Source organism: Silurus aristotelis (assembly GCF_946808225.1).
Source record: "Silurus aristotelis genome assembly, chromosome: 13".
In the NCBI taxonomy this organism is placed as follows: Eukaryota; Metazoa; Chordata; class Actinopteri; order Siluriformes; family Siluridae; genus Silurus; species Silurus aristotelis.
In genome coordinates this window covers 10157183-10301361 of record NC_139586.1, presented here as the reverse complement: position 1 = coordinate 10301361, position 144179 = coordinate 10157183, and the positions used below count along the sequence as shown (strand labels likewise).

Sequence of the window (144179 nt, the reverse complement as noted above, 5' to 3'; positions counted from 1 at the left end):
ACTTTCTATGAAATATATAATCACATAACATATGTAACATCTTAATACATACACTCTATGGATAAAAGTTTGTGGACCTCTGACCATAAGATTCGTATGAGGTTTTTTAACATCTTATTCCACATTTAGTCCCCATTTGATATTATAATAAATTCCACTCTTCTGGAAAGATGTTCGACTAGATGTTGGAGTGTGCTTGGGGAGATTTGTGCTCTAAAACAATCAAACGTTTGGAATAGGGAATTTAATCTGCTGTATTTATCAAGAATTAAGGAGGAACATTTTTTTTTTTTTAAACCTGCGAAAACGAAACGACTTTAAATGGCCATAATTCCTGAATGGTTAATAGTCTTGATTGCTTTAATTCAACCCCAACATAAAAGTCTACAGAGGCAATAATGTGCAGCGTACAATATTACAGTATTGTATAAATACACAGTACAGACCAAAAGTTTGGACACACCTTCTCATTCAAAGAGTTCTCTTTATTTTCATGACTATGAAAATTGTAGAGTCACACTGAAGGCATCAAGGGCTATTTGACCAAGAAGGAGAGTGATGGGGTGCTGCACCAGATGACCTGGCCTCCACAGTCACCGGACCTGAACCCAATCGAGATGGTTTAGGGGTGAGCTGGACTGCAGAGTGAAGGCAAAAGGGCCACAAGTGGCAAGCATCTCTCGGGGAACTCCTTCAAGACTGTTGGAAGACCATTTCAGGTGACTACCTCTTGAAGCTCATCAAGAGAATGCCAAGAGTGTGCAAAGCAGTAATCAAAGCAAAAGGTGGCTACTTTGAAGAACCTAGAATATGACATTTTTCAGTTGTTTCACACTTTTTTGTTATGTATATAATTCCATATATAATTCCACATGTTAATTCATAGTTTTGATGCCTTCAGTGTGAATCTACAATTTTCATAGTCATGAAAATAAAGAAAACTCTTTGAATGAGAAGGTGTGTCCAAACTTTTGGTCTGTACTGTATATGTACACTATATGGAAAACATTTTGTGACCATAAAATTGATATGTGCTTTTGAACATCTAATTCCACATTTAGTCCCCATTTCCACTCTTCTGGAAAGATGTTCTACTAGATGTTAGAGTGTGCTTGTAAAGATTTGTGCTCATTCAGCCACATAGGTGTTGAAGTCAGGTACTGAAGTATGGTGAGGAGGCCTTGGGTGAAGTCAGAGTTCCAATTCATCCTAAAGTTATTCTCTAGTGTTGAGGTCAGAGCTCTAAAAAAGTCCACTCAAGATCTTCCACTCCAAATCCATGTAAACCATATGTTTTGCCATACTGGAACAGGTTTGGGTCTCCTAGTTTCAAGTGAATCTAAAAAGTCAGATGTCCCAATACTATTGTCTATATAGTGTAAGCTGATAAAGAAAGAGATGGTGATTGCTACAGACATGTACTCACCAACCAGCTAAAGAGAATATTCAGTGTACCTCTGTTCACTCAATTATTTGATAGTCAAGTCACGTCAAATGGCAGCAGTGCAGTGCATAAACTCGTGCACATACAGGTCAAGAACTTCAATAAGAATCTTTGCAGTCAGAGTAACCAGGAAAAGCATCTCAGAAAACTCCACAAACCTCAAGGTGGACGTGCTATAACAGTAGAAGACCACAGCAGTTTCTGCTACTTTGAGTAAAGAACAGGTTTCTGAGTATGGAAACGTTTTTTAATACAAACAAGAGTGTTCTTAGTGTATGTTCACAGTATTATAGTTTTTAAATGAAATTGTATTGGTGTTTGGTGATATTTCATGTACACTATTTAAACAAAAGGTTGTGGAACCCTGACTATAAGATTTGTATCCACATTTAGTCCCTATTTGCTTTTATAATAACCTTCACTCTTCTGGGAGGATTTTCTACTGGATTTTGGAGTGTGCAGGTGCAGATTTGTGCTCATTCAGCCACAAGGGTGTTAGTAAAGTCAGGTATTGATGTACTGTAGGTGAGGAGGATTTGGCTGCAGTCAGAGTTCCACATATGGTTGAAAAAGTCAGTTGCCCCAATGGTTTTCTCCATAAACTGTATCTGTACTTTATCAGAGAATTTTCATTCCGGAAAACTTTCACTCTACTAAAAAACATAAAATAAAAAAACTTTTCTCACTACTTTAAAGTATATTCTTGAATTATATAAATGTCAACCTGTCATGAGAGCGCAACCGTAACACCACATTTCTTGCTAGAGATTGTGGGTATTCTCCAAAGGAACAATAAGTGTATTCTCGGTTTACAAGTACAGGAGATACTTTTACATAAGTTCATCGGTGGTGCACTTTCTCTAACATTGACGTTTACCATCACACTGCTCATATCCTAAATACAGGTGGCAAAACAGCATCAAACCTCATCATTCATTTAGTCAGATCTTTTGTAGTCATGAACTGGCAATGGATATAAATTGCAGCCAGTGGCAATACTTATAAAAACTAAACCTGTCCAAGATTCATTCATTATAAAGATGTATTTTTACTCCTGGAAAAGGGAGATGCGTTTACGTGCCACAGAATTGATTCGATGATTAGAAGCAGGATGTGTCACTGGAGCCACTGGCATCTCAGAACTTGAATAGCCTTTAACACAGATAGCTGGTTCTAACTAGCCAAATCACACTGAGGCTAAAAAACATATCAGAAGTGAAGATCATGATCAGCTCAGTGCAACTGAAATCTTATGTGTAATTCCGTAAATACAATACATGTATGTTTATGCCCCAGGCAGAGGCTTGCACTACGAACATTGATCTTCTGCTGAGTGTTTAGAGGAGATAGCAGGGCTCCAAACAAAAGTGAGATGCCTCTGGCACAACAGCTTTTTGAGAACTCTGTTGCTTTATACCTGAGAATGAAGACAACTGTAATATGTATAGACATGTGAAGCTTGAAATATTAATAACCAGTGTAAAATAGTTAGCATTTTAATTACATGTGCAAAAAACACTCCAGGCCACATGCATGTCAGTGACATTTTTAGGCAAATAGGTTTTTGACTTGCAATCATTGCTATTATAAGATAGAGGTGTATAAATACATTATATAGACAAGTATTGGGACACCTGACTGTTCCAGCCATGTGATTTTTCCCCAAGCTGTTGGAAGCACACAATTCTATAGGATGTATTTTGAAGCACTAGCATTAAATTTTTCTTTACTTAAATTAGGAGACCCAAATTCCAACATGATAATGCCCCTGTATACAAAAGCAGCTCCATGAACATAAAGTGTACATGGGTTTGGATTTTTAGTGGCCTGCTATAGAGCTCACAAATTAACCATACTGAACACTGTTGGGATGAATTTGAATGCTGACTGCACTCCAGCCCTCCTCACCCAACATCAGTACCAACTTTACTACCACCCTTGAAGCTGAATGAACACAAATTAGAGTGGAGATTATTATAATAGCAAATGCGGGATTAAAATGTGCAATGAGATGTTCAGAAAGCACACACCAAATTTTTTTTTGTAGCAGTATGAAAAATCCTTGAAGAACTTACCAGGTGAAAGATAATGAGGAAAAATCATAGAAAACAGTACAACATTGTGTTACTGAATTGTTTTTGACAAAATAAGACTCTTTTTGACAAATCAGTGAGGAAAAAGTTTACTTTAGAGCAAGTCTGAGCAATGGAAATGTTCTTTTGAATAATGACGAACAATTCATATGGAAAAAAAAGAGCTATACATGTCTACACAGTGAATACTGGATATAGTATTTAATATAGTGGTTCTATATATTTTTCCCATTTAATTGTATAGTGTTTTGCTTCCAACTTAAAGTGCTTTATGATTTTGACCAAAAAAAAAAAAAAAAAGACCAGCTAAATGTTCAGAGGTTGTTTTTAACAGTGTTCAACAGAGAATAGCGGTTCAAAGAGATTATGGAATGGAGCTTCAAAGTCTGAGGCTTTAAGTACAGAGCCCAGTCTGGTTGTAGTAATCTCCAGCAGAATGGTACAGCAGGGTATAAGACAGCTGGGCTTAAAAGTACTTGGTGTGACGTCAGGAATTTGGGAATTGTATTTTGAATTAAATGTTTACAGTACATATAATGTACAATAATATAAAAAACATAGGGAATGTAGAATTTAAACAGACATCTGGTGCCTCGCAAAAAGTTCCCTTTATATTCAATGTTTTCCATCTCAGTTTTTCCTTGCCACAGTCCCACAGTCATCACTGGCTCGCTCATTAGTGATAAACGTAAAACGTACACAATTTTTTATACAACTTTATATTTCATCCCAGTAAAGCTGCATTGAGACAATGTCCATTGTTAAAAGCGCAATACAAAGAAAAATGTATTGAATTGAATAACCTTGACTTAATTCCTCAGCATTGTTGAATATACAAATCTGAGAAAGTTTTGATTCAATTTTCTTTAACAGTAGGCTTGACAGCTGTATTTTTAAGAGAAATAACCAATTTACAGGGACTTGTGCATGGCAAATCATCGCCACATCATTAATATTAAATGTATTTAAAACGTCTTGACCTTTAACAAAGAAAAAGGGGGCAGGTAGTAGCTCAGTGGTTAATGCATTGGACTCTGGATCCCAGCACAACCAAGCTGCCACTGCTAAGGCCCTTGAGCAAGGCTTAACCCTTAACCTTCTCCTGCTCAGTTATAAGTCTCTCTGGATAAGGGGGTCTGCCAAATTCCATTAATGTTAATGTAAAAGCATAATCAATGACAGTGAAACTGTCTATAAGAAGTAGATGTTTGTTTAACATGCCTATGGAAGGAGTCTTCAGTGTCAGTGATCGGCAAGCGAGGAAGTAATTTCACAGTGAGAATTTGAATGTGCTTTTGCTTTCATACATAACTTTATAAAGAAGAATTAATATCAATTAATATTAATATCAAGTAACCAATCTTTTATACAACACTTCTACAAAGAAGAAATTAATATTGAGTAAATGCTCTTTTAGAACCAACATTGGATTTTTCCCAAAGTAGATTCAGCTGAAAAGGAAACATTGAAGTTTACATTGAAAAGCACTATTTGATTCAAAGCCTATAGTAACTGTTGTAGCGGTTTGAGTGTAACAAGCAGATGAGTACAGTGACGCAAAAAAAGAAATTTCCCAGCGCTGTTATATTAATGATCAGCAATCCTGGAGCACTGCTTAGTGGACTGGAACTAACTAATTGACATTATGTGTAAGTAAAAATGTATACAAAATACAATATGTACTTTCAAATTCATTATACTTTGCAATCATTGACAAATTGCTGTGGTGTACGAGGAATACGAACACAAATAATTTCCTATAATGTCATGCGCCATTGTGTTTTATTGCATAATCTATTGCACGACAGTTTTTTTCCCCCACTATCAATATTATTTATATTAATTGCTTAAAAGTAGAGAAATTTCATTACAGTATGAAAAGCAATGGCAGGGGATTTAGCTTCCAGTGTGATTGTTGCTAAATCATTTTAATCCAGGTCCAACATCTGAAATATCTCTCTCTTGCCAGGACAAATTGTATTTATTTTTCAATAAAACAGTGACACTACAAATAGACACTGTTCAACAATCCCAAAGGTGACTCTAATATTAACGGAGGACATAAGAACACAATAATTGAAGCCTTTCTCGGGTTCTGCCCACTGGAACTAAAATGTATGTTAATGTATGTTAATCTGTGATAATGACATGCAAATGAATACACGGATCTACAATATGATGGCAATTGCTATGCTGGAATTCCTGTATGTATAATACACAGCCGACTTTAATCATTATTGTGTGCTTTCTGATTCATTGTTTTGAAGCTTGAAGCGATTTCTTTAACACATTCACAATATACATTTTGACAAGAGGACACTTTTTAACACTGTTCATGGACAAGAAAAAGCTTTTTTAGGAGTAACAACTGACTGTTTTTTGTTTTAGTTTTTTTTTCTTAATGATCTCTCTTGTTATTTTTTTTGTCTTGTAAACACAGTTACAACTGCTCATTGTTTTCCAAAGAATAAAATCAACACATACAGTATATAGATAAAAGTATTAGGACACCGGATTTTTCAGCACTTTGTGGTTTTTCCCCAAATTTACCACAAAGTTAGAGGTACACATTTGTATCGGATGTCTTTGAATATGGTAGCATAAAAATTTGCATTCATTTGAACTAGGTGACCCAAACCTGTTCCAGCATAATAATACCCCTGTGCACAAAGCCAGCACTGTGAAGATTTTATGACTTACATGTTCTGGGGTGGCCTGCTATAAAGTTTTGACCTCAACCCTATTGAATTGGAACGCTGACTTCACCCCAGGCCTCCTCACCCTACATCGGTGCCTGTTTTTACTAACACTACAGTGGCTGAATGAGCACAAATCTCTACAAGCACACACCAAAATCTAGTGGAACATCTTCCCAGAAGAGTAAAAGGTTATTTAAATAGTAAATGGGGAGTAAATTTTGAATGTTCAAAAAGCACATATCAGTCTTAAGATTCGGTGTCCACAAACTTTTGAATGTATAGTATATAAATATTGTATATAAATATAGTATATAAATATATCTGACTGGCCATAACTGTTAAGAAAATGTAATATATAGTATTATGTAAACATCTTAGGCACTTGTGAAAAAATGATTGAAAAAGTTGAAAGGTTAATAGTTCATTTTTATCAATTAACAAAATGGAAAGTAAATGGACAGAAGAAAAATCTAACATATGAAATCAACACTTGGTGTGACCAGGTCTGCAAATCAGTATAAATTCTTCCAGGTCCACATGCACAATGTTTTTGAAAAAACCCGACATGTACATTGTGTCAACATTTTGGAGAACATAATATAGGCCACCTTGAATCCCTATGTCTAGCATGTGACCCCAGACAGACCCGATGATTTTAAGGTCAGAGATCCCTGGGGGCCAAACCATCACTTCCAGGACATGTTCTTCTACATGCTGAAGATACGGTAGTTCTTAATGACACTTGCTGGATGTATGGGGTTGTTGTCCTTCTGCAGGACATTCACATTTACATTGCATAAATGACTAATTATTCTTAGGAGTAAATAGCAGTGAACATCATGAATATGGAATCTCCATATACACACACACACACACACACACACACACACACACACACATATATATATATATATATATATATATATATATATATATATATATATATATATATATATATATATATATATATATATATATATATATATATATATATGTGTGTGTATATGGAGTGTCCATATCATGATGTTCACTGCTATTAATAGGTCACCATTAAAACCAGAATCAATATTTTATTCTTGATATTCACCATAATTTTTCTTTGTCCAAACAGTCAGATTTTGATTGAGATGTACCGATCTGATCGAAGCACGTGCTCAGGTAGCAATCTGATGGATTTGATATCGTTAGAATTCACACACAGCTGCATGGAGGAATCCATGCAGCTCAATGCACAAACCTTGAAGGGAATGCAATAAATACTTACATTTCTTTTAAACATCTTTTCTATTTTATTTTCCTTTCAAGCCTTTATTGATAACAGCAACTGAAATAAAATATTCTCTATTAAACTGGGGAAAAAAGTATTTTTAATAGTGTCAGATTTTGGATTCCACTGACTAAAGCGATTTCAGTTCATTTGTTAAAATTTAAACATTAAAGGCTTAAATTCTTAACTTCTTATCCTTTGACTCAGTATAAATCATTGATTCTGAAAATAGTATAAAGGATTTATAAAAGCATGAACCTCATAGGAAATGAGTGAAGCTGTGAGTGATTCAATATCCAGAGGTGTTAAATGTTGAATGTTGTCTTATCAAAAAAACATAATCTATTAAATTTCATTTGATTTGTATAGCGCTTTTAACAATTCACACTGTCACAAAGCAAGTGTTACATAAATAATTTGATTAACAGTATAAATTATAAATTCATTAATTAGTCTCTGTAAGTTTAATGAGCAAGCCAATGCAAGGAAAAACTTCCTGAGATATGAGAAAGAAACATTCAGAGGAACCACATTCAAAAGGGAACCTCATCCTTTATCAAATCTATTCATTTAAGACCTTGTTTTGTCCAAAGTAGAACCTATTCCAAACTTCTCTCTGTCTCTCTCTGGTAGAATTGAGATTTGAACTCAGAACCTTCTGGTAATACTAATGAGATTGTTTTAATGCATTATATCCAGTATGTAACCAATTTTAGTGTGTAAATTTCTAAAAGCATATGTCACACCCCAACGTTGCAAAGTAATCAACCGCAAAATAGTGAAATCACACGCATTTCCAATATCCGAACGACATGAAAGTACATTTTAATGCAAATTATTGTGTGACATTGTGTGAAAAATTAAAGCCCATGTGCAATCAAGTAAATAAATAATTCACGCGCCAAAATCAGACGTGAAAACAAAAGGACGGCGAGCCGTAAAAGTCAAGTGTCTAAAACCACGTCAAATGGCCACTTCAAGTTTGTCTTTGAATGAATTCACTTGAAGACACCCGAATGTCAGAATACTTATCCTCCTTTTAGACAAAGACATGAACAAGTGATGGACGAAATTCCCAAAGAGCTCAGCCATGTGTGAATATGGACTGAACTAGTTTATGGATGTTAATGTGCTGTAACCTGTCGAATAATAATAAGAAGGAGAGTAAGAATGTCTTCTCTGTCTAGCACTCAAGGTCACTAAACTCATACACACACACACACACACACACACACACACACACACACACACACACACACACACACACACACACACACACACACACAAAAGTGAATGCAAAGAGAAGTAGACTAAGTGACTCTGCCCAAAGCTTAGTGTAAGGCCACAGTAATTATAAGTGTTGTGTGATTTCAACTACACCGGGATCTAATTATGTTAAATGTCTCTCATATTCAGCAAGTGCATCTGCATGATCATGTGAATATTAACAGTAGATGGCACTAGACCATCAGAGACCGGCGTTTTGTTCTGTTTTGTTTTATTTTATAAGTTTTATTAGTCTTGCTGAGAGAAGTGGGTTACTTCCCTCAGTGTTCATTGCCCTACAGAGATAAAACACTCCTGGGAAATACCTGTGTGTTAACTACTAAATGGCATTACGGAGAAACTGAATAGGCCACTCATGCTCCTGCTTGTGAATTGATGGCAGGGCCGTAGTTGAAATAACGTTATGTGGCATGCATATTATTTGAAAGCTCCCTAAAAGCAAGTGAATGTCATTAAACACTGAGGTCATGATAACCCTTCCCTGGATCCCTGGCTGTGTGCAAAGGGGAGCGGCAAGGACATGTTTTGCGCACACACCACGTGAACATCACCCCCCCACACACACACACACACACACAAAAAATAAAAAATAATAATCAATACCCCATTTAGATTGCACAAATAAAGTCGCAACTTTTTCAGCCATCATTGAAGAAATAATGAGATGGAGAAAATAGATGAGCTCCCCACATCACTATGCTTAATCTGCCATTAAACACAATTTTTCAAAACATTAATCATATATGCAGGTTTTTTTTCTTTTTTTTTTTGGGTGGGGTGTATTTTTTCTTCTTCTCTAATAATAAAAAAAAAAGGCAAAATCAAAACACTTAGAGTCTGTGTAAGTGAATATTTGAATATGTCATAATAGTTATAATGAGATATTGTTTAGTTAAGAAAAAAATAATAAACAACAATACAAGGAAGAATTTGGTATCAATTATTTATGGGATTTAATGTTTGTGAACTGCACAGGGACCAAAGGCCTTTTTTCCCTAATGTTGTTGTTGTTGTTGTTGTTGTTGTTGTTGTTGTTGTTGTTGTTGTTCATGAAAGATGCAATGAAGGACAGTCAACACTGGTGACAAAAAAATAAAATAAAAAGGAAAAAAATAATAATAAAATAAATAAATAAATAAATAAATAAATTAATTAATAAATTAATAAATAAATAACAGCATCATCAACAGTAATTATACTACTACTACTAATACTACCAATAATAATAATAATAATAATAATAATAATAATAATAATAATAATAATAATAATAATATTAACTTCATTGTGTAAGGTTATATGATATTACATTTACTGTTATGATATTTCTTTGATGAAATGGAAATAAACATGAACAAATTTTTTTCAACCTAAAACACGTGACCAGAAAAGTTAACAATTTGTACATTTAGATGTCATTTACTCGAATCTGTAAACTCCCACGCTTTTCAAGCCGTATCCATTATCTTCGGTAAATAAAAATACGTTCTATTTTTTTATTTTGTGAAGTCTTTCCAATTCCCTGACAACTGCCAGTCATTATTGTTTAAAATTACTTCCAGGTTTTTTCCAATTACATTTTGACCTACATGCTCTACTTATAGAAACTCCTGCCTCTCTGGATCTGTAAAAAATCATTTTACTTCACTTCATCACACTTAGTCACCCTACAAGTCTTTCCCATAATCTTGAGAGCTCTTGCTTTAATTCCAGCTCCTGTAGTGCCCTGACTCTGCCCGTGTCAGCTAGTTTCGCTCTGCGTCTCTGAAAACTCACACTCCGGGGCTCTGTCTCCTTGTAATGAAGAGCAAGTGGTGATTTGTAGGGGGCTAATGTTGCTGATCAAACTACAGATGTTAACAATGCCAAGTCAAGTCGAAAGGAGCTTCCGTCCAATTACATAAGCGAGGCTCCCGAACAGCAAGATGCCCGGCGTAACTCGTTCCGAAGGCCCAAGGATCGCAAGCGAAGCAAATGCTCGACTGTCTTTTGCGCTACTCAGCAAGTTCTCTAAGAGAATATTACTAATGAGTCCTTAAATCTGTCAAAAGTTTGCATCTGACCATCTGCTACTCTGCCCCTCAAACGTACAAAAGGTTCAGGTGAAAATGTGCCAGAAGGGACTATGAGTGAGCAGATCCTATCCTTCAAGCAGTCACACACTGAGTCACAATGAGCTACAGTGACTTGTTTATTGCACTGAAAAACTTTTTTACAGTATCACATTTTTGTATGACTCTAATGCTCCAGGCATCAATGAGAATCGAAGCAGATTTACTGTTCAAATTGTATTATACTGTGCAATCTATTATTAATAAAATCTCTTATTCAGGTCAGGAATGATTTTAATCCAGAAACATTATTGGGATTCTGAATAATTGAGGAAACCATTAAAAATAACACACCTTGAGTAAAGAATCTGATGACTTGGGGGTTTTATTTTTAACGTCCGTCCGTTCAAAAAGTTTCTCAAACCCCTTTTTCACATTTCAGTTTGTTTACCTGCAGGAATAGAAATTCATCATGGCTACAAAAAAAAAAAAAAGCCTCGGAAATCTATATTTATTCTTCAGGAGTACCAATCTTCATTTTTTTTACCCTTTTTTTCCTTTAACACACAGGAGAATGGAATGGCCACAAAAGCATAGACTAACGCTTTGAAACACAAATATCTGTGTTCAAGCTGTAGAGGACAGTGAAAGTGCTCCTTCAGTTAAGAGTGCGTTTTTTATGAGGAAGCCCACAAGTGTGACCACAAAAAAAGAAATATATAAAAAATACAACCCCAACCCCCCCCCATCCCCCCCAGAAGAGGTAACGTTACGGGTTTGATTGACAGAGTCCCCAGACGGCTTGTTGCACCCTTGTCTAAGCGGATTTGGGAGGTGATACGCTCTTAGAGGGAATTTTTCCTGACGGGCTTTCACCACCATCTTTTTCTTCTGTTTCTTTCTTTTCTTTTTCTTTTTTTTTAACTCTTTCTCTCTCTATGCAAACTATTGGATTTCGTTTGAAACCTGTGCATTCTGCATATACAGATGTGGCCCTGCAGGAAGCATGCTATATAGTGTATTCCAAATTCAAAAATCAAGCAGTTCTTTTACACATTGAAAAGGCAATTTGAAATAGAACACACAAGAAAGCACCAGATTTTTTTCAAAACAATGCCAGATTATCTTTTGAAACATGACAATGTGTCTGATCTTCTATTATGTTTCAGCATTTCATCACTTTATTTTTTTTTGTTTCTAAGCTTTGCTTCAAGGTTCGTGGTTTTCAACTCCCCCCAACCCACCCATCCACCCACACACACCCCTGCCGAGCTGTTCGAGGTACGCCACCAAGGCATAGCTACTAATTTTTCCCATCCTCTAGCGACCAAGTAACGCGATTAGACAGATCGTAATGAAAATATTCCTCAAGTAAACATTAAAAGAGAAATCATACAGGGCCGCAGCGCAATAATATTTCGATATGAGGGTAATAAAAGAATAAGTGGCGTGTCTGTCAGCGTGATTGATTTCCAAATGTGCAGGAGGTCATCTCTCATTTCAAGCTCGCCGAGATAAAGTTGTGCAGTCCGACTCGGTGGCATTAAAACTATGAATATTTCCGTAACCTGTCCAGCATCGAAAAGAAGTAGAATGATCCTTAGCAGTAGCAAATTTCTCCCGGATGGAACATAAAAGTCACACTGAGGACATCTTTGCTATCTGGAAAAGAGATAGAAAAAAAGAAAGGGGAAAAAAAATGAAACACTGTTTCATGCTCATATTCACCAGATTTAAATATCGTTGCTGTTTGAAGCTTTTACTTCATATCAGTGGTGAGGAAAGAAAGAAAGCCTGTTTCAAGCTTTCCATTTATTATTTACTCTCTTCAGTTAGATATGAAGTTAATATTTAACCAGTTATCATTCGCAGCTCTAAAAATTAAAGCGTAATCTATACTTAAAAAAAAAAATGATATCCAAGATCAAATCTCACAGAGAAGTCGAAAGCTGACCAAAAACAGGATTTACACATTAATATCATTGTTACTCTCGCCTATATTATTTTCTTTTTATGATTTTTTTAATTTGTTTGCCTTTACAGAATAGTTCATCTATTGCAAATATTGTACTTTTATTTGGTATTTTGTTTTTTTTTTTATATAAAAAAGTTTAAATGTGCTTTCTTTATTTATTGTTCTACTCTACATGCACAATTTCAAGCACAATTTTTCACCCATATTATTATTATTATTATTAATATTATTATTATAAAAAAACTTTTTTATTAGTGTCCATCAGTAAAAAGTTGATAACCTCAACAATGATCTATAGTTTAAACTAAGGAACTTCAATGAATGGACATCCGATGTCCCCTTGATGAGGAAGGGTTTCCTATTGATTCAGGCTTCTCTCAAGTTTCTTCCTCATACCATTTCAGGGAATTTTTCCCCACCAATGTCACTCACTGCCTCGCTCATTAGGGATAGACCTATAGGGACTAATATAGAATGTGAAAATAAATATTTGTAAGCTGTTTATGTCTGTTTTTGGACAATATCCATTTTAAATGTGCTATATAAATAAAATGAAATGAAATTATTATTAATATTATAAGATTATATTTACTTTAAAAGATGTATTTAAGATGTATATAAGTTCACATCAGTCTTTTCACATAATTTCCTGTAGTTGATTTTATTTTTTAAGTTTTAAAATTTTTATATTGCTTTCACAATAGTTCATTTATTTTCACAGGTAAACTTAAAATGTAATTGTGCAATAAAATTTTATTTCCATTGTGCAATGCAATGAAAATGTAATTAGTTTTCACACGTGGAAGATGTAATATTCTTTGAGTCGATTCGATTCAATTCAATTTAATTCAATTTGATTTTTTAATTCTAAAGCAACTTTACAGAATTACATACATTACAAATATAAAATTCAATGACATAAATCAATTTCCCCCCTAAGTTTGTCCCAATTGAGTGAGCCAGAGCCATCATTGGAAAGGAAAAACTTCCTGAGGTGGTTTGAGAAAGAAACCTTGAGGGGAACCAGTCCTGATCTTGTTGAAACAGAATGTCCATTCATTCCAGTGTCCAGTTCCATCATTGGTGAGGTTATCAACTGTTCACTGATGGACGCTTGAATGTAAAACTGTTCAATTTTTTAAGACATTGTTTCTTTTAAATTTTAGTTTTATTTTTCACTAAGGAGGTTTTATTTCCACATTTATTTTTAGACTTATCACTATTTTACATACAATATCCACATAGCACCACCAGTGAATCTTTCAAATGCATTTTTATCATCTGATGTTCTTTCAGAGCTTCACTGGGTTTCCGTGTTTCTCATGCTCGCACGTTCACATGAATTTTTCTCACGCTTAAAGTGCACCCTTTAACAGCTTTACTTGGTAAAACGATGCATCTGTACACATTGCTTACACTTTAGCGCTTATTTGTGTAATCAGAATGGGAAGTTTTTTCTTCTAAGGACATGCTCTAAAAATAACCTGAACTTTTACAGAGGACACCCCCCCACACACACACGCTAACGTTATACACGACTGCAAATATTTAGAGGCAGAAGCCATTTTCGAAGACTGGAGGTAGAATTGAGCCGTTGAGCTCAGCAGCAATCCTGCGCTGCCTGTCACCACGCTCAGCTTCCTCTGGGCATGAAGACATGAGCTAATGGAGGCAGAGGAAGGAAGGAAGGAAGGAAGGAAGGCAAGAGAGAGTGAGAGAGACAGAGAGAGAGAGAGAGAGAGAGAGAGAGAGAGAGAGAGAGAGAGAGAGAGAGAGAGAGAGAGAGAGAGAGAGAGAGAGAGAGAGAGAGAAAGGAGAGCTCAGTCTCTGGAGCAAACTCTACACAGGGAGGGTGAAATAGAGGTTATAGAGGTTCGTAAATATTTAACCAGGCCACCCCTCCAACGCTGTAATTAGACAGATTACCTGTTAGCCATGGTCCTCCTGAGCAGAGATGTTTTAAAACCAATCCAACCTCCAGGCAAATGGAAAAAGAAGTTAAAAAGGATTTCACGCTGCCCGAGCAACAGCAAATCCTCAAATAATAGTAGAAAAGAGCAGAGAAGGACGAGGAAAAAAAAAACAAAAACTTTCTCATCTAAAGCCCTGGTTAATATTTAACTTGTTTGAGTACAAAAGGGTTCAGTTAAAAATTTAGATGCCTTGTGGCTGCCCATGCCATTCAGACCTACAAGAATGATTAATCTTAATAGATGTGGCATGGTAAATGATTGCTGAGGAACTGTTTAGAATTTCCAGAGCGTCTTCAAATATTATTTTAAATTGGAAAAATCAGTGTGTCAGACTCCAGGGCTACAAGGTCACATTCAGTGGAAATGATGAACGTCTCAGATGGGCGCTAAAACATTTAACACAAGTTACACACGAGTGCAAGCTGAACGAGCCTACAACTTCAGACATCTCGCTAAACACTAACTAATGAAGCTCACCGGATAATCACCTAACTTGTATTTGGAGAAGAAAACCCACAAACCTCAGAGGGGCTTCACAATTTAGCACAACATCATCATCCTTTTTTGTTATATTGTTTTTTTTTAAATGGAAAAAAATACTTATGGTGCATTTATGACAGTGATCAGAACACTTGTGGGAATTTTATTAGTTTACACATAAGCAAGAGCATGAAATCTTATGTAATTAGAAGTGGAAGTTGGTAGGTATCATAACAGTCCAAATGTGTCTACATGGCATGGAATCACATATTTAACAGTAAATGATTTGAACAGAAATGATATTGGATGTAGAGGATGGTGGGTTCTTTATATCATCATTTTTTTTTTAAAGCTTATAAAGGTGATATTTTGTCTTGAGTTTTATTATGCAATTGAATGAATGCAAGAATCTGCAATTATACACATTTAAAAAAATGTAGTGTAATCTAGGTTTCATGGATGTGTTAATAGGGGGCTTTTGTGCAAAGATTAGGGTCCTATCATTCATTTGGTTATTGCTCATTTTAGATAAAAAAATTATTATTTTTGGCTGGTGGGTTAAATGCACAGAAATGAGTATCATGCAAAAGAAAAGTATATCGGAAAAAAAAGGGTTTATTTTTCTGGGTTCATTTAAAGTTTTTCTAAGATCTGAATAAAAGTGAGAAAATCATTTTTTTTAGTGCTTATGTTTAAGTAAGTTTGACATTTTATTTCATTTTCTTTTTTTTAATTGGTTTTCTTTAATTCATTAACATAACATAACATCAGTTATAATCTAATTCTAAATGAATTTCTATTACCAGTTTTAACTTTAGGAATTAGAAAGCACTTAGTAATAAACATTGCATCTATATGTCACACTTTACAACACGGTATTAACAACAACAACAAAAAAAATTAATTAACTTAATGAGTTGCATGAGCAGGATGTTAATACCATACTATTAGCATTAATAATGGTTAGTCATTTAATACTCAGGTGGGTGTTCAGTGTACACGCTACATTATTTTTTAATGTGCTTAGTGCATCATCATGGAAGCATTAATTAATATCAAATATATGCTTGTTTGTAAGCCTTATAGATATATTCAAAATGTAATACCTGGACAGTTTTAACATGAATATCTGTAATTGTAATATGAGAAACATGCAGATTGATGATGATGATGATAATGCTGTAGTGACTATTAACTTATGATACTGTTAAATTATAATCACCCTGAAAACTGGGAATGGAATATTTTATGTATTTAAAATAGGAAATATACAGACGGTATATTATTTTTGATATTGATGATTCTGCATTATTTCTAGTTCCCTCTTCAAATGCGATCACGTTAACCGCATCTTATACCGAGGTCTGATTTTGCACATCTGATCTCCTTTACTGAAGCTTGTGATCAGATGACACTCTGATGGATTTGATCTGAAACAGATCATAAGGCTTTGCACAAACCTCTGGACACGGTGCCTGGCTCTGGACAGCTAGTGTGTGGCCCATCGTTAAAGCAAAAAAAAAAAAAAAGAGAAACAAACAAAATGTTAAAAAACTCTGTAATTCATATCAATATTTTAAAGATTGTCATTTTTCATTCAAGTTGCTGTCAATAATATCATTTGCAAAGAAAATTGTTGCACTTAATTAAAACAATATAAAAATGTATTCATAATGCTTTCCGACATCTGAAGTTCACTGTAGTGGATATAATCCTGGATAATTACGGATTTACTAATGCATTTAGCATATGTAGTGTGATTACAAGCTTAATCACATAAGATGCATAAGAATGTCACAGTTTATAGGAATGGCAGCTCATCAGCTCACCTGCTAGGAGATGAAGATTATTGTTCTACACTGTCTATAATTTTGCCTTACAATATCATGCATATTGCAATATCTCCTGTCAGAGGCTCAGCTCACACAGAAAGCATTTTAAAATGATTTCAAGCTGTTCTAGCGGCAGTGTCATTCTTGTTCTATTGACTCTAAAACATAGTAAATCATCGGACATTACGTACATTACTTTATATTTCTATATAATTATTTATGATGTGCTTTTTTCCAGTGTATGCGTCACAGATTAAATAGAGGCGTGCATCTTTATATCGCGCTTCCTCGGCTATAAAGTCTTATTTATTTATTGTTTGCATTTTGATGTTTGCTTGATTTCACTATTAAATTATTACACATTTCACAATTATTCACTAATACTTAAAAAGCTGAAATTGTTCGATTTGTATGCCTCATTTGTTTTACCCCAGATCGTATACACCAAACTTCTTCGAAGCCAAAGTTACCACAGGGTGCAAGCAATTTGCAAAACTAGAGCAATCATTGATCACTTTTGTATTTGCATATCAAATTTGCATGTTTTCTTGTCATCTGCAAGCGGCTTTGCCGGGAAAGTATTATCAAGAGCCTGGCTATATTTGCAAGCGAGGGCTATAGCACCGGGTTTCTGTGCTATTTAAAGTCCGATCTGACAGCGAGTCAGAAAGTTTCACCGTCCTTGATACTTAGATGCCTTCAAGGACTTGCCTTACATTACGCATCAAGGCCTTTGGGACTATGTTTTTGTAGTGTACACTCTATGAACTTGCTCCCCCAGTGTTTTTAATTAACGGTGATCACCATTATGCCTGCATACAAATACGGTTTTCGAATGCTACTAAGAAGCGCAAGTGAGCAGTTGCCATATGGTGCTGTCTGACATGAGGAAAATGGGCCACTAGTCCTGTCTGTTCTCTGTCACTGAGCACGATAAGGTGCTCACACATTTTTCCATATCTAATGGAGATGCTCCTTACTCCATCATTTCTTAATCAGTTGTTTCTTAACATGAAAATTATTAGGTTAGTTAAGACATTTATGCATTTTTATAAACTGTTAATAATATTGTGTGTCTACATTTGTTTCAGGTGAATGTCGAGTGGCAAAATATTGTAGGCTAAAGCAGGGGGTCTCAAACATTTTACAGCACCCTTTTAACTGAAAAATGCTTATTCATGCGATTATCTAATCACAGCATCAGCACGGTGCATAAATCCAGCAGAAACCAAGTCAAGAGCCAGAGTTAATGTTCGTATCAAAGACCAGAATGAACTCTGAAACCATGGTGTGGGTAAAAGTTGTAGTGAAGCTGGTGTGAATATTTTAGAAACGTAGTGGAAATTTTCTGGGGATTCTTTTTCCTTCATAGCATTTTGTGTAAACTTATCCCAAGAGCAAAAAACATTGTATGGCTGTTATGTGGGTTAAAACACCTTGTTAAGGTGAGAGGTCAGAGGAGATAAATTGGTTTGAACTGACAGGAAGGGGACAGTAATTCAAAAAACAACTCTCTAAAACCATGGTGAGCAAAAAAGAATTTCAGGAGACTAAATCTTGAGGTCGATGGGTGACAATATCAAGACGTCCACATCTGTCAAAGAACATAAAGATTTTGAGCAGTTGATGCTGGAACATTATTTATTTATTTATTTATTTATTTATTTATTTATTTATTTATTTATTTATTTATTTGTTTGTTTGTTTGTTTGTTTGTTTGTTTGTTTGTTTGTTTGTTTGTTTATATTTATATATATTTTTTATTTTTTTGAATTTTCATTGTTTTGTATTTGCCGAATTGTAGCATTGTAGTTGTTTAATTGCATCATGAAACAATTCATTTAAGTGTTTACGTGTAATCGAGCATATTCAAATACAGCATTAGGTTCATTAGTGTCAATGTGGATAATAACATTTGGCCAATTTATTGAAGCCATTGAGATCTTTTTCTCTATTCCTAAACCTTCCACTCACTTTTCCTTTTTTTTTTTTCTTCATTTAAATTGCCAAGCTATTGAGGTTTGGGATTAAACCCATTTACTTGAAGGTACCAGTCAAAAGAGATGAATAATTGTAGCAATTCAATAATATAAAAGGTTAGATGATGTTTGAATTTCGTTTCCAGCGCTGTAACAATTTTTATTTAATAGCTGCTACACCGAATGGACTTCTGGCACTCATGGCTCTATAGTGGAAAATCCAAAATACATATAAACTAGACCAAAATTTTATTTTAATCATTTTATTCTATTTTCTGTTACTGATAGTCAAAAAAGCATTTCACTGCATGTTGTGCTGTGTTTGGCTTCATCAGTTGTGATCAATAACATTTTCATTTGAAAAAATGTGGAAACTACATACGTAAAGAATTTTTACTTTTTCTTAAGACAGTTTTTTAAATGTTTACTCTTTTTTTTTTTTTATTTTACTTTTTTTTTTTTTTTTGAGCTTCAGCTGTAGAACAGGTTAAACACCTACAGCTTTATTACACACATAGTGTACATACACCCTACAGTAAAGGCTTCCTGCAAACCGGATTAACTGAATCTGGACTGAACAAGAGAAAGACTGGACAGTATAAATCAGCATCGCACTGATGACCAAGCTTTGGTAGTGCACTAAAATGAGGCTGCCTTGGTCCATGGCTTTGAATTATTAATTTTGCTTCACAGTAGGAATGTTTGTTAAACAGTGGGGTCTTCAGCAGTTCACTTCTTCTGCACCACTGCTGCTGCACCCTAGGGAGGCAAAGAGTGTACCCTTTAGTAAGCCCATAAGATGGGCCTGTCTGGTTCAGAACACACTGGTTACAAATTGAAAAGCTCAACTAGAAAGAGAGAGAGAGAGAGAGAGAGAGAGGGAGAGAGAGAGAGAAATATTGGAGAAGCACCTCTTTTTGAAATATAGTGCGTTTTTTTTTTTTTATATATATTTTAACATACATTGGATATCTGAGCTAAAACAATGAATTCATGAATATATTTAACAAAAAAAGAGAATATATTTTGGGAAAATTTTTCTAATATTTAAAAACTTATGTTTTTTTCTATATATTTCCTTCTTAAAAAATTCCAACCGGTAATTATTACAACTGAAAATTTTTTTGTTTTTTTTAAAGAAATAAGCAAGCAAACAAACATATAAACAAATAAACACATAATTGTAGTATTTGTTTGTTTTCATTTCAGTGGCCCGCGGTTTTGTAACCTCAAATGCTACTTTTATTCATTGAGGCCTTTTACAGCATTGTCCATTTCTCCGATTTTAATATTTGAAATCCAAATTTATTGCCTCATACACTTCGAATCCAAAATTTTACATATGCCAAGAGAAAGAATTTGGAAATAATTTTTTTGTGTCATACTGCTGTCCTGTGGTTGTCTAGCTTTTTTTTTTTTTAAACCTAAATATATATTTTTTGACTGAAACAGGTAAAAAAAAAATTTAAATGAGTCAACATTTCAGTCCTGTTTCTTATTTCTTTGGGTCTTTCTCTACATCTCAGTGTGCCTTCTTTAATCATGCATCGAGGAATAAAAATCTAGCAGGGTAGACACGGCTTGGCGTCTCCCCACTGGAGGCGTGTGACAGTGACTTTGATCTCACGGCGAACGCCGGGCCGAGGCTGCAGGAAAAAAATTATCAACGAGGGCAAGGGGGAAAAGAAAACATTGCCCCAGCCAATTATCAAGAGTTATGTTTTATTCAGGACCCGAGCCGGGGTGCCCATGAATCTCCTGTAGGTTTTGTGGTTGAAGAAAAAGAAAAGAAAAAGAAAGAAGAAATAAAAAAAATGGTCGCTTTTATACCACTGAGCGATTTCATTTGTATTGAGGTTTCATCAATTGGAGGTTTCTCTGTTTTCTGCATAAGGATCGGCTTTTCTTTGATATTATGAGCTTTATATAATGATCGTCATAGTTCAGGAAGAGGGTTAATTTTTTTCAGTGACTAGATTGATGATTTTCTCCTCATAGATTAACTGAATAGTAGAATAACAGCTTATTTTGGTGCACAAATATCCAAAATCAGTCAACGTCAACAGAATACACCAATCCCACTAGTATTTTGCATGGTGAATTGAGTAACAACAGGTTGAACAGACAATCCCAACACATCAGGCAAAGCTGGCTCAGTCACCGGGCCTGAAATAAAAACCCCGGCTTTAAAGAAACGAAAAGAAAAGAAAATAGCTGACTCCGGAAACCTGACTGGATAAACCATTGGAGTGGGTAAATCCAGAATATTTCTGTTTTGTACGTATGTATGTGTGTGTGTGTGTGTGTGTGTGTGTGTGTGTGTGTGTGTGTGTGTGTGTGTGTGTGTGTGTAAAACATCTCAAGCCGAGACGTCCCAAACATATCTTACAACATCTTATGCATGCCACCACCATAACACTGCTCATCAGTTAACACGGACGATTATATTCCTCTGAATAAGCAGCTTTCTTATGTGCTCAGCTAGCTGTGTAACCTGATTGTGATAATGAGAACATATTTCAACGGCAGGGAGTTCACTGCAAACGAACACGTTTGTTTTTTTTTCCTCGTGAGAAAGGCCGGCTGTCAATCGAAAGCAGCTTCATGGCAACATGTCTTCAGGGTGGTGAAGACGGAAGCACGAGTTTAAAGTTTTTCTCTGTGTCTCTTGAGAGGTTTATTATTGCAGTCTAGAGAATCGAACACGCAAGCTGCATTCTTACAGCTGCCACGCCTCTCAGATGCGAGGCAGAGCAGCAGGCGCGTGAATCTTCTGTTGCAGACACATGTACGTATATTCCTATCCGCATAGTAGTTTTATTAGGCGAAGGAATGCGGATGAATTTAACATAGTGTTAGTAGAATACTGCTGGCATTATTATATTATACATTTATGAACCCACCACATTTTTTTTTTTATTAATTGCCTAATAAATATTTATAGATTTATATATATTAGACAGGGCACTGATTTGATACCCAGGATTAGGATCACTTTGACTGATAAATAAATAAATAAATAAATAAATAAATAAATAAATAAATAAATAAATAAATAAATAAAAGTAAAAAACAAAAACCAGTATCCAACACTGGAACTAGATTTCATAAAGAAATATATTTTGGGGTACTTCAAAAAAATTATAATAATAAATAAAATTATATATATATATATATATATATATATATATATATATATATATATATATATATATATATATATATATATATATATATATATATATATATATATATATATAAAAATAAAAATAATAATTATTTTGGTTGTGATTGGTTTTATTAGATTTATATTTAAAATAGGTTAATTGTATTTACAGTAAGTTAGTTTTTTGTAAAGGATTTCATTTTGAAATGTCAAAAAAAAGGTTAAAAAAAAAAAAAGAATAGTATTTAGGGTTTCCATATCTGAGGATTGGAATTGTGGCATCGCTCATTTGTATTACATTATTAAATTATTATTAGTAGTAGTATTAATAATAATAATAATAATAATAATAATAATAATAATAATAATAATAATAATAATAATAATAATAATAATAATTTAACACACATACACATATTTTTTCTTTTATTATTATTTTTTTCTTTCTTTCTTTTTCCCCCAGCCCTCTGCAGTTCAGCTCCTGTGAAAAGCTGACACATCACACCTCTGGCATGAAGGGGGTGCTGCGACTCCTCTGTTCTCCTCTACCGTTTTTTTTGTTCTCCCTCACGTTTACTTTATTCAGTAGTAATAATAAAAAAAAAATGTAACGTAGCTACTACGAAACAAAAATAATAAATGCAAATGACTATCAAGACATCACACATGACTAATTTATCAAAGTAGTGCAGGGGCACTTTTTGGCTGCCCCTCACTACTGTTTTATTTCTGCAGTCAATGTTTTATAAAGTCACATGCTTTTATTACAACCCGCTTTCTGCTCTCTCTCTCTCTCTCTCTCTCTCTCTCTCTCTCTCTCTCTCTCTCTCTCTCGTTTCCATTTTTGGAAAAAAAAAAAAAAAAGATTGGTGTAATGTCATTAATGTTATGAATTAAAAAGAAATTGGATTCATTTGGTTGAAGTGGATCATAAAAAAATGACATTCACTAGAATAGCTTTGTACATCTGAATACATATTTTACATATAATCTTTTGTGCATGTGTGAAGGAATTAATTTCGGGGCTATTTGGAAATTCCTGTGCGATGAAAAGGGGAAAGAATATCCACCCCAAAAAATGATTAATGTGCTGTTGGGGTACACAGAAGATTGAGCGATCCTGTCATCGCACCATATGGTACCAATTTATTCCAGCAAACCAAAAGGCCAGTTCGCTTCACAGACTCCTGTGGCTCTGTTTCGCCTCATTCTCATGCCATGTTCTCACAGTAACTGTGATTATACCATGGTACTGGACACTAATGCAAAACTGAAAAAAGTCACATGTCTGAAAAAACTTTTTTTTTCTTTTCTTGCTTGTGTGTGCACTTGATGTGTGTGTGTATGTGTGTGTGTGTGTGTGTGTGTGTGTGTGTGTGTGTGTGTGTGTGTGTGTGTTTAGCCAACTGATTATCATTTGTCAGAAGGAAGACATTATTCAAGAAGGCAGTGAGGTCTGAGGCGAATATTTCTAAGACCGGGTCATAAATCCAATTAAAAAAGATGTGTGTGTGTGCAAGATCAATAGTTGAAAACAGGTCATAAAACTCACTTTACTCATTAATTTCTTTACTTTGTACAAAATTCATGTACATTACGTTGAAGAGTTTTGTTTCATACAAAAAAATTTAAGTACGTATAAATTTTATATTTTATATAATATGTATATAAATATATATATATATATATATATATATATATATATATATATATATATATATATATATATATATATATATATATATATATATATATATATATATATATATATTATGCATTATAGACATATAAAAATAAATAAAAGAAAAAAATGTAATAAAATTATACACACATGTCATTTTATAAAAAAAATGTATTTAATTTTTTTTATATGTCTATAATGCATACACAGGTGTCAAGACTCAGCATCCCTTTACTTCTTCTCCAAAACATGAAGCATTTGGTTTCCCATTTCCTTACCGTTTAGTCAAAAGAAATTCTCTGGGATCACTTCCTGGATCATGTTGGGACAGGAACACTAAGTAACATTTTCCACACAACGTGTCCTTAGTATCATAAGGTTCTATCTCTCACATTCATCCTTAATGTACTGTTGAAGCTCAAGGCGTCAAGGTCAATCCAATGCTTTGTGAGTGCTCATCATTTTTCAAACTGCATAACAAGGCAGTGTGAGGATACGCTGTGTGTTGAGCTCGGCTAAAGTGCCGTAATGAGGTCCTGGTTGACATGTTTCACTCTTCATGGTAAGTATAAAAAAGATTTTTGATTGTATTTCTTTCTTTCTTTATTTGTTTATTAGTATCCTGAATATGTTGCTGAATGAATGTTGATTAATTTTAAGGACATCTCATTCATTGCTATCTTTTGTACTTTTCTATAGCATGAAGTGGAATAACTAATAACACGTGTTACATGTCTGTAAGTCTTTATAACATTAATTATAGTACTTACTTAGAACAATATTGTACATACATATTTATTTATTTATTTTCTTTCTTTTTTTTTCTAATAGTTAAATAGCTATATATAAATTGCTATAAATGGCTTCATATTTGTACATTATATTTGTACAGTCAAGGATAGAATGCTTAATATTCCTAGATGGTCAAACTAATTTTAGATCTGTACATATAAATTAATAAATTAATAAATTTTTACGTTCTACTTTAAGAGCTAATTTGCTATAGTGATGATGAATGCATAATGAATAGTGTATACTATTGTAGCTAACATTTTAGCTAGTTAGTCTCTGCTAACAATTATTTCCTGAAGACTACGATAGATTAGCCAAATATAACTGTTTCATTACAATACAATAACTTTAGCTTCTATTTTGACTTAACTTTCCTTTTTTCCATTTGTCTTTACTTGACATCATGGATTGGAACATGGTTACATTGACTAAATGATGAAACTGTCCAATCTAAAATCATTTACTTTTCTATGAGAAGCTCAATCAACTCAAACTTTTCAAATCTTCACTTTTGCAGATTTATATTTAGGGTATTGATATATTTAAAAAAGGAAATCTGACTCTTGCAAAAAAAAATGTATATTTATTAAATCAACCACACACAAAAAAAAATGTGACAGTGATGTACAGTAAATAATTCAGTTATGTAAAATTCATATTCAAATACTTTTGCCAGCTTTCAAGCTCCGAAGGAAACTTCATAGTCTTCAAAGAAAGTGTTATTAAAAGTTGCTCTGAGCTTTTCTAGAAATTGGGACGTATAAAAAATCCGTTAGCAATAAATGTGCGTCTAGCATCGAGTTAAACACATCGTTAGAGTTTGTAGCGTAGCTTTAATACTGACATTCATGGAGACGCCCTGGAGAGAAACCGCGGCACTCCGAAAGCAATCTGTTAATGTTGTAATATTGCTGTTTCTGGTTGTTTCACTGCCTAAAGGGGTTTAGAAAAAAAATTAAATGGCAAAAAAAAAAATCCAGAATACGGAAAAGCAGTGCGAGTATGTATCTCTTGGCATGTCGAATTAAGCTGAAAGGTATAATTCACCATGTCTTGAGGTTTTATCATTTAGCCCAGTTTCTAGAGTCTTTTCGGAGAAATATAGATTTAGAAAAAGGGACACTGAGGTTCATCGCTCACCTTTTAGGATGAAACACGCTTGTTGAGCTTCATGGGTGTTTTACAGCAGCCATTTTTTTTTTCCCACGGATTGTCAAAACGTCGTACGTTTTGGCTCATTATACAAATACCACATATTTATTTGGTAACCTCTCTATCTGTATAAATGCCTGATCGGTCTGCCAAAGATGTCGTAAATGCTTTGATACGGTCCAACTAAAAATGAAACATAAATATGTCGGTAGTGCTAATTTAATTCTATATGGTAATCAAATGGATTATTTTAAAAACAGAAAGTTTTCTTCGCTCATTGCCAAAGTTGTATTAGTTGCCTTCAGTCAAGCTTGGCTGCTTTGATTATTTTGTTAAATTTGTGGAAAACTTAAAAAAAAACAAAAAAACTAACCAAACACACAAAACCCCCCCAATCAACCTAATTAGGTTGCTCAAGCGAACAAAGATGGCAGATTGCAGATTCCTTTCTTGCCGTTTTTCCAGTCAGAGGTCTCTTTAAAATTCACTTACGTCCTGTACTCAATGGATATTTGTTAAAAATAAAGATAGGTATTTAAGGAAAAGTACAGATTAATAGATTTCCCAACACCATTTTCCAGATTGTTAATTTTCTTGCCCCTGCAGGCTAGTATGAGTATGGAGGATAAACCTTTTTATGGGCTAGACTCAATTGGTTTTCATTATCGTAGATGTGACTTTGGTTTAAATGTTTTTTTTTTTTCCTTAATCCAAGGCCAATCCTTATTTGCTTACTCCCTCTCTCACTCTCACTCTCTCTCTCTCTCTCTCTCTCTCTCTCTCTCTCTCTCTCTCTCTCTCTCTCTCTCTCTCTCTCTCTCTCTCTCTCTCTCACGTGCTGTCTTGGTTGCTAGGGAGAGAAAAGTAGTCTGCTCATATTGAATAGCTTGAATCTCCTTTCTTAGCTAAGTCATTCTGACACTCATTGTCATCGGATTGCAATATACAGTATCTCGCTTTTCCTGCCATTTAGCACTGGCTTGGTTCCCGCTTCATCCGGGGTTTTTTTTGTTGTTGTGTTTTTTATCTTTTCCTTTTGCAAAGTGAAGAAGTGAAGGACTGCTCTGAAGCACTGAATCACGTGCTCGGGTCCAAACGTCTATGTTTTCTATCGTCGGTGTTTTCTCAGTTCTGTTCTTAAAGGAAAACTTTGCCTGTCGTCTGACCAGTCGGCTGGAATAAACATTTCAATTCCGACGCAATCATCCGCACCCCTAATAATTACAGGCGTGCATCTCGCAGACTCGCCGGCTAATGAGTGTGTTCATTGGTGTCATCATGTGCTCTGCAAACACAAAAACAGGAAATAATATCGGGAGCGGAATGGCGCTTAATGACTCGATAATTCTGCCTTCGCAACGGGGGCGTGTTCTTATCTACTTTGCATAGCAAGAAAAAAAAAATTGACAGACACGTGTGGCGCCTGTCACCCTCAGGGACGCGTTTGTGTCATGCAGGTTCTGCGTAAACCCATTTCGATACATTATTGGACAGCCAATGCCTGGTTAAAGAAATAGCTAGCCATTTACTATAAAATAAACTAGTGTATAGTGAATGGATTTATATAGAGCTGATCCAAAATCTGTATTACTGCAGGGCATTAAAAGCTTGTGAGGCAAAATGAAAAATGCATCAGAGTTCAGATTATCTCTAATTATTGGATTTCACAACTGGAAAAAACAGCACTAGCATTAACAACATGGTCTTAAGAAAATGCTCAGTGACTCATTCAGCCATGCTGTGCACTTCCCTGTTACACTTGCAGATTACATGTTAATCGACTGCGTGAATGCAGTTAAAAAAAAAAAAAACCCATGATACAAACATTATATTGGGTTTTTCTCGCCTCCATTTGTACTGTTATTTGCATCTCGCCGGCTCAAACGGAGCAATTCCAGAAATGTGTGGACATATTATTTCAACACAGCTGCTGATGTATTTCTGTCCAAGCTTCTAGGAGAATTTGTGCTAAGTAACGGATAAATCAGCCATGGAGTTACAACAGCAGAGTTGGTTGAATTCCAATAACAACATGTCCTGAAGTGTTTTATTCCTTTTACACCACAACATTTTCCCGGTAATAGTTATGTATAATGAAGAGACCGTATTTTATATATACAGTATTTCTTTCTCTTAGTTTCTGTTTGAAATATATATACATATATATTTTTTAAATAGATTACAATGGACCAGACTTCTCTAGTTTGTTCAATGTATTACTAATTCATTTATAACATTATTAATCCATCAAACTAACCATTTCCACATGGTCACATCATGTTTCTACGTTCCTTCCCCTTAATCGTTTTGTGAAAAACAAAAGAATGTTGAAATCTTTTTCCCCAGAGCCTGTTTCTTTTTTTTTGACTGCTCAGCTCTTCTGCTTTTGAAAAAATTACCTCAGAAATGTGCAGCAATCTCAAGATATATGAATAAGTGACAGAATACTGACTTGTTTGTATGGTGAACAGAGGCCAAGTGAAGAAAAAATCGCTCCTATTCACATTTAACAAATATTAAACTCACAATTCCTCCATGGTGATGTGAAAGACTTATCACAAGTTGTTATGTGGGAAAACACTGTATATTTAACATATTTCACAAAACTGAATATTAATTACTACTACTACTAATAATAACCTCCTGGTTTTAAAGCAATGTTTTAGTGTAGGAATCCATTCTCTTAATACAAACTAAAGTATTAAATGCATAAGACAAAACAGCTTGTCATTTTACTGGACAACCTTGGAGCCCTTTTTACTGAATTTAAAAGAGTTAGGGATTTATTTGTGACCATTTACGAAGCACTGACACTGGAAACTCCTTACACAAGTGCTTTATAATCATTTGTTCACAGAAAACTTTACCATGCCAAATATTATTTGCATGCTTTGCAACTGGAACTACTAGCCAATCTGTACTTTAATAGATGAACAATTCAACAAATAGCATTTTAGGGAATGACGTATATTGTAAGGGGAATTATATAAAAAATGAAAATTGGTTGGGTGAAAAAACAATGCGCAGCTATAGTGGCTATAACAAATGTTCTGTATTCTATCTGTGTACAGATGAGGGTATGCATTGTTTCCTGTCTTTCATATAATTACGTGCTGTGGAAAGTGGCAGGGTTTGGAATACCTTGCTTGTCAATTGCATCTTGCTGACTCATGCTGCAACAACAACAGCACAGAAAGCATGCTGTGTGTTTGATCGGACATTGTACAGAAAGCAAACATCAAATATTGACATTCATGTCGCCCTTTTCTACACCAAATATCGACAATTACCGCTGTTACGCATCATATCTCTGCAAGAGAAGTGGTCTCATTTATACAGTAGATTAATTGTAATATACTGTATATATTGCTGTATTGTTAGATACGTCAGGTCTCAGGAGACATGGTTTAATTATCGGAGAATTGGACAACTCAATAAACGAGACAAAATTAGCTTACAATCCATTAAAAAATTTTAATACTGAAAAGCAATAAGGTTGTTAAATATGCAGATGACACGTCAAATGAATCCTTTCATGCATACATTACGAAACGTATCCAGATTTTTGCGATGCTTTTATTAGTCATAACATTGCATGTGAATTAAAATTCACAACATAACACTCATGCAAATTCAAATGAAATGACATGTTTTTCTGAACAACAAATGAACAAACCAACAAAAGAAACACTTAAAGGAAAAAAGCCAGCATCAAAGAACTTCACAGTAGTAATCTGGTATTAGCGAAAAAGCACTTGCAATATTACGTCTAAAATATAATTTTTACTCTGAATTTTAATTATGAAATTATTATGAATATATTATATAAACTTTAAAATAATGCATTATATATTATAATTATAATATATGAATATAATATAATACATATTATTAGATATTATTAGATATATTATTATATTATACTATATGTGTTTTTGTTATTATTTGATGTCTAAAATTATGGAAAAAATATTGTTTACGTAAATACACCGACTGCACTGTTTAGGTCTGACGTTATAGGGTGTATTCTTTAAAATAAAATAACAAAAAAAAAAAAATCTAGAAAATAAGAGTATTACTCTTCTTGTTGAAAGTTTACACAGAAATGCTTGCCCCATGCTGCATCTGTCACCAAGTTGGATTGAGAAAAATGGAAGAAGGGTGTTCATCTCTGTAGACTCCATCCATTCATTGTTTTCACTTGTGCTTTCCCAAGATGGTAGCCACTATGCTTCTTTCCCCAACATATTGCTCCATCATGCTCAATGATCGTAGCTATCCGTCTTCAAATTCCGTGTAAGTTTGAAAGGTCAAGGTTCCCCCAAAAGCAAAGTTTCCCAAAAGTACCATAAAGTTTCGATGGTTGTAACTGTAGAGAGAGTTCTCAAAGTGATCCCATTTATTCATCATCTTTGTACTGAGATGCTTTCAGAAAACTTGTTCAGGCTGCAATTATTTATCATCATTTTATTTACTATCATTTAGTCTCAAATATTTTTATAAGAATACCAATAAAAGCATTTAAATTCACATAGTCATTCTTTTTTTATTTTTTTTAAGATGAAATAGACATAAGATCTTTGTAGAGTTTGTAAACTTACCAAAAATTGTAATATATAGAGCTATAATATAGAATCTTCGTTATATGAATTATAGAATGATTATAATTAGACTCTTTTCCATAGAATCAATAATCAAATTAGTTTATTCATATATGTATTGTAGTTAATATTAAGACTCAATGAATGGTATGTGATCATATCTTGACTAAAAAATATATATATATTTGTGGACAATTGACCATAAGATTGGAATGTGCTATTGGTTTGTCACATATGACTGGAAAACTCTTGTGTCCCAGTATTTTGTCCATATAATCAAGATGTGAATTTGTATGACATTCAACTAAACCACTTATGCTTGTTTAAATGTTTTAAATGTATAGATTCTTTAAAGAAATCACAGCTGAGTGTTGCAAAGTTATAAAGATTTAATTGGATACGAGAGTATACAATGTGAGAAATTGTTCATTGCACATTGGATGCTAATTTAATTATAAGTGTTGTGCTGCAATGCTTTTGGGAAACTCAACCCATATAGGTTATAATATAATATAGAACGAGAGCACAAGTTTGACCCAAATGGCATTATAATTATTTACTGTAAATTACAGTACATAGCTATGAATAAAACTGAACCCCCTGGGTCGTTCATTGTATTATTTAACTAATAAACCCATGCTTCTAACTAGTACTATGAATTTCTGATAGATACAATTCTGCTACAGAGAATACATACATTTTACCAACCTAATAAGTGCTCTCTACATTGATCACTGACGCAAAGGTTTAGATAATCCAACCAAAACCAATATATGATGTCAGAATGGCAAAGGCTAAATGTAATCATTATTAAAAAGCACACTGGGAGCTATGATAGATTATATTTTGCTGCCTATAGACAGCAATGAAAAGGTTCTAAAAGATTACAAGCAATAAGATTTAAATAGTGATCCAATTAAGATTTTTTTTTCAAACAGTTTTTGTTTGGTTGGATCAACTTCATTTCATAAGAATTAGATTCAAGTTTGTAAGAATAATGTTGTAGAAAAAGAGATGAGCACATGCAACCCTAATATATAAACAAATATAAATGATTTGGAATGAAATTTATTTGCTTTGACACAATACAAATAGGAGGTACACTCGAAAATCCTAAAACAATTTTCACAGGATATGTTGTTGAGACTCATGTATGCATTAAGAGCGAGATCCGGATGCATCCAAAAAGTCACAACCTTTTTTTTAGGACAAATCTGTTAATGTGATAAATGAATAACTAGAGTGATGGAGCTGAGGTTGAGGAACTATCAGAGACAGACGTCGCATAGCAGTGAAATGAAAGTACTGTTTTTTCAAAAAAATTTACATTTCCAGTTTAGGCCACAGTCATTTTGGGTTTAAATTTAAATATTTATAAAATAAATATATATGGATATTTATATATATATATATGGAAGTTGCAAATACAGACACAGACTGTGTTGCATTGTGTTAAAATGCTGATTCTTACCCAAACCCGACTCAATTGTTATGAATTTAAAAGTTTCAAATCTTGCTCTGTAAAACAGTGGATCCATTTTTCGATCTTACAAACTAAAAAGTAAGAGAGCGAGAGAGAGAGAGAGAGAGAGAGAGAGAGAGAGAGAGAGAGAGAGAGAGAGAGAGAGAGAGAGAGAGAGAGAGAGGGAAATAAAAGAATGAGATAGGCATGCTGTTCATTCATATTCACACTATTAACACACTGGCACCTGAGCATGGTCCCCATTCCCTCAGTGTTGTGGATGCAGCCGGTGACAGCGGGAGCTGAAGGGGGGTCAGTTGACAAGATGTCACAGCAAGCCTCTGATCATTGGGTTGTAATTAGTGCCTTGTTGCTCTCAGATGTGTCTCTAGCCGAGCAGCGGCGGAGAAAGAAAAAAGAAGAGTGGTACGGCTATGACGGCAGACCCTGGCCCCATTCCAGAGCTTCTGAAATCGCTTCCTTTTTCTCATCTCCTTCCCCTCATGTCACATGATTGGTGAAGCAAAAATGGCAGAATTGCTTGTGGATTCACTCCCAGAATAAGACAGGACACTTCTTTAGAGTGTTAGAGTTCAGTCTCTTATCTCTGGGCTGGACTCACTGGGCATTTGGACATGTGAAGTCCTTTTTTTTTCATGACTGTAGCTGGTGCGTCTATGTCACAGTCATTCCTGAAGCCTGGAATTACAGAGATATCTAGCGCTCTCTGATTTACAGAACAGCTGTAAAATTTTTTGGGGGAGGGGCTGGAAAAAAAGGCCTCACTTGTATATGGTGAATTTTGGATAAAATACATACGATTATTTTTCTTACTGTCAAGCTGAAATATAAACAATAAAAAATAACCATAAACCATAGTATGCATTTAATCAATGGATTGTCTTTTTTTATTTTATTTTATAGCATTTTATTCTGAAACAGTCACATTATTAGCAGTAAAAAGAACAATACAGACTCATCTGACTCTTTACCACAGGCATACAATTACTATATGCATTTACCTTCTCATAGATATCTTATAATTCACCAATCACATTTGTTTATCAAATAAACAAGCTTAAAACATAAACTAAATGATTAAATGATATTGAATTGTCCCGAACTCTTTAGCTTACAGCATTACAAGTTATGCATGTTTGTATGTACATGTTAAATAAATGTACGTTCCTGTGCATTTGGTATTTCCTCATGAAATGCAATGCAGTTTATTATCAGGATTACCATCTTATTTTACAAGTCATTTTCCACTAGTGAAGAAGACAAGAAAAAAAACAAAAAACAATTAAGCCTATTTAATAAATTAATAGGGTGGGAATTTTCCGGCAATTTCTCTTTGTCACAAAACACCACCATGCATTGTGTTCTTTATCACATAAGTGCCTGAGACAAATAAACACTAAATACGGCATGGGTCTGCTCCGAAATGAATGTGAAGTCTCTGTAGAGTGTGTTAAATTGCTTTCACCCTCTTAGCTGACCCGCTGAATAGACAGTTAAATTAAGTACACTGACGACTCGTGCCGTCCTTTTTTATTCAAAATAATTGGATATTCTAATAAGCCATAGAGAATTTATTAAATCCACAGTAGACCTTAGCTGTACTTTATAACATATCGTGAGTGTACTTAACCCTACTTTAAAATAGCTCTGTATTTATATACATTTTATTTTAACCTTTCAAAAGGAAAAAAAAAACATCAATACGAATGAAACTAAACAAATAATTAAAAGCTAACGCATAAAATCCCAAGACTGGGTTTCTCCTGTTGTTTTAATGGCTCTGTTGCTCTTTTTTTTTGCCACTCGGTTGACACAGCTTACTTTAGGGACGCTGCTTGCAGGAAGTACTTCGCTGGAGTTTTTTTCAATCAAGTGTTTAGGCCACAGTGCTGGGAACTGGGGAGGCCCCAACCTCGCTCAAGAATATTACCGACTCACCCAACCTGCATCTTCACAGTTATTGCTTCCCAAACTTGCTGCTCTGCAATGGAATGCCTGAAAATAATATTAGAACTGCTGGACGTCTCCCTGTTGTGCGAACTAACTGATTGCTCTGTTGTCCTGTAACAGTATGGTCCTGCTTGCTCTGTAGCACAATGTTGTATTACCGTTCTCTCTGGAATCTCTCTGGAGTGGGTTTATGACATAGATTAAGCATAGGATCGCCATCGATGGTGACGTCGAGTTCACATTCTACACCCACCCTCACAAATATTTCTCTGCTGGCCTTCAGACCTCTAGCCGACAAAATATCCTTAGTGCTGCTATCATAATCACTCATGCATAAAGACTTCCTTGTGAGGTCATTAGACCCGTTTTTCTTCTTTACTTTCTTCACGGTTTGTTTCCGAACTGGTATAATTCCATCCTGTGAGAGCTACCAAGAGGAGACAGCGGGTGCTAACAAATGTAAACTTTGAAATGAACACATGCTGCATCATTTGGTACCGTTAAGATACTCTTTTACATGCGTGAGCTTACCTGACTAGGAAGAAAGGATGCCCACTCCTCCTACCAACTTTGTTCCTTGCAATACATCCCTAATGGATGACTGTGGCTGGAATGGAGATTAAACTTGCAATTTCCAAATGTAAGGATGAATGATTGACTGTTGCACCATTTGGGAGACAGTAGTTCTTCGTGTTTTCTTTTTTTTTTTTACTTTCCAAAGATTTCCTACGCATACCTGAAGAAACTCTGTGTTGAGTTGGTACATGGTCCAGCTTCATCAAATTCCTTAAAAAGCTCAGGATAAGGAACTAATGACAATTTAATTTTTATGTGATTTAGTGATTGGTTCATCTCTATAAATAAGACCAGATTTGAACTCAGAGCAGAGGAGACATCTCTTTTGAACCTGAAGTGGAGAATAAATATGTACTTCTTTATCATTAACCATTTAATAATTTTATCTTTGAATTTATTTTAAAAATCTATGAATAAACAGTCTACAATAATCTGTCAGAAGTCTTGCATTTCTACTAATTGCCTTCAAATACATCATTTACATAAATGCATGTAATTGACTCCTGCCTTTTGGATCAATTCTGCCAAACATATCTTGTTAGTATCAGTATCTGGACCATGAATCAGTCCATGAACCCTTCTCTAGGATCAACTTTAAAAGCCCCAAAATTGTAACCTTTTGTAAAGGGATGCAAGCAGGTTATTGTTGCCGGTATGGTGTGTTCTGGTTTGACTGTCTTTACTGAAACAGTTGTCTCGTTCTGGTTCCACCTACTTATGTTTGAGATGATGTCACATTTCACTCAAGACCACCATTAGTCATTGCTAGTCTGGCCATCATTATACTATGATATAATAGTTGCACAATGAACATGGAGAAACATGTCAATTGAAAAACCCTTTCCCAGCTTGGTGAGCTGATTTATTTGGATCAAAGTAACTTATCATTTGTCATGCGCTGTAGACTATTTCTATCCTAATTTAATTTCGATCCATACGCTACTATCCTGTTATTGCCCACATCTCACCTGCATACACATTTATACACTTTTCCTCCAACTTAGAGATCTACATTATAGGTGGGGAATAATTTTGTCTGGCTACTTTCAAGAGTATTCTATTCTATTCGGATTTTTCTATATAACCAATTTGCTGAGAGATCAGCTTTGGTTTTGATCTCTTATCTCCTCACCATAAAAAAACAGTTTCTACTCATGTTAATATAAAAATACTTTCAATGTTCCGAAATGAGTTGCAAGCTTAATATGCCCTGCTAAATGAGCTCATACCTCGTTTACAGCAGTGGTCGGGTAGTCTAACTCCACACAGCAGATTATGATTAAGAGAAAGACGTAACGTTGTGCGCCCCTAATGACAGGTTAGAGATTGAGGAAAATGACTTGGAAGATCGGGGATCAATTCTGTTAATCGGCCACAACATCAGCCTCATCTCATTAGGCTACATTCGGTTCCTGGCAGTGATGCTCTTACTGTAGTTGGACTCAAAAACACTAGCCGTGTATGTGGTCTGAGCTCTCAGTACCCTCTACCCTCCTGGCAGACCTTTCCACAGACCTTTCGCCATGTATGTGGGTAGCAGTGCCAATCCTTCCTCTTCTGCCAGGTGCAGGCACAGTTTGGTCCCAGTCCAACCTCAGAGAAAACCATATTTCCCACTACAGTACACCCCATCCCTTAGGATAAGAACACATCTGTGTGTGCCCTTCTTTTCCAAATCCCAGTACCCATTTTTTTTTTTGCTGCACAGAAATGTCATTTTCAAACACTAACGCACCCTCGGAGCGTTGGAGACCCACAGATTTTTTTTCTTTTGCCTTGCAGAAATCCAAATTAAGCTGCTGCTGTTTTGTAATATGAACCTAATATATATTTTATTTTCTCGGGAAATTTCTTGCTGCTTCATAGTCAATTAAATTGTAAGAAATCCTCCATTATTTCAACAGTTTCAATACTCATAATGCAAGTCACCGTCGTACATTTATATCAGTTGCCTTTCATTCGTGCAGGCCGTAGTAAAATGAGACTAGTCAGGTCTTAATGTAACCAACAAAAGCCGGATACAAAATCCATACAAACTCAATTAGGAATCAATTTGAGTTTGTGTCAGACAGTCTGGTGCCAACAGAAAGGGTTTTCTATCAGCTTATGCGCTAGGAAGAAAGAAAAAAAAAGAACGCAAACGCTTTTCATTTAAATATTTCACATGCTTTTGCTTTAGAGTATCTTGGGTGATGCTCTTTTGTTGTTTTGCCTGCATGCTGTCTTGTTATTTCGCCTCATGGGTCAATCAACTTTTAGTGTTCGAAACACCATTAAAGTGCAAGGAGAATATATTGTACCTGTATATGAAGTGAGAAATGCTGAAATACTGAGAAGGAAAAAAAAAAAAAAAAAAACTAGAAGTACTGTTTACGAAGGGGCCATGTAAACAGAGCAATGCTGGTAGGAGGTGCTGGATATGTGTACTGGAGAAACAAGTAAGTGTAGGGTTTGCAACACAGCATTGATACATATGTCTTGTATGAGAAAAAAGAGTCCCATGCAAGCTGCCTGATGCCAGAGTGAATAAAAAACAGAAAATATCTCTTTTACTTTAGAAAACATAATTTTTCTGTGACTTCTCATATTTATGCAGAAAATCTTGTCTGTCGCTTTTTTAGCCTCAGATATTATTGGAAGAATGACATTGGGTGTTTTTTTACTTTTTGGTTTGCTTGAAAGCATAGTGCACCACTCTCGGGTGCTTTGATTGCCTGATCTTTCGAAAAAAAAAAAAAAATACAAAAAATACAAAAAAAAAGCAACTCTTCTCATATTTTCCAGCCACAGTGCCCCCACCCACCCAACACACCCCCATTTGCTCTTTTGCAAAATACGCCTGGCTTTTATTGTGCTCTCTCTTCTGCTTTGCTTGTTATAAAAGCAAAGCTAATTGTCTGAGTGTCTACAACAATCATCCGCCGAGAACGAGGTTCCATCGCCAAGCCTGCCTGAGGATGCCTTCGAGAAGAACGACGATGGCTGGGAAAAAGAACACGAGGACTAGAAAGAAAATGGAAGACAAGTTAACAAAAAAGAAATCATATGTGGCCTTAATAATCAGCGCATTCTAGAGGTTTGCGTGTGCTTGAGTGTGAAGGATGTTAGAAAGATTTCACGTATTCTCTTTAGTTAAACATTATTTGTAAAACGTGCCATGCTCTTCTACATTCTGTCGATGCACGCGTGACAGATCGGTTGCAATATCCAAGTCTTGTAATAACAATATTTAATTAATGAACGCCAACAGTCAAGCAATTGTGTATTCGTTCACAGCTAAGCGTTCAGGCGTGCATCCTCTAGAGCTAATTGTGCCCTGAAGAATACCAAGCGAATCCATTTGACACAATCTCAAGTTTTGGCGTCTTGAAAGTTTTTGAAACCAGAAAGTCCATTTCTATAAATTACCTATAAATATATTGTTTTTCTTTTAGCTCTGTACAAAGGGGTTTCATTTATTTATTAAATTCTTAGAGGTGCTTCTTCCAGAAATTTCCACCACAAAATAGGCCACACTGACTTGCTTTTTGAATTATTGGACTTTGAAGGAAACCCATTCAATCCAAGGGTCCAGTCAAACAGATTTACTCAATAATAAATATAACTGGAATTGTGGAGGGCTGTGATTTACACCACTGTAACGAAACACACACAAAAAAAATCCCTGACCCTCCGGCTATGCTTCACAGACTCCGAGAACCATTACGTTAGACGGATGATGACGAGGTAAATGACTGGAGTTTTTCGAATTCCGAATCGTTCGCGCGCCTTCTATTCGGTCTGAGACACAATCAAGAAATCCTACAATATATATGATCATTTTAAAAGACATCGATCGGACCCAAGTCATCATTGTGACATTGCGTGATGTTGCTGATTTGACAAAATGATTTGTCGGGAAAAGAAAATTATAAAATGATAGGAATATGTTCATGTTTAACGTATGACTAAAAAAACTATATGGGAGAGCTTTGGCATTGCTTTTGTGATATTGCCTATATTATCTCTGTGAATTCATTTCAATATTTTATTTTCTTGACGGATAATGGAGCCATTGGTGCCCTCGATCAAATCTATGGGTGAAAGTCGGTGAGTGGTTTCATTTTGAAAGCTGTTTGGTGAAGAGCGGAATAATATACTCCAGGCAAGGCACATTTCAAAAAAGGCTGTCTACACTTCAGATTTGTGTGTGTGTGTGTGTGTGTGTGTGTGTGTGTGTGTGTGTGTGTGTGTGTGTGTGTGTGTGTGTGTGTGTGTGTGTGGGTGAATGAATGGGGGGTGTTTTGGGGTGTTTCAGCACTACGAGCATTAATATTAAGATTCGCTCAGAAATTTCTCAAGGGCTACCGAGTGAGGCAATTGGATCGTTCATCTGCTCTGCTTCTCTATTGGTGCCCTACATATGGACAAATTCCAACCAATGAATGACAAGCGACCAGTGACATCACCGGCTTTATTCCACGCACTACGTGTGCCTCTCGGTTTCTTTTTATTTCGAGCCAAAGCAGTATTGGCATGAGCTACGTGCACACAAAAGAGCTGCATTAGTGTTTGAGGAGAGCTTTTTTATTTCTTGCATCCTAACATTTATAAATGACATCCTCAACCTTTGGAGAGAGGGAAAAAAAAAAGGAAAAAAAATAAAAAACACATGCTAATTGCTCCAAATGCCAGATGCCTAGTTTGTTTATTCAGGTTAACATTTAGTTCCTGCTGGTTGTTCTGTTGCAGGAGTCCCGCTGTTTCACGCATCAGCTCCTAAACAAGCAGGCCCTCTCCAGGGGCTGAACTCAATCAAATAACACACTGTAGCCTTACGGCAGCTTACAAAGGTGCTGCCACTGAACAAGCACGCTATATTGCTTACACACAAGCTGAACGCACGTCTACCATGTTGTAGAACAACGCTGATTTTTAAATACTCAACTTTTGATGCTATGTCCTTCAGTTATCATGACAGTATCCCTAATAGTTTGAAATAGACCTTATGTGAAAAGAGGGTTTGTTTTTGCTTTAAAAAAAGGGGGGAAAAAAAGAAAATCATCTAAGCGTACTCTGTATTCTCACGCGGATTCTACGGGTTAACAAAGTTTGACAGGGAAATGACCACCGATCTAAAATGAGGATTATTTCCATTCGAAAGAGGACTCCGTTACTGCATGTAGCCGTTTGAGATTTTGTTGACAAGGGTATCTCTTGTGCACTGTGTCCATTGTAGTTTCACAAAAGCAGAATTAACATTAAAATCAGAGCGGTTGAAGGAAGGCTCCGCTGCACAGTGAGCCGGTCCTATAATCCTATCTTCCTAATGGAGTCAGTGTGAAGCCTGAGCAGCAGGGATGTCTTTTGTGGCAAAAATGAATTTCGGGCTCCGAACCATACAGAGGTCACTCTCTTTTGCTTGAGTTATATCCTCTGGCTGTGTTTACAACTGCTTGCTGGTAGGTGGTATTTTTCAGGGCAAATCTCGAATTAATCGAATGCCAGTTATCGTTCTTGCTGTGGAAACGTCGTAAACGTTGCTCTCGCTCTTGCCGTTCTTTAGCTTTTTTTTAAACCTAGCTTAGGCTCCCGGAGGACTAAGGTCGAGACATTAACCCGAAAAAAAGATATTTGTGCACATCATGCAGCAGGTATAGTAACTTTTCTTTTCTAGTTTTAGTGAAAACGAAAGCAAGTGCGATAAAATCAATTTAAAACTGATTAATGGTGTTGCATAATTTAAGGCCTTTGAGCCTAAATCAGCACTGAGACTGTATGCTAAATATTGCTGTGGAAATGTACTTCAGAACGAATGAACTTATATACTCATGAACTTATATACTCATGCAGTTTTTGAAATATATAGTTAATATAGTAGTAAATGCAATAACTGCAGAAACTGCTCAGTCAGTATTTAGCAATATATATATATATATATATATATATATATATATATATATATATATATATATATATATATATATATATATATATATATATATATATATATATATATATATATATATATATATATATATTTTGTGGCCCATATAAAATTTATGGGAATGAGTTATGACATCATCAATGCTCATTTTTTTTAATTTTTAATAGTATGTGATAAATGGTATCTCCAACAAAAACAAATTCATTCATACCCCTTATTTCACATCGTGCTCCAGTGTCTATTCACAACATACCCTTTCTTCTTTTCTAGGTCCGTTAAAATACTATAACAATGTAATCACAAGATTCATGTTTTTGCTTCATTTACTCGGATTTCCTAAAAGGCCAAATGATTGTAATTAAGATTAGCGTAATAAACCGAAGCTGTTGTATTCATTTTGGCCATTTTACGCATTGCTGAACACTCGCTGAATCTATTTTTGGACAATAATGTTTTATGGAAATAAGTTATATGTATTTGGAATTCAATCGTTCAATCGCTCTTTAATACGAGTCCGCAAGAAAGTTGCTTTTAAATTAGCGGAATTAATAAGAATTAATAAGAAGGAAGCGCTGGACACACAGTACATTACAATTATGCTTGTGTATGAAAGAGGGTTTTTTTTCCCCTGCTCAATTAAATATTCAAGTAATCATCTATTTCTTAAGATTATTGACCTCTGAGGAGCGGTTCTTTTTTTTCCCCCTTCCTCTTATTATAACATTTGCCTTAATTAATATAAAATTATTGATTAGCTCCTCCATTATGGCAGGAGTAAAGCACTATTTTAGCAGCATTATTTTTTAAAGAAGTCTATTAGTTTTGAATAGAAATCCATTTATGTTACATTCCTAATACATTTTTTTGGGGGAACAATGGGAATGACTGCAAACCCACACAAACACATTTCAGGAACTGGCTAAGTATTAGCAAAGTCTCTTGCTGCATTCTATGACGCAACATAAGGACCGTAGCCCTAATATTCTCCTTGTCAGCTTCCTGAGATTGATCGATCTAATTAACAAGTGTGTGGAGGTGTTGCATAATTACCATAATTAAAAAACTTGAAACCTATAAGCTAATGTGAAGTGCACTTTATAATTAAGGTGCTCTTTATATACGAGACCATAATGATATGGTCGTGTCTAACGTATTTCTGTCTAAAATGGATTTATGATGGAATTACAAAGGAAGTTGTGGTTTTGGTTTGTAAGTGTGTTATATATATAAAAAAAATGCACATGTGGGTGGGGGGTGGGGGGGGGGTGTTTAAGAGTGTTTTCCATGTTTAAACAGATCTAATATGTTGTTTAGATAAAACATTAGGATGCTTAACTGACTTAATGGGTACAATACACATTGTGGTTAGAGAAAGTTTACACGTATAAATTCAATCTGTGCGTGCGGTGCGTTGCGCATTTCACGCATGAACGCGGCTTCATGTTCGAAGCTAATACACGGTGCATAGTATAGTAGTTAAGATTGGATTTCTGGCAGCAAATCAAAACATTGTAGTAGCAAACAGTAATACTTGCCTTGAGCGAACATGCCAGGCCATTGAGACTCTTATTTTGTTTCACCTACACGTTTTAGACCAATTACGATTTCCCAAATCCCTCAGAAATATCATATCCGGTGGGTACATTTGAAAGGGTCCTAAAAACGTAAAATTACTCATAGAGTGAATTGCATTAATTCTCATTGTCACAGAGCGCTACAACGCTCATGTTTCAATTTTAAACGGCTACGTTTACCTCAGCGAGATGTAAAGCAAAGTGGAGTTGCTGGCTGCTGCCTTATATTACGGGTCACCATATATCATTCTTCTTGATTGAATGCAACGAAAGCACATCTGGTTCCACTTGGCTGTCGCCCGTCACCACATCGAGCTTTTTGGGGTTCGGACTTAACATCTAGTTTTAATTACAGTGACTTTAATAACAGTTGCTAAACCATTTACCTTTGCTTGGATTTGTTTCACAGATATTTGCTTTAGCAGATATCGGATTTCAGAAAGAGAACGAGCGAAAAAGAGAGAGAGAATTGACAGGACACACACACACACACACACACACACACACACACACACACACACACACGATATGTTAAAGAAAACAAGGTGCACCAGGAGACATTTTCTGGAACGGCATTTGTTTGCATAGTCTTTTCTATTAACGGTCAAGATTTCTGACATTTGTGTAATCCAGAAACCAACGTGGTCATAAAGGCCGTTAAATTAGAAGTTCCTCCGAGGCCTGCGATTACGATTCTGTTTCAAATAACCCAAACTCTTGTATTTTTATTGTGTGCGAAACATAGACAGTAAAATATTTAGTATTTTAAAAATTCACTTTTTCCTTAGTGTTTTTTTCTAACAGTCAATTATAAAACTATAGGGTTGATTTAAAAAAATCCTCTCGTGATTATTTAAAAAAAATGTAAGATAAAATGCCAAATTTGAATGAAATTGAAAAACACGTAGAAGGTAAATCGGCAGACATTTTGTTTTATTTCCCCTGCTATAACAGAGTCTGACTAACTGCAGTGCTACACTGAATTTCAGCACCAGAGATCCTTTGAGACAGAAAGCACCTAATATTTCATTACTTAGGTCCAGATATTTCAGCCTTATTAGGAGGCTATTTAGGTTTGAGGAATATTTCATCTTTGAAAAGCTCTACAGAACGGAAAATGACCCGTTACGATTTTACTAAAAATATCAGATTGAGTAATGGTCCTATACATTCGAATGTTAATTAAAAGGCGGTCTAATTTTTTTACTTTTAATAAAAAAAATGGTAAAAAAAAAAACATTTATTTGTAGAAACTGATGCAGAAAATGTATAATATATATAATATCTGGTGTATATACTGTATGTACATTCACTACATATATGTGTGTATTATTATTATATTATTTATTATTTTTTAACAAATTAATCGTTTTGTTTTTTTTTTGTTTGTTTTTTCACATTTAGAATATGTTGAACATGAATTAACACTGGATTACGATGTTGGACCTGTGAAGATGCCAATAAGTATTAATGAAAATGTTTAAAGTCTAAATCTGCCCATATTCCACACGAGGATTTAAACCGGAATTTAATCAACGTTTCTCTAAATCCTGCATAAACCTGGGAAACCAGAACAATCTGCAAAAAAAAAAAAAAAAAAGCTGCTTGAAACCAAAAAAACAATCACCTGGACGTTCATTCGTTCCAATGTTTGGATCGTCTGAACGACTACTTAAACACCGTAATTCGAAAAGTTTTTCCGCCAAAAAGTCGTTGAAAGTGAAGTTGTAATCTTACGTAACTTCATAAATATTTAACTCGTTTATACGCTCATTAATTATTCTAATGGTTGTCATTTACCTAATGGAGATTCATCGTGTGCATGATGACACATGGTATAATATAATCGATTTATATTCTCATTTTCAGGCGCCGGTAAGCCCCTATAAAATTCTCGATCAGTATTTAACCCTTCCTGGGGTCATCTCCCGCAGAATGCTGCACATATGTTTTTACGCTGATGCTAATGCATACACATCGGTCCTGCTTAGAGAAAGAATGAATATTTGCCATGGTGTGACCTTTGTTCCATCTGTTTTCTCTTTTGCCCCCTGAAAACGGATCGATTATTATGTAAAATTATGCTTACGAAAACACCGCCGTCCCCGTCTCATCCTCCAGCTTTCACCTGGCATGTGTGACTCAAAATTCATATTTTCTCCTGAGCAGTTAGCAGACATGCAATATTAAAGCCAGGTGCAGAAAAGCCCTGGGTCTAGCCATGTTGCGGGTGCCATTTTCTCTAGGTCTGGATCGCATGCTCCAGTGAAAGAGCTGGTTAGAGTTGTTCACTGTGCTCTGGCCTCTTTTATGGAAGGCAGACCGGGCCATTGTGGAGCACCGAATAACTGAGAAGGTTTTTATTTTTTTCATTTTCGAAATAATTTGGCTTGAATGGGATGAGCACCGAGAGCTTGCCTTCTGCCTCGTTCGTATTAGCTCAGCTCAATACTGTCTCGGCTTCGGCTTTTCCGTTTCTGATTGGGGTCGAGTTAAGGAAAGGAGGAGAAAAGGGAGAAATGGGGAAAAGCAACCTGCACATTTTCTGCCTTATAGTGTAGATACGTATTAGAGTTACAGCAGGGGGAAAATGGCTACGGTTAGTGGCTGAATAGAGCAGGCTGCCTCCTGTGAGAGGGTTCGAGACCCCCGACTGTCCGTTTCACCTCCCCCAACACCACCAGCATGTTAGCATGGAGGGCCATGTTAGCGGGTCAAACGGAGTGGAAAGTTTTCGCCAACAGTGGTGTAGATAATCTGTTTTACCTTAACTACTCTACTTCTTTTTTCTTTTCTTTTTTTCTGTTTGGCTAAAACAGCCTTTCTTTCTTTCTTTCTTTCTTTCTTTCTTTCTTTCTTTCTTACTATTTTTCTTTCTTTCTTTCTTTCTTTCTTTCTTTCTTTCTTTCTTTCTTTCTTTCTTTCTTTATTTCTTTATTTCTTTCTTTCTATTATAATTTTTTTGTTGTTTGTTCTTTCTTTCTTTCTTTCTTTCTTTCTTTCTTTCTTTCTTTCTTTCTTTCTTTCTTTTTATTATAATTTTTTTGTTGTTTGGCTAAAACAGTTTTCTTTCTTTCTTTCTTTCTTTCTTTCTTTCTTTCTTTCTTTCTTTCTTTCTTTCTTTCTTTCTTTCTTTCTTTCTTTCTTTCTTATTATTTTTTTGTTGTTTGGCTAAAACAGTTTCCTTCCTTCCTTCCTTCCTTCCTTCCTTCCTTCCTTCCTTCCTTCCTTCCTTCCTGTGTGTGTGTGTGTGTGTGTGTGTGTGTGTGTGTGAGTGTGTGTGTATAGTACTGTTATACTTTACTCTTTTTTTTGCTCTCAGAGTAAAAACTCCTCACAAAATTCCGCTTCGCTCCGCTCCGGATCTCCACGTCACGTTTTCGCATCTACTTGCCCGCGTCTCGCGCACCATCCGGCGCGCTCCGCGCTCTGTGTGTGTGTGTGTGTGTGTGTGTGTGCGCGCGCGCGCGTGAGTGTGTGCGCGCGTGCGTGCGGGCGGGCGTGTGTGCGCGCGCGCGCGCCAGCTCTGCCATCCTCACCTTTTCGGAAACGCCGCTCTTCCCCCGCGACGAGAGCTCGGCCGCCGAACATCAGGAATTCACCGCGAATAAAAAGACACACACACACACACACACACACACCAGCGAGGAGCTGTTTGCCTTACACACGCCAGGCTGTTTTTGTTTGTTCTTTTTTTAAATAAATATAAAAACAAACACCTACACACACACACACACGTTTTTTTTTTTTTTTTTTGGTGTTTGCTTCCTTTACCCACAGATACCGAGGAGGTTGCCGTTAGATGACCGGTGTCGGTCACGGTTCTCTCCTCCTCCTCTCCTTCCTCCTCCTCCTCCTCCTCCTCCTCTCTCACCACTGCTCTTCACTTCTTCGCATCTTTCTCTCGACTTTGAGAAGACCGGGAAGTCAGAAGTGAGTCAGACTTTACGCGAACAGTCGGACACATACGCACACACACGCACACACACACACGCGCGCGCGCGCACTCGCACACAAACACACACGCGCGCGCAGACGCACGGAAAGATTGAGAAAGCCAAAGGTTACCGCGACTCGGTGTCTCGCGCCGGCGGTGTATCTGAGCATGTCCCGCAGCCCTGCGGTTCTTCCTACCGGACACACTCCTGCTCGCCTCGTCTGTGCGCTCCGAGCCGCGCTCCACCGAATCAGCCGCAGGTAAGTGCGCATATCCCGGTTTGTGCTCCATATCCCGGTTTGTGCTCCATATCCCGGTTTGTGCTTCATATCCCTTTTTTTTCTTTATATTCCGGTTTATTCTCTGCTTGCGTTCACACCGCTTTTACGCGGCTCCGAGTTCGGCTTGAGCGCAAACTTTTTTGCTTTCGCGTCTGAGCGCCTTTTAATTCTCATTCACTCACACACACTCTCTATCACACACACACACACACACACACACACACACACACACACACACACACACACACACACACTGGGCTTTAAAGTTTAGGTCACCCAGAAGAATCTAAATGTAAATGCAAATAATACGAATCATAATAATAATACAATAACAATAATAATAATGGTGCGTTTTATTAAACTGAATAAGCGGGTCTGTTATGGGGGGAATGGAGGTGGAAGCGTGTGTGATTAAGAAGCGCCGGTAATGAAAACACGAGCAGATGTGGATAGATGCGACTCCTGCGCGCGCTCGTAACGAGAGGATGAATGGGGTCTATTAGCGCGTGCGGCGCGTGGACCGTCTGCGTCTGCAGCAGCGTTATTATTATTATTATTTCTCCCCTCTTCCTTCATTGTTGAATTGCGTTTCTACTCAGGCATCCATATAATGCATTTTACACGTTTGGAGTTTGTATGACGTGAAACTCAGGTCTTGGTTTTGATTTTCTAAATGGAAAGGTTTGGATTCAGGAACACGATAAATGAGATGACTGGATCGAGGAACGTATAGGAGATACACACGAGACATTAGAGGTTGAAATCCTTTTTTTAATCCATGGGTTATTAGAGCACGTTTCGTCATAGCACTGTAGATCACACACACATCATGCACACACACACACACACACCATGCACAGTGAAAGGCATTAAAAGTTGGCAGTGTTGACCTTCAGTGTTCGATACATGGCATGACTTCAAGCCAAAATTCATTCCCCCTAGTCTAGACAGTATTTTCACCGAGCATGTCTGTGTCTCTCACTCAGTGCACCGGATACGAGGGGGGGCTGAAAGTTTTTTTTTCCTGTTCGAATTTTTTCCTTCGGCCCCGATATATCTATAGTACTTTGATTTGTATGTAAAAAGTAAAAAGATCCAAGTGAAATGGGTGTGCTTTCTTTTAAGCGGGAAAAAAAACATTCAACCTATGCGTGTATGCCTATTACACGATAATAGATTAGTAATTATCCAGATTATTTGTGTTACACTGAAATGGACTATTAGTCTGTCTGAGGCAGATATATGGGTAAAAAAAAAAACATTGCGATTTCGTACCGCTCGTATTTCACTGCGCTTGGCATTTTGGCTCTGGCCTTTGCACAAAAAAAATGTTTTGAATTCGTGCACGTGTGAATGCGGCCTGTTTGAAGCCGTACCATTAGCATTTCAAAGTGGCCCCTGCGCGTTTCAATAGGAGACGCTCCAGCCCCGTGCCCTTTAGTTTTAGCGGGCCCTGTGGAGCGGGTGGGTTAGGAGGCGTGCGCTCCACTTTCTCCCTTCCTTTGTGTTTCTGTGTGAAAACACTGTCCCATCCTGTTCTCCTCCGAGGTGAAACTCTCCCGGGCGTTCTCCTTTTTTCCCCTTTGAACTATCAGTGAGTTTTGCGCACGTTCTCAAGGAAGGCGAAAATAATTTATGAGTCGTCCGACACGTAACGCGCGCACGCGGTGCGTTCGGAGCCTGTATGCGTTTTACAGTAGCATCATCCGTTGCCATTTTGACACCGAGCTTTTCTGCTGTGTAAGTTTTGGATGTCTGACGCAGTGATCCAGAATGTGAAATGAACGTGCATGTAATAACTGCATCGTTGTGACCGTGTGCTACAGAGAAATCACACTTTTTGTTTCTTTTTTTTTTTTTTTCTGAAAGGCCTGTCACCAAAGCTGAACACTGTCGATTTAATGTACAATTTTACAGATCGATGACGGTGTTCTTTTTTATATATAGTTATATCTGTCAAGGGCATGTCGCTGGTGTTCTCCTCTCTATATGAAAATGAAGAGCTGCAGTAATATGAATACTTTTTAAGCCTTTAATGAGCACTGAAAGCAAATATTTGGGTAAAATCTCACAAAGGGAAAGCCTGTACAGACCAAAAGGAACTGGTTTCATTTACAAGGCACAAAACGTCCGTTCTTCTCTATCACATGCATCGACAAGGCCAAATGATACCCGGAAGTGGCGCGTGCTTTCGATTTCGGCACGTCGTCAGCTCGGTTCATCCTCGGTACGTACGCATGCGGACGTAGTAGCGGGTGAAATGAAATAAGATATACCTTTATACGTCTCACGGCGGGGAATTGTCTCTGTTACAGCAGCAAAGAAAAAAAATTAGCAAATATGTAAACAAAAAACAATTGGAAACGTAATACAGTATATAGTATATACACAACACAATGTATAAATACAAATATGCATATGAGTGGTGCTTCACCCGACTCTCCCTCAACACTGGCCTTTTTACTGCTCGAGTAAAGAGAGGGCGCAAGTGATCAAGCAGGAAAGGGAATAGCCTGTACGCAGAAGTGGAGAAAAAGTGATTATACATAATCAATGCCATTTCCTTACAGCTGAGCCATGCACAGCACAATGTAATAATCTCAGATCAGAACGTTTCTTTCCCCGGTTTTACTCAGCCGCATGTTTGCACGCGTTACGAATCCGTGCCGGGCTAACGACAGCTCACGGTTTTGAAACACACATACAAAAGCACAGATATTGTATTTTATGGGACACGCTCGAGTCAGGGGCCTTCGTGGGCTGATTTTACAATGGGCTTTATTAGGATTTTTTTTTGCGATAGATCATCGGCCATGTGATGCTTGAACACTCGTGGCAGGACGTGGCAGTGCCCTTTTTGCTGTATTTGAAAGGATTTTCTGTTGTGCCAACTCGTCTCCTGGCTTCCCAAGCAGGGGAGAAATGGAGGCTCATTCCCTGCTGCTTTAATTAGTTTGAGGAGCAGAACACTGGAGAGCGGATATGAAATGAAAAGAACGGTGTTTCGAAAATACTTCCATGTCATGGTCAGCTGGTGCTTCTGTTTCGATGGACATGTGGGAAAATGCATCCTCTGTACATTTAAATTTAAACATTTAAAAAAAAGTTACCATGTGATAATATAGTCTATTACTTCTGACAATACTATAATAATAATAATAATAATAATAATAATAATAATAATAATAATAATAATTATCATATTATTATATGTATATATTGTGACCTTTTTTTGTAGAAAAAAAACTATATATATATATATATATATATATATATATATATATATATATATATATATATATATATATATATTTCCTCAGACCCAAGTGAATTTTTTATTCATTTTTATTTGAATGCAAACAAAATGCACAATGACGATCTCTCCTGTGAATTTGTAGTGACATCATGACAACTTTCTGTCTCAACGTTTCTAAGCAAAATTAGAAGGCGGGAAAAAAATCAATTTCTCTGTCATGGAAGAGAAGGCGGATGCAGAAGTAAACACTGGCTGTGGCCAGACTACAGCAGCTCGTGGCTGAAAGAGGGAGTGTGAGAGAGAGAGAGAGAGAGAGAGAGAGAGAGAGAGAGAGAGAGAGAGAGAGAGAGAGAGAGCAAGGGAGAGGCTGGGGTGGCAGTGAGAATTTGCAGACAGCTGCCAGGGAGAAGGGGTTGTGTCTCCACCGGCTTTCACCACAGCGCATCGCATCCACATTTTAAAGCCCCATTTTCGACGAGACAGACCTGTTATTTCAGGACGGTGAGGTGAGATGGGCTGCAGCGTTTTCCCCCCACAACGCTGTCCTTGACAGAAGTGAGGGGGAAAAAAAAAAAAAAACTCAAACGGAAAAAGAACGTAGACTCCATACAGCGTTTGAAGTTTTATATCATAGCTAGCGGGTCTATGAATTTTTATTTCTCCGAAAATAAAGTTCTGACAGAATAAAAAAAGAGCACATTTGTAATTGGCGAAGCTTCGGCTCGGCAGCGTCCACGAAGAGCCGGTTTCATTTGAACTCGCTTTGCACACACAGAAAAATTCGTTTCTTTTTCTCCCTCTGTGGATGCTGCGACTGTTCATTACAACCGCTCCGGCTGATCCTTCTGCTTTGTTTCCTCAGCACTCGCCTTGTGCTATTTCGACTTGCACCGCCGACGCAGACCCTGTCCAGTCGAATTCACCTTGCCATGCAGCGTCGCTTAATCCTCAGGTTTATCCGAAAGCTCATGCTCTTCATAGATAAGGCTCCTGCAAATGAGCAATCCAAGCTTTGGGAAAAGGTTTGAGCTGCTCATTGGGCATGGGCCTTGCGAGCTTGAAAGCAACACCAATATTAGTAACGGGTTTAGACCAATTTTGGCAAGCGGTTATCAAACATTAAGAGTTCCCGCGATCGCTAAATGAAAATGTAAATCGTACCGTGTAGGCAATGGAAATTGCGGAACTGTTTGTGATGGAAGCGTTCGCCACTTTATGGTGGTACTTTAATTTCAACGCTAACAAGGCGTATTTGGCGCTTGCGTTAGTTGACATCGAAACGGCTTGCGTATACGACGCACTTGCATTACGCAGCGAAGGAACGAAAGGACGAAGAATGCGCCATATCTTTTGTCTGGTTGCATCCGGATGCTAGCAAAGCCAAGGGTGTGAAGCCACCGTTGAAAAGCGTAACGCAAATCAGGCGTCACAGAGCAGGTAGCGATAACCTCTACGTTCTTTTTTCTTTCTTTTTTTCTTTTTCACAGGCTGGTGTTTTTATATGCAAGAATGCTTTAAAAAAAAAAAAAAAAAAAAAAAAGAATAGTGCAATATAAGAATTCCATGTTAAGCTCTGTCTAATGGTTTAGTTCCACCGCAGGAGATATTCCCCTATCCGTCGTTCACACATGCTTTTAAAAAAAAAGAATTATTTCATTATACAAAGCAAGTTTTATTTTGAAGGTTTACTTCTGGTTCTGTGCACTGGTTTGAAACTGCATGCGTTGTCTGCTGGGTAATTAGTGTTTTGAAAATGTACATTTATAATAGCTCTGTCCTGAAAGTCTAGACGTTTCTGCTTGTTGAATCTTTGCAATTTTCTCTGTTTAGGAATTAAGTTGAATACAGATTGTAGATAAAACTTGGGTAAGCAGTAGATATGAACAGGAGCATTCATTGTTTCTGTCTTAAATTAACTATGCAGGCTTTTGCATATATATATATATATATATATATATATATATATATATATATATATATATATATATATATATATATATATATATATTCTCTTTTATACTTTTCTTTTAAGCTCTACAGCGATATACATCATTTGTTCGTCATATTAATTCCGACATTGTTCGAATTTGATTTAAAATCCAATTTGAAAAAATAAAACAAAAATCGAAATAAAGGAAACATTTCAGTAATTCAGAGGTATTTGTGTGTTTGTGCAGTCAGTATTTCTGTAACCAGCACGATTGAAAACTATGTTATTAGAATTTCATTATCCTTTTTGTTGACTTTTACTGGGTGTCCTGGCCGGTGTGGTTTTCCCGGACAGCTCAGGGACAGCTGTAAAATACAGTAAACAAGGGAGCAACGGTTAGCACTAATAGCCATGTTGTTGATTTTACCAACCCTGAACACACTTCACTCTGCAGGGACAGGACACCTGCGCCAACAACGGAGCCTTCTGTTTCGTTTCATTCGCCTCTCGCCAAGATGGTCAGGTGGTGATAACTACTGTAGCTGATATTCCTGCTATGATTCATTTCTGAGCAAGTTTGGCTTTTCTGAAGCATTCTTTCTCGAGGCCTGAGGGCAAACCTCAGCAAAGCAAACAGTCAATGTTTTGATTGTGTGCACATCAGGTATCAGGCAGTGATCTTAGAGAACCGAGGCATGGGTTTCAGGCAGCATGCCTCTTTCCTTCTTCCAAGAATAAATTAGTATTAACCAGCAAGGGAAAAGAAATAACGCGATCTTTCTAATTAGATAATAAGGAGTTTGTACCAAACACCACAAGACGTTTCCATTGATCAGCTCAGGCAGTATACTCACCACTTTACACAAGATAGAGGAATTTAATTCCAGCCAATGACACTATGTCGCTCTAAGCTAATTACGTCAAATGAAGAGTCATTACTCCTCGGCGAGCGCTGATCTTTTTTGATAGGGGGCCGCTCCACGTGTTGCACACACTGTTTTGCTATTCCTCTGCATTCAATACGGTTCTGTGTACACAAACTGCAACTACTTTTTCCAACATTTTTTTCAGAAATACCGGGATTTATATTTGCGTGTTTTTTTTGTTGTTTGTTTTTATAAATGCTGTGAAAGCTGGTTCTGACAAAGCTGCATTGTCTAAGGGAAGGCTGTAAATGGGTTGTGGCGACTGGCTAGCTGCTTGACTTGACCACAGTGCAAGTGATCACGAACCGGACAACTGCCATTTCGGCACCTGCTTTTGTGCTCCTGCCAAGAAATCCTGCTCTTCCAGCAGACAACCGGGCAGGGCACCAAGCACTCTGGCCACTCGTAGGAATTTCGAAGAGGAAAGCACTAGGATGCCGAAGCCAGCACGGTATTCCAAACAGAGCCGTTTAAATCAGCCGGCCACCCCCGACGTGAAACGTACTGCCGTTTGCATTCGACTGAAATGCCTACTGCCGAGTCCGGGATTAATCATAAAGTGACAAGCACAAGCGTAGTAAGACTAAACCTTACACGGTGTCACCGGCTCCAAGTCACATACCCCCACCACCAACCCCCTCCATGCTTGTAACTTAAGAGGTCCAATAAGAGAGAGGCGGCGATTAACCTTTCCGACCATGATGGCAGGAGATGAAAAGACGTCTCAGCAGCCAGGCTATTTCACAGCTTGTACAGCATGACTACAAGAACTTGGGTGCCTTTTCAACATCCAAGATCCACCTTTTAATTGGCAGCAGAGGCAACGCAAACTAAAAATGCGAAATGAAAGTCGAAGGCTTTAAAAAGCATTTGAAGTCCGCAAAGCAGAAACCATAGTGAATTTAGTGCTCTTGAGTTTTGCATTAATTATACATTTTCATTCTGGCCATATACCATGATTTCAGATCTTTGTAGTCCTAGCAGATGGAATGAAAGATTCAGGGAGACGAATTCAAAGACTGATGGAACTCTACATTTTGACCGGATCTCCTCAGTTGCTTATATTCATCAATCAACATTCCAAACTAATACGTTCATGTCCAATCGTTTTTGGGAGAAGGTGAATTTACTCCAGACATTTTTACTTTGGTGATAGTACTATAAAGCGTCTTACAGTCGGCAACTGTCCACCGTAACTTTGAGTTCCAATCAGCATTCGGTGCCTGTAAGTCCTGAAATCCTATAAGCCTTCAGACTCGGGGTGTTTTGTGTTTCTCAATATACCTAATGGACTTGTGGCATTGAAATTTAGGTTATTGATAGCATCTAACCACATCGTACCACTGAAAGAACTCACACTGTCTCCTCAAAGTTCTAGTTTTAAGTGCTAGGTGATGTTTAACTGTTTAGTTCGTATCGTTCAGTACTGTTTTCTTATTTGACAGGAACTGTAGCTTTGTTATAGCTTTTTTTTTTTTTTTTTTTTTTTTTTAGATGAGAATGCTGGGCTTTTCCAAGGTGTAGGTTCAGTGGGGGGTGACCTGGTCTGTAAACAGCCATGGAGCCAACCTGCAACAGCCCACAGGAAGTCTGGATAATGTTTTAGACAAAACCATGGCATTCTGAACGTTTAGTTAGTGGACTGGCTAACTGCCCCCGACCCTGTCTGATTACGTGAATGTTTTCCATTATATTTGTTATATTATTATATTGTATTATAGTTATATTATAATTGTTTGACTTATGCTTCCTAGAATATGAGAATTTATTGCTTTTATAGTTACTTAATACTTGCTTAATTCTTAGTTTTAAAGAATTCGAAAATTGTTCTTTTATAATTCAATTATTTGCGTTTAAATGTTGCCCATCTTTAATGTTGTCGCAATGAACCAAACAATCATTTTGCAGTACATGAACCTCAGCATTCTTTTAAAATAATAATCCAATCCATTTTCATTCTTGATGAACTACTTCTCTCTTTTTTCTTCTCAGGAGTTTAAAACAGTCCAGATTTGATTGTATTTGATTATAATATATTATATTTAAAACCTGTTTTTTTAAATAAGCTGAAATGTTTTTTCAAGGATTTTAAATGAACGATGTCACTTGTTTTATAAATATTTCGGAATTTACCGTAGTTTTACTATTATACCCAATTTAATTTATAAATTGTTCATTTGTCAAACCTGATGGTGTTTTTTTTTCTTTTCTCCCTTTTTTGTACAGTTCATGATGTCCTTCAATCATTCTTGCATCGAGTCTATGTGCCAGACATATATTTTTGCTCATTGCGTCTGAGTGCCAGTTTCTGGCGATGTTTTCATCAGTCATTACCCAGAGCTGATTAGCAGCAAGCCTGGCCTGCGTTGGCAGGAGACGGCTCCAAATCCGTGCTCAGCAGGCCCCCAGGCTGGCCGACGTAGTCCGGCCTCCGAGCCGAGCCACTTAGCCGCATTTCCGTCTGCCTTTTTTCTGTTGCGCCATGATAAGATCTCTCTGGAATGTTTCTCCCAGCTCCTGAGGTCCCCCCGGTTGTGTGTCTGGTTACTTTAGTGCAATTAAGGGAGAGATGGAAACACGCTCGATAGCATCTGAGAGAAACACTGCTTTGTACCCAAACCGTGTGTCTATGTGGCATGTACTCTATAATTATTTATAGAACCTAATAAAAATTTGACATCCTGCCCAGTGTATATAGTTAACCTGAGATCCTTTTTGTCTGTGTTTTTCTTAGATGATGTTGCGTGTTTGTTTTAACAATTGGACATGCTTCTGATTTTTTTTGTTGTTGTCTCGATATAGGAAGAATTGTAGGCTCCATCGAAGTAATTACCTTCACTAAACCCATATAAGTCTTAGAATTGGATAATCTTGTATTGCCAGAGCTTAATGCAGTCTGCTGCTTCAAAATGGCTTCTTGTCCTCAGTAAGATGTTGATGCCTTAGATATTAACCATGAACAAACAAAGGATCACCTCCATCAATACGTCACAATGTAAAAGTCTTCACAGGCAGTTTTTATTACAATTACACAGTATACTTCATGAACAAATGAACCAAAACTTAAACACTAAATAATGCGCATATAAATTATTTACATATACACTTGGGTTGCAAGTAAAAATGACATGGATTACACTTTTTTGTATTAATTGATAGGGTGGATTACTTGAAAATATTTCATTTTGGAAATATTCCTTTGTAGCGCTTATATTATTACAGCACTGTTAAATAGACTTAGTTACATACCAGTCACTAACCGTAGTGCATCATTACTGAGATTTATTAGATAATCTCTCACAGCTTAAATATTATCAAGAGCTTAAGTCAACCAGCCTCAACATTTTTCTATGTGTCTGCATTTCATTTATTTTCTTTCGCTTGCCGTGTGCGTGAGGTGAACGATTTCCAAGGTGATCCCCCAAGTTTTGTGGATGTTTTAGCCTTCGATTGAACTGACTTGAAAAATATACATGTTTATGTAACGAAGCAATTTAGTGTTTATCAGTGATGCTAATTTCTGGCCCTCACTGCATCATAGCCTGCGCTAATCACTAATTCGAGACAATTGAACGCATGTTCACCCTGTTGAGTTGCCGTACTGGTGTGTATGCATGTGTAAGATATATACATAATATTTGAATTCATCCAGGGTCATGCAGCACTTTCTCACATTTTCTCATACAAATGATGAAAAATCACAACATTTTACACATGAAAGCATTTTGACCGAAGTTACTTCAAGAGGCCAAATGAAACCGTTGCGGCAGTTTTTGCTGTTGTAACCTGCTCCACCTTTTCATTTCAATGTGATTTCTGTTCATACGAAGCGCTGTACTGTGCTTTATAACACAGTCCAGGGATTTGATAACGGAATTCAATGTCAACTATTTGATTATTGAATTTGAAAGATTTTTTAAATTGATTTCAGAAGCTGTAATAAGCATGTAATAAGCATACTTGTTACAAATAAAGGAACAAAATAAAAACAAATAAAGCAGCGACTGTGCTCTGCTTAGGCATGTAGTATCTGATATGGTTTTGGTTCTCTTGTTCTCTTAGAGGAAAGCATCAATGCAAATCAATAGCAAGTTATACTGACTTGGGAATTCCCCAAGCGACAGGACGCGGGGCTCACTGAACGGATCCGGAGCATGAACATTGGATCAGGAGCATGTGCTAAGGTCTTTAATGTGACCAGATCTCGACTCAACTGAACGCCTGTGTAAGATTTCAGAGCCATGTGTTTGACAGAGACATCCCCGAAACGCCAACTGAGGGAATATGGTTTGGAACAGTTTGGCACAGTTCCTTGCAGAGACTTGTAGAATTTGTGTCAGGGCACAAGGCAGATTGTGGTTACCCAACATTATACATTCTTACCCCCCCCCCCCCCCCTCTCTTAATTTGTCTTCCAGTTATATTTGGAGTCACAGTATTTTAATAGAAAGTGCTCCTGGGACTAAGTGTTGCTGTATGCATTGTAATATACCCTGAATTTAACATTTCTAGACAGTGATAAATGTATCCCCTGTGTGTGTTCATGATATTTAGCCTTTAGTAATTGTAATTGCATTGAATAATAACAAACAAACAAATGGAAAGATCATGAATATGCAACCGGAGCCACTCGGAGATGCTCCGGGAAGGGAAACGAGAAGCGAGCGACGAGTGATTATTGTGTCTGCGGCCCAGTTGTTGTTGTGGCAGTGAACACCGGTGGAATCCTTTTCCATTCAACGCGATTCCTCGGCAGTACTTGTGCTTTAATTCCTAGCCAGACTGATGGTCTGCTGAATGAATGGAGGTCATTACTCTGGAATGCTGGTCGCTTGCGTGACTCCGCTTCTCGGAGCAGTCGGATTTCCCAGCTTTTTTGCATTAACAGATGTCAGGGTGGTTCCTGATAAAGTCTGTTACTTTGATGATTATGTTCCCGGATCTGAAATAAGACACTGCACTACAATGACATCTGATTAATATCAGTAGCGTTTATGGACAAATAGCAAAACAAATCGAACGACAGAATTGAATATTACATTGTATTATATTCTCTGTGGAAATTTTTTTTCCCCCCCAGCCTCGTTTCATGGTTCCGGCTTGTGAAGTGGTTCTTGTGAAACTGTATTTTTATCCCGCAAAGAAGCAGTGGCAAAGTGTAGTATTTCGGAAGATTGAATACTGCGGAGTCGCGATGAATAGACGTCCCTTCTCTCTAACAGTTACCAGCAAAACTAGGCTGGGTCAAATCCAGCGTGGGACCGTTTGCATCTCAATTACACCGATGGCAGCATTGGTTAACACATGTTAATGAAGCTAACGATCCAGGGAGAAATGCTGTGCGGGGCTCCCTCTTCCCCATCCTGAGTCTAAAGACCACGGAGGGAGAAAAAGAGAGAGAAAGAGAACGAGAGATCACCATACACAATGAAACTGGATCTCCTCTGAAAGACTGAGTGGGCCATCAGTGCCTGCTCCTCTAACCCACTTTCTTTTGCAATGCTGAAGTCTCACTTAAAAGCTCTATGCTTGGCACTGTTGCAAAGAATCGGTTTAAAACCTAGGAGAGCATAGTTAAGGCCTGCTCATGCCTCAGCACGTATAATTGTTCTTAGATGGCGACTGAGTTTGTGTCAGACTTCTCAACTGGATTTCTCTTAAAAAAAAAAAGAAAATCATTCTTTGTTGCTGGATTGGTATGCTCGAGCATACACGTTTTGTTTAGGTAGTACCATAAATAAATTTTTATTTTATTTTATATATATTTCAAACGTGAAGGTACACATTTTCAGGTTAAAGATATATGCTAAAGGAACAGAATATAAGATTACCATCCCAGCAGCAGAGAACTGTACAATTTATTACCTTTTTTATGAGAGTGTAGGTACACAGGAAACTCAGCAGCCGGGGAGTAAAGATTTAGGATTTTCAGGACACGAGTGAGTGAATTATATTTAAACTCTTGATAGGAAAAACAGTAGCTGCAGTTACAGTAGACGTTTTTGGCCACATAAACGACTGAAACTGTGACAGTGTATATTAAAGCTGCGTGATATATGTTGATATATTATCGATACCACAATGAATTACAGCACAGTCTGCTTTTCTTTTTTATTGTGTTTTATTATTTTAGTATCGGACAATATAGTATTTTAACTTTTTTAACTTTCTTGAATTGTTTGCAGATTTTTTCTTACTCTTTTTTTTTTCAGTTAAAATATGTATTTGAAGATTATACATATAAAACAGGGCTGTCACGCAAATTCATTTTAACGCCACTCTTTTTATTAACGCGCGATTAATGCAGCTCTCATTTCTGTTTGACCATTTTTATAAAAAATATAAATAAATAAATAGAGAAGAGGCCAAATTCAAACCTTTATTGCAACACATATTTATTCACGATTTCCCTTCTTTACTCAGGTATAAAAAAAATTATAAATAAACGATAAACTCCACCGAATTTCTTTTTATTTTTTTATTTAATTTTTTAGCACTTAACATTTGTTTTACTGATGCACCAAGTCTCAAATCAAGCACTAAAATCCCCCATGATTCACACATCCGGCAATTAAAACCATCCGTGTGGAAACATAGCAAAATTTCCATTTGGTGTCTTGATGATTTACGTAATTTATAACGTTACAATTACTTTCAAACATTTGCAAGAATATTTTGTCTTCATGCTCTATGTTGAGTATGGTTTCACTAATGATAAACTTACATTTGCATAAAGCATCCATATATATATATATATATAATTTTTTTCTAACAGCAATCCTGTAATCCTTAGGATAAAAGCCCAAAGAGCTCAATTTTCAATAACTAGCTAACGTACATGGCTAATTAAAAGCAATTGTCACATACAATTGTCACAAGGTGAGTGGGATTTCAGTTTCAGTTTTATAATTGCACAATTTTTTTTTAATCATTTTATCACTCATCTCACTCATTTACTTACCAGCAGCCAAATTTGTGAAAATTGTGAAACAAATGGAAAAATGTGACTTTTGTGATATTCAAAATTTTTCTTTTAATTGTTTTCCGGAATATTATCCAAATGATCAATAAATAATAATAATTTTCTTACAGCAGCACTACTTGGAAATTCTTCACAAACCTGCAGTGGGTGTATTGTGTATTATTAAAATCATAATAATCAAGTCAAGTCAAGTTTATTTCTATATAGCGCTTTTCACAACAGACATTGTCTCAAAGCAGCTTTACAGAATTTAACAGTTAAGGTGAACGATGTGTTTTTATCCCTGATGAGCAGCCGTGGCGACTGTGGCAAGGAAAAACTCCCTTAGATGTTATGAGGAAGAAACCTTGAGAGGAACCAGACTCAAAAGAACCCATCCTTATTTGGGTGACATCAAGAGTGTGATTATAATATAATCATAAATCAATGATTCGATTCCTATTTATCAACTAATCATTTCGGCTGGCAAGGCGATTTTTCTGTAACTAATACTTCCAAAGTTGCCCGTGCCATCTACGTCATTAACAATAATAAATGATTGTTACCGCAGGCCTGAGCAAAGTTGGTCACATATCGATTGGAGGTTACGAAATTGGATCGAAACGTATCGTATCATAGCAGATCCGGTTTCATCAAGAATCAAGTGCTTGATGAATTGTATAATGTTGTTTGGAAGCCTGAGCCCCCCCCCTCCTACCACACATCATTGTTAGGCACCATTGTGATGATAAATAGTACAGGATGTGTGGTCTGTTTTAGAAGAACCCAACCTCTCTCACCCCCTCCACCTCCCCCAACCCCCAACCACCACCTCTCCCCCTACCCCTCTTTGAACAACAACCCCGTCTAAGTTTTTAACATATCGATCTCCCTGTTAACATTCAAAGCTACCCGAGCGCTGATTCCTGACAAATTCCAGCGCCGCTCCAACATCTGAGTAACAACAGTGTTAACTTTAAATTACGGCCGTTTCAAACCCATCGGAGCATATCAGTGGCTGTGTTTTCTTAGCATACAGAAGCAGTCCTGAGTTTGAACCCCGGGAGTTAATGGGCTCCGAGTTTTGCAGGAGCCTTTGAAAAAGGTCAATACGATACGGTCAGATTTAGCAAGCGGCATTAACTGCTGGTTGTGTTGTCAGGAGAGATTTAGACCTGACAACTGATTTCTCTCAGGGAGCATACTACACCCTCCGTCTTTGTCTGCAGATTTTCAAATGATTTGCTGTCTACTGCATGCTCTCCATCTCATAGCAAGACATCACCCTTTCTTTGTTCACATGTACACCAAAAAAAAAAAAAAAAAAACCCGAGGCCAGAAAAATCTGCATTCAGCACAGTGTATAGAGGATTTGCACTATGGATCTCGCTTACTACTTTAATATCCTGTCTGGGGTTTACACATCGCTCACATCAACCGCTATTTCCCTAAACAGCCATCAACCTTCTTGCTTTTTTCTTCCGCTCGTTTTCTTTTTTTTTCGCTCCACCTCTGACCAAAATGTCATCCCTACAACACATTGTAAAAGGTCCACTTTTAAATGTTTTGTGTTGTCTCCTGCTATCTTAAAAAATTAATCATGCTGTTGAATAATGCCTCATGACGATGTGTGAATAATTGATGATCTGATGCTTAATAGAGGGACAGAGAAGGCTTTTTTTCCCCCCTTTCACGCAGCTGCTCGTCTGTGGCATATGGAGTACCATTACACGCCTGCTCACCGGAGCAATTCATTTTAAAGCCTAGCATATTTTACACAGTTAATATGTGTACCTTGTTTGCGTTTGCCACACGTTGCACGCATTGCCAGGTGGGCGTATATCATAGTGCATCCGTGCACCGTTATGTCCATATGAATATTTTATAGAACTTTTTAGCTCAGTGTCTGAGGAAGACCGGGGCGAAATAAACGTGTAAAGAGGGCAGGCAGTGAAGCGTGACACTGGAGGAGTAATGCAAACGTATCACGACAGATGCTCACCAAATGACAGAGTGTCTGAGGACACACACAAAACGTGCGCGCACCCGTTTCCAGCCGTTTGTCTTGTTGTTTTGACAGTAAACAGTCCTTTCATTGCTTGCGAATGAATTAAAATAAGATGCATTTGGGTTGTAATTGAGTTGATGAGCTTTTGGAAAAGCTGCGGATTTCTCGTATTTTGCTTGCCTTCAGGAGCTTTGATTTGATGCTTGCGTTTTGATTGTGTTACCAAAGTGATACGCGGGAAAGGAAGGAAGTCTCTTCTCGGGTAAATATATATTCCCAGCTATCTTTCCCAAGCGAAGGAGAAATATAACGCGTCAAGGACTCCTTTCATGCCGATTGACAGCCGCTATCAGTGCAAGAAACCTATATAATGGTGGTCCTCTGAATTTTTTTCTCTCTCTCTCTTTGCGATCCTTTTTTATTTATCTGGGCGTATTAATGTCAGCCCATTAACGCCATAGCCGAGAAGTGCTCAGCAAAGCCACCGTTAAATGGCTGAGGCAGGGACCTTCTTATCGTTTGCAACCTGAAAGGAGGAATGTGACGCTATCAGTTAATGGAAATGACATTTCCAAATTTCATTTGGAGATAATCCACTTCTCGTCCACTAAAACATCAAAATTACTGCTAACAATATGTCAAGGCGGCGTTAAAACTTGGTTACCTTCCCATATCACGTCTACGATAATCCCCCCTGAGAGATACAGGTACAGGTAGCATAGCCTTTTAATAGGATTCCCCCTGTGTTCCTCAGGTGATTATTAGGCTTTGCATGTCATTCCTATCTCAGAATAGAAAAGGCGTATCAATATAAGAGAAGTCTGCAAGACATCTGAGTTGATCTTATACACTGTATTCTCGAGAATCTCAGAATATTCGGTTTGTGCTTTTATTTTTTTTGCCATTTGTTTTTCTCAGCAGTATAATAGAAATCTTTTCATCAGATGCCATTTACAGGTCAGCTTGATTATTCAGATTAATGTCCAAAGAGAAGTTTAGAGAACAAAGATACAAGACATTTTTAATCCAGATTGTATCTTGTCATTGTTTCTGCTAATGCACTCTGGTAGATTTGAATGCTTTTTTCAATTTTTCTTTTTGTGTGATAGTACACCACTAGAAAAGAAAAAAAAAATACAAGCCTTGGACATTTTTATTATATACTTTAGATGACTTAATGTTTGAAAAGTATGAGGACGTTAGGGCTTTTGTTCTGTCCCATTACGCTTCGACCAGCAGGGATTGCTGCATTCGATCAATGGACTGGGCAGTAAAATTGATATACATGCAGCAGGACCCATTAGTATAACACCAAAAAGATTCATTAGCGAGGGTTAAATTCGGAAAAACACCGGATGAATCAGCCTGGTCATATCAAGCCCTCGTAACTTTTTTTTTTTTTTTTTTTTTTTGGGGGGGGGGTTTGGGGGTGACACGTTTAAGTAACTCGCAGACATTTTCCCTTTCCTCTTCCTCCAGGTACATGGTATTTTCTTTTAAAATATCACTCTATTTTTGCTTCTTTGCTTTTCTTTTTGCTAATTGAGCATCTCTGGTGCACTAGCGGTCAGATAGCATTAGCACCATGCGTTGTGCTACATCAGCTGGCCTGTGGGGGGGGGGGGGGGGGTTTCATTGATTGATTTTCTTCTCCGATATCGGGCTCAGTGGGACACTAATGTCATCTGATCACTGACCCAAAATCTCAGCACTATAGGAAAAAAAATAAAAACAGCCTGATTTTTGCTACTATGACTATTAGCATTAGTCAAAAGGACAATACAATACATGGCAAGCATTCACATCTTTGGCTTGATTCGGAATTTTGTATTTATTTGCTTTTAATAGACTTGTCATATTGTTTGACAATCAGCATCACGACTCTTTCTTTTTGCTCATTGAAAGCATAGAAGTTAAATCAGAGGTCAAGCAAGACTTGCGAGCTGTCAATCTTGTATTGTGGTATCTACCACCTCTAAGCTCCCCCCTAATGTGTCTCTCCTCACACTCACACTCTCCAGTCCATTATTGCAGGCCTCATTGCCCCGAATGGCCCTTTATTCCCCGGTGGCCTGTGCGAGAGACAACAAGGAGGTTTTGGTCAAAAAGAATGCCCCATTCTTTCACATCTGTGCATTGTTTCCCGTTTGAAGCATTACCATTTCAAACTGTCCTTTCAGCATTTGTTTTTGATACCTTCTTATCACTTTATTGTAGAGGAGCAACAAATGCTTTTTTTTCTTTTCTTTTTTTTTTTTGAAATTCCCTCTTCTTATCAAACGTCTGACGTTTTTTTTTTTTTTTTTAAGCACAGCTGCATGGTGTACACAGCTGTTTACAGCCTCTGGGTTGGTGCCCCTCTGGCTTTCCATCTTTCAAAGCATTTAAACATCTGTTTGCGTTAGTTGCGTACGCAGTCGGCACAGCGCAAGCTGTCATTTTATATCAGAAGCATAGATTTTCATCGGCGGGATGAAAAATTGTATAAGAATGCCCCGGCGTCGCGCTTCAAAGCACCAGACCACGTCGTATACGAACACATTGTAATTTGTTGTGATGTGACAAAAAAAAGGGGAAAAAAAAACACATGCAAATGGCAACAGCAGGACTCCCCGTGATGCTCCGGCTGGGGTTCGATCACCACCGCTCGTGTGAAGCACTTAACAGGTGTTGATCGGCGGTCTTCGGCACAGCTTAGTGAGATAAGGCCTCCAGCTGAGAAGAGAGACTCGAGTGTGTTTAATGAGAAGAGCGGGGAGTCAGACAGACCGCCTTAGTGTGTGCCTTCGGTGTCTCAGACTGATCAGCATGTTAACCATTCTCAGCATGACACAAAGATATGAAAGTAGCGGGCTGTTGTCGTCGATTTAGCCCGACACCCATCTGCCTGTTTACTGGATCAGCCCTCCTGGGTGAAATATTTATTTTCTTCGCCGGCAACCTGCTGCACAATGATCCAGTGCGTTTGGCGTATTTTAGTGGCACGTGAAATATCAATTGTGAGGCGGCTTTATGAAAAGAAGAAATAGTCGTCCACAGCTATGTATATCGCTTCTAAAAACATGAGGGTGTGTTTTTTTTCCCCTCCTCCCAGCATGAATAGATAATTTGAGTTGTACATGCAGAGGTGCGTGCTCCTGAGTGTGTAAGGGGTGTACACAGGCTTTTAATGGGCTCCTAAGTGACTTGTTACTGGAGTGACTACGCTCCCCTGCGAGGGGTGAGCACCAGGGCACGCAGGAGGCGCGGTAAACACAAAAACAGACCGATACATCTCTGAGCAGTCTAGGCTTGACTGTTTCAAACCGTTTTCGCCAGACATGTCAAAGGTTTACTCTGTGAATGGCAACAGGACAGCACACGGACACGTGCGAGCGCATGGGGAGATAGATTGCGAAGAATAACACGGTGTGTGTACGCATTTGCTGGTGAAGGTACATCTTTGGCACACGTTTGATGGACACCTTGTTTTTATGTTCAGCAATTCAATGCCAGATCAAAATGGGGGAATGATCTGTGTTTGTAAGTTGTTCGCAGCCCTTAAACGTTTCTTCTATGCTGTTATGCTTGTCAGGTGCAGACCCTGAAGATGAGCGTCTTTGGAAGGAATTCTCACGCACTGTTGTGACTCCGGCGTATTTCCAGCAAGCATGAGGATAGGTCTCAAGCCGAGCACAATGGCCTGCTCCATATGGAGTCTCCCAAGCCTACGTTGCCTGATGTTTGCTTTGGCTGCTCTACACTGCACCGAAGGTAAGAACCCTCATCAGCACATCATTCATCCGTTAATGGAAAGAACCAAGTGAAGTGAGCAATTCTTTTTTGGGCTATATGGGAAATAATAGTTTCTCGGCCAAGATGTTGGATTTCTTCTCACAAGGTCATGAGTTCAAATCCCAGCACTGCCAAGCTGCAATTGTTGGGCCCCTCGAGCAAGACTCTTAAGTCGCAACTGCTCAACTGTATAATGAGACAATTACAAGTCGTTCTGGATAAAGGCGTCTTCCAGATGCTGTAAATGTAAAATATATGAGAAAATATTTATTTTAGCCTAAAACTTACATTAAGATTTGGTTGGTGAATACTTGTTCCATCACAGCCTTTTAGCCTGATGGATTTTAGTGGACTTTTCAAAAGTTTTCGACTCTCGGCGAAATGTAAAAGCGAGATATCTGACTGCTCTATCTCGTTCGAGATAACTCATGCATCTGCATTCGTTCATACATCCCTCTCTAACTAAAGGGCTAAGCTCTACAACTGTTCATTATGAACACTATCCCCAAGTAAACATGCTTCATTACACTCCGCCCCGGCCGTAATATCTTTTTAATGCATTTTATAATTGAATTAAATGGGTTACCGCCATTGCCATAAATGGCTGCACGTTTTTTTTTTTTTCCTTTTCTTTTTGTTGTAGTTTTTGTTTTTTACTCCTTTTTTTTTCTTTTTGCAGGGGCTTTGAAAGATTAATTGCTTCAGGGTTAACCCCCCTGCCCCCCCAACATATTCAGAGAAACTTTGCATCTCATCTTTCTTATTTAATTTTCCAGCGCTGACTGCTGTCTATTGGAGCAAATTTTGTTTGCATTTATGAATTATATATATACTGTATATATTATATGTATATATGTATATTCGCTAATCATGACAGCTAATGATTTATAACTGTATGAAGCTGATATTTGTCATCTATCTTTCTGCTGTGTTGTTTGGATAAATGCTTGTTTTTAGCATTACTCATATTGAGTCCTACATTACAGCTTCGGTTTGTAAGCATCGTTGGTCCAGCGACAAGTTTTACAGCCATGAATTATTTAAGTGTTTTAGATGACAAGCGTAGGACAGTCATAATTATTCAAATGCAACAACAAATGACAGGTGTGTGTTTAAATATGATTTCAAGTTAATAATTCAGCTTAGCTAAACATATCGACGACCTCAGTTCACATACTAATGTTTTCGAGCACTACCTCAGACTCATCCTCCGTATAAGAAATGCTGCAAATCATCTCGAGCTGTGGTGTAGCGAAACACTATGCAGTGATTAATGGTAGAACATGTCAGATAGCGTACATGTCTTACTCCTCTATCTCCTTGTCGTTCTCCTTTTCCTCTCCACGCTGGTTTTTCTTCTACATGAATGTGTGCACTGATGGAATTAGAGAAGGTCTTTCTGGGCTTGGTGTCAGTGCCAGGATTGACAGGGCTGTGCCTGTATCTCCTCAGGTGGCAGGCAAATATGAAAAGACGAGGGGGGGGGGGAACACTGCTGAATACAGTGTCACCATGTCATGTGTTTTAGTCGTTCCCATGGGTTTTGTATGTAACATGGGAATATTCCTGCTGGAGACTCAAAACAAGAGGGAAGAAATAAAAAAAGAAAAAAAAAAGAAATAGCCCCGATAGGTTTTTTTCACCAGCCATCCCTGCTTCCCACTCCATATTTAGTAGATTTGTTACAGGCCATGCTGTATTACTTGTGGGAGTCAAGTTGCAATTTAGGCCTGACTGTGAAAACAAATCATTCCGTGAAAGCAAATGTGCGCAGGCAAGCTTACAACTTTAAAAGCCTTGTACCTCTGACATACCGTAAAATTTAGTCTATACACAAATTAAGTATTTCAACTCGTTAAAACAGCTCAGCATCCCAGTGTTTCTGGGAAACCTCCTTTCTAAGGCCAATCAGCATAAATTTAATCTTGGTGACTTAAAGGCCTTAATGAAGTTGAGGTGAATAGTCTGGAGTCCTTCTCCCTCTGCTCATTAGTTCGAAGTAGCTGTAAACACTTTTATTAAAACAGACTCTGAGTGCAGTCCTTTTGTTCTGTCCTTCACAGTAAACAGCCTCAGTGAGTGTTCTTTCTTTCTGCTTAGGCTTCTTTTTTTATTCGGTTTTCATTCTGCTTTCCCCTTCATGTGACAGAGGGATTTTGTATCAGGCTCAGGGATCTGCCTTCCCATAGTACTAAGCTGCCGCTGGGTCAATATGCCATCAGTTCTCGATGAAGCCGAGGTCTTTCATCAACAGTCACTCCTCCTTGATAAGGCTGATAAGAGGACAATGGGACAGAGAGCTGGTTTGGGCAAGGTGCTACTGCGCCTGCAATCCCAGCCAGAATAACACCTCAATAGGATTTACCGCTAAGGGTGGGGCTGGAGGGATTTAATGGATTAAAGTCCATCGTGTCTTGCCTGCCAGTTTGTGATTGTCATGCAAAAAAAGGGCAAAAAAAAAAAAGCAAGACCCAACACTTGCTACTTATAAGTTAGAATGTCTGAGATCGTATCCCCCAAGAGAACACGATGATACCCGGGATCGATTCGGGCTGTATTAATGGTTTGTCTATTTTGAGCTTGTGCTGAATAGGACTTGCAGGCAGAACTGGAAAGCATTGGCCAAACAGGTTTATGGTTTAGAAACAAATGGGTATTAATGTAAACTGGCTGAAACTCTCAAAACCTCGCCAAGAGTAATTTGTCTTTTATGGTCTCTTGGCAGCTTGTGCAGCAGAGGATAATGCTTGGTGTTCGACGATTAAACATTAAACAGACACTTTTTGGAATGAAACGATTTCGTTGCCATTTGCATTAAAGGCGACTCAGGCATGGGGTAATGCGGTAAAACGGGTGTAACTTAGTCATCAAAAGTGCTGAAGGCAACAACAAAGATAGGAGAGAAAAATGACAAACCTTGATGATTAGCAAGTAACAGGTTCACACTGCCAAACAATTTTTTTTTTGTTCATAAACAGACTTTAATATGCAGTAGCTTTTAACCATATAACTGTACAAACACCTCATAAGGACGCAGCTACACAGAACAAGAGATCAGGCTGCACTTTTCATTTTTGGTCCCAGTATTGCAAGAACAGTTACTTTTCTGTGTGTTTGCTCGCTAATTTGCCAACTTTTGATAGACGGATAGGAAAACTTTGATATTTCTTGTATGGTCCTTAGCTTAAAAACCGATCCCATTGAGGTTTCCTCACATGTTCTGTAACTGGGTTGTCGCACATTATTGCCAGTCAGTAAGAGTTAGACAACTAGCAAATGTCCCATGCGAACGTTCTCTGTCCCGACAGTGGCTAATTTGACATTTATGTAACCTACATAGTTAAATCCAGAAACTTACAAATATATGAAAAAAAAGCAGTAGCACAGAGAAAAAAGTAAGAGATACAATTGAACACTAATTCTAATTTGGTTTTAAAACTGGCTTCTGTTACTTTTTAACGAACACGCTAAATTCAATTCGTCTTGTTCTGCTTCAGTAAAAATCATGAAGACATGACAAATGGATTCTGGACACCAGCTGGATACTTGTTTTAGAAAAAAAAAAAACTGTAACCCAAAATAGTAATATTAAGTTAAATCTGAACCAATAGAAACTAAAAGTAATCCTAAGAGTATTGAGAAATTATTCTTTTTTCATGACATCAGTTTTACACAAAATGTAGCTTGTTTGGGTGTCGATGATACGAACATACCTTTACTATTAATATTATTTTTTTTAGGAATTTTAATAGGAATTTCTAAGAGGAATTTAGGAATAAAACAAATATCAAGACCAATACATAGAATTTCCCTTCAAACTAAAATTAATATTTTAATGACACAATTATAAACATAAAAGCATAACTTTAGTAGCAGCCTAAATAGAGAGCTACAATGAATGGAAGGAAAATTCTTTGGCATTCTTTTCTCTATTAAATTCAGGAGCATTTGGTTGATGTTTTAGCATAATAGGTGTCATTTGCATGTTATGGCACGTAAAAAAAAAAAAAGACCAGCTTATTGGAAAGAGATTAATCAGGCCATAATTTGGTGTAGAGTGAAAAACAGGGCTGCCTGCGAGTATATTAGAGTAAAGACACTCACGTCCTGGATACAAACACAGGTTACCGTTTTTAGTCAATTTACCCACATGGCTCGTATCTCCCCTGGTGTTTTGCTTTGACTCTCTTTGTCTCATCTAGGCATATCCTCGAGTGATCAGCACAACAGTGTGCGATAGTGAAAGACCATGTGGTCAGAAAGTCTAGGAAGAACAGGATTTGTTTTATTATACTCTCTTTTTCTCTTTCTCTTTTTTTTTTTACTGTGGATAACATCTCATCAGAAGCCAGCCATGAAACCTTTATTGTTTTGTTTTACTTTTTCACACACCATGTGGGCCGGCTGTAACGTGGCCATAAAAGGCTTTGTTGGTAGACAGTGTGGCATCGAACTGCATGTAAAAGATGTACTGTGTATTCATGATGATTAGGATCTTCATTCCTCTTTTGTTTTTTTGTTTATGTCTGCAATGATTTCAACTCCGATTCTATTGAAGACTCAACATGCAGCAATGAAAAAAAAGAATAAACCCAACAAAGATCTGATTTTCTTCTAACAAGTGTGAGATTTGGGAAAGAGAAATAGATGTGGGCCTTTCCCACACACGAGTTCCAGGAAGACCGCGAATCTGTTGGGGTTTGGGGTGGAGGTGCGTATGGTGCTCTGAGAAAAAACAGGCCGTGTATTAGAGGGTCAGAGGGTAAGTAGAGCCAGTTTCCTGTTTGCTGCGTTAATATTGTGGAATTTTAAAGTGATTAGGAAATACAACATTAGGGTCACATCAGTCTCTTTATTGTGTTCATGTGATTCTAAGGAAGCCTGTGACTTGAAGTTCACTAACAGTAAATTTATTTTGTTTACTTATTAGAATTAACAAACTTCTCTGATTAAAGATTGAGATTTTAAAGCTGCTCTGATTTTTTTATTTTCCTTTTTTTTTCAATATAGGATTAAAAATAATACTCACACACTTTGCATAAACGTTGAGATAATTGTTAATGTAGTTAGAATGCAATTATTAACGCTTACTACAACAGAACAGGCATCCAGCCCATATCTAGGCAACGAAGAGGAAACATTTTCGTTGTAGTTCTCAAATAAAAGCTGCTGATTTTGTAATAAAGACACCGTCTTCCTCACGGGGACCAGCCAAATGTCCGCTATTCCTGTTCATGAGGACGTTAATAATAATAATTCCAACAACAATAAAAATAGAAGTATCCTGGGAACCTGGGCAAAGCAGATTATGTGTCTGGGTTATTAATTTTTTTTAAGTTCACCGTGCTGCTGCTATAAGCACAAACCAACGTTTCTTTTTTTTTTTTTCAGCCTGCAGATTGACCTTTACAAAACGTTATTTTATTATTATTATTATTTTTTTTATGTATGTATGGTTAAACTGCATGGACTTCATGATGGCACTAGAGTAAAGTGTGTGCTAGTGTTTCAGAATGCGGCCTCCTGCTGATCCGTGCACTGCTGCTGAAGCGTGATCAGGGGAACAGTCATAACTAGCTGGATTATGAGTTATGAATACCCAGGAATGTGGTGACACGGTTGTAAACGAACAAAGTCCAGCGCAAAGGCATTCTAAAAGCGTGCGCCATATAAAAACGTGTTCTGTGTGAGGTGATGCAACATGCTGTTTAACAACTTGCTGGCTTTTTGTCAAGGTTCTGAATACAACATGTAACATCAGAACACCCAGAGAATTCATATAACTGTTCGTGTGTCTGTATTTATGTCTTAAGGGTGAGCAAGCAAATGAATAGATTTCTGTATTTCTGCTACTATTGTTACTGCATTTACTACCACTACTAATACAAATATATCACCGCTCTTTCTACTAGCACTACATTTACATTAATGGCATTAGATAGACAGCCTTATACAGAGCGAGTTACAATTATCTCATTTATACAGCTAAACAGTGGAGGGGTACGGGTTTTGCTTAAGGATCCAACAGGGATTTGAACCCGCACCACCTTCTGATCAGACCTCCTACGTCTTAACCATTTACTTCTACTACAGCTTCCAGCACTGCTACTACTACTACTATTACTACCATTATCACCACCTCACTAATGAATTTTTCTTTATTAATAGAAATTCTTGATTATAAATCGTAAAAATTATATAATTATAGAAATACGCAACAAAAAAAACATGCACACGACTTTATATCCCTCATCAGCATGTCCATGTTTTATCTTATTTAAACTGGACGCAGGTGTATTGGGATTCTCACCCGCTTCTTTACTTTCACTCAGTGCGCTTAGTGTTATAGAAAAATTTGATTAAAGCCGTTTCTCGCAGTTCTAACGTAAAGGATTACCGTTTGAAGAATTGTAACTCTGAAAAACAAAGAGCCACATACTGTAAATAGTATATTTCATAACATTCCTGCACAGACTGTGGGTGTAAGGAAGCAGGCCAAGCTTTGCTTTCCTGTGGTTTCGAACTGCCCAAGCATGTCGCTGATCGCACAGAGAATCATTGACCTCAGACCGTGACTGAGTGCTTGACCCGGTGAGTCATTTTATCTCTCTGAGCTGGAGATTGTAAAGCTGTGATTGTGACATGCGGGTAAAAAGAGGTCGAGTTTTTTTTTTTTTTACACCCAATGGGGCAGTGCGCACTCTATAAACTCCACAATATTCAGTCATTAATGGACAATGGACAAAAAAAAAGAAAAAGACATGGTGTGATACATGCGTTTTCTTCCTTTTAGACTGCACATTTCAATTCAAAGTTGTGGAGCATCTGCGAGACAAGTTCATTCCTGTCCTTGTCAACGTCATCTGACCGATCAGATTCAAGACTTCACCAGCACTGTGGTATAATTATTGCTTAGTACCTCAGATTAGCAAATGCGCTAGCTTCAGGTCTTGACGGACATCCGGGGAAAAAAAATAACGTTTCGGGAATGTCTTCACGAGGCCCAATGCGCGCTCTTTTATTCCAATGCAAATCTCCATCATTGTTCTGCTGTTCTCGAAGCTTTTTAGATGTCTTTCATGACAGCGCCACAAAAGCACCTTTGCTCATTGCAGTATGACAGCACCTTCGAGCGATCAACACCCTCAAAGCTAAGTGTCCAAGACAGATGATGTGCAGACAAGTAGCGACGTGCAAGATACTCATTAGCAAAAATTTGATGTCGAACAGATTTAGTTCTTAAAAAAAGACCCCGTGCTATGGCATAATATCCCAAAGCTACAAACGGATTGGCACCACACAATGCTACGCTGTGCTCCTGCTGTAGCGTATATAATGCTGGCGCTCCTTCCTGCCATGCATTTTATTTTTTTTTATTTTTTTTATCCAGACAAATGACTAGCCTAATACGAGGAGAAAAGACCAAAGTGGAGGTCACGTTTGGGTGAAGTATCTCCTTAATAGTTTAAATGAAACTGAATTTTTTACGCGGTGCTCTTGCAAGACCTTTGCAGTGGGGTCAGAAGCTTGCTTAAATGATTGAGCTTGTTCGACTTCGCCGGTCGGAGCAAACACTTGCCTGGCCGGGAGTTTAAATGCCAGGCGGAGGTCAGGAAAAGTGATGTCTGAATAATGTGTCGTCGAGGCATTGACACGAAAGGGCACATTGTGCTTAGTGACAGAAGAGGAAGATGGAGAGAGAGAGAGAGAGAGAGAGAGAGAGAGAGAGAGAGAGAGAGAGAGAAAGAGAGAGGGGGGGGGAGGAGGGAAGGGACACTGTAAGCATACAGTCTTAGCTATAATATATAATATATAATATTATATATAATATATAATAATATACTGTATGTAGAGTCCATCCCTATCGATCGGGTGAGAATAAAATGTTTAATGATAGATTCCCAGTTAATCGCATTTTTACTCTGGTGATGTCATTTCTCACCTGGAAAGATCTGCTCCATTCCAGAACTTTAAATGTTTTTCGATGCCGTATTAAAAGGGCATTTTAAAGAAAAATTATGCTCTAAGATGGATTAAATATTTGTGATGTGCTTGGTGATTTTAGTACTGATGTGTTGTTTGGTTGATGACTGGAACATTGCTAGCACAGTACATTGCTAACACAATACATTGCTAGCACAGAGTGCTACAGTACAATTTTTTACCAAGGCAAAATCTCGAACATAATTGATAAAGTTCAGGTTGCCAGTTCCTTATAAAATCTTCAAGCCAAAAACAATCAATGCAGGTGTAGTAGAAAGGATGCAATGCGGCTATATAACGGTTTACGACCTAGACTTTAGCAATTAATCTACAAGTTGACGAGCACAAAGTTGGCATAGATATTAGTACAAGAAGTCGAGAGAGTGCAGACCAAAGGAGTAACGTGGCGCTTAAAAAAAAAGGAGGAAAAAACGCCCTTGGAAACCGCGAACTGAAGCTAAATTGAAGCATCAGGATCTCGTTGAAGCAACGAAGATCACATGTTCATTATGAAGATTAATACGCAGGTCGTCCAGGGTGAATTCTTCGCACAGGATAAAGAGAAAGCGGACGAGGCGTCAGCGAACAGCGGCTGATTTATGAGTGTCTAACAGTCTCTGAATATCCCAGAAATGACTATTTTTAGTACATCGTCAAGAAGCTTCACGCCGTTACGCAGCTATACGGGCAGATCGCTGTATTTTCCGCAGTCACCCCAGACGCCTCCTGTGGGGTTTACAGATTTGAGACAGCACGAGAAAAGCCGCCATCTGCCTGTGGAGATGACGCATTCGTCAATAACGTAGTAAAAGGCAAATTTATGACCTTGATGCGGTGCGTTGTGTTTAATTAAAGCTTAAAGGCTAATTTCCATGTGTGAATGCCTGCTATCAATTGAGGTCACAGAACCCACAGGCTCTCAGTTTGCTCCGAGTGTCTCTCTCTGATGTTTAACATGCGTCCTTATTTCACTGCTGTCACTGCTCTCTCTCTCTCTCGGTTTATTCTTTAGCGAGGGGGAACAAAAACAAAAAAAAAGCGGACTTTGTTTCGGTTTACACTGGTTGTTGTGCAAGCTGTTGTATTTGCATTACATTGATCATTTTATCCTACACAGAGCTTTGGAACGTTTTTTCCGTCAAAACGGATAAGGCTCTTTTGATGCTCATGCAGATAGACATTGTTCCCATTATGCTGGTAATGTACACAGTAATTTGTCTTTGTGGGTTCGTGCGTATCTCTCGCGGAACACGAGGGAGCAAATCGTAGTGTGGAGGAAGGGGGTTGGGGGGGGGGCAGAGGAAGGGGGCTGCTACAGCATGCAGATCCTATCTAAACATTCTCTAATGGGTTAAGGCTGGCTTGAAAAAAAAAATACCTCGCCTCAGCAGCAAAGAGGTTCACATAGGGTCTATTTTTTTTTATTATATATTTTTTTTTTATACACGTCAGTCTTAAGCTAAATGACATACAGAATTATTTTTTTCTTTTTCTTTTTTTTTGTCCACACATACCTGTATCAAAGATGCTCCTGATAGTTCACCCGCTGTTGCTATGGAAGAGAGAGATGTAAATGAACTGGGGCAAATCATGGCCATGAATACCAATGAATCCTGAATCCAGGAGCCACACCAGCCTCCCTCTGCATATCAGAGAGTATATGCCTTCTCACAGGATCTTACCCATACGCAGCTTTTTTTTTTTTACTACCCCCCCCTCCTCTCTTTCTGCCTTTTTTCTTTTGCTCTGCCTTAAAGCCTGTCCATAAAATGAAAAGGACAAAAGACGCTCAGGGTTCAGAGTGTATGTACAGTATGTATGTATGTGCTAGGCATTGTGTCCTTGTCCGGATTGTGGGGCAGAATAAGCGAAACGCTGGAACTTTTCCTTCATGCTAAGATTTGACCCAGAAATTCCGCAGACGTTTGCTCTGAAGGTCGTGTCCTCAGGTTAAACTGCCAAACTTGGACGGAACGTCCCCCTCCACTTGAACTTGGACCCGAGCAAAACCTTCTCACCGGTAGCGAAATATTTGCATTAATACCCGCAATATTTTCTCATCCCCCCCCCCCCTTGACTTCTTAAGACAACACGGCTATTGTAAAGGATATTGCTGGATTATGGACTCAGCTCGGCAGGGGGAAAGGTGACTCAGGGCGTCTTTGCTTTCCACAGACGTCCACAGCATTTAGCGCGAGCAGCAAACGCAAAAAAGACACGCAGGACTCAAGCTGCGTTTCCTGTTGCTCTGGCCCGATTCGGTATGATATGCTTTCCTGCTCCCCTCCGAAATCCCCTCAGCAAGCTGCTTTGTCAACCGTAAGAGCAGGATAATAGCAGCGCTAGCAATGGCGGATCATTTCTAAGCAGCTGTACACCTTACTGACGGCACAAAGCACAATCCAAGCTGTGTTAATGAGGCTTGACAATGGTCATGAGTGTCCTGCATCTTTTGTTGAGCATCAGTGGGAAAGAGTGCACTGTCATGCTTAAATAATCTAGTTATCCCTCTATACTCTCTATAGAAAAATGCCAACCGAAGCATTTTTTTCCAACCGATTTTTGGAATATCGCACCGTTTTATTAGGTGTTTAATTATAATAATAATTATGACACTAATAATAATGATCGCTTCTTACAATATTTGATTTCAAAGATAAACATTTTTTACCCGCCTCTCGAGAAACACCTCGCAAAATATTTTCACTTCGAAGCAACCTATTTTCTCTATACAGTCATATTCTTTTATTAGGTCATATGCCGACGCGACTCTCATACGTTTGTCATCTGGTGCTTCAGCAGTTTTCTTGTGCGGGAGATTACAACGGGATGCCGCGACCGATGATGACGATCTTAATCGCTCCCTGTATGTTCATTACCTCCACTCCAGTCATGGTTATGTCCTGGCAGATGGTCACTTTTCCAATTGATTTGGCTCGTTGAGGCGATTAAAATATTATCGCACCACAGAGACCATGCTCTGTTGTCGTCTGATTAGCATTTTTGCCCGGCTACCGCTCTCGGAAGGTACCAATGTCATCCCAAAGGTGAAAAGTGAATTAGAGTAAAATGATGGCACTGTACGCGGTAGCGTGGAGCTCTCCGAATGTGTAGCAGTCAATCTTGGGATGTTGGTAAATGTTTTATGTGGCGCTGTAGTACGATTGCAAACCATTTCCCCTTTTTTTTACTCTAATCCTTTGTAATTAAAAACACAGGTATCGGCAGGTTCACTTTACAGCGCTGAATTACCCCAGCACAATAGTTCCCTGTATTTACACAAATATTTACATAAGAGCGGAGCACTGTGGAGTAAAGTGGAGACCAAGAAGTCATTTGTGCATTTGAACCTTGATTAAAAGGGCCCCCTTTTCCCCCCAGAAGTGGCTTTGAGCATACTCACGGAGTCGTGTACAGTGTGGCGACTGATAACCCTCAACTATGAAAGGCTCCTATTGTGCACCAGTGTGGGGCCTGTTTGCCCCAGTTCAGAGTTGGCTACCTATCTGCTTGAAAGGAATTGAAAAGCGACCCTCGTGGTGACTGACCAGAATGTCTGATAACGCTCAGTGTCAACAAGGCCATGGCGGTGGGGAGGGATCACAAAGCCATGCAGGTTGCGATGGCAATGGAATTGAGCATTCCCTTTAATACATTATTTACTGCTTCTGATCCTGATGCCTGTTGAATAATTAGAAGGAGAGGAAAGAGCAGGAGGGCTGCTCACTCCCACCGTTATTTACTCACTCACTCACTCACTCACTCACTCACTCACTCACTCACTCACTCACTCACTCACTCACTCAATTATTTACTTACTCATGTATTCACTCACTCACTCACTCACTCACTCACTCACTCACTTGCTCACTCACTCATTTACTCACTCACTCACTCACTCACTCACTCACTCACTAAATTATTTACTCACTCAATTATTCACTCACTCAATTATTCACTCACTCACTCACTTATTTACTCACTCACTCACTCACTCACTTACTTATTCACTCACTCACTTACTTATTCATTTACTCACTCACTCACTCACTTACTTATTCACTCACTTACTCACTCACTCACTCACTCACTCACTTATACACTTACTCTTAATTATTCACTCACTCACTTACTCACTCACTCACATTTATTCACTCACTCACTTAATTATTCACTAACTCACTCACTTATTCAATCACTCACTTATTCAATCACTCACTCACTCACTCACTCACTCAATCAGTCAATCACTTATTTACTTACTCACTCAATGGCTTAATTATTTACTCAATCACTCACTCAATCACTCACTTATTCACTCACTCACTCAATCACTCACTCACATATGTATACACTCACTCACTCAATCACTCAATCACCTACTCACTCACATATGTATTCACTCACTCACTCATTTACTCACTCACTCACTCACTCACTCACTCACTCACTCACTCACTCACTATGTATTCACTCACTCACTCACTCACTCACATATGTATTCACTCATTACTCACTCACTCACTCACTCACTCACTCACTCACTCACTCACTCACACAATCACTCACTCACTCACATATGTATTCACTCACTCACTCACTCACTCAATCACTCACATATGTATTCACTCACTCACTCACTCACTCACTCACTTACTCACTCACTCACTCACTCACTCAATCAATCACTCACATATGTATTCACTCACTCACTCACTCACTCAATCACTCACTCACATATGTATTCACTCACTCACTCACTCACTCACTCACTCACTCACTCACTCACTCACATATGTATTCACTCACTCACTCACTCACTCACTCACTCACTCACTCACTCACTCACTCACTCACTCACTCAATAAATCACTCACATATGTATTCACTCACTTACTCACTCTCTCACTCTCTCACTCAATAAATCACTCACATATGTATTCACTCACTCACTCACTCACTCACTCACTCACTCACTCACTCACTCACTCACTCACTTACATATGTATTCACTCACTCACTCACTCACTCACTCACTCACTCACTCACTCACTCACTCACTCACTCATTTACTCACTCACATACGTATTTACTCACTCACTCACTCACTCACTCACTCACTCACTCACTCACTCACTCATTTACTCACTCACATATGTATTTACTCACTCACTCACTCACTCACTCACTCACTCACTCACTCACTCACTCACTCACTCACTCACTCATTTACTCACTCACATATGTATTCACTCACTCACTCACTCACTCACTCACTCACTCACTTTCTTATTTATTTCACTTACTCATTTAATTATTTAATAAACTGTAATACTTCTGTTTTTAGTCTTTTCTAGACACATGAAGATAAAATATGGTTTATCTTTGAGAAGTCCTTGCTTATGCACCATATGCACTGTAATGTACATCACGTGTCAGCATGAATTGTGTTTTGCTCAAACTAAAAGTCCAATTTGTCGTAGTTTGACCCAGGTGGATTCCTACTGTAAATCGCTTCCCAGCACAAAGAACAATTTATGTAGCTGTCGTTTTTTTTTTTTTTTTTTGCTCTCATAAAGTGTGGATGAGATGAAGGCCAGACCTTTGTTAATACGGCATTTCTGTAGTCAGCATTCGGCCTTGTGCTATCAGGTTGTTTATGCATTTCAGAAGATGCTTTTTTTGTCCCCTGCCCTTCCTGTCAGATCTGCCCGCTGGCCCTGACACACATTAAATAAATAAATAAATACATACAGAAATTCATAGCAGTTGGGATTTTTATTAAAAGATAAATTATGACTGGATAACATAAGAACCAAGAAAGTACTGTTTTATTTGTATTTGTAATAAATCATACAAATATATATATATATATATATATATATATATATATATATATATATATATATATATATATATATATATATATATATATATATATATATATCTATATATATATATATATAAAAACCCTGTTCCTTAGATTTTGGAGTGTGATTGTGGCGATTTATGCTCATTCATCTACAAGGCCATTAGTAAAGCCTGGTACTAATGTAGGGTGAGGAGTCCTGCAGTGCAGTCAGCGTTCTAATTCATTCCAAAGGTGTTCAATAGATCTAGATCTCAAGATCTTGCACTCCAACCCATGTAAGCAATATCTTTATGGGCTGGCTTTGTACACAGGAGTGTTGTCATGCTGGAACAAGTTTGGGTCTCCTAGTTCAAGTAATGGGCAAAATGAATGCTACCGCATCTAAAGACATCCAAAGACTTTGTGGTAACAGTTTGGGGAAGAACCACATACAGCAGGAAAAGTCATGTGTCCAAATACCTTTGTTCATATAGTGGGATTAGATATACTGACGGAGGTTTTTGCTTTCTAGTTTATTTAATCCACTTCTCATGGAACAATAGAAACAGTAGCAGTAATGAACAGGGATAGCATAGAGTCTATAAATAGAGGTGAATTCTTTGTTGACGCTAGTCTTTATTCATAGCAGCTGCCATCAGGTCATTCAGACAGCGTAGCAGCGCGGAGTCAAACGCAAGGACAGCAAAGCGGATTTCCGATCAGAGGAATAACGAAGCTGCTCTCTCCGCTGCTGCAGTGCCACTCACAACCCAATCCTATGCTAATCAGTTTAGTTTTTTTTAAACAATCTCCGAAGTGGCACAGCAGCAATCAAGTGTGCACGAAGCACAGTTTTGTTTTCACCACTCGCTGTGAGCATCATGCCCCTAGAAAAATGTGTATAATTTAAAACCTGCCACGAAGATGCCACTGTCACTCATCGATGGCAATAGATGGATTGGATTACTGCTATTTTGCAACCTACAATGTGAAAGTTATATATCTTGAGCTTGGTGAGGAAAATAAGGTTATGAATTTAAAGCTGCAGTGTCTAGAACGATAAAAAGAACAAGAAAAAAAAAGAAAAGATGTGAGATTGTGTCAAGGGAGTAATAATTCTGTGTAATAGGATGTTCCTGAGCTGTGAGTCTCAGCCTGATAATCCTGTAATTGTAATTCTGTAAAAGTCTGTCAGATTTGGGGTCAGGATTAGGGTTAGAATTGGTTGGAAATCTGTGTGCATTTACGCGTCGTACTCAAGATCAGATGCACCACTCAGGCTCAAAGGAAGTCCTACAGTGACACTCAGTTAGGGATGAGAGAGAGAGAGAGAGAGAGAGAGAGAGAGAGAGAGAGAAAGGGAGAGCATGAGAGTGCAAATAAATGGTAGTGACAGCACGAAAGACTCTGTTATACTATAAAAGAAACATAGATGTAATGCATGTATTTCTTCTGCAATTCGGTTGATTGCGGTAATCAGAATTTGCATTAAAAGGACTGAAAATATTTTTTATTGAACAATTCTTTGTATTTTTAAATAAATGTCATGCAAGAGCGTGCGATTTGAGCGTGCCTTTTTTTTCTCCAATATGAGGTTCAGCTGCCTGAATTGTGTCAAGCTTTACACAGATCACAAAATGCACAGGGAAAACAGACATGGTTGTAAAAAACATGCAGAAAACACTTGACCCTTATGTAAGACAGAGCATTCGCAGATACTTCGGCTCTGTCTGTCTAATTCCGTCTGTCTGAGATTAATAGTCAGAGAGGAAAACAGCGCAGCACAACCTATGTCAGGAAATGTTCTTCCACACCTAACTCACATTGCTATGTTGACCAGATAGGGTGAAATCCATAAATCCCAAAACCCTGAGATGATGCGGACATATGGTGCGCTGATGCAACACACAGTTTGTTTATATTTTCTTCGGTCCGCTTGTACAGGCAAACTGGCTCGATTAGCTTCAAGTTATCCAACACATAAGCCCTATAAATGCCCTTAGGAATACTTTTTAGCCAAGTTGCTCGAAAAAATGTGTTCTTTTTGGGGGTCATTGTTAACACATTCTATTTAGCACCATATGCAGCTTAAACAAAGAGGGAAATAGTGAATTGCTGGGAAATCGAAAATGCCCACAGCTTGATCTCGAACGCTTGCTAATTACAAGTCAATTGTGATGTTCTCGTGTAAACTTTGAACACATACTGGAAAATGGTGTGTGAGTTTCTATTTGCTGTTTTGAGTGTGAAGTAACAAACGGATATACATTTTTTTTTTTCAAGTCTAAGATTTAATCATCTAAAATGTATAGGCTTTAAAAAGTCTTAAGACTTTTTAAGAACCTGCTTTGTGGAACCTGCAGAAACCCTGACCAAATTGACCAAAACATTACAATCTCTACGAAATTTATATGCCAGCATTGAAAGCTGAGAGCAAATCAGCAATGAGGATTTTGTGTTAATTTCCATTCGCATCGGAAGCTGCGGCATCAAATAAATGATTGTAATTAGAGGGGAAAATGACTCGCTGGAAGATCTGGTGTACATAACGTTCACTGTTCTATTTTTTTATGTTTTTTGTTTTTCGAATATTTTTTAGACAGAAAAGGGATTTGCAAGAATAAATCAAAGTGTCAGAAGATGTCAAATCATGTCATAATAGCAGGTCTGATCTCTTAAGAGTTGCATCAGATCAGAATCCACGGTAGGACGTTTCTTTATATACATACACACATATATGCAGTGTTGGGCGGTAACGTTACTTTTTACAGTAACTAATACTGTAACGCGCTACTTTTAAAAATAAAGTAACTCTGTTACCGTTACCGTATGTGGCGTTACCCGTTTTTTTTAAATGAATTCATTTCGGCTGAAGTGTAGACTACAGTCTAACCTGCTTACAGCAGCGTCACATTGTAGGATTGGTGGATGAACCACTGTAAACACGAAGAAGACACGCTGTGGGCGTGTCTCCGTTTATGCAGGTCTTTGTGGCAGTAATGGCGAGTCGAGGCGAGAGCAAGACGAGTTTCTCAAAGTGGAAATATGCTCATTATTTCACTTTAGTTGAGTATAAAGACAAAAACTTTTAAGTCAAATGTAAGCTGTGTCTTTCTGGTTCGAAGCTCGTATCTACTGCGATTAACAGCAACTCCAATCTGTTGAAGCTCCTCCAGGACCTCCATGCCTGAGGAGCTAGAAGCTAGAAGCTAACCCGGTGTTCTGTTCTACATTGTTGATAGTTTTCATACTTAAGCTGTGAAAGGAACATTTTTAAGAGTTCGTGAATATATTATTCAGCATGTTTTGTTATTTATTCCAGAAATCCTTGTGATATATTCAGTTTGTGCTGGTCTGACTTTAATAAAATAGTGTTTAAAAATTACTTTGTGTTTAATTCAGGTTTGTGTTTGTATAGATCATAACGCATAAAAGTGCATTCATTGGAACATTAAAGAACGTTCTTTAAAAAAGTAACTAAAAAGTTACGCATTACTTTTTGGTGTAAGTAATCAACAAAGTAACTAAGTAACTTTTTGAATGAAATAACGAGTAACTGTAACTAGTTACTACTACTTTCTTTCGGCTTCTCCCGTTAGGGGTCGCCACAGCGGATCCCCCCTTCCTAACGCAACCCTCCCCAATTTATCCGGGCTTGGGACCGGCACTGAAAGTGGCTGGGGTTGGTTCCCTGACCGGGGATCGAACCCGGGCCGCAGCGGTGAGAGCGCCGCATCCTAACCACTAGACCACCAGGGGACCATAACTGTAACTAGTTGCTATTTGTTAGTAACTAGCACAACACTGCATATATGTGTGTATGTATATAAAGAAACGTCCTAATTGTGCCCAAAGTGTGAATATTTTGTGTGAGCACCATTTTTATCTAACACTGCTTTAATCCTCCTGGGCATGAAATTCACCAGAGCTGCACAGGTTGTTGCTGGGATCCTCTTTCACTCCTCCATAATGACATCACAGAGCTGCTGGAAGTTTGACACATGGTTCTTCTTTACTTTCCGCTTGAGGATGCCCCACGGTGCTCAATAGGATTCAGGGTGATGGAGTGGAGACATACTTGTCCACTCCATCACCTTCACCTTCAGCAAGGCAGTTGTCATGTTGGCGATGTGTTTGGGGTTGTTTTCATGTTGGACATCTGTAATCATCCCAGTTTCCGAAGGGAGGGCATCATGTTCTGCTTCAGAATGTCAGGGTGCATGTTTCTCTCAATAAAACACAGCTCCCCAGTACCAGCAGCACTCATGCAGCCCCAGACCATGATGCTAACACCGCTATGATTGACTGTAAGTGAGACAATTTTCTTGGTACTCCTCACATTTTGCCATACATGCTGAACACCATCTGAGCCAAACACATGAATCTTAGTCCCATCAGACTACAGAACCTGGTTCCAGTAATTCATGCTCTTGGACAGGTTGTCTTCAGCAAACTGTTGGCAAACTAATGGATTTCTTGTGAGCCAACTTTTTAAGAGGCTTCCTTTTGAGACGATGGCCCTTGTTGCAGTGTGTCGCGTATGGTCTGAGAAAGCGAACCTCTAAAGCAAAGCTGGCAGCACTCTGTTTTTTGAAGCCAGTTTCTGCACCTGATGCACAGCAGGTGAACGCAACTTCTTTGATCGACCCTTGTGAGGTCTGTTCCGAGTGGAACCCGTCTCTGAAAACCTCTGTGTGACCTTGGCCACTGTACTGTAACTCAATTTCAGGGGGTTACCGATCTTCTTATCGGCCATCTTTGTGGAGAGCAACAATTCTAATTCTCAAATCTTCAGAGAGTCTTTGCTATGAGGCATCATGATGAACATCCAATGATCAGTATAAGAGAATTGTTCTCAAAGCATCAAGTTTTAAGTGCTCTAATATAAGATACCCAAAGTTTGGTCCTGTCAAGCAAACATATACATGATGAATGGGACATGTGACTTTGTAGCTCAGCTGTTATCACCAGCTATTTTGACAATAATGGCTGTATGTTGAGTTATTTTTAGAGTAAATCTATACTGCTATACAAGCTGCACATTGACTACTCTAAAATATATCCAAGTTTAATTTCTATAGGATTGTCAAGTTTATTTGGTGTGCATTTATCCCTGATGAGCAAGCTGTGGCGACTGTGGCAAGAAAAAACTCCCTTAGATGTTATGAGGAAGAAACCTTGAGAGGAACCAGACTCAAAAGGGGAACCTATACTTATTTGGGTGACAATGTCCCTTAAGAATTATATATATATATATATATATATATATATATATATATATATATATATATATATATATATGCCACAGAAATTAATGTGCTGTGGTGCAGACCTTTGTTTTATGTTATATGTAAATGGTTAAAAGGAAAGGAGTGTTATATATTTTTTTCGGCAAGAGATTCCCATATTGATAAAGTCAGTAGCTGAAAGGCCTATTCAGTGACCTTATAAAATCAGACCTGCAGTCATGATGTCTGGGTCATGATGGTGGCCATGTTGAGGCCACGTTTCATTTTCAGACACATAAACAGGATGAGCACTACTCATTTCAGCTCTGTCATTTCAGGTCACCAAGCAATAGCGTCTGTATTTTTCCATCCCATGCCCTTAACATGTTTTGGTTTCCATTGAGCGCAGGACAATAAAGTCCAGCACCATATAGCAAAACCACAGCGCTGTGAACTGTAAGTGTTTTAGCAGGATTCCTCCGATGAACTATATGAGTGGTTTTGGCAAGGCACGCCTGATCACGCTGACGTTTGTTTTCCCTTTGGAGGACCACATACGCTCTGCCAGTGCAGTGTAGCGAGGCCAAAGCTAATGCAGCCCAGTCAGATGGACTATACTGCAATCCCATTGATTCCTGAATGGATCATGTGATCTCTATGGAGTCTGACCAGAGTTCAAATATATGCCCGAGGAAAAAGGCCATTTTCAAATGCTAACCGAGGCAACCGAAAACATATACGGTTGCTTTCAATCCTAGCGTGTACTGTGTTGAAATTAAAAGTTACCATTGATCGTTTGGATAGATCTTTTATACCTCAAGAGAACCGCTCCATCTAAAATTAGCCTTGAACTGGAAATACACCAACACCAACACTGTAGCGAGTCGCGAGTCCCTTCCAGGATTCTCTCTTTTTTTTTGTGTGTTTTTTTTTGGCAAGCCAAAAAACCTGTAATAAATTGTGTTTCGCCCAAAAGCGCTCCCCAGAAACGATTCCAAAAATGATCGCAGTATGACAGCTTGGAAGTAAAGTAAATACCCATCATTTCTCAACTCTTTCTGTGTCTTAATGTGTAACCGTCACACAAGGAATGCCCAAAGTCAAAACGCGAACAAGAGCAACACAATATTCTGTCTTCTCTGATTGTTGACTCCAGTCATGCAGAAACTCATTTCGACATTTTGAGCGGACTTTTTAAAGTCATTTGAACCCATTTTGTTGTCAGTACACTTTTGATACAGCTAAAAACATCGCAGCTTGTCAAAAATGCGATGCAGGTAATGGTTTGATAAAAAAAAAAATAATACAAAAATAAAAAAATAGTGCTTGGGAGTTATGGTGCTCTTTTTGTTATATGATTAACATTCTGTCAGTAACTTCTATTAGAAGTGTGTTTACTTGTGCATTTCGGCATGTAATTGAAATGACATACATTGTGACAGTGCGCTATACACACCTTCATCTATCATTTATTTAAAAAAAAATATATATATAGAAATCTAATTTTTAACATTTGACATTTATCATCTTTATTTATTCAAGCACAGGTTGTGATTGCGATAAGTATGATTTCACTTTGATTTCCAAATGTGATTTTGGGGTGTTAGTAAAGCCTGGTACTGATGTAGGGGAAGGACTTCACCTCAAGATCTTTCACTCCATCCCATGTACACTAAATGTTCATGGAGCTCACTTTGTGCACAGGGGCATTGTCATGCTGGAACTGGTTTGGGTCTCCTAGTTCAAGTGCCCTAGGAGCATCCAAAGACAATACAATTGTGTGCCTCCACTTTGTAGTTTGTTGTAGAACTGCATATGGCTGGAAAAAAATCAGGTGTCACAGTACTTTTGTCCATAAAGTGTATATTTTAAGCATCTATACAGCCAGATGTTTTACCAGGTCACCATCATCAAGGGACAAAAACTGAATTTATATTCATCGAGGTGGTTGGAGAGTCATTAGGCTTTTGTTCATGTGAACAGAAATCCCTGAAGATATTTTTTTGACTGACTTTGTCCTCTTGGTGTACAGAAACTTGCTATAAATAGAAGTCACAGCACGGAGAATTTTGAACGCAAAGCATTGTGTTTAATAGATTCTCCCAGTTTGTTTTGTAGGCCGCTTTGTTCATTCTCTCGTGCACGTGCAAATTCAGCCCGACATGCCTCCCACCACCCACAGGGAGCTGCCCACAGTTCTGTTTCACGGCCCCCAAAAAACGTCCGCTTCACGTAACAACTCTAGCAGGCCTGCCAGAGCAAATACTATTTGCACTGGATTTGCATCTGTGTTGCCTCACAATTAATAAGCTTCTGTGTTTTAGCTTTGAATTGTTATTTGACAACGTTATTTTCAAGATAAGATATTCATCCTTTATGTTTAGCATGGAACAATGCTGAAAGCAAAATGTCTTCTAACTGATTTGTTGGGAGTAGATTGCCTTAAGACCCCCCCCAAAACACACACACACACACACACACACACACACACACACACACACACACACACACACACACACACACACACACACACACAGTTATTTGCCACTGCTTGCATGTGCAGAACACAAAGTATAGATTTTTTTTTCCTCCCTATTCTCAGACAGTCTTTTTCCCCTTCTTTAGCCATGCTCATGTCTACAATCATACTGCCACAGTTAGCCATTCATGTTGTTGATGCTTGTTTGGCCGTGTCATTTTAAAACCCCCTCAATTATTGTCAAATAAATTTGCCTATATTTAAGATTAAGTTGAAATTGAAAGCACGTGAGTTGTGAGCGAATGTACACTAACTTATATACGTATTTAATTGCCACAGATATTAAATATTGATTTGTTTACTTTGAATTCCTATTGCGATCTTTTTTTTTTTTTTTTTAGCAAACTGACACCACGTAGCTCGGGACATCACATTCGTCTTAATGTCAGCTCGGCAGCCTTTGAAATAATGTCCAGCGTGTTTCTCAAGACCACATTTTCCCCCTGGTACTTCTTGTCAGAGTAGTTATATTTCGGTCTTTGATTTATTCTGTTTTTTTTTTTCCCCCATCTCTCTCTCTCTCTCTCTCTCTCTCTCTCTCTCTCTCTCTCTCTCTCTCTCTCCTCTCTCTCTCTCTCCTCTCTTCCTCATCCTGCTCTCCAGGCTTCAGTCGGGCAGCGTTGCCGTTTGGTTTGGTCCGACGGGAGCTGTCCTGCGAGGGCTACCCAATTGACCTGCGATGTCCAGGAAGTGATGTCATCATGATCGAGAGCGCTAATTACGGGCGCACGGATGACAAGATCTGCGATGCCGACCCCTTCCAGATGGAAAATATCAACTGCTACCTCCCTGATGCCTACAAGATAATGTCCCAAAGGTGGGTAGAGCAAATTCTGCACATAAAAGCACGGCTGACATAGAATGCTATATATTATAGAATTACTGTCATTTCATTCAATTTTATTAGACATTCTACAATATCACTTTGTTCAATGCCATATGAAAGTCTACAATATTACAACATTTGGCAATTCTATTTGATATTGGACAATACTACAGTATATTATACCGTACAGTACAATTCTACAATACTCTATGAAATGTCACATTCTGCCATTCCACAATACTTTATCACATCTTCCAATATTAATTCTACTGTACGCTATAGCATTTTTAACACTCGGCAATATTATATTACCATCTCCTCTTCTATATCTCATTCAATCACATCCTAGAACATGCATGTAGTAGTGTATGTGTGAAGGACAGTTTCAAGCACTCTCAAGCTTCTCTAAGTAAGAAAAGTGAATGACAGCTGTGCTACCACAGAAAGGTCATACTATACCACAGAGACCTTTTCCTCATTTTTCAATGTTGCAAGAATACAATTTTTTACATTTTTTTTTTGACCAACATGGCAAACTGTCTCATCATGATTTAAGAGATTATATAACACAATAAAGACTACGTAGAATGACAGCAAAACAGTAGTGTTGCATTTCAAAGAAAAAACCCAGGTGCCCTTTTATAATGTCTGATTATTTTGATTTATATCAACAAAATATTAATATATATATATAAAATCGGTATATAGGTTTCACATCTCTTTTGTGTCCAGCTGTGACTTCTGAAAAACCCTCGTCTTAGGTGGTTTATACATTCCTCTGTTGCCTCTGGCTTGCACAGTACGCATTTAATCTGCTTCAGGATTTCTGTAAAGCTGCATTGTGACAAAGTCTGTTGTTAAGAGTGCAAATAAACTTTGCACAAACTACAGTGTTTAAGGCGCGCACACGCTTTCTGTTTAGCTACTGGCATTGCAGATTGTCCGTCACACATTCAGAAACTGTTCTGAAAATCCCATTGGAATTGGGGAACTGTATGAACACATCATAGAAATGACCCGAGTATATATATATATATATATATATATATATATATATATATATATATATATATATATATATATATATAAGTTCTTATATATAAGTTCCAGTTCTAAGCAGCAGTGATTACAAAGCATTTACAGTTTTTATAATTTTTTTATATATTAAAATACAACCGCGAATTGAATGTCTCCTTCATCCGTATATTATCTTATATCAATTAGAATACCAAGAAGCAAACCAAGAGATATAAACGTATGTGCCATAAATAGCAATAATATTAATATTATTTCATTCACAGCTATTTTTGTCCATACTAAGGCTTTGGTAATACACAGTGACAGTGGAGAACAATAAGAAGCAGAAATACACCACAGTGCAAATTCTACTGCACAAAGCATTCATGTAACTGTACTGCAAGGACTTAAATAGAGACCAAAAGCAAAGCTGGACTTTACAACCTCTACAACTGCCCATAAAGTGTCAGTGCAAGATCAAAACCTTTCTCTCTCCTTCCTCTGGAATCTGAGCACTACTCAGCCATTTACCCTGTCGAATAAAATGACCGAAATACACCTCTCACAACTTCCTCTCCTTGCATTCTGCAAGCCGCTCTTTTTCTCTCTCATCTGCTCCATTTATAATCAGGCCTCCCGCTCGTGTGGCATTGATGCATAGAAATGCTCTTAGAACCAAGCACGGGGAACCTCCCACTCTAAAATCTCCAACAATCATTTCAAACGTGTTTTTAAAAATAAAAAAATAAAAAGAAACATTTTCCCCCATGTATCCGCTTGCAGATTGATTGACTAACATACATCTGGAGCCATTGCAATTCCTCTTTTCTAGCATTGCTCTGGCAAACAGGAAGTTGCGCATGACATGGCCTTTGATGTGTTTTGTAGGTTTAGGCAGCGTGGGTTGTTTGTATTTCCGCTCGGCTTATTATACATGTGCCATGATTTGTATGAAAATAGGCCCGAAACTGCAGCAGCTCAATTAGGCCCTTCAGCTGCAGGCAATTAGCCGTCTCAAGTGGGTGCTAATCTACATGGGGAAACTTTTCAAAGGGATGTGCCTCCTTAGGTTTGCACAAGCCCAGATGTGAAATTGCATTGTTTTGCACTTTTTCATGTTGTTATATCTTTTGGCCAAGTAATGAATCACCACCAACATCCTAATCATCCATCATGACGCTTGATTAGTGCGCATTAATAAAAGATGTGGGCTAATTTTTACAACCCAATGCTTCATTTCAGTGGAGATGAAACTTGCAATCACAGCGGGAGCACTGGTGCTATTGGGCAAGCGTGGATTCGGGTCTCAGAGACCAAATGTATCCAAAGTAAGTTTAGAATTGCAAAGAAACAGCATAAAGGTTTTGTCAGAAATGTTTCACGTATTTCTGGCGGTTTTCAATTAACTGTATTGAGCGTACAATTTTTTGCCGTCACCTGGTTACTTTTTTTTTTTTTAGCATTGCTTCAGATTGAGCAGGAAAAACTAACATCATTTCTTTGTTGAAAATACATAATAAAATATAAAACGACCATGAAATCCCATTGGAAAACTGAGTTGTGGTCTGGAAAGCTTGCTTGTGTTTGGATGTGTCTCCCATCACTTATTTCATAGACACTCAGATCTACAGGCCACCACAGATCCTGGGAGATGCGCCTTGCGAACATACGTGGGAATAAAAAATAAGCAGCAAGAAAAATAAAAATCATTCAAATGTCGACTCTACCTACTGAACAGTTAGAGAGCTAATATTACATAATGCCCCTTTAGTGTTCCATATCACTCTTTATGCAAACAGCTGCAAACAAACAAACCCAGCACTTGTTTGTGAAATCAAGAAGCGCACTGAGACACTTCCCTGATTTCTAATCACTAGAGGTGGTTGATTACTGCAGAGAAAAATATGAAGTCCTCAAGTCTGTTTTCAGACTCTAATGTGATGTAATTCGGAGGAAAGAATAAAACTTAAACTAAAACTTAACTAAATTTTGACTTGACTACAGAATCACCTTGACTGATAGATAGATAGATAGATAGATAGATAGATAGATAGATAGATAGATAGATAGATAGATAGATAGATAGATAGATAGATAGATAGATAGATAGATAGATAGATAGATTCACAATTAGAAAGAAAGTACAACTGATAGATAGATAGATAGATAGATAGATAGATAGATAGATAGATAGATAGATAGATAGATAGATAGATAGATAGATAGATAGATAGATAGATAGATAGATAGATAGATAGATAGACAGACAATGAAAGAGTACAACTGTAGATAGATAGATAGATAGATAGATAGATAGATAGATAGATAGATAGATAGATAGATAGATAGATAGATAGATAGATAGATAGATAGATAGATTCACAATAAGAGTACAACTGATAGATAGATAGATAGATAGATAGATAGATAGATAGATAGATAGATAGATAGATAGATAGATAGATAGATAGATAGATAGATAGATAGATAGATAGATAGATAGATAGATAGATAGATTCACAATTAGAAAGAAAGTACAACTGATAGATAGATAGATAGATAGATAGATAGATAGATAGATAGATAGATAGATAGATAGATAGATAGATAGATAGATAGATAGATAGATAGATAGATAGATAAACAATTAGAAAGAGTACAACTCATTATTATTATTATTATTATTATTATTATTATTATTATTATTATTATTATTATTATTAACACAAATCTATGATAGATTGTTTACCATAGTTGTAGTAGTTGTACAATGTATGTTGCTTTTTCTCTTATTAAAATTTTGGTGGTTACAAAAATAGTGAATGTTTTAGAGGATGATTTTTTGTTGCTAAGCAGCTTCAGCTCAGTGTGCAATCTGTGAGGCACTGTAACAATGAAAAGAACAACAACAACAACAAAAAGATAAATGACATTTTTTATATTAATAATTTGTTGGTCTTTTAGGTTTTAGTTTTTTTAGTTTTATATTTAAGTGATTTAACATGATTGGCCCATTTGAGCGCAAGTTTATGTTGCATTAATTGCCTCCTAGCGAGCACCAAGAAGAACATGATTATTTAGTTGTTTCGTCTTGGTTCATTGTAATTACCCCAGGCATATGACAATAATTAGCAGTTGCAGGTTTAACTACGACGTCGATTTGTTGCTTTCCACACCCACCACAGTACTCGAGACAGAAAAATAGTGCTTTTCTTAGGCGCACTGCTTCTACCACAGAGAATCGCTGTGGCATTTAGAGTGACCTTCTCTCCTCTTCAGCTCTACAGAGGCTTGACAATTGTGGGAAAATTCGACTACTCTGCAAGTCTCTACAAATCTCTGCAGTCGCACGGGAGGGACGAGCGCCATTTCTCTAAAAGATATTCCCTCGGTCTGCGTTTTGATGCCGAGCGACGGAGAGTGCCGGCTAACTCGTCAGTCTCCCATAGGTGTTTGGTTGGGTTGAGATCTGGTAACACTGAAGATTAGAGCACATCATTTTCATCCTCACCGAATCACTCAGTGAGTTGCAGAGCCCTGTGGATAGGGGATTTAAGAAACCACTATCACCAGGACAGAATGTTCCATCGTAAGATAAAGGCCAGTATATACCAGTATCACTCTCTTGGTGTACAGCAAACATGGTCCTGTCCACTTTTCTGCAATATGGTGAAGTGACTTTTTGAGTGACTTCCCCCCCTATCCCTGTGCTCCTTGCACCACTGAATACATGATGAATTAATGCAACGTAAGCCCACTATAACATCCTTCTCTCTGTCGTTCTGGACGCACTGTTCCTGCTGAAGGTCTGATCGCAACGGACGTCGACATTCTCGTCCAGCTGCCGTTGTGTTTCTCCTTGTACATCACACTAATAAAGGAGCCTCTCACTTCATCTGCACTTTACTCCTGCCATCGCGGACAATCGAAATGCAGATAGCCATCGTTATTGTCATCTAAACATTTTGCACTTTAGCAGTCTTTCGAACTGCTTTCTATAAACCCCTTTTGTACATCGCCTAGATCTTTTCCTTTTGCCACGCTCATACAACAATGGAGGTCTGCTCAGCTTTCTTATACATGTTACAAAGCATGGTCTAATGTTGGACACTTAATAGTGTCATGCAGTACACCTGTCTGAAAGTATTCGCCTCCAGCTATTATCAAACAGACAGACAGACCAATGCCGGAGTGGTATTTTTTTTATGACTTGCTGAAGACCTGTGTGGGAGTGCAGCGAGGAATCATTTCATTATCAAGATGCAGCGTGTAAAAGTAGTTTTCTTGTAGTGCTTTTTAGCGATGCTTTATGCAAGCCTGCTATGTGACATGCAAACAAGAGCAAAGACATATAGAGAATCATTAGGCAAGTTGTAATGCTGAAATATATATATATAATTCTCATTTAACACGTGTTGTTTAAGCTTGTTGTTTTTTATTAAAGCAGTTAAAAATCTATTTTAAATAAATTGCCTGCTTAGTTAAATAATATATACAATTATTTTTGATACAAATCAAATGTATAAAAACACACAGAATAAATCAAATTAATGCAATACACTTTTTATCATATTGAATCAATTGCATAATCGATTCATTGCACAAATGAAATTAATTAAATAAAATGTAATAAATAGGAAAATTAAATGTGTGTGTGTGTGTGTGTGTGTGTGTGTGTGTGTGTGTGTGTGTGTGTGTGCATGCATGCTTTTGTGTGTGTGAGGCAGAAACAAAAAATCTTGCAGTCCGCCACTTAATACGTTACTTATACGGTAATACGTAACTTAACATAAAGTTTTATTCATAGGAATTATTTATTTCATAATTGGTTTAGCAATTAATCAATAAATAAAATCTTATTTCGAAATCAATTTTTAAATATTACTGGTGCAATTATTAGCATTTTAGTTTAATATTAAATATGAATATCAAGCCAATATTAATGAAAAAAAAAAATGGAAAGAAGAAATAGAAAAAAAATTCTAGTAATTTGTTTTTGCAAGCATTATATGAATAATTGAACAGATACAAAGTTGTAATAAAGGTGTGCAATGCTGCATTGTGACATGATACATACTGATGCAAAAATCACTTTGCATCATGGATGTGTTAAATTTGCACCTTCATGCATATCTTGCCTATCAGCATTCTATTATGCATCTAATGCAGTTGTGCTGGTTAAAACACAGAGGTCCCAAACTACACACTCCATAAAATATAGCACACATTAGACACATGAAGTTTGCAAGATCTGTACTTGTAAAGCCTAATAGCCAAAAGCTCTGAATTGCAATGACACATGTGGATACATATTCATTTTATAATGGTTCAGAGCTCTTCAGTAGTTTTTAAACAACACCAGACACCACAGAAAACGCCCATGTTAGCCACCTTTGGAGCTCTATTTTTGCTATAGAGACCATTAAGAGTCAATTATTTTGCCCAGGACATACACTTTGGTTATTCAAGCAAAATATTAAGGAGAATTTATAAATAATCTTCAAGCTTTGTTGAACCAGTATTATATTTTGTTTACAATATCAAACCGTTGTGGATTTATTTAAGCATTATGCAGCTGAAAATGCACTGTTTATGAGTAAGAATAGTTCTTTTAGCGAGATTTCTTTTTCTTCGTTCAGATTTTTACCAAATAGTCAGGCACTCAAATTAAGCTAAAGTCATAAAACCAGTATAGTTAATCAAATCAAATTGCAACCAGAGTATAGCTACTATGTAACTATATTGAGGGTTGGTTATAAGTCGTTCTATACATTGTGATACACTGTGTATCATAGAATTCTTTGTGAGATTTGTGATATATTATTGGTCACATTTCCAACATCTGAACCTTAAAATGAATATCACAGTGAGGTTTGGAGCAGAAACCATTCACTGCACATTTCTACAGTTGTTAAATGCTTACATTTTTAAGCCCCAGACAAGAGGTGTGTGTGTGTGTGTGTGTGTGTGTGTGTGTGTGTGTGTGTGTGTGTGTGTGTGTGTGTGTGTGTGTGTGTGTGTGTGTGTGCGTGTGTTTGTGTGTCTGTGTGTGTGTGTGTGTGTGTGTGTGTGTTAGATGTGTCATCTGTAAGACAGTCTCATCTTCTCTGTAAACACCTTTGCTGTCAGCCATGGGTCTATTTCGGAAGGAGATTTTAATCAACCGTGTGCTGTGCGATGCTCAGGCAGAGGCGATGCTTAGCACTCCTTAAAGGTCAAATACAGAAAGATTAGCTGCTGAATACGTGATGGAATATAAGATGTGTTTTCCTCCCTCACTGGGATGACACTATCAAATTTCTATAACTGTCTATTATATCATCTTTTCCCATTTTTCATGCTTCCAGCAGAGTCATTGTCACTTTTGGGCTGTTTGTCCATCTGTCCATCCACCTGAGATTTTTGCTATAGAGAGTGTCTGAAAGTATAACGATTTGTATATGAGTTCATTTAATGTAAGCATTTACGGAGTGGGGGGGTGAATCGAGGTGATTTAGAATTTGATTCAAATAGGGTCACGATCACAGCGAAGTCAAGGGCCTAAATAGTTTTCACACGTATGTAGACATATACATATATATCAATTAACCAAATGTAGAGTAAATAAACAAAAGAAAAAACACAAATAAAATCAATATTTTGGTATAACTACCCTTTGATTGCAAAACAGCATCAATTCTTTTAGGTATACTTGCACTTTCAAGTATAGATTTAGCAAGAACTTGCCAGGTAGGTTGTTCCAAACATCTTAAAGAACTAACCACAGATGTAATCTGCCTCAAATCCTTTTTAATGTAATCGCAGACAGACTCGATGATGTTGAGATCAGGACTCTGTGGGGCTAAAATTATTACTTCCAGGACTCATTGTTGTTCTATATGCAGAAGATAGTCCTTAATGTTCTTAATAAACTGCTTCAGAAAAAATTTGGGACCAATCAGATGCCTCCCTGATGGTACTGCATTATGGATAAGTATCTGCCTGTATTTCTCAGCACTAAGGACACCATTAATCCTCCAAATCTCCAACTCCATTTGCAGAAATGCAGCCCCAACCTTGCAAGGAACCTCCACCATGCTTCACTGTTGCCTGCAGACACATTATTGTACTTCTGCTACAGCCAAATATTTAATATTTTGACTAACCAGTAAAGAGCACTGTACCCCACTTCCTATGTTTTCATATGTCATGCATAGAGTCTCTTAGCCACTTGCATAGATTCGCTTAGCCTTGTTTCCATGTCGGGGGCTATGGATTTTTAGCCACGTCAAGTCTTCCATGACTTCTGGCCAGAATTCTCCAAACAGTAAATAGGTGTATCTGGATTCCACTGTTTCATTTTTTCCAGTTCTTCACTGCTTGACATGTTGATGGTAACTAAGTGTGCTGTTTTTTTAATAAGCTGCATTAAGTTTTAATGGTTGACCAATGCGTCTATGATTCACAACATTGCCCATTTTTTTTTTTTGTGCTTCTTCAAAATAGCTTGAAGAGCACATCTTTAAACCCCAGCTTGTAAATCTTAATCTGTGAGAGACCTGTGACATGAACTGTCTTTCACAACCTCACCTTAGCAATCAGTTATAAGCTCCCACACAGCTGTTTCTGTTTCAGTTAAGGACTGTGTTTCGACCTACATAAGAAATTGAAAATTATTAGCACCTGCTTGGTGTAATTGGTTAATCATATGACTGACTTTGATGCTAGAAAATCCCTAACTTGGTGCAAGTGTACATAGTGTGCAAATAGTAAGAATTTAAAGCCAGTGCGTGTTTTAGAATTTGGACTTTTATTCTGTTCACTTACGTTTCAATTATAAATATGTATAATATCAAGTTCAACTTGTTTCTATCAGCAACAATGCTAACATTTTCCATTCGTAAACCAGCTTACTCTATTTGTTATAATACTGTTATTACTTAATTATAAGTGTACTCTTCTTATACCACCATTATTTGGCAAAGCTAAAAATGTTTCCTTTAATTAAAATGACATCAATTTTTTTTATATTCATTTGTAGCTACATATAATGTGGAATGATGACGTTTTTTTTTTTCTGTAATATTTCCTTTAGCAGCCCTTTCTCCCCTCCAAAAATCAATAAGACCCCTACACAAAATTGAGAAAAAAGAATGAGCTTTACCACAGGCTTTTACAAAACACTGACACTGGAGACTCCTGTAATAAGAAGTAAGAAGTAAGAAGTAAAATTGTCGACCCCTTATGGTCTTACTTTGTTCAATAGTATTTTTTCCTGAACTGTTACTATAGGAACAGTAATGTATTTGATTGAGCATATTTATATTATATATATTATATATAAAAACCGTTTATTTGAATAGCAGAGCTGCTTTAAAGAAAATTTATCAGAAAATGTAAATATCAGAAAGTTCAGGTTTATTATTTACAGTGTGTATTATATGCTCGACAAATGCGACATACTTTCCTTTTCATCGATGTGCATTATAAAGACATCACATTACAAGAGACATCCTTGTAAAACCTTTCCATTTTTTTTTTCCATTTCACGCAACACACGAGTCATTCCTTCTTGCTTGGACACATAAACTTCAAACGTCCTTCGAACGTGAACAGCTATAATTTAATCTTATATTCCATTATGTAAATGTATAGACAGTGTTAGTAAATGAAATATATCACACACAGCGTTCCACGATTCTCATTAACAGCACCACAAATAAAACGAGCCAACTGGCTCATTAAAGCAGCAGCCAAAGGTGTGCGTTACAACTTCTGGCAGCACAATAATTCATCTTTATGAGCAACAGGCCTCGCTCTCTCATCTGTTATCACACATGCGGTGTGTTAATAAAGTAAAAATCCATATGAGGGACAGTTTTCACACCACGGCTTCTGTCTGTGTACCCGTCCTTGCTTCTCAATATGACCATCGCCGTTCCACAGCTGTGCTCCAGGATCCGCGTAAACAATATTGCACCATCGTATGCGGCAATCCATCTCGTATAATGTCGTCTCCATGTTTGTATTAAAACCTGTGGACTGTGAGGACTTTATTGTTCCAGCTAGATGCTGAGTAAAGGGGAAAAGCACAGAGAGGGAAAAAAAGGCAGCGGGGTGATTCAGACGTTCAGCGCAAAAACAGTGTTTCTCAGCTCATCTGCTCAAGTTTATACTGTCCTACTGCAAATCCTGTAATTTCACCTGCTGGCACTGGTGAGACGAGGAGCAAATTATTGATCTGTAATTACAGTCGATTCATCGTGGTTTGAATCTCACGGCCCCACTTTATCGCGATTTTCTATTTGGCACATAACTATTTTGTTTGGCGAATGGTCCTAAATTATCGTGAAAAATCAAAACTTATAGTGAAATGTTTTTTATAGAGTTTTATCTTGAAATAAGGTCATTTATTCACAAGTAAACGTATGCTTAAAATACTGTACAGTGTATTTACCCGAGACAAAAAACACGTTGTGTTGTTTACGAAAGTGCGGTACGTGGATGCTGAAAATCATAAAAAACGAGTAGCATTACAAGAAACCGCAAGTTTCCACTTATTTATTGGTTGTAGTGTCCTTGACGTCAAAACAAGGGCGGAGTTGAAGGTGTACGTCACCAGATTTAGCCAATGAAAATAAAGAATGTGGTAACGTGTACCCTTAACTCCCCTGTTTTGACGTCATAGGACACTTTAACCAATAAACAAGCAGAGAAACTATGCATAGGCTGTAGACTGTATAGTACTCACTACAAATGTGATATTTCTACGAGTTGACACAAAATTCATCTCGCTATATTCTTGCACATGTTTTCTGTGTGTGTTTAAAGAGTGCGGGAAGATGATTTATGGCTTAAACAACAAAAAAAAAAATTGCGGTTTTAGATTGAAAGTCTAAGTCATGTGATGTACCATTTCACCTAGTTCTGTAAAATTTGAATTACTAGGTTTTTATTGTATTAATATATTAATTATTATAAAGTAATAATAATAATAATAATAATTAAAAAAAAAATTACGCAACACTATTGAATTGCTGACATTTTTTGGTCCATTATCAAATCGATATACACACAACCTCGATATATATTTATATCATATCATATATCATATCATACTGTATATCACATCGCATTAGCCACCTTGAATCTTTTCTATGGACTAGAGTCAGCGAAGGTTATCGCATGCCTGTATCCTGGCAACGTGTGGGCGCATGCTGCCCTCGAAAGCCCGACTCCAACCATTTCCTTGCAAAAACCTCAGAAGAGGTAAAAAAACTGCCTCGTAAAGCCACTGACTTAGTTAGCTAGATATCAACGTGGCTGCTTTCCGCCTTCTCGCAAACCGCTTTGTGTGGAAATGTCCTTTTTTCATTTTTATTTTTTTTTTTACTTCTTTCACAGCATGAGGAGCTTTTAGTCCACGGGCATGTTTTAGATTGTGGAATCAATTTACCTTTTAGCAACTACCCTTTTTATTCTTTCATACAATGTTGTGTAGTGTTAGGGAAGGCACTTCTGTTCTCTCGTGCCAAAAATAACACACACACACACACACACACACACACACACACACACACACACACACACACACACATACACACACTAGGAGAGACGGGGGGGGGAAACTACAGTGCAGAAATTCTACAGCATTAACCGATGTACTGTAGATAGATTTCCAGCGATCAATTGAAATAGTAGGCACTCGCACATAGACAGAGATATTGATTAAGGGCTACAGACGACAGATAAAATGCTAAGCCTCATCATAGCGGTGAACTGCCCAGTGTGGTTGTGTAGGTTTGTGGTAACTGTCTGAGATATCAGTGGGGCTGTAGTAAGAGGAACGCCTAAAGTTTTTTCGTTTTTTTTTTCTTTCTAACCAACCCTCATAAACAAGACAGTCCCACTGAGCGCACAGCATGATTCAGTCTGTATCATTAATATTCTACAGAGGGCGCTACTTTCAAAACGGCAGGCACAATGATTAATCAATCATCATTTCCATTGGGACTAATCCGCTCAGACCCCTAATTATAATGTTTTTGTTTTCCCTTTGTGTGAAAAACCCCTCGTACGAAACCGACCAGAAAATAAGGCAACCTCGTGGACAAATCGGCACGTGACGCACACGACCGAAAACGGTTTTAGACGGTGGTGTCGGTGCCCTCCGCTAACGTTCAGCATTGTTCTTTTCATCCCAAACAAAGCCATTCTTTTCTGAGTCCACTGGCCTTTTACTCGAATGACGCTGTTTGTTTCGTATTGACCCGAGCACAACAAGACCAATTGCATTACTGGCAGTAGAGCACCGGTGCGCTCGAAAGGTGCACACGCTAAAACCCCAAGCTGATTTTTTTTTCCCCTTCGTTTTTTCATTTTTTTTAAAAAAACTCACGTTTTTTTTTTTCTCTCTTTATCTCTCTCTGTCTTTCTCTGTCCCTTCTTCCCTTAGGTGCAATAATCGAACCCAGTGTATTGTCATTACGGGAACGGATGTCTTCCCTGACCCTTGCCCAGGAACTTACAAATACCTTGAGGTCCAGTATGAATGTGTCCCTTATAGTAAGTATGAGCCATCATTTTGTTTATGCAGACAGTAAGCCTTGTGTTTCCTGGCATGTTCCTCATTTATAATTTCTCTAAGGACCGAACGAGCTTAGAAATATGTGTGAAGCGAATGTTAAACATCTCTCCCAAAGGAGCAGTGATTCTTCAGTTAATAAGATCAGTACCTAAGATGCTGTTTTATTTTTTTTTATTTTTTTACTTTTTTAAATAATTTTGGGGAGATATTTGTTTTATTAAATGTTTGCATTGGTTGTTTTACAATACTAGAGAATACGCTTATAGAAATAGGTTTCACGCACTGTGTGGCCAAAAGTATGCGGACACCCAAACCATCAAACTCATTTATGCGTATCGAACGTTGCTTTCCAGCTATAATCCTTCTACTGCGCTTATAATGACCTCCACCAGCCCACAAAGTTTTTGCACTACATTTTTAAGAGCATGACTATGGGCATAGTGTTCCTTCAAGGCCAGAAGAGCATTACTGAGATCTCACACTGATGTTAGCTGAGGAGGTCTGGGATGCAGTTCATCCCAAATGTGTTCAACAAAATTAAGGCCACTCAAGTCTTCATGGAGCTCGTGTTGTGCACAGAAGAACTGTCGAGCTGGAACAATTTTTGGGCCTCTTTGTTCCAGTGAAGGGGAAATTTGTAAAGCTACACGTGTAAAGGATAAAGTATGAAGAAGAAAGAAATTCAATGCACTTGTGTGCTTTAGACCTTATGGCAGCAATTTGGGGAAGAACCAAATACAGGTGTGATGATCGGATGTCCACAAACTCTTGTCCATATAGTGTATGCAGCCGTCAGGTCCTTTTGTCAGTCTTTTTATTTTTATTTTTTTTATTTTTTAGATGTAACATGCTCCTCATTAATCAGATGATCAATTATTTACTCATCTTCATATCTGAAAGCAAAATAATATCACTAGATGGATTCTTAGCATAGGAACATGTTCCTCGTAAAGTTTTTTATTCAGGCAATTTTTTTTTTTTGCAGTTTATAAACTAAAAAAGTTAAATAACTGACAGATTTATGAATCGTAGACACTGTTTATATGATTGTTTTTTGTAGCTATAGAGCTTTTTCTTCCCAAGATTCAACCCTTCATAAAGAGTCCAAGATGACTTTTTTTACTATAAATATCATTTATTTTATGCATCTATTGTCAAGCTACAAGAACTTAATCACAATTACAAGGCCACTGATACAAATCTAAAAACTTTGATAAAATCACCAACCCCGTGGCTGTGCTTCATGCACCCCGCTTTTCTTGCGAACCACCGCTCTAAAGAATATCAGATGACCCACCGAAACTGTGCAGACTGATGATTAAATCAAATCTAATGCTTGTTATAGATTTGCAGGTTACCAAACTCCCAGCAGTGTCTGCTACTCAAGGTGTTAGGCTTGCGTGATATTGATCACTTTTTCCATTTTAAAATATCGCGATAAACTATTTAATCGGCCAGAACCGCTAGCCTAAAAAAAGACCGGACAAGCATTTCCACCAATTTCAGGTTTCAGACGGGGTTGGAGGAGGCCTACAGAGAAGGTCTAATATCATTACCAGCTATGCAGTCGAGGGTTGTGGTGAGCGTAAAGACCAAACGGGGGACTTTTTAGGTGCCCAATAACCCTAAGAGTACATTTTTAATATAATACTCTTAAATAAACAGTTTAATGGCCACATGGTGGACATTTCCCTGGTGATGATGCTGAGCAGGGGAACGGCAGCAAATTACATTCCCTGTAATTCGTTATCATTTGTAACATTTTTTATAAAGTGCTAGATTTGACACTTAATTTTTTCCCCCTTCCTTCCACATCTGGCTGTTTTTCTTTTTTTTACTATTTTGGACAAAATAATTCAGTGAGATTTCCAATAAATACTGTAAAAAAATAAAATAAATATAAATCCTACTGGTAGGTAGGGACATCTACTGAATAATGGTTAAATAATGTTCTCCATATACTCTATGAGAAATCCTATAAGAAGGCTTGTGAGGGTAGGAGTAGTGGGCGGGGCTTTTGGGTGTGTGTCAGGTAATAATCAAATGTTTAAAAAAAAAGACTTGCATGATATCAGGGCAGACTTTTATGACAATTGGATAATTTTATTAAATTTTTTTTGTCAAAAATCAGGCAATTTTTTTGATTGACACCTCACCTATTGCAATGTTAAATTGTGTATATTATTATAATAACAGTAAACATCACTTGATGTGGTGGAATTGTAATATCTTGTAATATCAGCCAGGCATCTGTAATTTGGGCACCATGAAAAGGAACAGACACCGACATAGAACGCAAACAAAGTCAAACGAAACGAGCGTCTCTTTCGAGATTTTCTGCAACATTACCAGTGCAGATTGTTTCGGTCCATTAGGCATTTGGATGGTTTTATTATTATCCAACTCACTTGTCCCATCTACCAGGAGTGTATCTGTGGGAGTTGACAGTCTGTTACACACATCGAGGAGCGCAAAAAACACATCTAAAAAATAAAATCAGTTTGACAGTAAATCCCATTTCTCTGCATTTATATTTTTGTTATTTATTTATCCACTTTTTTTTTTTTTATCAGGACAGCCTTGTCCTCTTCATAGACAGACACAAAAGAATGTAGTGAAAACATCACAGAGTGTGTAATTATGCCCGATATCGACTAGAAGTGTGCTAGTATGAATGATAAATTATATGATGTGTGGATTTGTTTCTCATTTCTGCTTATGTGCCAATTTTCTTTTTTTTATTTTCTGATGAAATCACAGTTTTTTTTTCTCCCTTTTAACACACTTTAATGCGATTTTGTTGTTTTTTTTCTTCTTCCAGATTTCACGCTTTACTCGCCGTCCGCAGCACTGTATTTAACGCCACTACTCTTTTGTTTGAATTTATAGGAAGCTCGAGTTGTCCTGTCTCAGAAATGATGAATGTTTTGCACTTATGCAAAAATACAAAAAAAAGAAATGTTTGACAAAATTGCAACAAAAATGATGCATATGTATATGCAGTGTACACTTTAAAACAAAACAACAACAACAAAAAAAAGATATTTTAGCAAGTACAAATAACTTGAATATAGGGGCAATGATAATAGTAATAATTGATTAGACTACAGTTTTAATTGTTTTAAAACAAATTATTATTAAACTATGAAACATCAAATGTTGTGAATTGTTCCATTCTATTGGAAGATTGTTTAGATCTTCAAAAAGATCTTCGCAAAAAAAAAAAAAGGCAAAGTAAGAAGAAACAAAATAAGTAATTTCTGTATTCAAGATACCCTCACTTGCTAAAATGTCATTCCTAAGCATTGGCGGTCTCTAATAGTTTTGATAATTAGAGGCTTGTTTTTCTGTGTTTGAATGTTTTTCATGTCATTTTCACAAGAACTCAAGTTACAAGGAGCATTTAAAAAAAATACATACACACAAATACATATATGCACTGTATTGACAAAAATATTGGGACCCCTGACTTTTCTAGCCGTTCGAACTTCTGTTATCAAACTTTTACCACAATGTTGGAGGCACATAATTGTATCACTTGAACTAGAAGCCTCAAATCTGTGCACTAAAAAAAACCTTGAACATGAAGATATTGTTAACACGGGTTGGAGTGGAAAATTTCGAGTGGCCTGCTATAGAGCTCTGACCGAACCCTATTGATGATGAATTGGAACGCTGCACCCCAGGCCTCCTCAACCGTACTTCAGTACCTGACTTTACTAACACCATTGTGTCTGAATGAGCACAAATCTCTGAAATATAGTTGAAGACCTTGACAGAAGAATTGAGGTTTTTCTAACAGCAAATGGAGACTGAATGTGGATTTGGGATGTTTAAAAAGCACAGACGAATCTGATGGTCAGGTGTCTTCAAATTTTTGTTTATGCAGACTGTGTAGTGTTGAAACGTACTAGTGTTTTACAAGGCTGCAGTAAAAAAGTATCTAGTGCTATGTATTGCAAATTGCGAATGACAAATGAAGCACAATTGGTTTTTGGTTTTTGAGTTGTAGAAACAAAATCGGAGCATTTTAAAGACAAGAAGAGAAAGAATTCCAACTCATTCCCCCCATTACAATACAGTGCACTAGAATATTGTGGCTTTGTGCCCACACTATTGTATATTTTCTCGAGTTCTTTTGGAAATGGACTTCTGATTGAACAGGGCCACTAATCCGATCCTGTTCACAAACACTGTTGCACTTTTGTTCACTCGATCACTAACGCAGCCTTTTTCTCCAATTTAGGTTGGGTTTGGAATTCATGTGAGTGACTGAATTAACCCTCTCTCTTGCTCAATCTCTCTCTCTCTCTCTCTCTCTCTCTCTCTCTCTCTCTCTCTCTCTTGCTTTCTCTCTCTCTCTCCTTTTGACCAGGTGTACGTCTGTAAATGATGTCCTTTAACTCATGACATGTTTACTGCATGTGTTCATGGACATGATAGTTAATTCATGTTAATCTCTTTTTCCCCCCCTTGCACCTTTTTCATTCTCTCTTCCCACGCTTAAAATAGAAGTGGAGCAAAAAGGTAAATAACTGACATAATCCAAAGTCCCCTGTAGCTCCTTTATTTTTTCTTTCTTTCTTTTTTTTTGTGCCATATGGTTGTAAAACCTTCCTATCCTTACTTTTGCCTTTCTGATCATAGCAGGCTGTAAGAAAAAAATTAATCCTCTTGATTCAGTAAAGGTCAGTAAAACTGCAGCATTGGGAGGAGGACTCATTATAAAGATATGATAAGACACTCGCAACTTAAATGTTAGCTGTGATGTGTTAGCCGAGAGGCTGGAGTCTGTCGGGGTTTCCCCCCTCCTCCACCTCCCTCCTCCCCTTTACCCTTGGGTGCTCTATCTGTCTTTCTGTTTGGCTCGGTCTCTTATTGCCTGGCTTTCCAACCCCCCCAATAGCATGCCATGGTAACAGGTTTTCTCTTAGCCTATTATATTCACAGCCTCAACTGTCGTTCTTTTCCTTCTACCTCTCCGTCTCTCTTTCTTTCTCTCTGCCTTTCTCTGTCTCTTTCTCTCACTATTTGTTCGACTGTCTATCTGTCGGACTCTTTGCCTTTCTCTTTCTGTCTGTTTCTGCCCGTTTATCAGTAGGTCTCGCTTTCTCTTTGTATCTGTCTGTCTGTCAATCTTTTTCGTTGTCCGTCTCAACCTTTTTCTGTCCACGTCGTTCCCTGTCTTTCTCTCTGTTTCCTCTCCATCTCTGTCTTGCGCTCACATGCTCTCTTTCACCATTTGTTTGACTGTCTATCTGTCTGACTCTCTGTAACTCTCTGTCTTACTCTTTCGGTATGTCTCTTCCATGTTCTGTCTATCAGTCAGTCCAGCTTTCTCGTTGTGTCTTTTGTCTGTCTATCTTTCTTTCTGTTTTTTCTATCTCTCTGACACTAGCATTCCTTTTCTGTTTGTTTCTGTCTGTCTGAATGTTTGTCTCTGTCTTTTTTTTCTCTCTTCCAAGATTTGTCCACCTGTGAATTTGTCCATCTGCTGCCCTCTCTCTCTCTCTCTCTCTCTCTCTCTCTCTCTCTCTCTCTCTCTCTCTCTCTCTCTCTCTCTCTCTCTCTCTCTCTGTCTTCCTTTCTCAACTCTGCAACTTGCTGCTGTCTTCACATTTGATTATTGTGTCTCTGTTCAGAAATAAATTCCTCGAACACCTCGAAAAACGTAATGCTGCTTTAAATCTTAATGGTTGTGACATTTGCACCATTTAGTCAGAACGAAAGCCTCTCTTAGGTATAGCATAAAGGCCACATAAATGCCAAATGTCTCAGCGTACACATTTGCAGACATGTTGTATGGTGCAATTTTTTATTTTTTATTTTTTTTTCCAAGTGTCTTTTAGTTACCCTGGTTTATTTACAGGACAGGTTGGTTGATTTCCTTTTCTTTTCTTTGACTTACGGATACTGTATAAAATCCCTTATTCCCCTCCGGTGTACAGTATATCCAGAGCAGCAGGGAACCTTTGGTTACAGACACATAATATTACTTTTATTTTCTGTCTTAGCTTCAATTACTTTCAGATGCAGATTCGTCACACTAAAATAAATTCCCTCTTATTTCATTTAAATGCTGAATAGCTTTAGCTTCTTAGCCACTTCAGTGTGTGTTTTTTTGTCCCTGTCCTCTCAGACCACCCAATTATCAAGCTGATGTAGTGCCAGACTCGCAACCTTCTAGTTGCAATACACCTGGTCTGCGTTTGCTTACGCTTGACTGTTCTCTGTTCTGCTCTTCTCTGCCACTAGTTTTTGTTTGTCCTGGAACTCTGAAAGCTGTCGGAGATCCGTCATTTCTGTATGAGGCGGAGCAGCAAGCCGGGGCCTGGTGCAAAGACCCTCTTCAAGCGGGCGATAAAGTTTATTTCATGCCCTGGACGCCTTACCGCACAGACACACTCATTGAGTACTCGTCGCTTGACGATTTTCAGAACTCCAGGCAAACCTTAACGTACAAACTCCCCCATCGGGTGGACGGCACCGGATTCGTGGTGTACGATGGTGCTGTGTTTTTTAACAAAGAGAGAACGCGCAACATTGTGAAGTTTGACTTGCGCACACGCATCAAGAGCGGCGAGGCCATCATCAACAACGCCAACTACCACGACACATCGCCGTACAAGTGGGGCGGCAAGACGGACATAGACCTGGCCGTAGACGAGAACGGCCTGTGGGTGATATACGCCACTGAGCAGAACAATGGCATGATGGTGCTGAGCCAGCTGAACCCGTACACTCTGCGGTTCGAGGCGACGTGGGAAACGACCTACGACAAGCGATCGGCCTCGAACGCCTTCATGATCTGCGGCGTGCTGTACGTGGTCAGGTCCACATATGAGGACAATGAGAGCGAAGTGAGCAAAGGCGTCGTCGACTACATGTACAATACCAAGCAGGGCCGCGGTGAGTACGTGGACATTCACTTCCCCAATCAGTACCAGTACATCGCCGCCGTGGAGTACAACCCCAGGGACAACCAGCTCTACGTATGGAATAACTTTTATGTCCTGCGCTACAACTTGGCCTTTGGACCACCCGATCCAGCACACGGTAAGTCAGATCAGATTTTGATTTCAATCCACAAATATGGTGGCATGCTCATGCCTCATGGCTGCAGGATTCCTGGGTAGATCCTGAGCCCAACTTATTTTTTCACATGTTCATGTGGATTTCCCTGGTTTCTTCCTAAAACATCCTAGTAGTTTGATTTGCTACTCTAAATGACCTTTAGGTGTTAATATCGACCTGCTTTATACTTGTTTAATGGGTGTTTTCCATCCTGGATCACTCCTGAGATTTTCCTGGAAGCTGGCCAGGATAAAGTGACTACCGAATGAAATATCTTACCTCCGGTATTATATAGAACACACACAGCAATACACGTGACAACACAAACAGTGCAGAACATGATCAGTGTACCAAAAACACAGGTAAGCACTTCCTTTTAACGATGGTGTACAAGCACATACGCCAATCAGCCGAGCGCGTTCGCGTTTCTCTAGTATTCCCCGGCCTGCTCGTCGAACGGCACGGGTGAGTGATTTTTAATTTTAGACCTAATCGGTGTGTTGATGTGTTTCGGAAGTGGTACAGGGAGAAGTGCAGCTTTAACAGTAAACAACATCACGGGCCCGGTTAGCAAACGATAAGACGTTTGCGTCGGGGGAATTTCTTCAGATGATCCCTCTTTCCCTATGCTTGGGCTCGAGGGACCAATGTAACCGCGTCTTTTCCCTCCGAGAGAATAGAGATCTCTCGTTGCCGAAACCATTGGTAGACATACCTGTCTGAACAGGTACACAAGCACCCTCAGAGCAACAATAGATCTTTCCCGAAGGCACGAAGCCCCAGTCGACTATCAGCTATCAACAAACAGTTTGCACTTTGCTGAGGTGATAAGAAAGAAAGCGCTCAGTCTCAGAGGGTCACGTCCTGCCAGTGAGGTGTGTTCTTAATTTATCAGACTACAGTGTGTAGTACAACAGACTTTTTTACGGTGAACACGTAACGGTCCTAATCACCATAATCCGATTCACCCTCTATTCCAGGGCTCCAATAGATTTATTCAAAACCTGCAGGTCCAACAAATTACTTACCCAGATTACTCAGACCCACAGGTTTGTTTTTTTAAGCATTTTTAGTGTCCTAAGTGCTGACAGACGGGAGTCTTTTTACTTAGGAAAACAGTGTGCCGTGCAGCTGGAGTTTACTGTAACTAAATCGCATATGCAGCTGGGTTTCGTTCCCCATGGACGGCGATCAGTATGCACGTTAGGTTGCATTTGAATAATGAAGGGAAGGATGACTACTTTCTCTCTGTAGCTGCCCCCACCCACCCACCCCACCCCTTCTTCACCCGTGAGCAAATTGTTTCAAGTTGCGTCTTTGCCAGCGTGAGACATGCCGAGATATAATTGCTGCATTGCGTTGGAATGAAGAAAGTTTGATATTTATAGATAGGCTTGTTTTTTTTTTTTTTTTTTCTTGCATTTGAGTACCGACTGAAGTGGTGCCACTCTGCTATTATTAGAAAGACTCGAAGTAATAATTGTAAAGAGAGAAACATCGTCTGGCGTCTATATCTTTTTAAATGAATGAACGATTAGCAAAAAAGAGAAAATGAATCATGCGTTCAAGGAGGGAGAAATGTGCAGACTTAAGCACTCTTGGCATATTTGATGCTTTTGCGTTAAGTATAAATTGATACGCTGAGATTGTTTGAAGATCAGCACTGGTGCAGATTCAGTGTCCGGCCTGTAAGTTTTTAGTTCATCGTTGCCCGGTGGACAAGTCAGTTCGGCTCGAATAAATACGCTTTTTAGCAAAGTAAAGAGTGTTATTGTAGCTATGTACACACTTTGTGTGCTTCACATTGACCGCACATCTCTTTGCATAACAGCCTACTCGAGCCAGAACCTAAAACCTGCTGCACTTCACACACCTGCTTTCGGTAGAGTGGTATTTTTTAGGAAGTTGAGGCGCAGAAAAATGGCATATTAACAAGTGAAAATATATCTCATATAGTGAATATTATCTTGCATTTCCTTTTATAAAATTAGAGGAAACATGTTATAAGATTATTGCATTCTTTTCCAGACACATTCTACTAACTAAGCTTGACATAATCTTGTTCTATCAGTGGGTCTTTTCACAGTTCATACTTTGGCTGCTAATTTATGGAAAGGAATAGTATCTAAAAAAATTTAAAACATAGAAATCGAAAAATTGTAATTGGAAATGATAAGTACATTTGATAATACGCTGTATGGACAAAAAGTATTGGGACAATTTGACATTTCCTGCCGTGTGTGGTTCTTCCCTGAACTGTTGGAAGCACAAAATTTGGATGCCTTTGGATGCAGTTAGATGCATTAGATTTCCCTTTCACATGAACCAGAACGCCCTTGTGCACAAAGCCAGCTCCATGAAAATATGGTTATCATGGTTTGGAGTGCAAGATCAGTGCTTCGGTGCTCTGACTTCAACCCTAATGAACACTTTTGGGATTAATTGGAATGCTGACTGCACCCCAGGCCTCCTCACCTCACCTACATCAGCGCCTGACTTTACTAATGTTCTTGTATCTAAATGAACACAAATCTCCACAAGCACATTTTAAAATCTAGTGGAACATCTTACCAGAAGAGTGGAGGTTATTATAACAGCAAATAGGGGCTAAATGCGGAATGGGTTGTTCAAAAAGCACATACGAATCTTATGGTCAGGTGTCCACAAACTTTAATTCATTTCTTGTTGAAATTAATAAAATACAGAGCCAGACTTATAGAAATGATTTATGTTACATAAGATTTGATGATCTCATTGCTGAAACATTATCAAATGAAACATTTTAGGATTCTCAACTATTTTGAAATGCCAGTGTTCTTTTTTTTTTTTTTTTTTGTCCCTAAATCATTAAGGTGGAAGTAATTCTTGAGTAAAGTAAATGCTTAGAAAGAAACAGACAAGGGTTTATTTTTGTTGCTTGGTTCTGCTGGCTCACACTGGGTTTTGAAGCATGTGGGTGGCTAAATCTCTTCAGCCCTGATCGTTCACCTCAGCGTGACCAGCAGTAAACAGCTCTTCCTCTCTCACTCCAACATGCCAGGAGACAAATACAGCAGAGAAGATTTCTGTCTGCGATGCACATGGCAGTGATTTAAATCAGCACACAATACAGTTCTATCATCACTGTCTGATAAAACTAGGATTGTGTATATGTGCATAGACAGTAATGCTTTTTCTTTTTTCTTTTTTTTTCTTTTTTTGAGCCAGGATCGAAAATAGAAGTGAAATATGGCATTCATTTTACTATCAGTGCTGTTGAAGTAAGAAATTGTCTATTATATGGTACATTTGTGCACAAGCAATTTTCAAACTATTTGACTCAAGCCTGTCGAGAGTTTTATAGGCTTTCTAATGAGCGCTTATTTATCGCAGCCGCTGCAATGAGCCCATAAACCTCGATAATCACCTAATTGAGACGATAGCCATAGTTTCTGTTCAAGTGTTTTCACCTGATATACTGCTGCACACTATTGGTGGTTGCACCTCAAGCATAAGAAAGAGGAATCGATCATAAAAAAAAAAAAAAAAAACATCGCTTCACTCTGGGTAAATGTCTGGATAAGACGTGGGGAAAAAAAAACCCCAAAAAAACTGTTTATTGTTAGATCGGTGGCTACATCGTGTCATGTGATTTATGGGGTAGTTAAATCATTAACTGTTCTCCCAGAGCTTAAATGGCCTCGGAATGTATGATCAAACTTTTAGTTTGATATATTACCCTTTGCTAATTGATGTGCTGGAGTCGAGCTGCAATTTCATGGACGGCTGGGTTTCTGGAGTACACGCCTCGAATCGATGTTTCAACTTAATATTATTATGATATGAGTCCAGCAGCGTCATTGTCTGTGTTAAACTACATTTGGTTGGCGTCCGACTCGGCGCTCTCAAATATTTATTTATTGTTTCTTACAGATAAGGACCTTAGGCTAATCAAAAATGTTTTAATACATGTATTAACAATGATGGATATTGAATTCATTTCTCTTTTGTGCATGTTTTTAACTGTCACTGACTTCTACAGGAGACGTACTTGACTTGAGTTATAATAAAAGCTTGGTCACTTGCATGACTAAGTACATGTACAACACACATACACACTTTCTGTTCGACTTTGGAAGAGTTACCTTTTTTTTTTCTTTAAAAAGAGGTAAGTCTTTTACCCATCAACCAACTCTCTCTTGAAGTACACAACTATCATGTGCTTCCTCTGAGACATATGTAGGCAGCCAACTGCATCTTTTCAAACTGCTGCCCATGCTGTGTCACAGGGTAGAGTAATTCATTTGGCGGGAAGAGCTATCCGCCCTCTTCAGCGTACGTGTGCGATTAGTTAGTGTCGCCCTGATTGACATTTTGCCATCCTTTGCACTCTGAAGGCCTTTTTGCTCCCTATAGACTCTCCGGAAACGGACGTCCAGGCATCTGTGATTGCTTACACTTGCATAACATGGAACTCAAAGCCTTGTAATTGCACATTCAGCATATTGATAAAGAGCGGGTTATCTCTCGCATGGCCTGGATTGTTTTTGCTTTACAAATGTAGGACGAGTGAAATACAGCCTGAGGATTTGGGAGAATCTACTGACACTTAACAGCCTGAGTGATCGAGGAAGGAATTGAGTGAGTGAATGAATGAGTGAGTGAGGGTGTGCCACGTGTAAAGCCTATTTAGAGGAATCACAGTGCCCTTGGCATGTGAGACACACACACACACACACACACACACGCGGCTTAGTCAACTTTATATTTTACACGCTACAAAGAGGCGACAACGACTATGACACTTTCTAAGATCTGATTAGTGACATTTACGGCATAACAAAAAATTTCTTCCGAAGATTAAAGTGTGTTCATGAAAAGCGGGACAGAGCTCTGAGGATCTGAGTAACTCTGTTACAGTAAGGGCGGAGCAAATTTGAACGCTGTAAAAAAATTTTACACAAAAAGCACAAAACGAAACTAATTAGATTTGTTGCACAGTAATTTTGTGTATCACGATTTTTTTTTTTTTTTGCGTAGTGTCTTCGAAATTGCTTGTTTATTATAGTTCTAGGAGCACTATTAAACAGCTACGAACTAAGCTCCTTTAATTATTGCTGAAGGATTATACAAATCCTGCTGTGATTTTTAAGTAGTTTTTCAGAGGATGAACTTTAATTTTTGACACCCCTATCCACCCCCTCCTTTTTTTTTCCCAAACGCCTGTAATTGTTTGAGCTGTGTTTTTTTTGTGTGTGTTTTTTTTTTAGTTTCTCTTTCCTGTTGCACTCTCCATTAGTGGCTGATTACCACCTGGGAGCAATGTTTCAGTCGTGATGAAGATCATTGTTTAACACTCCTAGTCCTGGTGCAGAAGAGGCACTAATCAGAGCAGGCATCCTCGGCTTCGGCTCGGAGCTTAATAATCTACTCGGCGGCGCGCTGAAGGACCCCCGTGCCACTCCCGTAGATTCGTACATCTTCTTCGCAAATTAGTCCAGGCATTGATCTCGCTGAATCTCCCTCAGCCAATCGGCCGATCGCTGCAGTTACTCAACAAGAAGAGGCGCAGCGAACAGGCCACGCATTACTCATGCGAGCAGGCGAGTTCTGCACGTCTGAGTGTGGCCATTAAGCATAATATACAATGTACACTGGCTGTCACTTTTCATTTTTCAACACTCCATCTGTGCAAACGGACAGCACGAGCTCTAGCAAAAGACTCATCCCACTCCCTTTTCTACGCCGACAGCACATGACAGCATCCCCCTTTACACGTCACAAATTATTGTCTTTATATTTCCAATGAATCTCTTATACCCAGCGGTGATTCCCGAACTTATTATAAGAAGTTTAGGGGGTTTAAGGGGTACCGAGCGAGCGTCTGTTATCCCTGCAGCTTATGAATATACCTGTTAGAACCCTTTGCTTTCTTGCCTTAATATTTCTTTCCTGTCCTCTTCCTTGACAGCTAATTGAAGGCTCCCTTTGGGCTTGCTGTTCGACAGACATATTAATTTCAGGTTTGCCGGGCTGTTGAGCTTAAGAAAAATGGTCCTTGTTGTAGCAGAGGGCGAATTAATATCAGAGAATGCCTGGGTGCAGTGCGAATAGTGGTCGAGTGAACAATCGCTGCCATATCACACAACATCCAGTCCTGAAAGTGGCGTGCCAACAATCTTATACCGCAAATGTGGTCACGATCTAATCATCAGCGTTTTTCTTAATGGTGTTGGAAAGGCATGGCAAATTAGGCCATCCGTGTTTCCGTCACTGAGCGAGCCGCGATGTACCTCCTGTCCTCGGCTCAAGTGGAATCTAGTTAAGAGCAGTACCGTACCTAACCGAATTTGTCTACCCTCCTTACCTAGGTAGCATGCGAGCCGAGCTAAAAATAGCGCAGACTATTGATTGATCAAACAGTCACTCAGACATCCTGAATAATGTCTCAGGCTCGAATTGCACAAAAACCCCTCTAGCAGGAGGATATCGTAGTGTCTGCGCAATTCTCTGACCATTTAAGAAGCCAAGCATTTAAACAATGTAAGCACATTTCAAAAGCAATTTAAGGCTCCAGATTCATTTTCAATTCGGTGCACACAGTGCAATTCTGGTGCTTTAACGCCATGCACCTTGATCATTCCTTTGATTCAAGCAACGCCTGCTTGCATTTTTTATTTTTTTTTACCATCTTCTGGTAAGCTTCACACCCCCACCCCCTGTTTTTTTTTTTTTTTTTGGTTTAAACTAAAGATTCAAATCCTGACGCGGCTCTGTTCAGGTGCGTGGGCAGCCACTGAGCGAGTTTGCTTTTCTTCGTTTTCACTTAACGCAGCAGAGACACGCGGCGTGCATTTTTTAAATGAAACGAGATATGCATGGTTTTCATTTCGAAAAACCGTTTCGCCGAATTGCGAGTGTTGCGCTACAGGCGCCTGACACAACCCGAAACAACCCTTCAGAGAAACTCCTACAACTGTGATGAGTAGAGTTATGTGATGGAAATAAAAACAATTGAACGACCTCCCACCCACACCCGCATACACACACACAATCTTACAATCCTGGATTTGGGCAATTTGTGTGGATGAACAATAGCCTAGTGGGCTATTTTATTTCTGAAATCCCGAATCTATTCAGGCGTAATAGGTAGGTGGTCCGACAAGGTATGTACGAGGTGAAAAAGCCTCGCGTTGCCATGGCCGTATGAAGAATGGAGTGTTTCCCAATAGACTAATTTTATTAACACTTAGGACCAATTTTAGTCTGATTGAAATCCCTTGTTAAAAATGAATTAAACAGACTGCTGTCAAGGGAAGGGTAACCATGCTCCAGATTCACAAACTGTCCATTACGAGAAAGAGAGAGAGAGAGAGAGAGAGAGAGAGAGAGAGAGAGAGAAAGGGGCGTTTGCATAAATTAATCTAGGAAGACAAAAACATGCCTCTCAGATATTCCCCATCTCCAGAACGATTTTGACCACCGGCTAAGCCATCAGAAAACAAAGGGTGCATACGTGAAAACTACTTTGCTGTTGCAAATGATAGCGCAAGTGAAAATTGCTGGAAGTTATTACGCAATTCCAAGGTAGTTTTCTGTGTCTGCAAACAGCATTACAGAACTCTAGACTTTAAACAGGATGGAGGTGAATATAAAGCACTGTCATTTCCGCGTCGCTCACTCCGCATGCCAAATTAGCCGTGACGCACACACGTGAGGTAGAAAGGTTGTTATTTCCCTTCCACGACGGCCTCGATTGTTAGCCGACAGAGCCGCCTCGAACCGGCAGTGCCACTACGAAGAAATCCACCAGCTATATGTGCTCGATTTATAATCATATAGTTATTTTCTTCTAGAGTGGCAGAGACATGACAAGGTGACATTGACCCTACTGTATTTTTCTTTTTCCTTCAACTCAAGGCGAGTTCAGGTATTAGTGTGGGATTGTCTTGTTGCTCTAAACAAGCGTGGACTTTAAATCTACACAGGTGATGGCATGAGTCACGGAAACTGTTAATGCAGTTAATGTTTGTGTGAGAGATGAAAATAATGTTGTTGTTTTTTTTACTTTTTTGTCAGCCGTCAGTTCAGCTTTCCGTTTTCTCCTTTCCAAAATGTTAGCATTTTAGCATTTTATATTATCCACTAAACCTTGCGAATGAAAGAACTGTGATTAAAGACAGGATTCGGACACGAAGTAGACACTCATTGGACACAAGAATAAGAGCGAAGGTTCCAGTACGTAGACGAGATGGGTAATGTTTTCTCCATGTTTCTAATACTTTCTGTTTTGTATGTTTAGCGCGGTAGGTCGCTCCCTAATTGCCTGATATCAAGTTGAGTTAGTGTCTTACGGACATTTACACAGCGTTAAATAAACATCAGCGGGGATCAGAGGAGGTTGCGCTGTTTTTCCAAGTAGGCTGAATTCGAGCTAAGATTCTTTTTCCCACCAAAAAAATTGTTGCCAAGTTTTTACAGTGGGTGTGGGTATCACTTACAACCATTAATGTGGACGTAAGTATTAACCGACGACTCAAAAACAGGGGGTAGAATAATTTACTTACCCCGAGTGGAAAGTATGTGTTTCATTCGTAATTTGAGTTAAAACAACGGGCTATCGAATCTGAAGGGTATGTCTGCAATATGGACAAAAGTATTGGGACGCCTGACATTTCCAGCCATATGCGGTTCTTCCCAAACTGTTAGAACAAAGCACACAATTGTGTAAGATGTCTTAAGTGAAATGAAATTTTCCCTTCACTTCAGTCAGGAGACCCAGACCTGTTCCAGCATGACAATGCCCCTGTCTACAAAGGGTTGGAGTGGAAGATCTAAGACGTGCCCTTCTTTTAAAGAACCGAGCTCAACCCTATTGAACACCTTTGGGATGAATTGGAATGACTGACTGCACCTCAGGCATCCTCACCTCACCTACATCAGTACCTGACTTTATAAACACCTTTGTGGCTGAACGAGCACAAATCTTCACAAGGACACACAAAATTTAGTCTTCCCTGAAGAGTGGAGGTTAGAATGGGATGTTCCAAAAGCAAAGATTAGGTCTCCACAAACTTTTGTCTTTATAGTCTATGTTTACAGTTCAGTACTGTATATGCCTTTCAACATTAAACCTAACCTTTTTGTAGCAAATGGGAATTTAAACATTGATTTACAACGAAGTACAACAGCAGAACGGTTGACATAGCAACAGTGGTTAATATAAAGCCCGTGTATATACAAATAAAATGAAAGCCACGTGCATGTTCAGTAATTTGCTTATACGTTAGGTGCTTCTAGTTACTATTTGTCAAGCAGCACAGCCCGAGCCAGAATTCAAATTGAAACCCCAGGCATGGCACTCCCTCCAGAACGAAACAGCACCCAAACCTCAAGGACGGTTTCGGCTGCATAGCGTGCCTCACACATCACAAAGATCCAGCGTCTTTTGTTTCTCGAGACAACCATAAGAATTTAGTGCATATTGGCCGACCATATTCTTGGAACAGAGCTAATGTTAATGCTCTGCTGCAGATTTTGAAATAGCTGTGGCACACATAGTGACAAAGACATGCCATCATGTTGGTAATGCTAAGCAGAATAGGCACTTGAGGTATTTCGCCATGCTTGTTGCATCTGTGCGCTTCTCTTCCTGGTCAGCAACGTTGGGCTTAATGTATGCTGTGGACCAGACAGAAATATTTAATGGACAGTAGAATATCAAGCACTGTCTTTTTCCCTCAGCGCGACACGCAGAGAATGGACGCATGTTGAGTATCAGGAGAGGGAAAAACGGATTAGGAGTGATGAACATTTGAGCATGGCAGGCAGAGCGTCAACAAAAAAAAAAGAAAAACCTGATCAGGGGAAACATCAAGCTTTTTAGGGTGGAGTGTCTGGAGCAGCTTTCTGTAGTCTGAATCGAACCAGAGCTCTCCACCCGGTCAGTTGAGACTAATTCACAGTAGGTCATGACCAATCTCAACGAGAAAGCTCTTTCACGCGCACACACACACACATACACACACACACACACACTGGACCGGAATCTCTCACACACTCTCTGGGGCTATTAACAGCAGGCTGTCAGACTAAGCTGTTTCCATCTAGCTGGAGGTACGAGATGTTGGTCAGTGTTTATTTACGTTTCGAATTGTTGTGATTGAACAGCTCTGTGTTTTCACTGCACACTATTTTCGTCTTTCAGCCAGCTTAGTTTAGTTGTTTGGATGTTTCTTTCTTTTTAAAGGAAGCATGCTTTATATAGCGTGGAAATGTGGGCGGTGATTCGTGAGCATGAACTGGCAGCGGCAAAGACGACTCTGACATTTATCAAAGCAGGGACGACGTTATTGACGCCTGATAGGATGCAAATTTAACTACCAGAAATCTTGAACTGATTTCTTGACAGAACGCTTTATTTCCCACCGCAGCTTTCAACAAGAGTTGCAGTGAATGCGTGTTTCGTTTTTTTTTTTTGTTTTGTTTTCAGTTACAGACTGTTTTCTGAAAGGATGTGCAATATAAAACGTTTCTTCGCTGAAAGCTAATTGAAAATGCTTGGAAAAAACGTGCATCATTGTTCCATCATTAATGCTTTTGCCATGTGCCTGAAATAAAATGTAGGTCATCAAAAAAAGAAATGTCTGCATATTGCTCTCTTTATAGAACCCGAATCAGATTCAAAGAGTTTCTGAGAGTGGAACATGTAATACCTAAAAGGTATTAAAAAAACAGGTCATCATGAACTAAATATATCCTTTTTTTGTTTTTCTTTTAGCCCCACCTATCTCAGATGCCACCTCAGTGCCTGCGCTACCCCGAATAACAACCACCGCAATGACAACAACCACAGCGCAGCATAAAGGCCTAACGACGACAATAAACACTACAGGGACCAGGGTCGGCAACAAACCACCTAAACCCCCAGTGGCTCCGTCCCGAACTACCACACCTCCATCCCTGGAGTCGTTCCCTTTGCCCAAGCGCTTCTGTGACAGCGTAGAGCGAAGAGACATCCTGTGGCCTCAGACACAGAGGGGCATGCTTGTGGAACGGCCGTGTCCCAAAGGAACCAGAGGTAAGTGTGTTTGCTTCACTATATGCAATTCATTTACAAGAGCTAGTAAACAGAAGATTTCCGTGGACTCCGCCTCTTTTTACGTTACGTTTGGAAGTCTTTTTAGAGGGAGGATTTGTAATAAAGTTGTGGACACATAAAAACATGAAACAGCAATGTACAAAATGTGATACATAGAGCTGAGGAACCTAACATAAGCCCAAATATTGTTTTATGTTTAGGTACCGCCTCCTACCTGTGTGTCCTCTCCACTGGGGCCTGGCACCCAAAAGGCCCTGATCTGAGCAACTGCACCTCTCACTGGGTCAATCAGGTGGCTCAGAAGGTTTGTATAAGTCCGACTGCACGCCACCAGACATACAAATATCCCTAATAGCGGCCAGAGTTTGCTGAGTTCACCGTCATGAATATAAAACAGTCCCCAGTGCCGAATTTTGAGCACAGGCTTCTGACTATCATTGGCTGAGATTGGGAAACGTAGCCTGGAGCTACCCAATAGGGCGCCCCGCTGCTCGATCTGATAACACATCTTCTCAATGTGCGCTCTTAAAGGGCTAATGTGCACTGCAAGCTGAAGTTCGAATGGGTTGCCATTAGACACAATGGACTGCCCACACCTCACGCGGCAGCAAAATTAACTTTTTTTTTTTTTTTTCGAAAGGGGAAAAAAAAACCTGTCTAATGCGCACAGGATGTGTTATCAGTTTTTAATTACTAAGCGATGGCTCGTGGGTGCTGTTAGCGAAGCATATTTCCTCACAGCGTGAAGATGTCATAATTAGGGGCGAGAGGCCTGCAGACCCAGAATGATATTTCTCAGCTCCTGCTGCGCAGCTAATTTGCACAATCTTTCAGATCCGGAGTGGGGAGAACGCGGCCAACCTGGCCAACGAGCTAGCTAAGCACACCAAAGGGCCCATCTTCCCCGGCGACATCAGCTCCACCATGAGGCTCATGGAACAGCTGGTGGACATCCTGGACGCCCAGCTGCAGGAGCTGAAGCCTAGCGAAAAGGACTCTACTGGACGCAGCTTCAACAAGGTATAAGAGGAATTATCTTTTGTCCTGTAACTTTGAATAACGTTCTTTTTGAGACTTAAGCACATGGATGCAACTAATTCAGCAACTGCATGACTAAACCCTCTGTTCTTACACTTATTGCTGGGAATATACTCGTGCACACACACACACACACACACACACACACACACACACACACACACAAAAAATAGTATATTATTTAAATTCCAGACTCATAAAATTGATCAAAGAAATTCTTTCAAAAATGCATGCTCAACTCTCTTGATGTCAAGACCAATCAGAAGTGGTACAGATTACATTAGTGAGGGCTTTAACCCAGAACCAATTCATATTCACTGCATGATTTTTTTTTCTTGTTGCTACTAAACTTGTTTCTATAAGCAGTTACTGAGGGATAATTAATATAATATTATTTCTGGTACTACCAGCGATAACTGTGACTTCAGAGGGTTAAATCCTCATTAAGCATTAGAAATTTGGCATACAACTAGCGCAACAGTCTGCAGTATATCGATCCGTTTTTTTTTTTTTTGGCCAGACACCACCTTTCAAATTTGGCCTTAATGCACATAAGAGAATGAGTAATCGAAAAAGCTCATTAGTGTTGCTGAAGTCCATGTGGAACAGATCTTTGTGTCTGAGGGCCAGTGTTCTCTAATGCCTTTCTTTCTTTATTTCAAAAAAGCTTCAAAAGCGAGAAAGGACATGCAGGGCATATATGAAGGTATACCTGTGCCAACGGTACCATTTTTTCTTTTCTTTACATGTCCCTCCTCCCGCTCCTCCCTCTTTCCCTGCCACTGCTCAGCGGCATGTTTCACTTGCCATGTAGCCTCTCATTCTCTCCATCACTTGATGAAGTTTTGATCTACCAGTGCCCTCCAAGCTCATGCCAGCTATACTGTGGCTTGGAACAATTAGTGCTTACTAATCAGTGTAGTTTGTATCCTGCTATGGTACATGGCGTTATGTGTCAGCATTTGATTTGCAGCTTGACTGGGCATTGTTTTTTTATCTAAATGGCTGTAAAATATGTTGATTTCTATGCAAGAAATGCAATACTATGCAATATGTACTATACAATAAATACTATACTATGCAATATATATATATATATATAAAATCTGTAATCTGTTTATGGTCCAGTAGGTAGATGCACTGAGCAAAAAGGCTAATTCAGCAGATTATTTTGGTTTCAGGTGGCCTTTTTTGCAAAGTACACTACATGCATAAATAGATTGCATTGTACAGCGGCATGTCAGGAGAGAATTAAGGCATGATTACAGTGCACCATCTAACTGGACAGTGACACAGTTCTTGGTGGTTGGGCTTTTTATTCCAGCACAATCCCTTTCAAAGAAAAATGTGAACGAAGCAATGTAACAAGGCATAAAGGTTCATTATATCTACTGAAGTGATTCCAAATTCAAGATATTCCCGATTTCAAACCATTTACCTTCACACATACAGGACGATCGTCTCTTCAACAGGGTAGGATGAAAAAAACTCTATTCACTTCATCGAATTAAATATGAATGAATAAAATATTGATTCTTATTATGGCTATTTAAGACATTCTGCAGAATGGGGGAAAATATTAATGGAGGAGGGCTTGGTTGGAGGAAAAGAGGACTCCTATTTGGTACTTGGTACCAAACACACGGCAAATGAATCGTACACGTCTGTGGCATGATGAAAGGAACATCAGTAAAGGTGGAGTTAAAGGACCGATAGCACTAATCCCGTGCACACAGAGGCCAGGCCTGTGTAAAGTCTGCTTATTTTATGCGCAGGATTTGATTTGATAAAAAAGAGAAACGACACACTGCAGCGTTTAGCAGCTGAACAGCAGAACATGGTGGCATGGAACATGTAAGGTTGCTGTTGAGTCACCTGGCCCCGAACCTCCCTGAGCTTAACAGGCCTGGCAGGGTTTCTAAGCAAACGCTAAACCCAGACTCTTTTATTTATTTCTTTTTTCATTTGTCACTTTATCTAGTGACTTATGACCCTTTCAAATGGAACAACTATGAATAAAACGAATTGCAATTCCTTTATGATTCGTCCAAAATAGGTGTGTTGTGCCTTCTTTGGCATTCAGAACCACATAAAAAGATGAATGATGCGTTCAAACAAACCCTAAAATGACCTCATTGTGCAGTTAATGCAAATTGCATAGCTGCGCAATCTTGCGGTAAGCAGCCCTTTATACTTCGTCCCAAATATGCTTCATAGGGTTGTGATGTGGAGGTTAAACAGACCACTGAAGCTATGAGAAAACAAGCTGTTATGCTCCTTCAACCATTCAGTGACAATACATGCCTTAAGATATGATGCGTTATGTGCATGTGTGGATAAACTGTAACCATGGACGCGTGCCAGGAAAACATTTCCTACCCCATAGGCGCTGCTTCTCTTTTGGAAAAAATACATTTCAGAGCGAGAGCTGCACAATTCCTGGACCAGATACTGCGCCGCGTTTTTTTTTTTTTTTTTTTTTTTGTACGCTACAGGGAACATAACCATTATATAAAACGACAGGAACAAAACAAATTGCATAACGATTGCCATTTTAGCATGTAACAATGGTAGAACAAAAAAAGCTTTCAAACCTGCTAACATTTTGTACCTTTTTAAAAGCTTTTTAAGTAGTGTAGCAGCAGTCAAACAGTCACAAGGTTCAGTTTCACACCTCAAGTCTAATTTTACCATTCGCGCACACGGTATTTCACCAGAAGTGTGAATGACATTCAGAACTGGTTTCCTAAACCTGTTCTCCTGATCAATTCCAACACTGGTGCAGAAAATACAGAGTCCTGGGACTATGATCCAAGAACGGGAAACTTGCCATGATTCCTCAACACACCGGTACAATCAGTATACCTCATTACACTTCCTGTACCACTGATGTCAAAGCCGAAGCCTTCCATCAGCCAAGTGATCCAACAGAACTCTTGATTTTTTTTTTCCGGAGCCAGGTGACTTTCACAGATATTTCTCACGTTGTGGCGCATTTGAGACAGCGTCCCATAAGTGCTCCTGAGATGGCATTTACCACAGCAGTGTTCAATTCGGATGTGATTAGCCTAGTTGCGGCCCAGCTGCTTTCTTGCACGATTATTGCTATCCTCTTTTGACCTCTCTGACAAGCTGTTTTCAGGCACAGCGCCCGATGAACTATTATTTTTTTTTACATTTTTTTTCAACTGTTAATAATCCTTTGAAATGCTTTTGTGTGAAAAGTGCCGGACAGAGCCTTGGAAGATACTAATGCAAATGTCAGTGTATGAAAATTCGATTCCAGTGCATAATTGACTAATTAATGCTAGGCATAGGCATCATGCAGATTTATACCATATGAACACTTGTGTCACATATGACATATTTACTGTTGGAGTGAAATTAATTGGCTTTTTTTCAATAAGTAAATTAGATCGTACATACAGTTGTATGGTAATATCAGTCATGTACGTTGTCCTGCACCAGTGGCACTCACAGAGTTTTTAGAGCGATAAGAATGGAGCTCATTTTCCAGTTTTTAAAGAATCAAGTGGAACTGATGCGACACACACAATAAAAAAAGCTTATGAAGTGGAGAGCTGCAAGAAACCGGAGACTCTGGTACTAGGAGTAACGAGCTGTTGGTAGTCAGACTCCAGTGTCAACAACAGCTAGCGGCAGTAGCCTGGGGGTATGAGTAAGAAAGATAGACGAAGAGCAGGAGTTTGGTGCCACACAGCAAATTGCCGAATCACAAGCAGACTGCGGGAGATGCATCTGCGTCGCGGAGCTGTTCGGATAAATAGAGAAGTTATTTTGCCTTCGCGATATTGAGTTATTTGTGCAGTTTTGTTTAGAGCCAGGATTTCCGCATACATTTGCATATTATTAGCACGTAGGAAAGCTGGACGTGCATAAGTCTGCTTTAGGGTTTTTGTGAATAATTACTGGTGCATTGTGCAGCAGGCATCTCCTGACCCCCCACAGTCTGCATGAGTACCCCTTGCTAGAAACATGTTATCACTGCAAGCCTTAAGCATATTAATGTTTTATGCCCTAGGACTGTGCCACAGCATCGAGCACTAGCGTCTGAAGTTAGGCACTGAATTAGGCTGGTTCCCTGATCTGCTAATCAGTGCTTCCCAAATGTTGTGCCAACGCTAAATGTCATTGTTTTCTATGACATATGGAAGCAAGGAAGTGATAGCTCAGTGGTTATCAGAAGGTCAGAGGTTCAATCACCCGAATGACCAAGCTGCCACTCTTGGGCTCTAAAGCAAGGCCCTTAACCTCTCTGTGCTCCAGGGGTGCTGTATTATGGCTGACCCTGCGCTCTGACTACTGTACTGTAAAGTATATGTGACAAATATAAAGCACCTTTAACAAGTAAACTTAGTTTTGAAGCGAACATCTTGATTTTCAAGTATATTCTTGTATATACATGTGTTGAGTTTGTGTGCGAAACGATTTGTCTTTCTTGCATGTAACATTAGCAGCTGGTCAGTTTCTAGAAGAATAGACCATGATTGATTGACTGCTGAACGTTTAGCGGAGACAGTGATGTCGGAGTGCGTCAAAGAACGGTCAAGCGTGTATTCAGATAGACTGCGACGTACCGCTTGTTCGGAAAGCTGTTTTTCTGTCAATACGTGACTGATTAATTCGTTAAACTACGGTGCTTTCCTCCATGCAGGAAGCGTGGTGCTCTCGCTGCTGGATAGCTGTAGCCGGGGTCGTTCTGCACCATTGGCGATCGGGGACTTTTGTGCTTCGCACTACTTCATTGCTCTCTTTGGTGTTTTGGAATCTTGTGATTAAAAGCCTGGACTTGATTCAGCACTTAATACAATGTGTAATCCAATGTGCTGAAATACAGAACAAAACACTAACAACTGTACTACTGTCCAGTTTCTCACAAACAGCATCTTATACTCTCTTTTACTGTTTGTTTGTTTTTTTGTCTACCTTTTCTTTACTGATTGTGCTTACGGTAGATGGAATGTGCTTTTATGCAGATCAGTGGAAAAAAAAATATGATTAACAAAATCGTAGTGCTCGTGGTGTTAAGGCATGCATGCTTGTTTTTGTGAGTTTAGACTCACAATCTGGCACTAGTATAAAGCAAAAGCTTTGACCCTTGACCACACTGTCATAACTGCTAACATGAAGGTTCTTTTGTGCTTGCAGGCGATCGTGGACACTGTGGACAACCTTCTCCGGCCAGAAGCACTGAAGTCTTGGAGAGGCATGAATATCACAGAGCAGACTCACGCTGCCACCATGTTACTGGACACTCTCGAGGAAGGAGCTTTCGTCCTCGCCGACAATCTAATGGAACCGGCGATAGTGAAAGTGCCAGCTAGTAATATAAGTGAGTACTTCCATGCTAATCTGGCTCGCTTGCCACAATAGGATTTTGAGTCTAGACTTGCACACGCTTTATATATTTAAACAGATCAACTTGTGTCTGATGCACCGAGTTATTATGCGGCGCTGAAAATCCATGTTTAATATGATTAAATGCGACCTACGATGTAGACCTTAAAATTACAGAGCCGATGAAGCTTTTTGCATCGCGGCTACTTTGCTTAAAGAAAAAATAACCAAGCCCGAAGCATGGCCAGGAGTCTTGACAGTGCACGAATGCATGACTGTTTCTGACTGTTTAAGACTCTGATATGAAAGAATAAAAAAAATAAAAATCTGATTTAGCAAAGGGGTATATTTACAAAGTAGTTATTTTCCCGTCTCTGAATAGAAATTTATACGTTTTTTTGCAAACATTATAGCCTGCTGGTCGTCAATGTCTCATCTGAACAATAACTTTTTTAGCTTTTCAAGGGCATGAAATGTGCCCGCAGTCATGAAGTCAGTAATTACTATCAGCCTTGAAAGATGGAAATAGGTGTTTACAATCAAAGGGTAATTGTTTGTACCCAGTATTTTGCTGTTTTCAGAATGAATTTCACTAAAATGCAAAGAGATAATAATTGTGATATCCGATTTTATTATGTGCACTCAAAGCCAGTGTGCCTGTTCAGTCCGTCTTTTTAATCAGAGTTTTCTCGTTTTTCTCTGGAAAAATATTTCTCCCTGAATTTTGATAGCAATTTGAATTAGAATGCGAACTTGATTTGTAATTTTTTTTGTATGGAAAGCATGTCGATTCCTGTTTTAAGTGTGGAAAGAGTGCAAAAAAATCAATTGGACACCCTCAGTTCAAAATGGTTTTATTTTCTCTCTCTTTATCTAGTCCTGGATGTGTATGTGCTGAGCACAGATGGCCAGGTGCAGGACTTCAAGTTTCCCCAGAGCAGCAAGGGTGGTATTTCCATCCAGCTGACAGCCAATACAGTTAAACTGAACAGTCGGAATGGTAAACAAAAACACACATGCACACACACACATGCACATAAGCAGCAGGGGTAAAAGAAGTGCTTTTAAGGCTTGAGCGGTATTAAGTGACACTGCATATTTTTGCATGGAGAAGGTGGAAACTGTCTGTTTTTTTTTTTCTCCAGTTTATTTCAGTCTACAGTTCTGCACCTGCAGTTGTAGCATCGGTATCTTGTAATTTTTTTATTTCTGGACAAAAGATTTATCATTATCGTGTGTGTGTGTGTGAACCTTGTCATGTCGTCTTGTATTTCAGCGGTTGCATCATGTTAACCTCAGCTAGGAAGCCAATCTTAACACCATTACCATACAATAAATGACCACACTGAATGTCCTGAATATCTTGATAATTTTATGTGCCAAATCCACGTCTGCCTTTTCTCCATTTTGCTGTAATTTAATTCAAATTTGATTCGAATTAGGTATGTCTAAAACGAGGCTCGGTCTTTCTGAGAGGTCTTGATCTTGATGTTTTCTCTCACGCTAGTTGAACGCGTTGCTTCTGTGGTGGGCGCACGGGGCAATATGTTTCTTTCCCTTCAGGAGCGCAGCACACCAACTTATTGATTTCAGACTTATAACACAGCACTGACGCCATCCCTTAGGCGAGACTGTCTAAAGACTTTTAGTCGTATTAATAACGCTGGAACGGTGGGCATGACTCGGCATATCTGGGGAGCTCCTGGATATCAGCAGTTTTAGCACAGATATTGCAGCTCCGTCTGAAGCTTTTCATCTCTCGACTTCTCTCGTACACGCCTTCCTTTCAAACGAACGTTCGCTTTGTGTCTCTTACTCCTGACTTCTTCTCACTTCATTTATAGGGCTCCTGAGGAATTCTGTGCATGTTGAGGCTCTCTACCATATATCATATCATAATACGGACCTGTTGAAGGCTGAAGGAACCTTATCTTCGTAAATCAGTGCCTAACCCTTGCCTTATTGTTTTCGTTTTTTTTTTTTTATGTACAGGTGTTGCCAAGCTGGTGTTTGCTCTGTACAAAAACTTGGGCCAGTTCCTGAGCACTGAGAACGCAACAATCAAACTAGGCAGCGAGGCGAGCGGCCACAACCTCTCTGTGGCCGTAAACTCAGACGTCATCGCTGCCTCCATCAACAAGGAATCCAGCCGAGTCTATATAACCGAGCCAGTGATTTTCACCCTGGAACACATTGATGTGAGTCGTACAGCTAAACAAACACACAAGTCTTAATCGCAGGGGCAGTGGGAAGGCAGATGGGAAACGGTAAACTTTGCCTCATTTAAATACCCTGCAAGGTTAAAACGATTGAACGATGAAATTAACTAAGAATGAGCTGCTGATTATTAGCGAATCTTGACAAAATTCTTAACGGATGCTAATTTGTTTGTCGACATTAGGATGTAAATGATACAATTTCCCTTTTTTTTTTCCAATTGGAAAATTAACTCCCAGATTAGCCAGACAATGTGGGATGAAATTACCAGAAGACCAATTATCATTTGTCTTTTAAAGTGGTCAGAAGTGCTCCCAAAGGATGCCTCTGCTTGATTTTTTCCTCTCTATCAAAGTAATTGTGTGATTTTTACAGACATGCCTTAAAACCATTATGCTCTCTATTAGAAGCTCATATAATCAATGGTCCCGTGCTAAATTTCTGACTTCTTTCGCAGCGGCACTACGCACCGAACGCTTTACGGCTGTGTTTTGAGAATTCTTTGAACTAGAAGAATACAATTAATTTTTTTTCTTTCTTATTTAAGTATATTCATAATCAAAGTTTTCTTTTTCACCAGATGCAACATTATTTCAACTCCAACTGCTCCTTTTGGAATTACTCAGAGAGGAGCATGATGGGCTACTGGTCCACACAGGGCTGCAAACTTGTTAAATCCAACAGAACCCACACAACCTGTTCGTGCAGCCATCTAACAAATTTCGCCGTCCTTATGGCTCATCAGGAAATCCTGGTAAGATCGGATCGGAAGGAATCGACGGTCCAGTAACCCTCACCCTCTTGTTTGTTGAATATATACAATACAGGCTGTGTTTGTAGCTCTGAGGAAGCTCGAACAGATGGCTGTGACACACATGATCTATCATTGCCTTGGCAAAACATTTTATTCATCTCTCCTCCCTATATGTCCTCTCTCTCCATCCTGCCGTTCTCCAGGGCCCAGGCAGAGAGCACAAGCTGCTGCTGACGGTCATCACTCGCGTGGGCATTGTGGTCTCGCTCGTCTGCTTGGCCATGTGCATCTTCACATTCTGCTTCTTCCGTGGCCTGCAGAGTGACAGGAACACCATCCACAAAAACCTTTGCATTAACCTCTTCATTGCCGAGCTTCTCTTCCTAATTGGCCGCAGTGTGACAGAAATCAGGGTAGGCTCTGTGGCCGAAACATTGATTTTGTGACTTAGTTATTTCTGTCATATGCCATGTCACACCCAGATCTCTCTTCCTTTGAGAGAAAATGTGGACAATTTCATTTTTTTAGCTTTAGACTTTAGCAACGCAAGAGAGCAAAAGTCTTTTGTGTTTTTTTTTTAGCAATTTATATGATTTCTGTTAAACAGGGCTGCATGGACTTTTAGTGCTTTGCTTGTTCAATGAGAATTAATAGCAAGAGAGCAACGTCAATGCTGCTTTGAGACAATGTCTGTTGTGAAAAGCGCTATACAAATAAAACTTGATTGATTGATTGATTGATTGATTGATAGCAAAAGTAACACGTACATTATTCAGACTATTATCACGGTATTTTTTTACAAATATTTTTTATGCGTGATGAACTCTTTTTTGTGTGTTAGTCCATATTCCTTTATATCAGCCCTTGAAAAATCGTTTTTGCATCCTTTTAACGTGCTGATAATTTGTGTCTCACAGATCGGCTGTGCGATCATTGCTGGGATCCTGCATTATTTCTTCCTGTCCTCTTTCGCCTGGATGTGTCTGGAGGGAGTTCATCTTTATCTCATGCTCGTGGACATCTTCGAGAGCGAATATTCCCGAAAGAAATACTACTACGTTTCGGGCTACCTGTTTCCTGCCATCATCGTGGGCGTGTCCGCGGCCGTAGATTATGGGAGCTATGGGACAGAAAAGGCGTAAGTGAATGCAAAGATGTGCTTTTAATCCTCTGTTGTTTAAAAAGGCAGTCTGTTTCAGATTGGTAAAGTTTCGACTTGGGCAAGGAGCGCGGTCTGCAACATCAATGAACTAAACGCACACACACACACACACACACACACACACACACACACACATACGCAGAGTAAATCTTTAAGAGGACACCTGAAGTGACTGTGGTTTTTATCGGCTCAAAAAGCCTCGAGCGGGCCCTTGTTTGTAAAACACTCTCTAACAAAGACAAGTGCTGCATGGGAAGGCTTTTACACAGATTAATGATAGTGTTTTAGCTCAGGCTAGAGCTACTAAGGGCTTTCGGCTTTATGTGTGTGTGTTAATGTGTGCTTAATACAGGTCACATTGCCTTGTCTACACTTTTTCTTAATCACAGCTAAAAGCAGCAATGTAATTCATACTCAGTTCTACAGAGAAATATATAGAAGATGAAGTATTGTAATTGTTTCCTTGTACCACTGTAGTGTGTGTATGGTGTGTGTGTGTGTGTTCGCGTGTCAGCATTTTTCTAGATCGTATTCAAAACTTTCCGGAGTAGCTAGTCTCATGGGGACATTTGGCTGGTCCTCATTGGGAAAAAGCTGCCTTTTTAAAAAACTGCATTAATTATTTTGTCAATGTCCTCACAAGTAAGGATAGCAAAACAAGTGTGTGTGTGTGTGTGTGTGTGTGTGTGTGTGTGTGTGTGTGTGTGTGTGTGTGTGTGTGTGTGTGTGTAATGTCTTCTGTGGTTTCTATTAGCACAGTGTAAGTTTGCACTAATTTAGGTAATCAATATTTCCTGCCGGAGGTCACAGACAAGAGCACCTAGATACTTTTACAGACAATTACCATCTTTGAGCTACATTTAACAGTAATGTATACACTGGCTGGCCAAGCCTACAACATCGTAATGTGATCCACACCAGACAATGCGCTGTCTTTGTGAGGAACAGCGTTCTCTTTTTTTCCCCCTCCTCATTATGCCTTATAAAGAGTATGACATTGCTTTCTTAATAAATAAATGCTATATATATATATATATATATATATATATATATATATATATATATATATATATATATATATATATATATATATATATATATATATATATATTGTATGCCTTAGAAATTCTTTTTGCAACCTGAATTCAATATTGTCCCATCTGTCTCTCTGTGTAGATGCTGGCTGAGACTGGACAACCACTTCATTTGGAGTTTTATTGGACCTGTTACCTTCATCATTATGGTATGTTCAGTCTTTTTCTTGGCTCTGTGTTCATGTACATCTGCATTGGAAGGTGTGTGCATACCAAGTGAGTGAGAGAGAGAGAGAGAGAGAGAGAGAGAGAGAGAGAGAGAGAGAGAGAGAGAAAGCGAGAGAGAAAAAAAAATAAGTGCTTTGCCTCCAGACCTGGCCAGAATAATACACCTCATAGTTTAAGCAATAATTGACTTCTCCAAGCCAATGACAGATGTTGGAACAAGAAGCGCCATGTTGTGGAAACATCAAGCCAGACCGCCTTTGTTATTTCCTTGGCTTGATTCGGCCGATCTTAGCACTTCGATTTCTGTGCAGATCAGTTCAGTCTCAGCAAAAGCAGTCAATGCAACCCACTGCAGGACAGAAACATGCTGAAAAGCCTATGCAAGTAAAAGGCCTGAGTGATGTTTTTTTGGGAATAATTGTGCCACAATGCAGAGAAGCTTTCACAACAAAACATTAAAGTATAATGTAAAAAAAAAAAAAAAAGACCAATATTAAATAGCACAGTATTTCTTTTTTTTTTTTAGATTTTATTTATTTATTTTTGCTGCATGTCTGAGAAGTAGGTGATAACTTTATTTTATGGTACAACACTCCCAGCAGCATTTCGTTAGTTAGTTTTGAGGAACATTCAGGCGAAGGGCATATGTGACATATATTGACATAGCTGCTGTTCAAGCATGCAGTTATTTACTGGTTATGACTTCGCTGCCTCCAAGTAGATTGGCGAGGCACTGAAGCAAATGGCCTGTGGGGAGCTGAGAAATAGAAGGATATAGAAACGAGAAGGGGGGAAAGGGAGAAAGCGAGAGATTCTAGCAGGTGGTATTTACATGAGCTGTTTGGCTTTAGAGTTCTGCTATCTGTTGGTTCTCCCTCTTTAATCCTTGTCTCGGGTCAAACCTCGTCATGGTGAAAATGAAGACAGGAGGTGACTAAGGTGGAGGAATGTTTAACCAAGGCCAGGTTCATTATGCGTAGACGACGTGACCTCTTCGAGCGCTGTCAAACGCTGGGATTACGGTAATGGAAAGTGCTGTTTGTCTTACAGTAGCAAGGGAAAACTCCGCTTAATGTGGCAGGACGTGCACCAAAAGTTAGCAGACGTCGAAAAACGAAACAAAGCAGCGGCGAGCGCTAGAAGAATACGCTCAGCTAACAAGTTGCGGATTGGACGTCACCCTGAGCCGAAGGACTCTCATTTAGCCACTTCTCTGCCAGGAACCATATGCCGGTTTGATGTATGTGTTTGCAGCAGCTCTGATTACCAGAATCCGTGTTCTAGTCATCCTCAACACAAGACCTGTGCCCCTTATGAAGCTGATTTATTGGTGAGGACTCAAGCAGCAGGACTCACGGTTCTCAGGCAGTTGTCGCAGCCCATTTTCTCAATTGACAATGTGGGATGAGGCACAATGGCTGCGTGTTCTCCAGGGAATCACGGTGACCGAGGTTTCCCCCTAAACCGGTGACCTTATTTCTATTAGCACAGTGTACATTTATACTAATAGAAATAGGGTTTTCTCAGCAAATTGGCTTTGTCCTTGTCAGTGAGCAAAGCAGTTTGGGGATGGGGGAGAGGGGTGGGTTGGGTTTGGCGGAACGCACACAAAGACAATCTCATTATTCAACATGCAACACTCGCAGCAGCCTGATTTTAGAAAAAGGGGAAAAATAGAACACTTCTGCTGAATCGAGCATGAAAGGCCTAGGGTGGTCTTGTAACTTTGAAGAGAGGGGAAAAGAAAAGGGAAAAAAAACACTGCTCTTCTTTTATTGCTCTTTAAAAGTGCTAGTTCCTGGAAGCTTTTGGAAGAGTGCAGGCAGCCAGAGGTTGGCCCGCTCTGGGACACAAAGGGGCATTAGATCTATGTAAAGAAGAACATGGAAGTAATGAGTGGTCTCGAGGCATCGGATCATGACGCGTCGCGAGCTGTTTGCATCATCCGGACAGCTCCATCTGCACCTTTAATATTTCATCCGGTTCATGCGGAGTTCACTGGGCACACATGCCGACTCCCACAGCGCGGTAAAAAGCTTTCTCCACAGTACAGCTTAGGGCATTCTATATGGAGAGAAAAAAAAAAGCGTGCAAGATAGAGAGAGAGAGAGAGAGAGAGAGAGAGAGAGAGAGAGAGAGAGAGAGAGAGAGAGAGAGAGAGAGAGAGAGGAACTAAGTCAGGAACAGCTCTCACAAAGGTAGCTGAAGCCCCAGGGAGGGCAACAGGGAAAGTGAGTTGGTGGTGTGTGCCGGCCAAGGGGGGTCGAGAGTGTATACTTGCCTTGCTTCCCATACACACACTCCCTCTTCACCTGTCTCATCAGATCCATGTCACCACTCCAGGCAGTGTGAGAGTGTATGAAGGGCATTTCAGTACACCGGAGTCACGCCAGTGCCACCAACAAACACAACGTCACACCAGCATCACAGCACTCTGCCAAAATGTCCATTGTGTTTTCTTTTTCGTTCTGTTTCCGCTTTTTTTATGCTCTCACTTTATCCCTTACTTCATTCTCTCATTGGCGTTTGTGTCCTGTCACTGACTCGTGTGTCACAGCTGCTGATGTGAGGGAGGAGGTATATTGATTATCTCTGCTGTTCGAGGGCAGTGTACAAATCAATTAGATTGTGTGGCATTGAAAAAAAGCAAGTTGCTATGCTGAAGCTTATTTCACACCAGCTAGTGGTGGTGTTCACGAGCGCTATGAATATGCTTCTTGTTTGTTTTTTTTTGTTTTTTTTTAGCATTCACAGCACATAGCATGCCACATTATAAAAAGATCTCGCGTACCTAAGCAGTTTTTGCATATATGTGTGTGTTTTAGTGTATGAGAGTAAAAGAGCGGAAGCTGCACAGGGACACACCGTTCGTTCATTCATTCACACATTTTTGAAGCGTGCCCCCATTTACATACCGTGATCAAATGTCTACTGTTTTGTGCTTTCACTTTTCTTCTTACAGAGCTTGTGTTTATCTTGCAGTGTGCGGGATTTTCGAATTCTTTTTCTCCCATCTTTATCAATATAGAATCACGCAGCGGTCGGCTCCAGCGGTTTCCGACAATGCCGCAGATGAAACGTTTCTGTCAGTTTTTCTTTTTCTTTCAGTTTTCGAGTGTATTTTGATTTATTAACACAGGCATTAACTCTTTTCCAACAGCTTAATCTCATCTTCCTGGTCATCACAATGTACAAAATGGTGAAGCACTCTACTTCATTGAAACCAGACTCCAGCAGGTTGGAAAACATAAAGTAAGTGAAGCTGTTCCGAGTTTTGATCTTTCTCCAGTCCAAAACTGTTTTCTGTGTAGTTTCTCAGTTATTAAAGAGTTTATAGTAATAGAAGACAGAAGACAGTTGTTCTCTGAATTGGTTATTTAAAGTCCAGAATATCACTAAAAGGATGTAAAAAGATATTCACTTTCTGTGTTAATGTTACATTTCAGTGTTTAGATAGTGATCACAAAAGAAATCTCCTTGGTAATGTCGAATGGAGAGTGTGTGTGTGTGTGTGTGTGTGTGTGTGTGTGTGTGTGTGTGTGTATGTGTGTGTCTGTCACACGGTACAACACCAGAAAGAATAACAACATATCTGTGTGATTTATTTGAAAAAAAAAAAAACTTTAATAATAAAAAGGATTGTCTGTTTAGGTTTGCTTTATGGTCCTGCAAGTGTAGTCATTTTGTTTAGTGTTTAGCAATAACATGCCTTCATTTTCAATTTGTCTGCTTCAGTTCACTCAAAAAATAAATAAATGGTCGCGTTTTATCAAGACGGATTGACGTGTTTGACATGAGCTGGAATAATGAAAAAAAAAAAAAAAAAAAAAAAAAAACGAAAACAAATGAATAAAGAATATGGTCCAGATTTTATACAATGTCCCGTTTATTTTTTATTTTTATTTTTTTTGCTTGTATCCTGTCAGAACTCTAATTTTGAGCTTGCAGGGCCAAGGATCATAGCCTACATGGCAATGGAAACACTGTTTGCATGCTGCATGTGGAGAGAGCTAATCTGTGGCATCTCCTTTCTTTTCTCTTCCCGTTTTTTCCACATCTGCCCCCTCCCCACTTTTCTCTCCTCTCCTATATTTCTTTCTGTCTATACCTCTTGTTTTCTCTCTCTCTCTCTCTCTCTCTCTCTCTCTCTCTCTCTCTCTCTCTCTCTCTCTCTCTCTCTCTCTCTTCCGCTTTCTCTATCACCCTTCTCTTACCCAAACCAGTAATTATCGCGTTTGTGATGGCTACTATAATACAGATTTGCCCGGGTAAGCTTTTACCATATATCACATCCTATGATGGCTACTCATAAAACGTTAGCGCCACTGTAATTTTTTCATGGCAGAAATCTACACAGGCACACTTCCAATGAAATTTCACTAGACTCTTCTCTTGTGACAGGGACCTGTTTTAACCGTTATTGTTGTGTAGCTGCGCTCACACATTACACAGCGCATAAATCAACCGTGTTTCTGGTTTGCTGTTCAGTTGAAACGGAAGTATAGGAGTAAACTAAGAAGGCCCGCTCTGGCTGTAAATCTTTATTACAGTGCTGCTTTTGTCTGCCTCACTTTGAAGCATATGTTCCACATTTGTACAGTGTCTTACTCCACGTAAGCGAATTGGCTCAGCACAGTTTCCAGACTCATCATTTTTTACATACAGAGCGATAAAGATCATCTTTCCTCTGACCCTGCCAGCTTCATCTCTTTACAATTTCCAGTTTCACAGTTTGCTATTTTCTTTCTTTCTTTCTTTCTGTTTTTTTTTGTTTTGTTTTTTTAAACTGGACTGTGATCTGTCTGACCCGGTTTTGTCTCTCTTCCCTGCTTACCACGCTCTCTAGCTATGAAGATAATAAACCATTTATCAAGTAAGACCGTCAGCTAGACGTTTCTCTCTCAGCCTCGTAGTTTCCCTTTCATCACTCTGCCACTCTCGTCAGTCTTCCTCTGACCTTCCGGCTCCCTCATCCTCAGTTTAGAATGCCCATTCATGTTTGTCAGTGCTCTTATCCGTCAGCAAGGGTGTCTGAAGGTTCCCCCGGAATCTTCACACACCACTCCTCCTTTCTCCTTTTTTTTTCAGTTCCTTTCTTTCCTCTAACTCTATCTCTTTGGTTCCTTAGCTAGCCAAGATGTTGTCAACGCCTCCTCAAGTGTAATGGACCCATTTGTAATGATTGCAGCCCTCAAGTGCAATATTCCTCTCTCTCCTCCTTCTAAATGCAGCTCCAAAAAAACCTGACATGCTTCTTCACATAGTAGCGTGGCACGCACCAAATTCTCACGCTTTGAATTATCTTAATATATGACCGAGAACCAGATTGATACATATGCACATTTATTCATTTCTTATTTATCCAGATCCCTCACATTTCACATTTCTCCCAGCCCCAGGTTAAATGCTAAGGACCTGTTTTTTGTTTTTTTTTTAAACTTTATTGCACCATATAAGTTTTTCGACCCCCCTGCTGTTTTTTTCTCCCCCCGATGTTATAGTAGATGTCTTACTTTCGAGCCATCGTCAGTGCCTATTTTAAAGCCTCCCCATTTTTGCGCCACCCGGCAGGCTCACATTTGGTGTTATGTGTCTGCGTTTGCAGGTCCTGGGTTCTAGGAGCTTTTGCCTTGCTGTGTCTTCTGGGTCTTACATGGACCTTCGGGCTGTTATTCATCAATAGCGAGTCCATCGTGTTGGCCTATCTCTTCACCATTTTCAACACCATCCAGGGCACGTTCATCTTCATCTTCCACTGTCTGCTTCAGAAAAAAGTGAGTTTAACTCGTTTTTTCCTATAGAAATAAAAAAAAAATATTATTATTTATTTTTGAACCTTATGCACATTTTTCTATATTACCTTAGGTTGCTTTCAAAAATTGCATCTTTAAATTGAATCTAGAGTACATGTTTTATACAATGCTCCACTGTGATAAAATTGGTTATGAGAGCTGTCGAGTTGTTAACAAAAATCGCACAATCAGGAACTCAGAGGACACAAACGGCTTTTGAATTGCAGGTTCGTCGAGAATACAGCAAATGCCTTCGCCACACATCGTGTTGCAACAGCTTGCCGAGTGAGAACTCGCACAGTTCCACAAAGACAGCAACAACAAGGACAAGTGCTCGCTACTCCTCCGGCACTCAGGTAAGCTCAGTACACTGCGCCTAGAAGAACCAAGCTGACCCAGTTTCCTGTAGCTTTCAGGGAGAGATAAAGCACATTGTGTATAAAAGGCAAGGTTGTGAGTTTCAAGCTCAAATGATCGCATAAAATGCGTCATGCACGTATCCTAGCATGATCCTGCTAGGCATGCGATGAAGACTTGCATTGATTTTTAAAGCCTTCTGACAGATAATGGTTTTTCTATGTACATGCTGGCGAATATCGAACCGTATTTGAATTGTTTTACATTTTATAGACGATTTGGGAAATATTGTAATAGAAAAGGGGAATGATTTTGGAATCTTCAGGGAATTTCAGGGTTAAGATGCCAGTAAGAAGTCAGTTGAATATTTTTTTTTTTTGTAAAGAGCGAGGGAAAGACTGAGAGAGAGAACATTTATTTCTTAATTTTCCTGTAAAAAAAAAGCGAGTCAATGCTTACTTGGGATCTTTGTTAATCTAACAGAGTCGAATCAGAAGAATGTGGAATGACACTGTGAGAAAGCAATCTGAATCCTCCTTTATCTCAGGGGACATCAACAGCACATCAACCCTCAACCAAGGTCAGTCAGAAACCACTGGTGCTACATCCAAAGCATTTTTATTCTCTGGAGCCCTTTTGTGAACTAATATGTCGCTAAGTAATTCAGAGCTAGCGTTGGTGTTGGGTTATGATGGTTAATGGATTTAGTGTTTTGCAGATGGGGGACAAATGAAAGGAAAATATAGATAACTAGATGTGATGGACACAGGAGCAGAATAACTTTGTGTTGGTCTCGAATTATTCTAATCTTTAAGGGTGGGGAGGTGGTAGCTTAGTGGTGAAGGCATTGGATCTCTGATTGGAAGGTCATGGGTCCTTGAGCAAGGCTCTTAACCCTCTGGATAAGTGCCATAAATGTAAATGCATGACCCTACAGCCTACCTGAGTTATTCTGTTTTTTCTTTTCTTTTAATTTGTCACCCATGTGTGTATATTGTGTGGTGTGGTTTTGTGTGTCTAGACTAAAAGCCACATCCCGCAAAAGTACAGCACGTTTTAGGTTCATAAGCTCGTTTGCTCCGAACACACACTCAGGCACATCAATTAATTAAGATGTACAATGACCTAGTGGATGCTATTTGAAGGACTTTGTAAAAAAAAAAAAAAAAAAAAAAATTGTCATTTATTATTTAGCCAGGGCACAAATGTATGATGATGAGAAGATGATGTTCAACTCTAGCTGACCCGAGTGGTAAGGTTTGCGTTCCTCAAGTAGTTGCTTTGGCTTGCTCTAAAATGCTAAAGCAGTCCTTTGTGCATGCATAAGTCAGAAGAGGCTGACATCCTTTTTCTCTCTTCATGCTTCTCTTCCTATTTGCACTGACTGAGACAACAAATATTTCAGAGTTTTTTTTTTTTCTTTTTCCATTTTTAAATTGTCAGTCTTATGACTGGAAATTTAATTCCAAACGAATACAGTCACTCATAAAATGAGTTGTTTTACCAATTGGTATCATCCGTCCACATAAGTGTCAAGATCTTTTATAGCGGGCAGAATTCTTTTTTTCCCCTCACAATTGAACTGTCTTGCGGTGTTAATAACAGATTGATAATACGATGGCAGTAAACGTTTGAAAGATCAAACAGTTTAGAAATAATTACGCTAACCTCATGACAACTAACGAATCAAAGTAAAACTTTGTTTCAGAAAATAAATATGGTATATTTTGTACCGGATGAATTATTAGGAACCCCGTTTAAGGCTAGGTTTCAGCCAAGCCATCATTAAATTGTATGAGAGCTTATATTCTTGTACGTCTGCTCTGAACTTATACCTTTTCCTCTGTCTTGCTGATCCAGGAATGACGGCCAATTATCTACTAACAAACCCCCTTCTACGGCCGCAAGGCACTAACAACCCATACAATACCTTACTGGCTGAAACGGTCGTATGTAACTCTCCTACGGCTCCTGTCTTTAACTCTCCAGGTGCGCTTACTAAACCACTGCATTTCTTTACTGTACTCTTGACGCCTGTGCTGGTGAATTGTAGTATTACTTTCTCTCTCGCTCTCTTTCTGTGTCTGTTCTATAATATTCAAATATATATATGAATTCCAGATGGAAGACATATACCAAAATGTTCCTTAGACAGAACTGAAATGTTTATTACCCTGGAAACATTTCAGTATCCCCTTCAATATACTGCACACAATTCCTCAACTTAGGCCTAAGCCTTTTATATATATATATATATATATATATATATATATATATATATATATATATATATATATATATATATATATATATATATATATATATATGTTAAGGCTGAGGCATAAGGTGAGGAATCATGTTCCATCTCTATATACTGTATATATATTTCACAGTTCAGTTCGTCTCTCTACAATAATGGATATTGATTTCTGATAGTGTGATAAATTTGATTATATTTTAGAGCAAAATAGGTAAATATTTTAAAGCTTAACCTAAAAACTGTTGAGTGAAATCTATATGTATGTATATATATACTGTATATACATATTTTTTTGGTCTGTAAAAAAATCTAAGCCAATTATGCATCAAGTTAAAAAGTGATTGGTGTCCGTTTCACTAGCGTCAGTTTAAAAAGACGGCTAATGCAGATTTGGCTGTGATCTACAAGCAAGCCCCAAGGGTGTGACATTCAAGTGCTGTGACATTTTGGAAACTGATGTGAAACCTTAATATCTGTTTGCTCTGCTTTTTTCCCCTCTTGCTGCATGCCTCTAGCGACCTACAGAGAGACAAGTATGGGAGTAAAACTTAACTTTGCCTATCAAATGTAATTTTTTTTTTTCAGCATGATTTATTTTCTAAAAAGGCACAATCACTGGTTTAGCCTCAGACCATCAATGTTCGGTGAGCAAGTGGTTCAGATTTATTTATTTTTTTTATAAAAGTTGAAATATGGCCTTGATCTGAACTGACTAGTTTATGGAGTGCTGGGGATAAATTTGTCTATTATTTTAATATTATTTGCGTATACAATAAATATGTAACACTTATAATGTTGATGTGTAGACCATAACTATAATAATAGTAATAAAATATATATATATTTTTTAAAATATGTATAAATAAGTTGATTAAAACTTTATACCTATGCCATAAAAAGAAAAAAAAATTAGAAACATCTTTAGCACAAGTGATAGAGCAATCTTTTGAACTGTTTAAATTAGGCATGGAAAATAGCTCTCCATATGTGCCTGTGGTGCTAAAAATTGTTTTTAAACATTGTGTCATTGATGTTACAAATGTACACCATATAATTATATAAAGCATTTAATTTAAACATTTAAGTTACATAAAAAAGTAGCCAGTTTGATTGACATGATAGTAATTATAACTCTTTTGATCATGTGAAAGTGAAAATATCAAGCACCCGTTAAAGTGTTTGGATAACTATAATGACTTTTTAAAGATAAATTAGTTGATACCATTTAAATAGATTTAAAGGTTAAATATCTTGGCTAGTTATTATTTGTAATAAATGACCATTGAAATAAATAAACAAATCGACCTTTTTTTTTTTTTAATTTAAAAACAATTAGTTCAAAACTAAACCATGAGTATGCGCATGTAGCATTCACCTAACCGAAGTGGTCATATATATATATACATATTGCATTGTTAACCCTGGTGACACACTCCATCCGGACGATAAACTATAAATTAAGGTCTTATAGTCACTACAATAAACGTTTTGTGTGCATAATTGGAATTAAGCAATAAAGATGCAGTATCCTATCTTCACTCCTCATTAAATGACATTATTGTTCTCACAAATAGATGATCTCATCTGGATCGCTTCTATTAACATTTGCAGGTCGTTTAAATCAGTGAAAAAAGCAGTTGCTACAATTTTCCTTTTGCGTGCATCCTTCATTCCAGATTGCATTTCCACTTATTATCATGTTTTTCGGCATGCGATTGATTTCCGGCCCTTATCAGTGAAGAGCCGTGATCGCAATAAAACATGTAGTTCTAAATCCATTTCACACATATCATATTTGTAAGCTTTGCTGAATGTTCCTCCCCTTCTCTCAATCCCAAACCCCTGCTAGGCATTACAAATGTTGCCTCTTTGTCTGCTTCATCCTTTCACTCCCTTTGCCTTTTCTTTTTTTTTCTTTTTCTCCAAAACCTCCATTTGAGGAGTTGCCAATAAGTGCTGACCCAGTGTCGTCTTTACAGTATTAAAAACAGAAAAAAAAAGGGTGAAAAACAGTTGTATCTGCCATCGCCAGCTGTGAAGAGAGTGCAGAGCTGGAGGTTTCACATCGACCTTTACCTGCCCAAGACAGTAGCACTCACATAAGCGCTTACAGACACACTTAGCTGCAGACTTAATGGTCCAGCTCGCTAAAAAACAAACAAACAAACAAACAAACAAAATGGTGACATTTAATGAGGAGAGAAGCTTCTAATTGTCTATCAAATTTAATTTGCTGCACCCTTGCTCATGTCGAGTTTGTCAGTGATTACATCATGTTTTACAATAAAAAAAATATCATTTGTGTTTTTTTTTTTTTTTTTGTTTTTTTTTTTTACTTTCTTTTGTTCATCAGCTACTCTTAGGCCAGATAGCCTGAACAGACAGACATGATGTGAGTTGTCTCAAGTTAGTCATTTCCACTTGCCTGTCTGTCGTGCTGTTGGATGGTTGCTTGCTGGCTTCTTCATAGTGAGAGACTTGGCTGTCTATGTTTTTTTTTTTTTTTTTTTTTTTTTTTTTTTTTTTTTTTTTTTTTTTTTTGGCCATGTGCTTTCTTTGGGCCTTGTGCATTTCCTTTTTTCTCATACCCTCCCACCTCCCCACACAACTCCATTCTCACTCCCCCTCTCAAAATAAGCTGGAAGACTGATGAATTATGTTAATATTCTAACTTGCCCATCTGTGGCTCCACTTTGGCTGTGTTCTTTGAAATGTGTTTGTGATGTTCGTGCTATTATTTTATGTTGTTTAGGATGTCTTAATGATCATGCTAGCAGGCTACAGAGAATGCATCTAACATCATAAGAAATGCTTTAGATTTAAGTGTCATGCTTGAAATCTAAAGTCAGTCCTAAACAACCTTTTATACATATATATGTATATTATTATTTTTTTTTTTTACTTTTTTTTTATCGTTACAGGGCCAGTAGTGATTAATGTACACCCCCCCTCACATGTTCTGTTGTTGTAGGACACTCAATGAACAATGCCAGGGATACAAGTGCAATGGATACTCTACCGCTAAATGGTAACTTCAATAATAGCTACTCGCTTCGGAACGGGGACTATGGAAATGGTGGCATCGGCCTAGACGAAGCCGCCTTCGAGAAGATGATTATCTCGGACCTGGTCAACAGCAACCTGAGGATATGCGCCAAAAAACAGCGGCACGAGCCTCACATCTTGACGAGAAATGCAGCCGGGGGAGGGACCAGTAGCAAAGACCAAGCCACTGTAGTCGAAACGACATCCCTTGTGCCCGTGGACAGCGACAGCAGCCATTTAATGGTGGGTAGTCTGAGCTTGCACCATCAGCACCACCACCACCAGCACCACCTGGATGCCCCACTTATCCCCCAGCGGACTCACTCGCTCCTGTATTACACTCAGGAGAGAGCGAGAACCGAGCCAACAGCTACAAAACACAGTCTACAGCCACCCACTACGGACTCCCTGTACTCCAGAGAGCTGAACCTGAGAGACTCGCCCTTAACCGAGAGCGGCCTCCAGACAGAGCAACTCTCGCCCTCTAAACACAGCGAGGACGAGGACGCCTACTACAAAAGCATGCCCGATTTAGGGGCCAGCCAACAGCTGAATGCCTATATGATGAGCAGGGGAAGCAGTGACGGTTATATAATCCCCATCCCCCAATCCCCCAAAGAGGAGTGCGAACCAGAAGTGGACGTACGGGAAGGACAGATGCAGCTCATCACGAGCCTTTAATATGTTTTTTTTTCCCTGCAAAACAATCAGCACCGGTTGCCACAAGGACACTGGGTAGTTGGGGAGGGTTTTTCGAACAAGGTTCATACTTCATGTCTCTTCGTCTTTCACTGCTTACCCCTCATAGCTCTCCACCGTTTCACTGACATCCCCCAAAGACGTGTAGACCAGTGCGGCTGCATTGCAGTGTGATTCCGCTTGTCTAAATCAGCGACCGATTTGACTGTAAAAAAAAACCCACAATAAATGAACAATCTGATGTGGGATTTGATGGACAAGCAAAGTCTTAGCACTGCTGATGTTGACTGACTGTCAGAACAATGGAATGAATTCACATGAAAAAAAAAAAGAGAAAAAAAAAAATATACCAAATAATAGTATTTCCTGTTTCAGCTCGTACAATGTTTGTCAGAGGTTGTACATAGGGTCACATATTTTAAATCCAGTTTTGTATTATATACAAAAATGGAGTTTTCCAGCACGTAAGCAGAGATTGTGTACTAAGATATTCCTAATGGAACTGTTTATTTAGGAAATTCAGTAGTCTGGATTTACGGGCCCCGTCTTTACAACGAAGCTCAGATTGTGCTGTGTAACCACTAGCAATCGAACCCCAGGCCTTATCTTTTCTTGGTTGTTCAACCATCAAGGATTATGGCGCAAGAATCTATATTTTGTTGTATGTCAGGTGCATAAATAAAGAAGGCAACCATAACTATAAGAAGATTTTTAATTAAGACATTAATAATGACATCCAGAAGAGACTATTGTGTGAGAAGGGAAGAAGAGAGAGAGAGAGAGAGAGAGAGAGAGAGAGAGAGAGAGAGAGAGAGAGAGAGAGAAAATGCACATGCTATAAGAAAATGATTTGTTCTTACAGTTTATTCATCATGGTGTGTTTGGAGGAGGATTAAGATGAAATGAGTGGACACAGAGCTTAGAGAGGTTGCTGACATCAAATTCTATCATGTTCAGGAAAATGAGTTTGCTGCACCAAAGCATTGGGCTTTAGGAGGAAATTAGGAATTTTTTAATAATTTTTTTTTTCCTTGCCTTTATTTCAAAGATTCTTCGAAGAGTCTGCACAGGCATGAAAGTCATTCAAGATCCACAACCGAACACGAGGCTTTCCAGACACATTCTTCTAAATAGATTTTCCGATATTTATTTATTAAATTATTCTCAGTGATACTTTTGAACTCTTTTGTGAATACATTACAGCACTGGTCCATTCTTTGCATTAACATGTTAGTAAGGAGCCCATACAAATAATGTAAAGTTCAACTTGTTTAACAATAAATAAATGTGAATTTTTTGGCTATTGTGGCACTTTTTTTTCTATTCTCGTGTGCGTGTTTGTGTCCACGGAATGAGACGTGCGTTACTTAAATAGTGTTTCCATTATTTTGACAACTTGCGCTGAGTTTTGATCTACAAGCTCTTTTCAATCGGTCTTCAAAATCCTTTCTTTTACTGTATTATGTGAATCAGATGGTTAAAATTCACTTCATGCTGACTCACCATATTACACAACAGCACTGTTGAGCGTTCTTGATGGGTCAGAAGATTTTTTTTATTTTTTTTGGAAAAAAGTCTTTCTGCAAGGTCTACACTCTATTCATTTAAATCATCTTAGAGACGTACATGATTGTGCAACATATAAATTATTATGAATTATTCATTTCATAATAGAGAAAAATAACTGAGGCTGATTTCTTCTTGCTATAACTACAAGAGTAACAGGAACTATTTTGTAGACGTTCCACAACATTGAAATATTTTCAAGAAAATGTGCTTTTATTGGTCGGACAAAACAGTCAATTTTGAGGCGTTTAAATTAGCTTGTACCACTTTGCATCATTTTGTCATCGACGGTTTTTCACTTAACAGCACACCCCTTCATATTTTATTCCTTACATAGTAGAGAGTCTAATGGAGAAACGAGGAGAAATCGGCTGTTCTTTCTGCACTTGGCTGTATCGCTTTATTATTATTTTTTTCAACAAGCTGGAATCCTTTGATAAAAAAATCACCA

At 38.4% G+C, this 144179-nt stretch overlaps 1 protein-coding gene across 24 annotated transcripts; it reads left to right on the top strand.

Moving 5' to 3' along the window:
* Nucleotides 1-24373: 24373 nt before the first annotated feature.
* On the top strand, nt 24374-143463 carry adgrl2a (adhesion G protein-coupled receptor L2a). 24 transcript variants are annotated; one of them, XM_083558364.1, is made up of 24 exons: nt 45198-46178; nt 64855-65033; nt 87259-87472; nt 99933-100042; nt 106320-107120; nt 117898-118197; nt 118419-118522; nt 119053-119238; nt 119924-119962; nt 124426-124609; nt 125492-125614; nt 126607-126812; nt 127412-127585; nt 127789-127998; nt 128503-128723; nt 129924-129990; nt 133170-133261; nt 135615-135783; nt 136029-136157; nt 136642-136738; nt 138019-138147; nt 138934-138951; nt 140772-140810; nt 141390-143463. In XM_083558364.1, exons 2-23 carry the CDS (start codon nt 64931-64933, stop codon nt 140807-140809), a joined length of 3714 nt encoding a protein of 1237 aa, XP_083414490.1. In that variant the 5' UTR covers nt 45198-46178; nt 64855-64930; the 3' UTR covers nt 140810; nt 141390-143463. The 24 variants fall into 24 exon arrangements, with proteins under 24 accessions (XP_083414506.1, XP_083414490.1, XP_083414489.1 ...); XM_083558363.1 differs by having other exon boundaries at nt 138934-138985; XM_083558361.1 differs by lacking the exon at nt 140772-140810 and adding an exon at nt 104311-104328 and having other exon boundaries at nt 45199-46178.
* The last annotated feature ends 716 nt before the right edge of the window (nt 143464-144179 follow it).

What these genes read in the sequence shown, in the direction of transcription:
- adgrl2a (XM_083558361.1), top strand. Translation starts at nt 64,931, where the DNA reads ATGAGGATAGGTCTCAAGCCGAGCACAATGGCCTGCTCCATATGGAGT. An exon ending in TCACCCTGGAACACATTGAT is followed by an intron (nt 126,813 to 127,411) that starts GTGAGTCGTACA and finishes CTTTTTCACCAG; the next exon opens with ATGCAACATTATTTCAACTC. An exon ending in ACTGTCTGCTTCAGAAAAAA is followed by an intron (nt 135,784 to 136,028) that starts GTGAGTTTAACT and finishes TTTGAATTGCAG; the next exon opens with GTTCGTCGAGAATACAGCAA.